This window comes from Neovison vison, chromosome 3, assembly GCF_020171115.1.
Source record: "Neovison vison isolate M4711 chromosome 3, ASM_NN_V1, whole genome shotgun sequence".
Classification (NCBI taxonomy): Eukaryota; Metazoa; Chordata; class Mammalia; order Carnivora; family Mustelidae; genus Neogale; species Neogale vison.
Window position 1 is genome coordinate 115,773,971 of NC_058093.1, and position 144,179 is coordinate 115,918,149.

The following is a 144,179-nucleotide window of genomic DNA, read 5'->3' on the forward strand; positions in this document are numbered from 1 at the left end:
TGTCCATCTGTGGATTGTTACAGGCCTGACAAAATAAAAATAATCAAATAAGCTTCCTGTTCCTGTTTTGGACCTGTCTTCCCGCCACCCCCACACTACTGTCCTTCAAGCCCCTCAGCACAAGAAGATCCCCTCCTCCCTGGACTGGGAGCAGGGAAGGACAGGGACACTTAGGGGGGTTTGGTGGCCATCCAGAGGTGAGCCACTAGCCTTGGGGATTCTTCCTGAAGAGTTATCATGGCTTAGGAGCCAGAGTCTCACCTCATAGAGGAAGGAGCATGCCTTAGATTCCACAAAGAACTAATGTGGATGGGTCATCCTAGAGTGGATGATGTGGCATGAGCTGAAGGGTATTCCAGGCCCACAGGTCACATAGGTTCCCTTGGAAAGGCTCTACTTGAGGTAGACTGTGAAGGACTCTGGCCACCAGGCTAAAGTCTCAAGTCTCAGGTCAGCTGCACTCTAAAGCTCTACTCTCTAACCCTGAGAAGTTAGCTCTCAGTCTATCCCCCTTATACCCACAGCTCTGTCTTTCTGCAGTCTCCCAAAGCCCAGCCTACCACCCCCTGGAGTCTTGACATAGTTTGAGGCATGGCTGACCCTGGACTTGGGCCACCACTGAGCCCAATCCATGACCTGAGCTACTCTCTACAAACATGTCTGGGTCACAGAACCTTAACTAGTTAGCAGAATGCTCAGAGGGGTCTCACAACTGGAGATCACAAACCTGAATACTTGCTGATCATGGGGCAGCCCCCAATTATTGCAGACCCTCTGTATCTAGAGTGCCATCAGGTGTTCTGTGCAAATTCCTTCCACTCTAGTCCCTCAAACAGCCTAGACTCTCTCCAGAAGGTGAGAACAGGTCAAGTAAGTGTTAGGTCCCCCAATAATGGGTCCGTGATTAAAGGAGTGAGACTGATATAAAGCGAAGGTCAAGCAAAGCTTTATATCACACCAAGCATCAAGAATCAAACTGACCGGCCTCTTACAGAGAGGGTAATCTCTCTCTGTTTCACAGACTAGCTTTTAAGGGCAAAGGCCATGCTGTTGGGCCTGGCCATGCACAGGTGGTCAATGAAATTGCAACACACAGAGAAAGCTGCACAGTCATGCTAGGTGACCAATTGAATTACAATTTGCCCTAGTAGATATTTGAATTAGCTATCACCTTGGTTAGAATTGGTGCCCAAAAGATGCCCAGAGGGCGGAGCCCATACTCCTTGGCAACTAGGGAGACAGTATGCATCCCCCACTAATTGGATGTCTCCACCTAGCCTGACCCACCCTTGTATTTGGGCTTTGTTACCTGGGGTAGTTTCCAGGACTTGTTTTTGAGTAATTCCCCTGGGGGAAGAGGGGCAGGGACAGTTTAAGAGTTGGGGTAAATTGGATAGGGAGGTGAACCACGAGAGACTATGGACTCTGAAAAACAATCTGAGGGGTTTGAAGTGGCGGGGGGGTGGGAGGTTGGGGTACCAGGTGGTGGGTATTATAGAGGGCACGGATTGCATGGAGCACTGGGTGTGGTGAAAAAATAATGAATACTGTTTTTCTAAAAATAAATAAATTGGAAAAAAAAAAGAGTTAAACAACAAGGTTATTGTTTAACCTGGATGGGAGTGTTCTGGTTAAAATAGGTCCTTACAGTAACATGCACGTTGTCACCAGAATCTGGCTGGCTTTAAGCCCTCTGCTATTTGTGCAAATGTTTCCTTCCCAGCTCAGCAGTATCTGTTAAGTGAGAAAAAAAATTTCCTCCCTCTTAGTAAACTCAGTTATGGGGCTCCATGACCAGGTTGTTGGGCCCTGAGGTAGGAGTCAGCACTTAGTTCAGGTTTGGAGCACTAGCCATCTGCTGCCCCTGGAACAGCCACTTTCCTCAACTCATGGTAACTGTATTGGTTTTCTCTCAAATAGAGACTTCTGTTTTGTCCATCAATGGCTATGCTTCTGTGTGAAGCATGGAATGGTGTTACTACTTGCTCCTCCACGAAGGGTCTTGGGACCCCTAACTCATAGATGAAAATTCATTTCTAGTCCACTCTGCAGATTTGCTAAATCACAGCTACACCCCAGCCTATTTCCCTGTTGCCCACAGCCAGCTTCAATGCTCAGTATTGATCAGGTTTGATCTCTTTTTACAGATATGGACCTGAGGCCTAGCATGGTCAAATAACTTGCCTGAGGTCATGTAGGTAGTAAATAGTAGAACAGAAATCCAACCCAGATCTCTTTAAGGACCTCAGAGGTCTTCCCTCTAACACAGTCACACCAAGGCCCTGTGAGACTTCCCTTCTCAGGCTACCTGTGAGAAGTACCGTGAGAGGCTTGTCTGTCCCAAACATGGCCCTGGTCAGTGGCAAGGAAAGATCCCAAGTAACAAGAGTGATGTTAAAGTGCAGATCAGGTCTGCAGGGCCTGTGAGTCTGTAGTTGAGGGAAAGGCTGAGTGTGTCACTGCAGTGGGTTTCACCAGAACTGCCATCAGGAGATCCTAAGGGGCTACTGGCTGATATCCCCAAAGAAACTGTGGGTGAGAAGGGGAGGTGAGAGGAAAATCTGGAATCAGTGAGGAAACCTGGAGAAACTAAAGGTGATCCTGAAGTGTCCTGTAGCTGGGGGAAGAGGGTGGGGCAATGTGAGGATGGGCTTGAAGAAAGCTTTTTACCTGTTCTGCTCTTTTCCCATCCCATACCCTATGACAAATGCTGTCTAATATTTCCCAAGTGCCAGTATGTTGCAGGGTGGCCATATCAACTAGTGTGTAGGTCCAGACAGCCACCTTGAGTAAGTGTCTTCTGTGTCCCCACCTCTACCCTTCCTTGCAGGGGAGACTTGGTCCTTCCTCCATAATTTCTTCTAAGGACTTTAAACTTGAATTCTTGGCTGTAAGAGCTGCCTGGCAGGAGGCAGTATGGAAGAGAAGTCAAGAGTGTCTTTGTGGCGCCTGGGTTCCTCTGCTCTGAGGTCACCCTTCCTTTTCTTTGAACTCATCAGGACTGTAAGGACCTATTTTATATTTTTATTTTAACCAGAGGCTTCCATTGAGTTTAAACAATAACTTTGTTGTTTAACCCTTAAACAGTCCCTGCTCCCCTTCCCCCAAACAAGTCCTGGAAACCAGCTCCAGGTAACAAAGCCCAGGTACAAGGGTGGGTCAGGCCAGGTGGAGACATCTGATCAGTGGGGGTACATACTGTCTCCTAGCTACCAAGGTGATGGGCTAGTTTCCCTGGCTACTGTGGGGTGAATTGGAATTCAATTAGCCACCTGTGTGTGGCCAGGCCCGACCACATGGCCTTTGCTTTACAAAGTTAGTCTGGAAATCAGGGAGGGGTCGTCCTCTGTAAGGGGCGTCCCCAACTGGCCTGTTTGATGGTGGGTCTCATTCTTGATGCTTGGAGCGAAATAAAGCTTTGCTTGATCTTCGCTTTGTATTAGTCTCACTCCTTTAATGACAGACCCATTATTGGGATACCCATTTTTGGGGGGACCTAACAAGGACTTCTGTCCTTCTCTGGTGCACAGTACCAAAAGTGACAGAGTAGCTGCTAACCCACTGGGAATGTGAGCACACATGCAAAAATTACTATTATACCTGTGAAATATGAAAACCACCTAAGACATACAACAGAATGAACATTACATATTATTTGAAATAAAAATAGTGGAAGAGACAGACTCCAGAAAAGTAATAAATGCAATAAATCTCTCCTTCTGAATATAGGAAAATATCATTAGCAACAAGACCCAAGAAAAACACAGGAAAGAATCAAGTCAAAATATTGCATATGAAAAACAGAATGGTTGAATTAGAAGGCACAATAGATTAGGTAAATAACAGGATAAATACAGATCAGACAGGTGTGCAATTGCTATTTTCTGTGGACATTACAGAAGTATGGACTTTGGAGTTGCCACACTTATGGTAGGATCATTTGTGGAATTTCTTTATCAAAGAAATAATTATCAGGGTATGATGGGGTATATGGAGAAGAGGAGGCTGGTTTAGTAGCCTGGCATAAGCAGGAGCAACAGAGCTTTTGTCAATACCCATTGCCCTTTTCACCCCCATCCCCACTGTTCCCACCACCACACCACTGCCAGCCCTAAGGGACAGGATAGGGAGAATGATGAGCAGGGATCAGCATCTGAAAGATACAACTAAGTGAAGAAACCTCACAAATAAGGTTCTCATGGAAATAAACACTGTGACCACTCTAATCCCTTCCTCAGTTCTTTAGCTGAGTCTCTCCACTGGCTGAACCTATGTAGCCAGTGAGCACAGGAGCCTGTCAGACCTTTCTTCTTCCCAATTCCATCCCACAGAAGTACTGGGATGGATGGAGAGTTTGCCTGGAGGGGCAAGCAAGAAGTAACTGCTTTAGGGAGGTCTACATTACTAAACCCCACTCTAATTCTTAAAAAAATTAATTGAATATTTTCACCAATTTATTAAAAAAAAATCTTCATGGGGGGAGGAGTAAAAATGGTGGAGAAGTAGCAGGCTGAGACTACTTCAGATAGCAGGAGATCAGCTAGATAGCTTATCTAAAGATTACAAACACCTACAAATCCAACGGCAGATCAAAGAGAAGAAGAACAGCAATTCAAGAAACAGAAAATCAACCACTTTCTGAAAGTTTATCTAATATATAATTTTTTCTTTTTTTATACTTTTTCTTTATTCGTTTTTTTTTGTTAATTGCTTCTTTTCTTTCTTTATTTTTTTTTTCTTTCTGAACCTCTTTTTATCCCCTTTCTCCCCCCTCATGATTTGGGATCTCTTCTGATTTGGTTAAAGCATATTTTCCTGGGGTTGTTGCCACCCTTTTAGTGTTTTACTTACTCCTTCATATACACTATTATCTGGACAAAATGACAAGGCGGAAAAATTCACCACAAAAAAAAAAGAACAAGAGGCAGTACTGAAGGCTAGGGACCTAATCAATACAGACATTGGTAATATGTCAGATCTAGAGTTCAGAATGACAATTCTCAAGGTTCTAGCTGGGCTCGAAAAAGGCAAGGAAGATATTAGAGAAACCCTCTCCCGAGATATAAAAGCCCTTTCTGGAGAAATAAAAGAACTAAAATCTAACCAAGTTGAAATCAAAAAGCTATTAATGAGGTGCAATCAAAAATGGAGGCTGTCACTGCTAGGATAAATGAGGCAGAAGAAAGAATTAGCGATATAGAAGACCAAATGACAGAGAACAAAGAAGCTGAGCAAAAGAGGGACAAACAGCTACTGGACCATGAGGGGAGAATTCGAGAGATAAGTGACACCATAAGACGAAACAACATTAGAATAATTGGGATTCCAGAAGATAAGAAAGAAAGAGGGGAGCAGAAGGTATACTGGAGAGAATTATTGGAGAGAATTTCCCCAATATGGCAAAGGGAACAAGCATCAAAATCCAGGAGGTACAGAGAATGCCCCTCAAAATCAATAAGAATAGGTCCACACCCCATCACTGAATAGTAAAATTTACAAGTCTTAGTGACAAAGAGAAAACCCTGAAAGCAGCCCGGGAAAAGAAGTCTGTAACATACAATGGTGAAAATATTAGATTGGCAGCAGACTTATCCACAGACACCTGGCAGGCATGATATATTCAGAGCACTAAACGAGAAAAACATGCAGCCAAGAATACTATATCCAGCTAGGCTATCATTGAAAATAGAAGGAGAGATTAAAAACTTCCAGGACAAACAAAAACTGAAAGAATTTGCAAACACCAAACCAGCTCTACAGGAAATATTGAAAGGGGTCCTCTAAGCAAAGAGAGAGCCTACAAGAGGTAGATCAGAAGGGAACAGAGACAATATACAGTAACAGTCACCTTACAGGCAATACAATGGCACTAAATTCATATCTTTCAATAGTTACCCTGAATGTTAATGGGCTAAATGCCCCAATCAAAAGATACAGGGTATCAGAATGGGATAAAAAAACAAAACCCATCTATATGTAGCCTCCAAGAAACTCATTTTAAACCTGAAGACACCTCCAGACTTAAAGTGAGGGGGTGGAAAAGAATTTACCATGCTAATGGACATCAGAAGAAAGCAGGAGTGTCAATCCTTATATCAGATCAATTAGATTTTAAGCCAAAGACTATAATAAGACATGAGAAAGGACTACATCATACTCACAGGGTCTGTCCAACAAGAAGATCTAACAATTTTAAATATCTATGCCCCCAACGTGGGAGCAGCCAACTATATAAACCAATTAATAACAAAATCAAAGAAACACATCAACAATAATACAATAATAGTAGAGGACTTTAATACTCCCCTCACTGAAATGGACTGATCATCCAAGCAAAAGATCAACAAGGAAATAAAGGCCTTAAAGACACACTGGACTAGATGGACATCACAGATATATTCAAAACATTTCATCCCAAAGCAACAGAATACACATTCTTCTCTAGTGCACATGGAACATTCTCCAGTATAGATCACATCCTCGGTCCTAAATCAGGTCTCAGCCAGTATCAAAAGACTGGGATCTTCCCTGCATATTTTCAGATCACATGCTCTGAAGCTGGAACTCAATCACAAGAGAAAATTTGGAAAGAACCCAAATACATGGAGACTAAACAGCATCCTTCTAAAGAATGAATGGGTCAACCGGGAAATTAAAGAAGAATTGAAAAAAAATCATTGAAACAAATGATAATGAAAACACAACAGTTCAAAATCTGTGGGACACAACAAAAGCAGTCCTGAGAGGAAAATATATAGTGGTACAAGCCTTTCTTAAGAAACAAGAAACGTCTCAAATACACAGCCTAACCCTACACCTAAAGGAGCTGGAGAAAGAACAAGAAAGAAACCCTAAGCCCAGCAGGAGAAGAGAAATCATAAAGATCAGAGCAGAAATCAATGAAATAGAAACCAAAAAAACAATAGAACAAATCAACAAAACTAGGAGCTGGTTCTTTGAAAGAATTAATAAGATTGATAAACCCCTGACCAGACTCATCAAAAGTAAAGAGAAAGGACCCAAATAAATAAAATCATGAATGAAAGAGGAGAGATCACAACTAACACCAAAGAAATACAAACTATTATAAGAATATACTATGAGCAACTCTACGCCAACAAATTTGACAGTCTGGAAGAAATGGGTGCATTACTAGAGACATATAAAGTACTACAACTTAACCAGAAAGAAATAGAAAGCTGGAATAGACCCATAACCAGTAAAGAGATTGAAACATTCATCAAAAATCTCCAAACAAACAAAAGCCCAGGGACAGATAGCTTCCCAGGGGAATTCTACCAAACATTGAAAGAAGAATTAAATCCTATTCTCCTGAAACTGTTCCAAAAAATAGAAATGGAAGGAAAACTTCCAAACTCATTTTATGAGGCCAGCCATCACCTTGATCCCAAAACCAGACAAGGATCCCATCAAAAAAGAGAACTACAGACCAATATCCTTAATGAACACAGATGCGAACATTCTCACCAAAATACTAGCCAATAGGATTCAACAGTCCACTAAAATGATCATTCACCACTACCAAGTGGGATTTATTCCAGGGCTGCAAGGTTGGCTCAACATCCACAAATCAATAATGTGATACAACACATTAATAAAAGAACAAGAACCATATGATATTCTCAATAGATTCTGAAAAAGTCTTTGACAAAGTACAGCATCCCTTCTTGATCAAAACTCTTCAAAGTGTAGGGATAGAGGGCACATACCTCAATATTATCAAAGCCATCTATGAAAAACCCACTGCAAATATCATTCTCATTGGAAAAAAACTGAAAGCTTTTCGGTTAAGATCAGGAACAGGCAGGGATGTCCATTATCACCACTGCTATTCAACATAGTACTAGAAGTCCTAGCCTCAGCAATCAGACAACAAAAGGAAATTAAAGGCATCCAAATCGGCAAAGAAGAAGTCAAACTATCACTCTTTGCAGATGATATGATACTCTATGTGGAAAACCCAAAAGACTCCACTCCAAAACTGCTAGAACTTGTACAGGAATTCAGTAAAGTGTCAGGATATAAAATCAATGCACAGAAATCAGTTGCATTTCTCTACACCAACAACAAGACAGAAGAAAGAGAAATTAAGGAGTTGATCCCATTTTCAATTGCACCCAAAACCATAAGGCACCTAGGAATAAGCCTAGCCAAAGAGGCAAAGAATCTATCCTCAGAAAATTATAAAGTACTCATGAAAGAAATTGAGGAAGACACAAAGAAATGGAAAAATGTTCCATGCTCCTGGATTGAAAGAAAAAATATTGTGAAAATGTCTATGCTACCTAAAGCAATCTACATATTTAATGCAATTCATAGCAAAGTACCATCCATCTTTTTCAAAGAAATGGAACAAATAATTAAAAAATTTATATGGAACCAGAAAAGACCTCGAATAGCCAAAGGAATATTGAAAAAGAAAGCCAAAGTTGGTGGCATCACAATTCCGGACTTCAAACCCTATTACAAAGCTGACATCATCAAGATAGCATGGTACTGGCACAAAAATAGACACATAGATCAATGGAACAGAACAGAGAGTCCAGAAATAGACTCTCAACTCTATGGTCAACTAATCTTTGAAAAGCAGGAAAGAATGTCCAATGGACAAAAGACAGCCTCTTCAATAAATGGTGTTGGGAAAATTGGACAGCCACATGCAGAAAAATGAAATTGGACAATTTCCTTATACCACACACAAAAATAGACTCAAATGGATGAAGGACCTCAATGTGAGAAAGGAATCCATCAAAATCCTTGAGGAAAACACAGGCAGCAACCTCTTCGACCTCAGCTGCAGCAACATCTTCCTAGGAACATCGCCAAAGGCAAGGGAAGCAAGGGCAAAAATGAACTTTTGGGATTTCATCAAAATCAAAAGCTTTTGCACAGCAAAGGAAACAGTTAACAAAACCAAAAGACAACTGACAGAATGGGAGAAGATATTTGCAAACAACATATCAGATAAAGGGCTAGTGTCCAAAACCTATAAAGAACTTTTCAAACTCAACACCCAAAAAACCAATAATCTAGTTAAGAAATGGGCAGAGGACATGAACAGACACTTCTGCAAAGAAGACATCCAGGTGGCCACGAGACACATGAAAAAGTGTTCCACATCACTCGGTATCAGGGAAATACACATCAAAACCACAATGAGATATCACCTCACACCAGTCAGAATTACTAAAATTAACAAGTCAGGAAATGACAGATGCTGTTGAGGATGTGGAGAAAGGGGAACCCTCCTACACTGTTGGTGGGATTGCAAGCTGGTGCAACCACTCTGGAAAACAGCATGGAGGTTCCTCAAAGAGTTGAAAATAGAACTACCCTATGACCAAGCAATAAGACTACTGGGTATTTACCCTAAAGATACAAACGTGATCCAAAGGGACATGTGCACCCAAATGTTTATAGCAACAATGTCTACAATAGCCAAACTATGGAAAGAACCTAGATGTCCATCAACAGATGAATGGATAAAGAAGAAGTGGTATATATACACAATGGAATACTATGCAGCCATCAAAAGAAATGAAATCTTGCCATTTGTGACAACATGGATAGAACTAGAGAGTATCATGCTTAGCGAAATAAGTCAAGCGGAGAAAGACAACTATCATATGATCTCCCTGATATGAGGAAGTGGAGATGCAACATAGGGGGGTTAAGGGGGTAGGAGAAGAATAAATGAAACAAGATGGGATTGGGAGGGAGACAAACCATAAGTGACTCTTAATCTCACAAAACAAACTGAGGGTTGCTGGGGGGAGGGGGGTTGGAGAAGGGGGGTGGGGTTGTGGACATTGGGGAGGGTGTGTCTATGGTGAGTGCTGTGAAGTGTGTAAACCTGGCGATTCACAGACCTGTACCCCTGGGGATAAAAATATATTATATGTTTATTTTTAAAAATTAAAATTAAAAACAAAATCTTAAAAAAAAATCTTCATGGGACACCCAGATGGCTCAGTAAGTGGAGTATACAACACTTTTGTTTTTTACATATTTACATTTAAATTAATGAACATATAACGTATTATTGGTTTTAGCAGTAGAGAACTGTGATTCACCAGTCTTATATACTACCCAGTGCTCATTACATCACATGTCCTCCTTAATGTCTATCACCAGTTACATCACCCCTTTACACTTCCTAACCTCAAGCAACCCGTAAGTTTGTTTCCCATCATTAGGAGACTATTATGGTTTGTCTGTCTCTCTCTCTCTGGTTTGGTCTTATTTATTTTTTCCTCTCTTCCACTATAATCCTTTGTTTGTTTGTTTGTTTTTCTTAAATTCCTCATATAGATGAGATCATATGATAGTTGTCGTCTGATTTACTTATTTCGTTTAGCATAATATGCTCTAGTTCCATCCACGTCATTATAAATGCCAAGATTTCAAATTTTTGAAGGCTGCATAATATTCCATTTTATATACCACAACATCCTAATCCATTCATCCCTCAACAGACATCTGGGTTCTTTTCATGGTTTGGCTATTGTGGACCTTGCTGTTATAAACAGTGGGGTCCACACACCCCTTTAGATCACCCATTTGTATCTTTCAATAAATACCCAACAATGCAATTGCTGGGTCATAGTGTGGCTCTATTTTCAACTTTTTGAGGAACCGCCACACTGTTTTCCAGAGTGGCTGCACCAGCCTGCATTCCTGCCACCAGTTTAAGGGGGTTCCCTTTTTCTGTATCCTCACCAATATCTACTGTTTCCCAACTTGTTAATTATAGCCATTCTGAGAGGTGTAAGGTGGTATCTCTCATGGGGTTTCAATTTGTATTTCCCTGAGGCTGAGCGATGTGGGGAAATTTTTCATATGTCTATTGGCCATCTGTATGTCTTCTTTGGAGAAATGACTGTTCATGTCTTCTGCCTATTTCTTTAGCAGGTTAATCTTTGGGTGTTGAGTTTGTTAAGTTCTTTATAGATTTTGGATACTAGCCCTTTATCTGATAAGACATTTGTATATATCTTCCCCCATTCTGTTGATTGTCTCTTGGTTTTCCCAACTCAAAACTTTGGTGGGGAAAAGCTTTTTATCTTGATGAAGTCCCAATAGTTCATTTTTGCTATTGTTTCCCTTGTCTCTGGAGATGTGTCTAGCAAGAAGTTGCTAGGGCCAAGATCAAAGAGGTTGCTGCCTATCTTTGCCTCTAGGATTTTGATGGGTTCCTGTCTCACATTTAGGTCTTTCATCCATTTGAGGCTATTTTTATGTAGGGTATGAGGAAATGATCCAGTTTCATTCTTCTACATGTTGACTGTCCAGTTTTCCCAATACCATTTGTTGAAGAGACTGTCTTTTTTCCATTGGACATTCTTTCTTGCTTTTCAAAAATTAGTTGGCCATTGAATTGAGAGTCAATTTCTGAGTTTTCTATTCTGTTCTGTTGGTCTGTTTGTCTGTTTTTTTTTGTCAATACCATACTAGAGCTTGAAGTCTGGAATTGTGATTCCTCCAACTTTGTTTCTCTTTTTCAACATCCCTTTGGCTATTCAGGGTCTTTTCTGGTTCCATACAAATTTTAGAATTATTTGTTCCAGCTCTGTGAAAAAGTTGATGGTGTTTTGAAAGGGCTTGCATTGAATTGTGGATTGCTCTAGGTAGCATAGACATTTTAACAGTATTTGTTCTTGCAATCCATAAGCACAGAATGTTTTTCCATTTCTTTGTGTCTTCCTCAATTTCTTTCAGAAATGTTCTATAGTTTTCTGAGTACAGATCCTTTGTCTCTGGCTAGGCTTATTCCTAGGTATCTAATGATTTTTATGCAATTTTAAGTCAGAATGACACCTTCATTTCTCTTTTTTCTGTCACATTGTTAGTACATAAGAATGCAACTAATTTCTATGCATTGATTTTATATCCTGTCACTTTGCTGAATTCCCGTTGAGTTAGCAATTTGGGGGTGGAGTCTTTTGGGGTTTCCACATAAAGTATCACGTCACCTGCAAACAGTGATTGTTTTACTTCTTCTTTGCTAACTTGGGTGTCTTTTATTTCATTTTGGTGTCTGAATGCTGAGGCTAAGACTTTTAGTACTATGTTGAACAACAGTGGTGGTAATGGACATCCAACCCTGCTGTGTCCCTGACCTTAGTGGAAAAGCTCTCAGTTTTTCCCCTATGAGAATGACATTTGCTGTAGGCTTCATATGTGGCTTTTATGATATTGAGGCATGTTCCTTCAATCCCTGCACTGTGAACAGTTTTAATCAAGAAAGAATGCTGTACTTTATCAAATTTTTTTTCTGCATTTATTGAGAGGATCTTCTGATTCTTGTCCTTTTTAAAAAATTTATGTAATGTAACACATTGATTGATTTATGAATGTTAAACCACCCTTGCAGCCCAGGAATAAATCCCTTTTGGTCATGGTGAATAATCCATTTAAGGTAGTGTTGGATCCTATTGACTAGTATTTTGGTGAGAATTTTTGCATCCATATTCATCAGAGATATTGGTGTGTAATTTTCCTTTTTGGTGGGGTCTTTGTCTGGTTTTGGAATCAAGGTAATGTTGGCTACAAGGGAGCCTGTTGGCTCTGTCAGTTAAGAATCTGTCTTCAGCTCAGGTCATGATCCTGGAGTCCCAGGATCGAGTTGTACATCAGGCTCCCTGCTCAGGAGGGAGCTTCTCCCTCTGACTCTGCTCCCTCTCATGCTCTCTCTCTCTCATTCTCTTTCTCTCAAATAAATAAATAAAATATTTTTTAAAAAGGTAATGCTGGCCATAGGAAGAGGTTGGAAGTTTTCTTCCAATTTCTATTTTTTTGTAACAGCTTCAGAAGAATACATATTATTTCTTATTTAAATGTTTGGGAGAATTCCCGCAGGAAGCGATCCGGCCTTGGGCTCTGGTTTGGAGATTTTTGATTACTGCTTCAATGTCCTTGCTGGTTATAGGTGTATTCAGGTTTTCTATTTCTTCCTGTTTCAGTTTTGGTAGCTCATGCATCTCTGGGACTGCAACCATCATCTTTTCCAGATTGCCTAATTTGTTGGCATATAGTTGCTCATAATTCTTTGTATTTCTTCAATGTTGGTTATGATCTCTACTTTTTCACTCATGATTTTATTTGGGTTCTTTCTCTTTTCTTTTTGATAATTCTGGCCAGGGATTTACAGTCTTATTAATTCTTTCAAAGAACAAATTTCTAGTTTCATTGATCTGTTCTGCTGTTCTTTTTGGTTTATATTTCATCAATTTCTGCTTTAATCTTTATTATTTCTCTACTCCTCTTGGGTGTAGGCTTCATTTGCTATTCTTTCTTCAGCTCCTTTGGATGTAAGGTTAGGTTGCGTATTTGAGACCTTTCTTATTTCTTGAGAAAGGCTTGTATTGCTATATACCTCCCTCTTACTACCTTTGCTGCATCCCAAAGGTTGTGAACAGTTGTTTCATTTTCATTTGTTTCCATGATTTTTAAAAATTCTTTAGTTTCCTGGTTGACCAATTCATTCATTAGTAGGATGCTATTTAGCCTCCACGTATTTGTATTTTTTTCAAATTTTTTCTTGTGATTGAGTTCCAGTTTCAAAGCTCGTGGTCCAAAAATATACAGGAACTGATTCCAGTCTTTTGTTACTGGCTGAGGCCTGATTTGTGACCCACTATTTGATCTCTTTCAGAGAATGTTCCATGTGCACTTGAGAAGAATGTCTATTCTGTTGCTTTAGGATGGAATGTTCTGAATATATCTTTGAAGTCCATCTAGTTCAATGTGCCATTCAAAGCCCTTATTTCCTTGTTGGTCTTCTGCTTAGATGATTTGTCTATTGCAGTGCGGGGTGTGTTAAAGTCCCCTACTGTTATTGTATTATTATTGATGTATTTCTATGATTTTGTTATTAATTGCATTATATATTTAGCTCATACCATGTTAGGGGCATAAATATTTACAATCGTTAGATCTTGTTGGATAGACCCTTTAATTATGATATATTGTCCCTCCTCATCTCTTATTATAGTCTTTGTTTTAAAATCTGATTTATCTGATACAAGGATAGCCATCCCAACTTTCTTCTGATATTCATTAGCATAATAAATGATTTTCCACCCCCTCACTTTAAATCTGGAGGTGTTTTGGGGTCTAAAATGAGTCTCTTGCAGACAGCACATCGATGGGTCTTGTTTTTTGTTTTTTGATTTTTCAATCTGATACCTTGTGTCTTTTGACTGGGACATTTAGTCCATTGATGTTCAGAATAACTACTGAAAGATATGAATTGAGCGTCATTATATTACCTGTAAAGTGGCTTTTACTCTATATTTTCTCTGTTCTTTCTGGTCTATGTTATTTTTGGGCTCTTTTTGCTTAGTGGATTCTTTTTAATATTTCTTGTAGGGTTGTTTCATGATCACAAATTCTTTAAGTTTCTATTTGTCCTGGAAGGTTTTCTTTCTTCTTCTTCATCATCATCTTCTTCTTCTTCTTTAAATCACTCCTTCTATTTTGAATGACATGTTAGCTGGATAAAATATTCTTGGCTTTATATTTTTCTCATTTAGCACCCTGAATATACCATGCCAGTCCATTCTGGCCTGCCAGGTCTCTGTGGATAGGTCTGCTGCCAGTCTAATATTTCTACCCTTGTAGGTTAACTACCTCTTGTTCTGAGCTGCTATCATGATTTTCTTTTTGTCTCTGAGATTTTTAAATTTTACTATTATACGTTAGGAGTGTTGGCTTATTTTTAGTGATATTTAGGGGAGTTTTCTGTGCCTTTTGGATTTTGGTGCTTGTTTCCTACCCCAAATTAGGGAAGTTCTCCACTATAATTTGCTCTAGTGTACCTTCTTCTCCTCTTTCCCTTTCCTCTTCTTCTGGGATCCCAATTACTCTAATATTGCTTTGCTTTATCATATCATTTATCCCTCGAATTCTCTTCCCATGATCCAGTAGTTATTTATCTCTTTTTCTCAGCATCTTTATTCTCCATCATTTGGTCTTCTGCATCACTAATTCTCTCTTCTTCCTCTTTTATCTTGGCAGTTAGGGCCACCACTTTTTTATTGCATCTCATTAATAATCAATAATTTAATTTTGATTTGGTTAGATTTTAGTTCTTTTATTTCTCCAGAAATGGATCCTCTACTGCCTTCTGTGTTTTTTTCAAAGCCAGCAACTAACTTTATAATCATTATTGTGAACTCTGGTTCCAACATTTTAATTATGTCCATACTGATTAGGCCCCTGGCAGTCAGTACTGTCTCTTGTTCTCTTTTTTGAGGTAAGATTTTCCATCTTGTCATTCTGTCCAGAGAATAGAAGAACAGGAGAACAAAACACTAAATGGCAACAATGTCCCCAGAGATTTCAAAATTCACTAAACAAATCAGATGAGACCTAAAACAAAGGAAAAGAAAAAAAAAGAGAGAGAATATAATCAGACAAGTGAACAGAATAGAGAAAGACATTGGAATCTGTGTGTATAAAACTAGAACTCAAAAGTGTAAAAAAAAGAAAACATATATGTATAAAATAAGGTTAAATACAATGAAAGGATATAATATAATTATAAAAATAGAAACTAAAAGACAAGATAAATGAAAGAGAAAAAATCACCCCCACTAACAACAAAAGGGATATAGACAGACAGGTGAACAGGACAGAGGAATACACTATTGCCTGAGTGTATTTTGGTCAGTTCATTAGAAGAAACTACATCTCAAAATTGTAAAGAAAGAAAAACTTGTATATCCAAAATAGGATTAAATAAACTAAATATATTGAAAGGATAAAACATGGATGTACAGATGAACATTTAAAAAGACTTTAACAAGGGGTGCTTGGGTGGCTCAGTGGGTTAAGCCTCTGCCTTTGGCTCAGGTTATGATCTTAGGGTCCTGGTATCAAACCCACATTGGGCTCTCTGCTCATCAGGGAGCTTGCTTCCCCATCTCTCTGTGCCTGCTTCTCTACCTACTTGTGATCTCTCTCTGTCAAATAAATAAATAAAATCTTTTAAAAAAGAGAGACTTTAGCAAAAAATTTTAAAAACCCCATAAAAGCAAACAAACAAAAAAAGGAATAAGGAAAGAAAAACAACAATAAAAATATGATCTGACAGATGAATAGAATACTAGATTTGGGGTGTATTTTGGTCTATTAGAAGCAACTGAATTCCAAAATTGTAAAGAAAAAAGCATATATATTAAAAATATATTAAAAATGAAATACAATGAAGGGACAGAGTATAACTGTAAAAATGAAAATAAAAAAAGATTTTAAGGAGTTAATAAGGGCAACCCTGTTAGGTCCCCTTCAAAGTACTATCACTTTGCTATTGCTCAATAAACTTGCTTTGCTGCCATGGGGGAGGTGGGGGGGAAGTAGTTGATTAAATAAGAATTTGATTGAAAAAGGAAAGCAAAGAAAAAAAATTAAAGTTGAAAGATTTAAGAACCATGGGGGGAAAGCCGTGAATTCTCTGTGCTATATTAACCTAGCCCTGGAGTTTTGCAGTTCTCGGTCATTGGTAAACTTGGTCTTGGCTGTGTGTTCTTGCTGATCTTCTCGGAGAGGGGCCTGTTGCACCGACTCTCAAGTGTCTTTGCTCCAGGGGGAATTGTACCACCCTTGCCAGGGCCCAGGCTAATTAATCTGCTCCAGTTTGTTTTATGTGATTTTTTGATCCCTGAAGGCTTTCTGTGTAGCTTTATAGGATGAGAATGAAAAGGGTGTCCTCCCAATGTCTGACCCCAGAGCCAAAAGTTTGGGGCCATTCCTTAGTGAGACCTCAGAGAAAAACAGTCAGTCACACCTGTCTTCCTAATCTCCAGCCATACTCTATGCTCACTGGGAGCAAGTGTTTCTATCTCAGGCCCATGCCCCCATTCCAAACCCTACAGACTCCTGTAGCCCTCCTGAGACTTTCCTCCTGGGGAAGGACATGGGGGTCTTGCCAGTTATTCAGCTTTTTGGGCATCTACTCAGAAAGAAGTGGCCTGACTGTGCCACAGTAGGCAGTTGAGTTGAGAGCCCGCTCCTAGGCTCATTCTTTGCAGCCAGATTTCCCACTCCAATGCCTGGGATCTTTACCCCACTCAGGCACCCCTATTCTTCCTGTGACCCCAAGCATCCTGAGACCACACTGTCCCAACGAGGGTCCTTCCCCTGCTTAGCAGCCTGAGTGATGTCCTTCACCAGTGAAAACTTTAAATGTTCTAATTTTGTGCTCCACCAGTATATCACTTACTGGTAGCCATCTGACAGAGGATCCCTCCCCCCATAGTCTATCTTCCCATACATTATCTGGGATTCACTTCTCCACAGCTCCTACCTTGCAGAAAGTGATCACTTTTCTATGTCTAGAGTTATAACTATTATTTTCTTAGATCTCAGGTTAAGTTCATAGGTGTACAGAATGTTTAGATAGCTATCTAGTAGAATTCCTGGGACTAGAAGAAACTAAATTCTCTTACTCTTTCTCCATCTTGGACATTCTTTCAGCATACAACACTTGATCTTGGGGTTGTGAAATTGAGCCCCACATTAGGATTACTTAAAAAAATAAAATCTTATATAGAGAGTACTCAATAATAGAGGGCAAACAAAATAGAACAAACCATTATAGATGGTTACCAGAGGAGAGGTGGGTCAGGGGTTAAATGGCTAATAGGGATTAAAGAGGGCACTTGTGAGGAGCACAGGGTGTTATATTGAAGTACTGAATCTCTGTATTGTATACCTAAAACTAATATTGCACTATATGTTAACTAACTAGAATTTCAATAAAAAGGCACAAAAAAGGGGCACCTGGATGGCTCAGTGGGTTCAGCCTCTGCCTTCAGCTCAGGCCATGATCTCAGGGTCCTGGGATAGAGCATCACATCAAGCTTTCTGCTTAGCAGGGAGCCTGCTTCCCCCTCTCTCTCTGCTTGCCTTTCTGCCTACTTGTGATCTCCATCTGTTAAATAAATAAAGAAAATCTTTTTTTAAAAGGCAAAAAAAGAAAAAATAAAATAAAGTCTTAAAACAATCTTCATAAAGGTATTGAAGAGGTAGAAAAATAGCAGGGATCTGATAGGCCAAATTCTGAGAGAAAGCCCGAAACTGAAGTATAATCAGAATATCTGATTCCCAAAGTTCTTTATGCTGCAAGGATATTCTTGGAGTCCAAAACTAGGCTTCAGGAGATATCTGCAGAGGCTGTAGGAAGGAAGCTTATTATCTGGATTCTTCAGAGAACAAATTGGATATCTATACATAAATATATGAGATATGTATCTATGTCAATATCTATCTATACATTGAGTGGGGGGAGGAGGAAATTTATTTTAAGGAATTGGCTCATGGTTATGGAGAGTACAAATGCAAAAACTGTAGGGTGGGCTGGCAGGCTCAGACCCTGGAAGAGCTGATATTGCAATTCAAGACTATATTAATCATATTTTTAATTTTCTGTATTTTATGGTGACCAGACATCTTACTAGAGGTTGGCAAGGAGAGCTGTTCTATTCATGAAGATAATAATCACTGGTAACATACCTTTCATATGCAAACCAACCAATCCCAAGGCCTTACCTTAACACCTTCTTTATCTCACTCTGATCCACTGAAACCAATAGTTCTCTCATTCTAAATTACTGCAAAAGTAGGTGTCAGACAAATAAAAACCACCCTTATATCCTAGAGCCAGTTGACATTTTTCAAACTGGCCAGTCCTAGACTGTTTCCCCTGCTCTGCCTTGTTTTGTCCATAGAAACCACAGTAAAGGCTCTGGGTTATGCTTCACCTCACTCCTACTTCTGTCTCCTGACTTCAAACTGTGTGAAGTGGCATGCCTCCTCTTCTTCCTGGGAAATGCAAGTAACAAAAATTCCTCAATGTCATTTGCATCTTTGTATCATCATACAGTCCCTTCCATAAGTTAAAAATCCCAGAGGTATTTTAACACAAAGTTCAAAGTTTGTTAGGCTGGACACCTATGAAGAGAGAATATTACAGTTCAAGTTTGGAGTGGTCGGCTGGTATAATAACCTTCTTCCTCTGGGACAGTTTGTTTTTGTTGTAGTTAGGCCTTTGACTGATGAGGTGAGGGCCACTTGCATTACAGAAAGACCTAAGCTTTACTCAAAGTCCACTGATTTAAGTATTAATCATATCCAAAATAAACTCTTTCATAGAAATATCTAGAATAACGTTGGACCAAATATCTGGACACTGTGAACCAAATAGGTCAATACATAAAATTAACCATATCAAGAATTTTATAGGAAATGTTCCCCATATTACACTAGGATCCCAAAGAGCATAACAAGATAAGACACACTGGTCTCCTCAAGTCCAGGAGCATGCATGGAAGGAGTGGAAAGGAGAAAGTAAAGGAACGGGTAGATGAGCCCTTGCAGTTTGATGATCTAGGCATCTGTCAACCAACATCAAGGTATGAATGTGGTTTGAGGTGGTCTGTGACTGATAGGGCTCCAGCCTCCGGCTGACACAATGCTGAGTTGCTCTAAAGGAGGGTACATTCATTCCTGGTGTAAGGAAATCACTGTAATTTGTTTTGCCAAGAATAAAAACCAGAATATGGTCAAACAGAACCAACCATGAAAGGAAACAAAGCTCATGAAGTAACCAGAAGATATAAGATAAAGCAGAAATGGACAAAGATTTCAGACTTCATAAATGCCAAACATTTTATATACCTCTAATCATTTCCTTGTGTCTGTTAATTTTTAAATATTCATTGCCATTGTATCTGTTATCACTTGCTGAATAACAGATGACCTCAAAACTACCAGCTAGGACTATCACTTACAGCATGGTTCTCTTGACCAACTCTCCAGTGAAACTAGTGAAGATGATTTTTTTTTTTAAATGAAAGGGTATAGCAATGGTCTTACAGACATACAGCAAATGAAGGAAAATGTATTCAAGAAAACCTACAAAAACTTAGTAAGAACAGTAAAAGTCTGTGACATGTGAACCACAACCTGCTTTTTTTCTTCACCATCCCCAGCTCAGCATGAAACAAATTCCACTCCAGATGGCTGGAGCCAAGGACACAGGGCTCTCTGTCCCCCAGTCTGAGGGTTACAGCATCCTCTTGCAAGAGGAAGGATGCCAGTCTTTCATCCTGGACTCAGCTGATTGTTGTCAAGGGGACATTCCTGGCAAGTGTGGCCAAGATTGGACTCTCTACCATCCAGGCCTTACTCTGGAAGAGGCTCTTCCTGAGTATGGTGCACTGAAAATACTAGAACCCCACCTATCCTTGCCCTGGCCTGTAATGCAAATTGTCTAATGCTCAGTTTGGCAAGATAGGATGTCTGGAGGCCTTCTTTCCCCATCATGGAGCATCTACCTCCTAATGCAGGGTGACAGAGAAGTATGCCTAATACCATAAGCTTCATTGAGCTGGGATCTTTTATCTTTTTTTTTTTTTTCAAAAACCTAGCAGAGGAGATTATATTTGCCATATAAGTTAATCTATTCTACTTTTTAAAATGAAATAAATAAAAATAAATAAAAAAAATAAAAACCAACCTTATATCCTAGAGCCGGTTGACATTTTTCAAACTGGCCAATCCTAGACTGTTTCCCCTGCTCTGCCTTGTTTTGTCCATAGAAACCACAGTAAAGGCTCTGGGTTATGCTTTACCTCACTCCTACTCCTAACATTGACGACTCTAAAATCAAAAGACTCAAAATAAGTTTTTTAAAAAAAAAAAGAAAATCCATGACTAAAATAAATGAAAAACTAAAAATCAATAAGTATAAGAATAAAGTACCTAATAAAAATAAACCTAGAAGAAATTCTAAAATGAAATAATTAAAAAACATGTATATAATTAAAAATCACCTTAAAGTTAAATGAATCTGAAAATAGATAACCACGTAAAGGAGTAGCTATAGATTTGGGGAAGATGAAGGCAGTTGTCCCTTCCAACTTGTACAGGCTACTCACTACATTAAAGAACAAAACCAAAGTAGAGAAGGACAGTTGCAGTAGAAGTAGCAAAAGAGCAGAGCCCTATGAATGAGGGATAGGGGGACACAGCTGGAAAAACTCCAAAAGCAAGCTTCCATGGGTTTGAGCACTTCACAGCAACAGTAGGAGAGAAAGAGCTCTGTGAGGCAAGCAGATCTCTTTAAGTCACACTGCTTTCCACAAATCCAAGAAAACAAGTTTAATGACAGAAAATAGTGCTTTCAAATACCAGGCAGTGGGACTATAAGAGGAAAGGGAAGTAACTTTAGAATAGCGCCACTGCAGAAAACGAAAGCATCGTTTCTTGACAGACTTCATCTATTTTAGTGTACTTTTTTCAAAAATGAAGAGAAAGGCATTAAGGAAATTATACAGGATATTGAATGACACCATAAATTAGTTAGAAAAACCCAGTGATGAAAGAACAGGCCTCAGGGAAGAAGCATCAGCATATTGAAACTTCGCTTCATAAATGAAATGTAAAGTAGTAAGCACAAGGCAGCAGACAATGTTATATGAGAATGGAAAGCAAGAAGAGGAAAATCCTAAAAAAGAAACTAAGCAAGATAGTACAAGATTTGAGAGAAAATGTCAAAATGTGAGGCTAAAGAGAGAAAATGAATAATTGGAGTACCTGTGAGAAAAACAAAGGAAAGACAAAAAGTGTTAAAATAAAAATACAGAAAGTTTCCCGGAAACACAGTAGTGCTTTCAAACTGTATGATCAACAGAGCACCCTGAGTACTGATTCAGAATGACAAATGGCAAGACGTAGTCTCATAAAATCATTGAGAGAAAATCAAATTAAAATTAAATTTAATGTAAAATTTAATTAAAACAAGGAAAAGGGAAATCCTTGGGCATCTAGGAAAAAAGAGCAAATGACATATAAAGGAAGGGAAATGAGAATGTCATTCACATTTCTGAGAGCCATATTTAGTATCACAAGAAAATGGAGTAATGTATTGAAAGACACTGAACAGAAGAAACAGTGAGCCATGGATTTTCTAGCTAGAAAACCTGATTTATACAGAATAAAAGTCTTGACATTCAAGTCATCATGCAAGAACTTAGGCAATATTATTCTCATGATCCCTTGAAGACGGATGACCAAACTTAGGACAAGAAATGCCTTGAAAGAATGTAAGGACAGATGGTTAACAGGAAATCTATGATGACTTTGCATGACTAAAAGTCTATGGGAGAGAGAATGACCTCAGTGACAGTTACTAGGGTAATTGCCTCATAATAATTCAAGAGCTTTCTTGGTTTGGGATGCTTTCTATTTAAGGTTAATATATTTTTAAAATCATTGGAAGGAAATATTGCTTAATATAGATAGTGTATATTAATTAATTGATTTTAAATTAAAAATATAGGACTTCCAACATTAAATATAAAGAAGATTCACCAAAACGCATTCCAAGTCCACACAATTCAGGAAGGAAATAACTGGCACTACATTAGCTGACTTGGGAGAAAGGAGTGTTCATGGAGGAGCTGAGAGGCAGCTCTGTTGTTGCCTCATGGCTGACTAAAGCCCCCTGCAAAAACAAAAACAAAAACAAAAGAAGAACCCACCTACATTGGGCAAGCTCCAGCTCCTCTGAGGCCCAGGTTGGGCACTCAAATGAGCAGTGACAGAATCTGTAGCACAAGCAGGAATCTATAGGGGTCACATAAATAGATGGAAGAGGGGTTCAGTTCCCTCTTAGGCCGTGGGAAAATGACCTTGAGCCCCAGAATGCCCAGGGGTCACAAGGTACTGAGGCCAGTTTGCTACTCTGTGCTGAGGGTGTGATGTGTCAACACACACAGTCATTTCACCTGGGTGATGAGCAGGCAGCTTTCAGGGTCAGGTTGCCTGGACAGGGAAATAATGAAAAGGAAAGGGGAAGATTCTTCATCTCCAGGAATGAACAGTCTGAGTCCCACAGACCTGGGCCAAGGGAGGAGCTCGTTGTCTCAGGTTTCATGGAACAGGAGTAGAAAGATGACCCTTTCTTTCTGCCCAACCCTCCACTCAAGAGAGTCCTGTCATGAAAGCTGCATTTCAACAGCGAGTAGCTTCCTGGAGTGCTTCTCTTTTGCCCTAGGAAGGATTTTTCTTTCTAGTACAACCACCAAACTGTGCCTGTGCCTTTCAATTAAGAAAAAATTCTTATGCAGTGGTAATAAAAACATAGGAAAGCAACAAAGTATATGTGAATTTACTTGCCTTCTCTGCTTCCTCTGTGCACCTGTTCCACATGCCCATTTCCTCTACTTTTTCATGCTCTTTTACTTCTTCAATCCTTTCTCTAGAGTCCATGACAAGAGAATTTCTTGAAGCAGACTCCTGCTGGAAAGAAATTGAGAGCTGAAAGGAAGAGAACAATCATGCATGTCCAGAGCCATCCAATGCAGGAAATTTCCTGTGTAGGGAGTGCTCAGGGAAGAGTCAGCACTCCTGTGACCACTCCAGCATGGTGGGCCCAGCTCTTCTGACTCCCAGCCCTGCTACCTTGGCATTCAGGGTTACTCAACACATTATAATGTAGCTTGGCATTCAGAAACCAGCGCAGTACTAGGAAAGTGTGTGAGAGGGGTTGTAGGGAGATTTTATGAACGCTGAAGATCCAGTGACCTTAGCTGTCTGGATGAGACCAGGTCCTTCAGGGTGAGAGTCATGAAGGAAGGAATGGGGAAGAGTTATAAAAGAAGCTTATGACTAAAAGAGAGAATTAAAAAGAGACCAAAAGTGGTGCCTGGGTGGCTGAGTTGTTGGGCGTCTGCTTTCGGTTCAGGTCATAATCCCGGGGTCCTGGATTCCAGCCCTGCATTGGGCTGCCTGCTCAGTGGGAGGCCTGCTTCTCCTTCTCCCATTCCCTCTCTTGCTGTGTTTCTCTCTGTCAAATAAATAAAGTCTTAAAAAAGAGAGAGAGACCGAAAGAGGAAATAAATCATATGGAGATTGCTACTCTCCCTTTCTGAAAGTTGAGCTGGACTCAAAGCATCTGCCCAGGACACTGTCCAGGAGGGTGGAGGTATTCTCTCTGCACCATCCAACATGGTGGCCACTGGCACCTAGAGTTGACGGACACCTGAAAGAGGGCTCGATGACATAGAAGCGGCTTATCTGGCTGGTGGCTACCATGCTAAATAGCACAGCCCTAGAGTTCCAGAGATGAAAAAGATGCTCTGTTTTTCCTCGCATAATGGTTCACTGGCTTGGGCACATACACTGGTGTCCTGGAAACATTGAAAGAGGAAGGTCAACATTCAGGTCCTAGAAGAGGTCCCAGCAGATAGCCCACTTGAAAACAGAGGTGAAGAGCATGGTTCCTTGGAACCTGGATTAGATACAATCAAAGCAGGAAGACCCTTCACTGTCTTCAGAAGCCTACCCTTGTTGAGAGGCTGGGCAGACACCTGCTTTGTCTGGGGCCCAAGAGGCCTGAGCCAGTTACAAAGGGATCCTTTTCACACCTGAACCAGATTCCAGTTCAGGAGCATATTCACCTGACTTTGCCAGGGCTGAGCATGGGTGATGAGGATAGCGTGGTTGCTGCCCTTGCAAGGCTTGCTCATAGCCAGGATTCCTATTCCTATGAGTGTGAAGACCTGCAGGGGGAGAGTCTGGGGCTGAGAATTCCAAACCCTTTTAGAGAAACTCCAACAGATGTCCTCGAGGCCATAAAGGGAGCAGCAAGGACCACCTGAGCTCTAGGCTCTGCGCCCATCTCTGCTGGCCTTGCCCTGCACTGAAGACTGTGCCCTCCCTACTTCCACTCTACTAGAACATGTTACCAGAGCCGCCCTAGCTCTTGAAGCTGCCCTTCAGTGTGAATGCATTTCTGGGCCAATCTCTGGAGACCTGACTTCACTTCCCTGCCTCTCACCATCTCTTGTTAGTGAAATTGTTAAAGTCATGAAATAAAACACGTACCTGTCCTGTCACACAGGTAGTTGGAGAAGACAAGAGAACAGAAGGAAGCTTTACTGCAGTCTTGTAGGGAGACCCCCATATGGTGCTTATGCCACCAGCAACAACATATTTTGCCTCCTCCTCACTCAGAGGAGCACAAATATCGGTGAAGGGATGATCAGCCAGTCATGGCGGGGCTCAGGTGATGATGCTTTACTGAGTCTTCTAATGGTACTCTACAGAGTCTTCTGATCTTGAAACCTCAGGCCCTTCATCTATCCCCTTGTCTGATGTGCTGAGCGTCTTCTTCTGTCCTCAGAATTTTTTTTTCCTAGGCTCTGAGTGCTGCATTCACCCATGGAGCTTACCAGGTAGCTCTCTTGATCCTTAGAGCCTCCTTGTTGATGATACAGAAATGATAATCTGGAGGTTATGGATTTCTAGGATTTTCTGGAGTGAGTAATTGACATTTATCAATCTAATAGTCTTAGATTTTGTTTTGTGGAAGAAAATATTGACACTGACAGGGCAAACAAAGTCCATTCAAATGCAACATATGTCATAACATACATGACTGAATTGGAAAATTCAAACCATAATTTTTCTCATTTTATATTTGTATTTACTCAAAATGACAACCTAGGTTTGTTTCCTTCCAAAGGTCCACATGAGACAGCAAGAGTCCATTTTAACTGGTCAATTTGACAAGAACCTAAGTGATGCTTTCCTCTCCCATCTTCCTCCACCTTGGCAATATATAGCCTATTCTTTCCTCCTCTTTGGAAGGAAGCCAGGTGCCCACCTTAGTGCTCAGCCCCTGCTTCCCTATCTTTACAGTGTAGGGTCCTTTGGTTATCACACAGAAACCATGCCTGGCACAGGTGAGGAAGACAGATTTTCCAAAATGGAATGCCATTTCCACGTTTGGCAACATCATCTGAGGTGCCAATTGGGGAAATTTGGGATGAATTTTTCCCAAATCTACTTGAAGGCTCCCCCTTTCTCAGAGTCCTACCCAAGTTGGGTGTGGGGTTTGGCTGCCCCAGGGCCTGACCGCCACAGGAAGGAGCCCTGCTCCAGAACTCCAACTTTTGAGACTGTAGGAAAATTAACTCTGAAACTGCCTGTAATCAAAAGATTTTGGGAGTGAGGGAAGGGGAAACAGTGAAGCATCAGTGGAGGAAATACCCATTGGATGCTAAAAGTACTTACGTGCTGAGCAAGGATTGGGCCTGAAGTCTTGGGCCTGGCAAGCACTCCACACAGGAGGCTCTACAACATGGACTAAAGTTATAGTTGATGTCAAACTCATAGTAGAAATTTACAACCCTTTTCAGGCATTAGAGATGTGAGAGAAAGTGCATGGAGTTTGGAATCAAGGCACCAAACTTCAGTGCCCCATTTCTTATATGCTGGCCATGTGCGTACATTGTCCTCAAGCCTCTGTTACCTCACATAGCACACAAAGACCATAATGGCACCTTTTCTTTTCTCATGCTTGATCAAATGCCATGAAGGAAACCTAAAAGCCTGCTCAGAGGTGAGGTTTATTATTAGATGAAGTTATTATTGACTCAGTAACAGAGATTCTGAAGTATGGCTTTTGTTCATTTACAACCCTGTGAACATGTTCTTCAGTGGTGATGACACCCCCCCCACCAGGTTTATTGAGGTACCCTTTGGTGTACAATAAAGTCCAGGGGCCCAAGCAACACCAGGCTTCCCTTGAGAGAATGCACAGGGTCCAAGTGGATGCTCATTACTGACAATCCTTGTCTTGACCTCTGGGAATTACCTGCACAACTGGTAACATGAGTTAAAACATGAGTTAAAAATTTGTCATACCAGCATTTGTAGTAGCTTTCACAGTGATGACCCTGTGCCAGTGCTTAAGTGGTTCTTTAGTCCATTACAATTAGTGTCTTCAAATGTAACCTCCATTATTATTTAGGTATAATGAGGCCATTGCAAAGATATTGTTAGCCTCATGGATCTCAAGAGGACAGGGCACACCATGCTATGTGGGGAAGCCCAGGGTCAGGAGGCAGAGGGGGTCAAGGGAAAAATATACCAGGAAACTGTAGCAGGACAGTCTCTACACCCCAGAGTCTGCTGGAATTCTTCAAACTAGCCAATTCTAAGCCTTCTCACCTTGCCTTGCCCATTCTTTCCTATGGAAACCACATGTAAGGATTTTGCCTATACTTGCTCTTGTTCCTTGTCTCCTGAATGAGCCTGGTCCTTCCCTGTGTGGCTCTGTGTGGTGTTCCATGCTTCCTATTTCTAGGGATCTGCAAGTATTAACTTCTTTCTTCATGACAGTCCTTTCTGTGTCTACATGTCTTACCCTACTTGATGAAAACAAGTCCCAGGTACATTTTAAAACAGTGAAGAAGTCACTCATGTCAATAAGCAATAAAGTTCTCATATACGTAGTACCAATGTTCAAAGAAGTTTCAGGTCATTAACATTGTATGAGCATTAGAAATAGTTTCACAGGGATGCCTGGGTGGCTCAGAGGGTTAAAACCTCTGCCTTCGGCTTGGGTCATGATCCCAGGGTCCTGGGATGGAGTCCTCATCAGGCTCTCTGCTCAGCAGGAAGCCTGCTTTCCCCTCTCTCTCTGCCTGCCTCTCTGCCTACGTGTGTTCTCTGTCTGTCAAATAAATAAAAAAAAGAAAAAATAAAAAAAAGAAATAGATTCACAGTAGATCCCATATCAGATGTAATGAAAAATAAATTCATTGGAGGAAGTGTGAATTAGGATGCAGCACCATTTGTCAAATTATGGTTGGATCACAGCCACAGGTTGCATTCAGATGGAAAATTTGGTAAAGACTCAACAACAGCTTATTGGCTACATGGGATCTACAATAGAATATTTTATGTGTTGTTTTAATTATGATGTAAAAATTCTGAGCTATCTATATATATAACAAACTGTATCTACCTTACTTATAATAAACTGATATACTTCCAATTATATAACATATTTGTGAATATATAAAGTAAGTATTATAAGTAACAACATATTTTTATTGATCAATTTCTTTCTGGAGAGCTGGATATGGGACATTTTACTTGCATGTTGGTGTATAAACACTAATGGAAGTGCTGCAGACATTTACAAGCATGCTTCCACTCAGCTTGCCAGGATTCAGCTGCTGGGGCTTCAGCCATCTCTGTAGCTAAAAACTTTCACAATATCCAGCTGGGATCTAGTTGCTGGTCAAGAGATCAATGGGGGGCCCAGCAGTTCTAACTTGTTTTCCTTTCCAAAAGCAGAGAGACCAAGTTAAATGGTTAAAGCTTGCATATATAAAGCTTTTAGAACTTGATTTTAAAGACTCAAAGATAAATGCAATAAAACAGTCCATCACAGGAACTATTGCCTGTGTGATATAAAGCTACTTGTGCCAGAGTGGCTTTTGCAGACCTCAAACATTGGAAATACACTAAAAGCTCTATTTAATGCTCCCAGACAAGAGATCAATTGCTTCCAGGCTGGGATGGAGGGATTGTGATGTGGCCAAAATGTAGAAGAGGGCTCCTGCCCCAGCAGTCATCCACTTTGACTCTGGAAGTAAACTCTAATGCAGAAGTGGGTTAAAAGCTCTGAAAGGTCAGGAAATTGAAACCCTATGACTGGTATCAATCATATGACTGGGGCTTTCCTTGTTCCTTTTCTCAGTGTCCTCAAGTGGCTCCCTTAGCAAGAGCCCACATGGCCTTGTGGTAACAGATCCTACTTTTCTAGGATATGCCAGGAGAGACTGAGTGAAAAGGAAAGCTGGCAAGGAAATAATAGTTCCTATAAACAATTCACAGTGGAGAGAGCTTGTAATCTGTCTCCATAGAAGGTCCCCTCACCAGCTGTCAGGGTGAGCAAAATCAGGGGTGTGAAAGGGCTAATCCCTGGGATGGGGCACCTCTGACATTCTGGCCAAGGAAGGCTTTCTCTATGTGATTTCCTCAATGGCATGAGGGAGACAAGACATGTGACACATTTATGTCAAGTTTCCAACCAAGAGCCCAGGATCCTCTTTTGTGTCCTTGGAAGTGTCACTTTTTAATGAGCTCTCTGGACACCTGGGGAGCTATTTATATGGAAAACACCTTTTATCCTCACATTCTCCATGCATTGCAGATGAAGCTGTTGACTTACTTTTCTCAATTACTGGATGACAATTTATGTCCTTTTCTGAGTTAGATAGGTAAAGGTTTCTCAGGGAGAGAGAAAGGGTGGTAGGTAGATGATAAATTCATAGATCCATAGATAGAATGATAGATGGATGATAGAGAAATAAAAATGGTTAACTTTTTTTTTTATTTATAGTCAGGAATTATTAGAAGGATCCAGTTTTCTACTTGAGAGTTAAATGAGTATTCGTTTCTTACATATTCATACTAATAATGAAAACATTTTGCTTTTCCTTTTGACCCCAATTGTAACCTCTCAAGTGTGGGACAGTCCTCTCGGTTCAATTTCCTAAGTGCAGCCATTGGAAGTAAGACATGTCCCTTTTTCTCTGCCTATGTTTTTCAGCATACTTTTTATTGGTATAATAAAAAGCATTTTGTAAATATTCTACACATAGTATAAACCTATTTATCAGGTTCTGAGGATAAGTTTTCAAAGTTCATCAGTTGTCTCCAGAATAATTGAGCTGCAATAAAAGATACTGCTCAGAATGCACTGGAAACCATTTAAAGACAACTTTGCTATCAAAAATCATGATTGCCTAGAAATATTTATGTCTCAAAATATTAGTAATTATTTTTTTCCGGAACCATAGTCCAAATCAACCCTTTACTGACCCGACCTGACTTTTTCCCCAAGAGGACATATAAATGATCCACAGATAGTAATTCCACAAGTCATAAAATATCGATATCTTGATCAATTAGATATTAATTCAGACTGTATTATCTATTCCAGAGCCCTTTTCTTGCTCCCATTTTATTTTTATTTGTTCACTGGAATAATTTGTAATATTCTCCTTGTTTTCAGTCCTCTGATTTCTAATTGTGGTAACTGTCAAAACAGGGCTGATGATTATCTAAGAGCTAATGTAGCTGGCAGATCAGAGGAGAAACACCTGACTCACAATCATTGTGCAATGCATCGGAAGATGCGCCCTTCCGTCCCTTTTATTTTTTGCAAATTCAGATTGATTTCAGATTTCAGATTGAGGCTGGATGCTTGCTTCATGGACCTGTCTTGAAAGCATAAGCAGTACTACAGTTGTATTGTGGAGGCTGAGAAAAATTAAGGCCATCCCACGTCAGGTTTAGCCTTAGCATAAGTACAGCCATCTCAGACCCCTGTGCCCAAGGGCTGAACTTTCCCCTACTTTACTTTAGTTTCAGGAAGCCCCACCCTACTTTAGTTCCAGAGACCCCAACCCTATTTTAGTTCCAGGAAGCCCCACCCTACTTTAGTTCTAAGGACCCCCACCCTACTTTAGTAAGCCCCACCCTACTTTAATTCCAGAGACCTCCCCACCCTCCTTTAGTTCCAGGAAGCCCCTTCCTACTTTAGTTCTAAGGACCCCCACCCTGCTTTAATAACAAGAAGCCCCACCCTGCTTTAGTTCCAAAGACCCCCACCCTGCTTTGGTTCAGAGACCGCCACCCTGCTTTAGTAATAGGAACCCATAAATACCCCTGCCTTAACTAAGCTTGGGGTCCAAGTCCCTACTCTGCTGTGTCGGGTATACTTGGGCCCAAGTTTTAAGCTTGTTGAATAAACCCTCGTGTGATTGCATCGGTGTCGGCTCCTTGGTGGTCTCTCTGACATGAAAACTCAGGTACAACAGTATAAGTTATGTTATTAACTTAGCTTCCTGTTTTTTTTTTTTTTCTTAAATATTCCTTACTTATGTCTTATGCCCCATGTATGATTAATCATTACCCCTGGTTTTTCCACTCTCTACTCCTTTTTTGCACATTGAATATAGAAACCTGATGGCAATCAGGTGGTAACATCTGTCTCAAAATTATGTGATTCACCCCATCATACCAGATCCTGGATGGCACCTTGTTTGGAAGAATACACATATTTGGGTGGTTTCAAGATTCCCGCCACCCAAGGCTTCAAAAACTCATTCACCTCCTCTTGTGTATTCACCTCCTTCTCCAGTCACTATGTATGTGTGTGTGTGTGTGTGTGTGTGTGTGTGTGTGTCCAGGTCTGAAAAAAGAAAAAATCCAGAGGGTGTGAGACACATTGTCACAGGCTGGTTTTAAGAAACTGAAATAGAGCTGCACCTGCTCTGATACAGGCCCTACTCTGCCCGAGCCTCCTCACTAGCTGCTGGGGCTCTGCTGAAGGGCTAAAGGATTGCAAAACCAGGCCCCAAGGCAAAAGTGGACCTGGCAGGCCTTCCACCTGGCAGAGGAAGGAAGCCCCGCTGTGGGAGGCCCAGTTTCAGGAAGATGTGCCTTCCTGGAGCTTTCATATTTCTTTTCTTGAAACCAGAAACAGTGGGATTTCTGTGGAAATTAGAGAGCTGAAAGAGAATTTGTGTTTTTAGGGCTTAACAAACAAACCCTTCATCCCTTCTCATTTAGGCTGTGAGCTGACAAAAGGTGATCTTTCAGAGAATTCCACACCAGGTCATTTAGCAATCAGGGGCAAAAAGATCTGATTTGAAAGACAATAAAATAAAACAGCTTGCCGAGCATGTTTGGGGGCACACACGCATGTGTGCACACGTGAAACTCACCCCCTCTATTTACTGAGCTCCCTCTGCTTCAAACACGGAGTTCCCATTATTTTGGAATGCTGACGATCCAAAGGGAGAGCACGTGGAGAACGTTGCACAGTGAGCAGGGCTAGTTTGGAGTGATACGTGGCATTAGGGTGAGAACTCCCTGGCGCCCTCCGTTGGGGGCCCCGAGCTCCCTCCGCACCCAATCCTCTGTGAGCAGCCGTGGCCTCCTCCCTTCAACTCCAGGCACAGTGAGCAGGGCTAGTTTGGAGTGATACGTGGCATTAGGGTGAGAACTCCCTGGCGCCCTCCGTTGGGGGCCCCGAGCTCCCTCCGCACCCAATCCTCTGTGAGCAGCCGTGGCCTCCTCCCTTCAACTCCAGGCAGAGAGAGAGAGAGAGAGAGAGAGAGAGAGAGAGAGAGTGTGTGTGTGTGTGTGTGTGTGTGTGTGTGTACACGTTAGCGCAGGGAGAACATAGATTACTTCTTGTCCCATTTGCCCCATCCGTAGGCGAGCACTTTGTACATTGTTCATTTCTAAGTTTTAGGAAGTTGGCCTCTGTGTATTTTGACCCTTTGCACCCTTTCTTCAGCAATTTGGAAAGGCATCCTCCCAAGCTTGGGGTGCTGGGCCCTGTCGAGGCTCTGTGTAAGAGAACCAACCAACTCACCGTCAGCGATCACAGAGAGCGGTTGCACCTGCTTCCTACACATCTCTGGGACCATTATCTTTTCTCGAATCATCTCAAAAACGGCTTCAACTCTCCATCCTCGTCTCTGTAAGTGACACGATAGTTTATAGACCCAGCAACCCTCTCCTCCATTGAAATTCTAGACGTGTGATGTGCCGCATATCCCCTGAGATGTGGAGGGACAGGCCAGGTGGTGGAGGTTCCAGGAGGACGCGGGTGGCAGATATTTTTGTATGTGAGATACGCAATATGACTCACCAAGAAGTGTGCTGGAATAAATACATTTTACAGCAGAAGCATGCAATACTGTAGCTTTTAAATGTACAGCCCTCCCACTCTAAAATATCTGAACCCATGGTAGGGGAAACACCGGGTAGGAACGCGGCCTGGACAGGGCTTGGCTTGTTGGTGAGATCACTGATGGTGTTAGGGTACAGAATCGACCACCCCCCAATTAGACAGAGAACACTCTCAATAATGCAAGTCACACAGCAAGGTTTATTTCCAGCTAGCTGGGGTCCAAGTATCCGCCGGGCGCAGCGGGTTTCAACAAGGACCCCGAGCACTCAAAGCCAAGGGTTTATATAGCATTTTCAAGGCACTTCTTCATGGCTACATATATGTCTTGCGCCCCACTTTGACAGTTTAACTTTGTTTAAACTTTCGCAACCCCAGCACCATCCTGGCGCCATCCTGGCAGTTACGTGAGATTTAAGTTTAGAAGAAATTTCATTTTATTTACATTTCCTTCTGCCTCAGCCTCCTTCAGTTTTATGGTGGGGAGGGCGACCTTAGGCCTTGAGGAACTGAGCCATTTGTCTCCGGAAATTGGGCCATTGAAAAGATAGCCCTTTTTGTTGTAAATCACCAGGACATTTGCAAACCAAGGGAGACTCCTGTCTTGCAGGATTGTAATCTCTGCATGTTAACCATTTGTGTTCTTTAACATCTGGTCCCGTGGCGCCATCGCCTAACCTCCCTGGTGGTATAAGATTAAGTTGTTTCTTGGGTTTTAGCTACTTTCTCTTATCTCAAGTTACGTGCGCCTGTGGGCTGGTTAGGGATGCTCAGTAAAATGGTTTCCCATCAGGATGGCCATTCTTAAGCTAACCCACTCTTACAGTGCAAGGTGCCCGCTTTTGCTTTGTCAAGATGGCTGTTCTTTGGAAGAGATTATGCTGAATGAAATAAGTCAAGTGGAGAGAGTCAATTATCATATGGTTTCACTTATTTGTGGAGCATAACAAAAAGCATTGAGGACATGGGGAGTTAGAGAGAAGGGGGTAGGGGTAAATTGGAAGGGGAGGTGAATCATGAGAGACTATGGACTCTGAAAAACAATCTGAGGGGTTTGAAGTGGTGGGGGGCGGTTGGAGGTCGGAGTACCAGGTGGTGGGTATTATAGAGGGCACGGCTTGCATGGAGCACTGGGTGTGGTGAAAAAATAATGAATACTGTTTTTCTGAAAATAAATAAATTGGGGAAAAAAAAAAAAAAGATAGAGTCTGAAGTTTTTGTTCTTTAAAAAAAGCCTTCATGGGGCGCCTGGGTGGCTCAGTGGGCTAAAGCCTTTTGCCTTCAGTCCAGGTCATGATCCCAGGGTCCTGGGATCAAGCCCCGCATCGGGTTCTTTGTTCAGTGGGGAGCCTGCTTCCCCCTCTCTCTGCCTGCCTCTCTGCCTACTTGTGATCTCTGTCTGTCAAATAAATAAAATCTTAAAAAAAAGCCTTCATATTTTATTAAAAATTTTAGATGTCCGAATTCAAAAGGTTAACAATATAGTACAATAATAATAATATATCATCTAATAATAATATAATAATAATAATTTCTCCTGCATAGTCACTGCGGCACACTAGTAAAATGAGATGTTTCTTTTCTTTTTTTTCTTTTTTAAAGATTTTATTTATTTTATTTATTTGACAGACAGAGATCACAAGTAGGCAGAGAGGCAGGCAGAGAGAGAAGGAGGGAACTGGGCTCCCCACTGAGCAGAGAGCCCGACGTGGGGCTCAATCCCAAGAGCCTGAGATGACCCAAGCCAAAGGCAGAAGCTTAACCCACTGAGCCACCCAGGCGCCCCGAGATGTTTATTTTCATTTGGGATTATGGAGGGGCAAGGTGTTTTTGGCTCTCCTGCTGAAGTAGGGACTCCTGTCAGTATTGTCTCCACTTTTTTCCCTAATAGTAGCTCTGGAAGATGAAGACGTCCCTCCATCTCCCAGACATGAGGGTTTGACCAGGACATGGGATGGTATAAGCTCATTGACATAGTCTCATGAACTAAGCCCTGGTTTATTGGTCACAGTCGTTCTCCAAGTATTTTCAGGAGTAAACTTCAGGTGTTGCCCTTACTCTAATTTTTCTGAGATTTCTGACTGCAATCGCTACTTCCTGCAGTCACTCGAGGAGAAAGGAGGCCATGTGGCAGCGCAATAGTGTGTTTTTCCTTCAAGATGACAAAATCACTCTTGATTTCTGTACGCATCTCGGATTTTCATATACGAATACAGATTTTGGTGTCTACCCTGAGGTGATGATAGGTACGGTGTGAGGTACACTTGTATTCTCATGACACGTCACCTGGGTTACCCAGAACTTTCTGGGCCTGGCAGAAAGGCAGAAACTTGGGTGAATTCCTCATTGCTCCAGCAGGCTGTCAGCCCTCAAAGGCCTTCTGGATGTGTTTGTGCATCGCGGTGTCTGCTGTGTAAGATACAGAAAGAGCACAGTAGTTCAGGGGGAAAATATTTAGGAACACATTTTCCAGGAGGAACCAGGATTCAGTTTGGGTGATTCTTGACCATTTTTCATCTTCTGACGACTGAAAGTGGTAGTTAGTCTACAGTCATGGTTTTAACATGCGCTTCGAATGTAATGTTAGTTTCCATCAACATAAAACTGTAAGAACTGTCTTCCTAAAGGGCATTCGTGTAAGGCCCGTTATTTTCCAGCTTGATTAATGAAAACAAAATTTTTCTGTAATGCTTTCTTCCTACTCTGTATTAGTTTTCAGGGCTGGATTCAAAGTGATTTATTGTGGATGGGGTTATACCTGCTCGTGGAATTTTTTTCTGTTCCTGGGTTTTTAAAGGTGGCAGAGTCGACTTTCTGATTTTAATTAATCTTCACTAGATGAAGAATTCGCAAATAGGGCTTTTTCTTGAAATAATCATAGCCTGGGGGCGCTTGGGTGGCTCAGTGGGTTAAGCCTCTGCCTTTGGCTCAGGTCATGATCTCAGGGTCCTGGGATCAAGTCCCACATCGGGCTCCCTGCTCAGTGGGGAGCCTGCTTCACTCTTTGCCTCCCCCTCTGCTTATGCTTTCTCTAATAAGTAAATAAATAAATAACCTTAAAAAAAAAAGAAGTTGTATTTGACTGGAGCTTCATGTGGAGTGACAGATCAACAGAAAGACAAAGGGATATGAGACAGTCAGGAAGCAATGAAGGAAAACACAGAGGCACACAGTACAGACAGATGTTCCTCAGCTTATGACGGCCTCGGCTCCTAATAAACCCATTGTTCAGCTGGAAATCTCTTTAGTTGAAAATGCATGGAAAACACCTAAGCGACTGAACATCAGAGCTTAGCCCCACCAAACTTAAATGTGTTGAGAACACTTACAGTATTGCACAGTTGGGCAAAATCCTCTAACACAAAGCCTATTTCACAATAAAGTGTCTGGTATCTCATGTAATTTACCGAACACTGCACTGAAAGCCAGAACAGGACGGTTCAAGTGTGTTGGTTGCTGACCCTCGTGATCACGTGGTTTGCCTGGGGGCTGTGCTCGCTGCCCCTGCCCAGCATTACAAAAGAGGACCCTACTGTAGATCGCCAGTCTGGGAAAAGATCCGAACTAAATGCATATCACTTCTGCACTATTATAAAAAGTCAAAAAACCATAAACTGAACCAATGTGAAGTCAGGGATCTTCTGTACCAGGTGTGTTAGGGAAGGTCAAGCGCTCCTGTCTGGCCAGGAACCGTAGTGGTATGGGGGAAAGTTCCACAGTAGAAAGTTCTACAGAGGAGAACCACTAGGACTCAAGCACCAAGGGTCACAGGTTGCGCCAGAAAGACTGGATGCTCCTCTGTGGGCGATGAGAAGCCACGAGCGACTCAGGAAGGCTGCAGAGCTCTGGGCAGGTGGGACAGCTGAGGGCTGCAATGAAGAGGGACAGGTGGAGCTGGGAGACCAGGTGGGTAGAGCCCGCTACCCTCGAACAAAAGGCGACAAAGGTCTGGACTGGGATGACGGAGATGGTGGAAGGTAATGGGATATTCATGAAACAGAACTGGAAAGCCATGGAAATGAAATAAGAGAGGGAGGGAAAACCGAACATGACTTTAATTGCCATCAGTATAAAACGTGTTGAATTAAACTGAATTGGTATTCCTAGACCGATGATGACATCACAATAGTGGAAGGAAACCAATTTTGATTTTGAACCTGGGTAAGGAGAAAGTATAGACAAGAGAAAAGCAGAGGCTCTGGAGTCACACAAATGTCACCGTTGAGATTCGTCCCCACTCTTCATTCCCTTCCCTGTAAACCCAGGCAAGCGACACCTGCCTCACAGCACTGGTAACAAATAGGGAAGAGCACACATTCCCGGGTCAGACAGGACAGCCAGGGATCAGCGGCACATGAGGAGGTGACAGGTGGTCACTAAACTGAGCTCAGGCGCATACACAGCAGTTTACGTCACCTTGAGATGGCTCCTCCTGTGACCTCTTGAAGAAGGCGGCAGTGGTGAGGAAGGAACTCCAGTAGCTTATTAGCATACATGATCTTCAGGCCGTCCGGATGAGACTCAACGATCTGTTCTACAATCACCTAGCAGAAGGAAGAGCGTTTTATTTTTATTTATTTATTTGTTTGTTTGTTTGTTTGTTTAAAGCACCTAAAAGAGAAGTATGAACTATACACTACAGAGAAAAGAATCGAGTAAACCTTAAAAATGCACTTCGTCCTTCCTCCTCCCCACTCAGTATGCTTTCTAAACAGGAGGTAAGTAACAGCGGCACGAAAATATAGGTCCCGGGATTTGGGAATACTGCTCCAACCCTGGGGGACACAGAGGCTGGGGGACAGAGACTGGCCTGAAGCTAAAACTTCACACACACTCATCTGCTTCCCTTCTAAGCTTAAAAGCGAAATACTGTATCTCCAGACAACAGCTCTGTACCATCTTCACCCTGGCCTTATCCTCTACCGTCTCCAGAACAGGGAAAGGGCTGAGATGGAAAGTGATGGAAGAAAACACATCTTATTTTGCTTTAGTATTTTATTTTTTGTGGTGAGGCTGAGTTGCAGGAGGTGAATGACAAGCATACAAACTTAAAATACAAACGTGGCCACAGTTCATTTAACGACACGGAAATGTAAAGTACTTCCCTAATTTAGCATATTAGATTCAGTTCAATGAAAAGGGCATAAATTAAATAACTAAAATATTTTCATTTAGTGACAAAGAATAATGCGATCTTTTTCACCCCCACAGAGAGAGCTATGAACTATAATAGGATACATACAAAGAAATGATAGGTCATTTACTTTTAGTAGTCCTAATGAAGCTGAGAAGATTACTGAAAATAATCCTTCAATTTCACTTCTATCAATGGGATACTGTCCCGTTTTAAAACTGGAAGCCTTTCATCCTGAAGTCATGGTGGGTAGCTTTATACTTACTGGACAGAAAGAACACTCGCACTGGCAGGTGACTGGAAGAAAGCCCTCAAATGCTGAGACTGGCTTCATGACTTCTGTCAGCCTAAACTAGATGAAACCGACGCTCTCTAAGTGGGAAGCTGCTGATTGCTGGCGGCCTCACACGGTGCAGCCCGTACTCCGGCCGCTCAGAGGCAGGATACACTGACTCCCTGTATTTAACTGTATCCTCATAGGTCAAGAACACTGGGTAACCAAGTTCCGGACTTAAGGTACTACCCCGCTAACTCGCCCATAAAAGCCCTTTATCTTTGAATATTCCCTCCCTCCCACCTTCCTAGCCTGGCAAACTCCCCCATGGTCTTCAAGACTTAGGCCACATCAATTCTGCGAAGACGCCTCCCCTCACGGACTTTCCCTGCGCACAGAGCTGTCTTCCAGCTCCTCCAGTGAGCACGGGCGCCTTGGTGGGGTCACGCTTTTTGGCAACTTCATTAACGTATAACTTACGGAAATGGGAATTGACCTGAAAATGTTCTGATCCGTATCTTCTTCCTAGGCAAGTCCCTCACCCCTACTAAATTAAGATGATCCCTGAGCTATGGCATCACTGGAAGAGACCAGAGTGCATGCCTGATTCCTGCCATGCTGATGGGCACCAAGCGGGACCAACCTTTTCTTACAACCAGAAGAGCAGGAACTAGGAGCATCTTCAAGGAAGAGCCCTGAGCTCTCTCACACCCAGTCAAGAATCGAAGCCAGAGTAGATGCTCTGTGTTTGCGGAATGAGGTGCATGGGGGCACAAACCTCATCCATGTATGGTTTCACCAGTTCCTGACCGACTAACGCCTCTGCATCCTGTGTCTTGTCAGTTGTAGCGTAGGTCTGTAGGCAGTGCCGTATGATGTCCACATTGGAAGTCTGAAGCCCTTCTAGCAGCAGGCCTTCCAGGGACTGCTGCAGCATGGCCGTAATGCCGGCTATACGCTGCAAGAACAGAGAGACCAGGAAAGAAGGTCCAGGCACAACAGTTTCTAAAAACTCAAATATATGTGTATAATTTATATACATATGTGTTATATATATAAAGCGAGCCTCTAATTCTACCAGAATATACGTAAGACTAAAATCCCAATATTTCCTAGAGAATAACAATGTATCTCTTCTCCCCATGATTGCTTGCTTGCTTGCTTTCTCTTTTTTTAAAGGTTTGTATTTATTTATTTGTCAAGAGAGAGCACAAGCACACAAGGAGGCACAGGCAGAAAGAGAAGCAGGCTTCCTGCCAAGCAAGGAGCCCAAGGTGGGACTCGATCCCAGGACCCTGGGATCATGACCTAAGCCAGAGGCAGTGGTTTAACCGACTGAGCCACTGAGGCGTTCCCTCCCTATGATTTCTTTGAAAGTAAGTCGGCTTTATCAAAGTGAAGTTTAGACAATTACTGAACGACAAAAAGTTATTTGCCTCTTAAGCTACAGAGTAAATCTGACAAATGTGCATTTAAACCCAGTCAAGGGCTTTGGATAAATGAACTCTGACTACATCATATGATGTGTCAAGTTACGTGAAATTCAGAATTAATTTTACTTGCATAGTTTGGAGACTACGCTCGTGTCTTTACACAAAATCTATCTAGTGTGACATAATGGAAGCAGGGTCCCAAGCAGGAGACACTGAAAAAAAAAAAAAAAATCAAAGCTAGCTTCAAAATCCTGTAGAGTAGCAATTATCAGGGGGCAATGCTAGGTCAAACCAAAATCATCCAGGAAATTCGCAAACAGCAAATTGAAAATCGAAACCAACACTTACTGGTCTTACTTTGTCCAGAAGAGGCATGCCTTTGCTCTGAACAGCATGAAACTGTAACTGGTTAAATTCTGTGGCAATTCTCTCCAAAATCTGTCTAGTCCAGAGAGGGCTAGTAGAGACAATTAGAGAAGTGTAATTCCCAAAGTTAATTTCTGAGCGACCACATCACCTGGTCAGCAATGCCGAGTTTGGCGCCCCCTGTGCTCTTTCTTCACAGTGTGTTCCCAGCCACAACCCGCCACCCCCACCGCCCCCCATGCCTTACAGTGCTCAGGCACCTGCACGCCATCAATTTTCAGGACAAACTGTCTGTGCAGCAGGCCCCAGGTGTGGGGGGTGAAGAGCGGGGAGGTAGTAGAAGCCACCGACGCAGCCTGGCCCGGGCCACAGGGCCCAGGCAAGGGGATGGAGCTATTTTAGGTCAGTGTGGGTACAACTGTGTGTTTCCACCACATTCCTCGGGCTCTCCCATTCGTGCCCTTCTTCTCCCATTCTCTAACACCCTCCTCTCTCTTGCCCTGTCCTACCGTTCATACCCGAATCCCCCTCTTCTTCTCCGCCTGCCTCATTCTCCCTCCCCAGTACCTCCCCAGTACCAACTACTGCTGTCTCCTCAATAAGCTAAAACTGACCACCTAGCAGCAACCTGGGAAATCCCTCAGAGCAGCGGACTCCAAGTTTACATTTACCCAATGGCAGAAAGAGCAAGCTCGGTGCTCCGGGAGCTGGTGAGAAATCACTCACAGTGCATCTGCCATCAAGTGGGCTGGATACACTTCCCTCTTGCCCCCCACATTAGAAAGCGTCAACCCCATTCAAAAGGAAGCCGAACAGTGAACGAAAAAAAAAAAAACAAAACACACACACACACACACAACAAAGGCCCTGAAGCCCCTGCTGGGCTCTATGAGGCATCCCACATCTGAGGATGGGCAGTCAGGTAATGAGGAAACACACTGTAAGGAAACCCAAAATGTCTGGAGACCTGCCTCAGTGTGCCCTGTCCCAGAGCATCAGAACTGGTGTGGAGGGAAGGCAAGCGCTCCGCACGACCAACGTCGAAGCCTAATCCCAACCTCTACTGACTGATCCCGTGCTCATTTCCTATTTATCCTTATATCGGTGTTTCTGGGCCTGGGAAGCATGATGGATTTACCGTGCACCAACGCTGCTCTGGCTTTCCTGACTCTAGAGCTCAGAGCTGCTCTTCTGGAGAAAAAAAGTCCTCCAAGGTAATTCTGAGCAAGAAAGCGCACAATGTCTGTTTATCAAGGACAGCGTTGCAAAGGGACAGGATTGTAGACACAGAGCTCACTGAGGTGTTTCTATCCGAGGAGCACAGCGGCAACGGCAAAGACGGGAAGAACACTGGAGGGCCAGCTCCCCAGGGGCCGAACGTGGACGTGGCTGGAGGGGCTGCAGGTGCTGCCAAGGGCCGCAGCGAAGCAGGGCCGCTGGAGACACACGGGGTGCAGAAGGGCCGCGCACCGAGTGTCTGCTAAGTGTGGACGAACGGGGGCAGAAGCACCAGTGCAACGGGCTAGAGCCACAAGCACAGTGGGGGCTGACCACTTAGTTAAATGCCTTGATGTGAAAGGGGGCAGAGACCTAGGACCAGAGAATCGCTTCCTTTGGGATGTGTCCGTTCTTAATCTCCATCATGAGACATGTGGAGCATATGGTCTCTCAAGTTCCTTCCACATCTAAAACCTTAATTCCTAAAATTTAGAAACCTAACTCCGCCTGTAGGGGGAGGGACTGTTAGCCTCACACAACAGAGCACGCAGGGCACCAGGCGACCTTGATGCAGGCAGCTCAGCTGGTATGTGCAGGACCAGCCCAGGCTCCTCCCACTGCACCACTGTGCGTCTCATGGTGCTGACAGGACCTAACTACTCATTTTCGGAGTCACTCATCTACCCTGGCTGATTGAAAATTCACACCAGGAAGGGAACAAGACAATCACAGTATAACAAAGAGAGCCATCATCTTTTTTCTATTTCATAAGCTTTTTCTTTCCTGTTTGTAAATTTCAACTGGATGTGTCCTATACTGTTTCATAATAATATAATGCTGGTGCAAAATACATCAATGGTAATACTCTGGGCATGTCTAGGAAAAAAAAGGAGATGGAAAAAACCAAGATGAATGGTAGGTATGCCTTAAAGATCAACAGGACTTTGCTAGTCCTCAGGGAAGGTGATTCCAAATATACTTCTCCACTGCAAGCATAATGATGTGTTGGAACTGTGGCCTATAACCAAAGGGTTTATAGGAAAGTGTTACAGATGTCACCATTTCATGCTTTCCACTCTCCTGGAGATACATTCTAGCCACAAACCTGGATTTTCTTCTTGTTCAGAAATGATCTAACTAAGCTGTCCCCGACTAATTAGACTGGATGTGAAGTATTAATTTATGTGCTACTTAGTTAAAAAAAAATGCTTACCTGCTTGCTTCTAGTGCAGAGGTTTCTTTAGAACTTTGTGAATTTAAGATTTTTTCAATCTTTTCAACTGATCAAATAACTTGTATAAGCCTCAACACACACATCTATAAAAATAAAAATTAAGCAAACAAAAAAAGTCACCATCTTTACTCTTAATCATCTTTATTTCCCATGCTAAATGCAGGAAAATATAAGACCAAAAGTTAACTTCAAATATATAGGGCATGCTATATTTTGAATATTTCTATGAAACACAGAATTCTCAAGAATGCAAATCTTAGTTCTAGAATAAGCATACTTCCATATTCTATTGCAAGTTTATAGAGGAAAAAAAAAAAAAAACCTAGACTTTGCTTTCTCATATTCTATACTCTTATTTCTTCTTTTCCCCATCCTGAATCTTTCTATGGGCATTTCTTTCCTATTTTTTAAAAAAGATTTGTTTATTTGAGAGAGAGAGAGAGAGAGAGACTGCATGTGCGCGTGCAGGGGAAGGGCAGAGGGAGAGAGAGAATCTCAAGCAGACATCCTGCTGAGCACAGAGCTCAATGCGGGGCTCAATCTCATGACCCTGAGATCATGACCTGAGCGAAAATCAAGAGTCAGACGTTTAACCAACTGAGCCACCAGGCGCCCCTCCATTTGTTTTCTTATGGCCCTTTATTCATGTTTTAACTTTGGCTTCTGATCGTACTGACCCTCTCAGTTTACATGTGCATATACCTATATGCCCAAGCACCAAATCATTAAAGACCTTTTACACTACAAATATTATCAAAGAGGTTGAGGGACATTATGAAAACTATCATCCTTAAAGAACAAAAAAATACAAAGTCATCCATTCAATAAATAGTTACTGAACACCCCTGGGAGCTCGACATTCATTCCCATGGGGGGTGGGGGAGGAGGGGGACACGAGAAAATAAAGCAAGAAATACACCCTGCTCTCACAAAGCTTACTGTTTTGTCTGGAAGCGCACGACAAGCATTCTTTGGACAAAAGCTGTGAGGAGATCCAGAGGCCAATTAAACAGAAGGTCCCTCAAACAGGCTTCTCCCCACTGAGATTTTAACAAATATGCTAATAATACACATAGAAAACATTGTACAGAGCAGCAGGAGCCAGAAGCCCAGACTCCCAATGCCCGCTGTGCCCCTACATCGTTATGATCATGAATGAAATCGGGGACACTTGAAACTGGAGATAGCACTATGGGGCACACTCCCAGGGTGAGCCCTCGGATGCACAGAGCCGTTGCCTGTCTCACACACCTGAAACTAAGCCAACACCGCATGCTAACTACAGGGAATCGAAAAAATTAAAGTGAACACCAGAACATAAAGAACACAGAATCAGAAAATAACAACAAACCTTCGGCAGAATCCTGAGTTTGCTTTGGAAAGCTCACTTCTCCCCTAGTCTCTAATATAGGTCTATTTTCTTTACAGGGCCGCTGACAATTTATACAGTCGTTAACTGTCAAGCGCTGCACCAACAACAGTTATCACTGTTCCTTGTTCTGGAAAAAGTGGGTGATCTTGAGATCGTGTGAGTACCTCTAAACTTCTGCTCATTATTTCAGGTAGATAACGTGACATAATGCGTAAAATGCACATGCATGAGAGCTTTGAAAAAAAGCTGAATAGTGCTGACAAGTACGTGGAGACAGGAGGAGAGGGCTTCAACTGGCATGCAGCGTAAGAAATCTACTGGAGGGTACCTTTTTCTTCCTTATGTCCTCTTGTTTACACATTCATTCATCTACTGCCCAAATTCCTTCACTGACAGATGAACTGAGACTCTTTAAAAGAATAATAAAGAAAACGTATTAGAGACATTGTTCTGTCACATTATCAAGTTCCTACATCTCATTCAATTCCACAGAACTTAATACCTGTGCACCAGTACTATGCAGATATTGACAAAAAAAAAAAAAAAAAAAAAAAAACACGATATACCAGACACAATTACTGTTGAGGGGACTCATGATCTGGGGGCAAAATGACACGAAGGCAGGGTCGCATGGCCAGAAGAAGAATGACACATATACAGTGAAAGTTATGGGGATGAGGGGGCTTAGAATGGAGAACAGATAATCTAAAGCAAAGTACAAGAGAGTCTGGAAATGCGACGGGGCTCGAATCGGACTCTGAAAGCCATGTGTACACAGCTGCCGAGGTGGGGAGGGGATGGGGAGCAGATGTAAGTGCAGACGCACTCAGGCGCAGGGTCAGACAGGCACACAGCCGTGTGCACTGCAGGCTTCCTTCTGGAGAGAAGCAGAAATAGGAAGGGAGGGCCAACTTCACTGAGATGAGGTCTTTAGATTCTGCACATTTTGGAGAATGAGAGAATGTCAAAGCACTGATGCATGATGATGAAATGTGGGTATGGAAATACCAGGAATCAAGAATGAAGAACAGAAGACCAGAAAAAGGCAGAACGCAGAGGTGGAGAAACATGTCCAGAAGTTAATGAATAAAGAGATAATTAGGAATTAGGGCCCAAACAGAGGTTAACAGAAACAACTAGAATGAAGTAGGCATATCACAAAAATTCCACAGGAAGGTGAATTAATTCACTCCATCAACATTATGAAACACCTCCTGGACGTCAGTATTGTGGCAGCCCACAGGGATACAATGAAGACAGATATAGTTGTATTCCTCAGTGGTCTGAGAATCTCACAGAACAGCTTCAGAGTTGGGACCAGAAAGGCAGGTCAGTCCTGTGGATGAGCAGGACCAAAGTGGCCATAAAGACAGGCCATGGAAAAGGGAGAAGATACAGTGCTGCCAGGGGGTGAGGCGGGACGGGAGCCTGTGCGAGTACAGCAAATCTGCCTCCAGGGAGGGGGTTCGAGAGAAGAGTGGGAGGCCAAAGGAAGGCTAGGCTCAGGAAACAACACCACTATGAGGCCCCGGGAGGAAGAGGCACACCAAGGAGGCAGTGGGAGAGCCCCACAGCGGCTGGTGTGGAATCAAACAGCGGACCACAAAAATCCCTTCCATTCCAAGGAAAAGTACCTTTAGCAAGAATTTGTAAAATTCAAATGAGACATAAACCATGGAAAGTATTGGCTAGCTCAAGGCACAACTCAAGATTTTTACCTCTTTCACGAACTCTTTCCTGCCTGCCCCTCCCCTAGGCTTCTCAGCACTGATATTTCCGTTACTCTGCATTTTTCTTGGTTCTAACCATGTACTGTGTCTTCCCTTAAATTATGTTCTCCTTATATTCTCTCTAGGATGCAGGCACTGTCTTAGGGGAGGGATGCACGAGGCCACTCAAGCTAGAGGAGACACACAAGGAAGGATGGTGTCGTTTATGACAAGTTTATGACAGGGCGTCAGAATGGATGGAGGCTGGAAGTCAGGGCACCAGACACAGACAGGGAGGGGGGCGGGGGGGGAGACAGGGCAGCACAGTTTTCTGTAAGAAGTGATGCCACAATTCCCCCTCCACTGTTCACCCAGATGGAGTTCCTATTCCCAATGGCTTAGAGATGGGGAGTCCCATTCCCACAATAGAGATTTTTCTGAGAGAACATGCAAATGTAACATTTATTAAGTATTACATTTTATTTATATTATCCTTCAGTTCCGTTAGGGATTACATAGCTTTTGTAGATCAGCCCAGGAACCTAACCACACGTAGATTACATGGTGGGGGGGGGCGATATTTACAAGATTACAAACTGTTAAAATACAAGTCATTCGTAAGTTAGAAACCACTTACATATGACCAAAGTGGCATTAATAAGTTGAATTTGGAAATATGCTTCCTCCCCCCTGACATTTGGCTGTCTACTCTGAGAATATGTCTTCTTCAAATAGAACATGTTTTTTTAGGTTTTTAGCATATGCAAAAACAAAATCATTTACAACTCTTCTGAAGGTGAATATTATAATCATGAACCATTAAAATACAACCACCAGTACCACCAAACTAACAGATGAAAAGAATTCTTAGAGAAAAGCCCACGAGGACAACATGCGTCACAGCAGACTGTTTTCATTAATTGGGGACTTACCAGAACTTCTTCTCGTAACTGTCCCAAAGGCACAGAAAGTTGATTGAGGGCTTTGTCCATGCCAACCTAAAGGCAAAACCAGGTTGGCACAAACACATCACGATAAGGAGTAATAGTGACGTGTATCTATTTAACGATCAAAGCAGTACCAGATTTAAGTTATTTTTTTGGCACAACTGTATTTTGCTACATAACTAGCTAAACAACAGAAGTGTTATTTTGCCATTAATGTTGCTCATAGAATATGAAAAAAAAATCTGTTGAAATACATGAAACTATAAAAATAAGGGAAGTCATGAGAAACGAAAGTTTCCTTAAGAACAATTTGCCTTTAGATGACACTTTAAATGAATGTGAAAAATTTTCACAGAAGGTGAACAGTTCTCTGTCTGTAATTAATGATACTCAGCCAGCTGATGTGAAAGTCTGACGGGCTACGTCTCTCTTAAACATTATTATAACCCTTGAGAAAAATAGAAATTAAACAGAACAGAAGTAAAATTTTATAGGTTTTTAATCCCATTGGGATATTTATCTTAGTGGTATATTTCCCAAAAGCAAATGTGCATCATTAATTTTAATGCTTCTTGAAATTACCATGGAGCTGCAACTTTCTGTGCTTCTCTGGACAAATAGATTTAAAACAAAATGAAGCTTCAACAAGAGACTTTTCTGCCAAGTAACAAAATTCAACATTTCTAAACAGCTTTTACAAACAACTGATAAGCTCACTGCAAATCATTCTTATATTTTTATAAAACCAAACTTTTAAAATATCAATATTGGCCAATGTTCCCTCAACCTAGCTCTGGCTAACAGATATACCTGGGAGTAAATTAAACATTGTAAGAATGGTGGACATTTGCTCCTACAAATTTGTCTAAATCAAGGAAGACTTTAGGGTATCACTTACCAACTAACAAAACAACCCCTCAGGTATTATTATGCTTTACTTTTCACTGTTGACTAATGAATTTGAAACATAATCAAACTAGAGCAGCCTTAAATGAATAAAAACTAAAACAAACAAAAAAATGTATTCCAAAAAGTTTAGTTCTTTTATTAATGAAATTGGTAATTTCTTCAAGTTTCTGGTGGGGTTGGTGGGGTAATCAACTGAAAGGTTTCTAAAAACTCTGCCCTTTTAATAAATATGAAGGAGAGAGAAAGTGTGTGTGTTTGTGTGTGTGTGTGTGTGTGTGTAGAACTTGTGAATTTCAGGTTTACCAAGTTTGTGGAAAGGTTGACAAAATCCGTGTAATCCTTGTTGATGAGCTCGACCATGGCTGTTTTAAGAAGTTTATGGTAGAGTTCCAGATCTCCTCTTAGTTCCTCCAGCTGAACACGCTTCCTACAGTCAGACACAAAATGATCGACGTCGAAATCTTCCTGAAAATCAAACCAGAAAGAAAAAATGATTGCACTGATACCACATTTTACATAGAAAAATAAGATCAGAGAAAGAATAAGAGGCCATATTACTGCAGGGGAACACACACAGGGACATCAGGAGGTCTGCTCACTTCCTAAGATTATGGGAAAGGGGGCCCCTCACCAAGACCATTCTCTCCTGTTGCCTAACTCTACAGGCATTTTATTTCTTTTAATTATACATTTCAAAGAGGCTCTTCTCAAAATAGAAACAGCTTTTTCTTCTTAAAGTAACAAATGTTCACTGTCAAACTTTCAACCAACCAAGAAATACTTATGTAAGAGAGAAAAAAAAAATCACCCACTCTCTAATGCTCTGCAGTTAAGCACTGTTAATGTTTATTTTTCTTCACTATTTAACACAGTGATTCACATCCTTCCAGACTTTGTTTTGGTATTTCTCTTTACTTTTTTTTTTTTTTAAAGATTTTATTTATTTGAGAGAGAGAGACTGAGAGAACGAGTGGGAGGAGGGGCAGAGGGAGAAGCTGGCTCTCTGCTGAGCTGGGATCCTGATGCCAGGGTTCATTCCAAGACCCTGAAATCAAGACCTCAACCGAAGGCAGGCACTTAACTAACTGAGCCACCCAGGTGCCCTAGTCTTTCTCTTTAAAATATAAATTACTTTTGGGGTGCCTGGCTGGTTCAGTGGGTTAAGGCCTCTGTGTTTAGCTCAGGTCATGATCCCAGGGTTCTGGGTTCAAGCCCCGCATTGGGTGTTCTGCTCAGCAGGGAGCCTGCTTCCCTGTCTCTCTCTCTCTGCCTACTTGTGATCTCTGTCTGTCAAATAAATAAATAATTTTTTTAAAAATAAAATATCAATTACTTTTTAAAGAAACTGACATATAATGGACACATGTTAGTTTCAGGCATACAACATAAAAATTCCACATTTTTATCTGTTGTGAAATGATCACCCTAAGACTAGTTAACATCCATCACCAAACATACACATTTTTTCTTGTGCTAAGAACTCTTAAGCTTTAGCAACTTTAAATATATAATAATATACTATGCAGTCATCAAAAGAAATGAAATCTTGCCATGTGCAATGACGTGGATGGAACTAGAGGGTATGCTGAGTGAAATAATCAGAGAAAGACAATTATCATACAATCTCCCTGATATGAGGAATTTGAGAGGCAAAGTGGGGGTGTGGGGGTAGGGAAGGAAAAATAATGAAACAAGATTGGATTGGGAGGAAGACAAACCATAAGAGACTCTTAATCTCACAAAACAAACTGAGGGTTGCTGGGGGGAGGGGTGTAGGGAGAGGGTGGTGGGGTTGTGGACATTGGGGAAGGTATGTACTATGGTGAGTGCTGGGAAGTGTGTAAGCCTGACAATTCACAGACCTGTAACCCTGGGGCTAATAATACATTATATTTCTAATAAAAAATATACAATAATACCACAGTATTATTTACTACAGTCACTATGATGTACATTACATCCCCAGGGCTTATCTTATTAACTGGAAGTTTATACCACTGGGCCCCCTCATCTATTTCCTCCACAACCTCGCCTCCGGAAACCACCAATCTGTTCTCTATGACTTCATTTTGTTTTGTTTTTTAGATTCCACATGTGAGGGAGATCATACAGTATTTCGCTTTCTCTGTCTGACTTATTTCACTCAGCACAATATCCTCAAGGTCCATCCATGTTGTTGCAAATGGCAAGACTTCCTTCTTTGTATGGTTGAGTAATATTCCATCGTATACACACACATTTTCTTTATCCATTCACCCCGTCAGTGGACACTTTAGTTATTTCCAAGTCTTGGTTGTTGTAAATACTGCAATACTCACTACCATGAGTGTGAGTCTTGCTGGCCACTAGAGCCAGGTGATCCAGAGGTATTCCCTGGGTAGCAACTGCAAACCTCGGGGCATCATACGAGCATTCAAGCTCCTTTCCAGGAGATACCAGAAAGCAGAAGCGAGGCAGAGGGACAGCGCAAAGATGGCACCTGTCAGCTCCATCTTTGGAGAATACCTTACTGGGCTACTAGATCCATGTTAAATTAGATGCCTGCCCCTTAGGGCTTTAAGATAAGCAAATGAGCCTCTTTCACAGAAATCTGAACGCATTTCAGTCTGCTGCTTCTGTGCTGAGTTCTAGGGTGGGTCAGTCTACTCGTGTGACTGCTTTAAGAACTGTTTCTCAGTTTGCTATAGCCTTGTGGGTCTCATGGGTGCAAGCTCTGATGGCTTTCAAAGCTGGATGTTTTGGGGTCTTGTCTCTTAGATGTACGTCTTGAAAGTTAGGGTGCCAGAAGTGGGGCTCAAACCCTTTGCTCCTCAGGGAGAAGCCTGTGGTTGTTGAGTACCCTCCCAATCCCAGGTTCCTGTACCAGGCGTGGGGTTTATGGCAAGACTGAGTCTTACTTCAACATAGGTTTTTTTCCTTACTCACTTAATGTGTAGGAGTCACTCAGCTAGTTGTAGGGTTTTTTCCACAGGAAATTTTTCCATATGGAGCTACAGATTCAGTGTGTATTTCATAGAAGAGATGAGTTCAAGATCCTCCTATGCCACCAACTTGAATGGAAACCCAAGACCTTCTCTATGTATGTGTGTTCACACACATATGTGTACACACACACACACACACACACACAAAATATTAATGCTCTTCTAAACTATTTCCCATCTAGGGGCACCTGGGGGGCTCAGTGGGTTAAGCCTCTGCCTTCGGCTCAGGTCATATCTCAGGGTCCTGAGATTAAGCCTCACATCGGGCTCTCTGCTCAGCTGGGAGCCTACTTTCCCCCCTCCCTCTGCCTGTCTCTCTGCCTCCTTGTGATCTCTCTCTCTCTCTCTGTCAAATAAATAAATAAAATCTTAAAAAAAGAATAAAAAAATAAAAAATAAAAATCCATTCTATTAAAAAAAAATTTCCCATCGAAAAATATAACTTGAATGTCTTTACATAAAACACATATATTTCTATTAATATTTTACGTGCATGCTGAGTGTCCCATTGAACAGATGTTCCAAATCTTTCATAACCTATTTCCAGGTATTGGTCTCACAGGATTAGGTATGCTGTGTTTCCCCTTTACAATACTGTGATGCCCCGGTAGGCTTACATGCTTAGAGGCAATAAATTACTATCTACTTCCCCTGTGACTCTGCTACTCCCTGACCTGTTTAGTCAGCAAGAATCAAATGTGATGATTCCCAAACTAGTTAAGGACACCTACACTTACTTCGTAATTATATAGCTTCATTAAACACTATGTAAACCAACAAAATATGACTGCAAAAAAAAATCACTGTTCTTTTGAAAACTAACACAGCTACTTTGGAAAGATTTGATACAAAGAAATCAATAAGAAAATTTTTGCTTGTGGAGCATAACAAATAGCATGGAGGACAAGGGGCGTTAGAGAGGAGTAGGGAATTTGGGTAAATTGGAAGGGGAGGTGAACCATGAGAGACTATGGACTCTGAAAAACAGTCTGAGGGGTTTGAAGTGGCGGGGGGGGGGGTGGGAGGTTGGGGTACCAGGTGGTGGGTATTATAGAGGGCACGGCTTGCATGGAGCACTGGGTGTGGTGAAAAAATAATGAATAATGTTTTTCTGAAAATAAATAAATTGGAAAAAAGAAAAGAAAATTTTTGCTAAGTTAGGTATGGGTGAGATGACCATGTACCAGGTAGGGAAGGGGTGATCACAGGATTCTCACTCAATTCAGTTAAAGAAACTGAAACTGAATGCAAAAAAAGACAACATAGAAAGCTTTTTTTAAAAAGATTCTTTTTATTTATTTGAGACACAGACAGACAGTATGAGCAGGGAAAGGGGCAATGGGAGAAGGAGATTCCCTGCTGAACAGGGAGCCCAATGCGGGACTCCATCCCAGGACCCCGAGGTCATGAACTGAACCGAAGGCAGATGCCTTGATGCCTTGAGCGACACTAGTGCCGTGACAACTCAGAAATCTAATCTGCAGACCAGTTTCCAGAGAAAAGACCTGGCACTGGTTCAGTGGAGAATAAATGTACATATATTTTTTCCAAATAAAATGCTAAAAACTGTATGTACCATTCCCTAAGAGTACTTGTTTAAACTGACTTTCTTAGTTAATCAACCAAAGACTGACCCTGACAGTGTCGGAGAGGAGGACTTCATACCAAACCGTAATTTCGCAGTCATCTACTAAAAGCCACCTGCTTCTTAAACTGGAGCCCAAATTACCCTGGACCTTTCTTTCCTGAGACCATCTCAGACCTTACATCATAGTTACGTAGTACGTCTTGGGAGGGGGTCTCGGTTCATAATCCTGGCCATTCTACTCACCAACTGTATACCTTTAGGTCGATCAGTTTCCCTGCCTCAGTTACACATTGTTGAAGTTCTGAACTTCATGATGGCATTCTAAATTGTATAACTGGGGTGCCTATGTGGCTCAGTTGGTTAAGCATCTGCCTTTGGCTCAGGTCATGATCCCAGTCTCTTGGGTTTGAGTTCCACATCAGGCGCTCTGCTGAGCAAGGAGCCTGCTTCTCTGTCTGTCCCTTCCTCCTGCTCCCGCACTCTCTCACTCTCAAATAAAATCTTAAATAAATAAATAAATAAATCCTATAACTTAGCCTCAGTGAACAAAAGCTATTAGGTAATATTAGTACTCAACTTACCATTTATGCATTTGTTCTCAGATAAACAAAAGTTGCATAACACATGACTAAATAACTTGGAACATCTGTGAATACTGGGTTAGGCAGCTTTTGCTGTGAAAAGCAAACCCAAACTCACAGTGCCATAATAGAGACCCATTTCACTTACCAAGAATGGTTTTACTACTTCAGGAATGGTTTTACTTTATAGTGTAGATTTCCCAAGTATTCAAAAAGAAAGTATTTACAACCATACATTTACGGTCAACTGATTTTTCACAAGGATGCCAAGACCATTTAATGGGGGGAAAAACAGTCTTTTTGAGTGCCTACTACTGGGACAAGTGAATATCTACATGCAAAAGAATGAACCTGGAACAGCAACTTCACACATACACAAAAATATAACTCAAAATGGATCAAAGATTTAAATGTAAGAGTGAAAACTGTAACACTCTCAGAGAAAACAGGTGAAAATCTGTATGACTTTGGATCGGGCAAAGCTTTCTTAGACATGATACACAAAGCAGTAAGAAATATTAGATAAGCTGAACTTGATCAAAATAAAAACTTTCGTGTGTCAAAGGACACCACGGAGAACGTGAAAAGACAACCCACAGAATGGGAGAGAGTATCTGCAAATCATTTGTCTGACAAGGACCTAATAACCAGAATATGCAAATATACTCTTAGAAGTCAACAACAAAAAGACAAATAACCTAATTTAAAAACAAGCCAAAGACTTTTGAATAGACATTTCTCCAAAGACGATACACAGACGGTCAAGAGCACACGTCGGGATGTTTGACATCCTTAGTCATTGGGGAAATGCGAATCAAAAGCACATGCAGATGCCACGTCACACCCACTAGGACAACTATGGTAAAATAAGAAAAAGAAAAAGAAAAAGAAAAGTGCTGGCAAGAAGAAGGAGAAGCTGGAACCCTCCTGTATTGCCGGTGAGAATGTAAAATAGTGTGGCTAAGGCAGCAAACAGCTCAGTAGCTCCTCAAGAAGTTACACACGTACAATTACCCAGCAGTTCTATGTCTAGGGGTATGACACCGACAGAACTGACAACAGATGTTCCTGCCACAACGTGTACATGAATGTGCACGGCAGCGCTGCTCGTAAAGCCAAAAGAGCATATACCCAACGTCCATCAACTGATGGATGGATACATAAAATGTGGAAAAGCCTCTTACACAACCATAAAAAGGAATAAACTGTTACATGCTACAACACGAGTGAAGTCTGAAAACATTCTACTCTCAGGTTAAAGGAAGCCAGACACAAAAGGTCACGTGTTATACAATTTCACTGATATGAGATGTTCCAGAAAAGGCAATTTCATAAAAACAGAAAGCAGATTCATGATTGCCAGGGAATAAGGGGAGGGGAGATTTGGAACTAAGAGGTTTATTTTTCAGGTGATGGAAGCATTCTGGAATTAGACAGAAGTGACGTATGTACCATATACACAGTAAATATAATAAAAACCAGAGAAGAGTACACTTTAAAATGGCAACTATTATGCTTTGTGAATTATATTTTGATGAAAAATGAAACAACTTAAATATCAACAAGTTAAATGCTAGGATACATTAAAAAAAATCCAGTAACACTAATCACAGGAACAGTGTAGTAGCTACATGAATTTCAGACAAAGCAGATTTCAGAGCAAGGAAAATTATCAGGCATAAAGAGCAGCATTACATAATGATAAAGAAATCGACTGACCAAGAAGACACAATTATCCTTAACGTATGTGTGCCTGGTCAACACAGGTGAGACACAACCTAACAGAACTGCAGGGAGAAATAAACAATTCCATTATCACAGCTGGTGACTTCAACACTTCTCCATCAGTAATGGGCCGATCCAGCAGCAGGGCAACAAGGATCTGACAGATGCGGACATTCAGTCCAGACATGGCACACTCAACACCACCATCAATTACCGTACAACAGACGTACACAGACAATTTCGCCCAGTAATCGTGCAACACACACTCTTCTTAAGCTCATATGGAACACTCATCAAGACAGAATAATCCTGGGCCACAAAACACAACAAATTTTTAAAAATAAAAATTATACCAAGTATGTTCTCAGACCACAGTGGAATTAAAAATCAGTAACAGAAGACAGCTGAAGAAGTCCAAAATACATGGAGATTAAATGACACACCTCTAAATGGCAGGAGACCAGTCTCAATAAAATACAATGTAGCAAAATGTGTGGGATGCTGCTTAAAGGGAAAATACAGTACTGAATGCAAATATTAGGAAAAAAAGATTAAAGTCAATAATCTAAGCTTCCATTTTAGGCAACAACAACAAAATCAAATCTAAAGTAAGGAGGGGCTCCTGGGTGGTTCAGTTGGTTAAGCATCTGCCTTTGGCTCAGGACATGGTCCCAGAGTCCTGGGACAGAGCCCTGCATCCGAGCTTCCTGCTCAGGGAGGTCCTCCTGCCTGTATTCCCTCTCTCACTGACTCTCTCTCTGTCAAATAAAATCGTAAAAAACAAACAAACAAACAAACAAAAAACCCTAAAGGAAGTAGAAAAAAATAAAAATTAGAGCAGAAATCAATGTAATTAAAACCAGGAATTTTTTTTTTTAAATCAATGAACCCCAAGTCTGTTTCTTTGAAAACATCAATAAAACAGATACACCCTTCGACAGGCAAACAAAGAAAAGAAGATAGAAGACATAAATTACTAATATCAGATAAAAGAAGGGAGGGCTACTGCTAACAACCCCAATCACTGTAAATTCAACGAAACATTTATGGAATACTACACAATTCTCTAAAATCTCTTCCAGAAAGTAAAACTAGAAGGAATACTTCCTAAATCATTCTAGGAGATCATTATTACCCTGACACCAAAACCAATACTACAAGAAAAGAAACTACAAACTAGTATCTCTCATGAACACAGACATAAAAATCTTCAACAAAAATTAGCAAATAAAAGCAAACAGTGTATTAAAAAATTACACACCAGGATCATGTATACACCAGGATTTATTCCAGGTATGCAAGTCTGGTTCAACATTAGAAAATCAATGTGATCCATCATATCAACAGAAAAAAAATCACATGATCATATCAATGAAGGGAGGAAAAAAAAACATTTAACAAAACCCACACCTCTTCATTATTAACCCTCAGGAAACTAGGAATAGGAGGACTTCCTCAACTTGATAAAGAATGTCTCCAAAAATCCACAGCTAACATGATATTAATACTGAGAAAATAGAAGACAGGGAATCAAGGTAAGGATGTCCCTCCTACTACTACTATTCAATACTATACTGGAAGGCCAAACTAATGAAATAAGGTAAGAAAAGGAAACAAAAGGTATACAACCTGGGAAAGAATAAAACTTTGTTCACAGATGACATGACTGTCTACAGAAAATACAAAGACTTCACACCCCACACCCACACCCTCCTGAAACTAGTCAAGTGATTATAGCAAGACTGCACGATACACAGTTAAAATACAGAAGTCAATTGCTTTCCAATGATGTATCAGACAAAGGGCCAGTATTCAAAATTTATAAAGAATTTATCAAACTCAACATCCAAAAAACAAAAAAATCCAGTCAAGAAATGGACAGAAGACATGAACAGACCAAAGAAGACATCCAAATGGCCAACAGACACATGAAAAAGGGCTCCACATCACTCAGCATCAGGGAAATACAAATCAAAACCACAATGAGATACCACCTTTCATCAGTCAGAATGGCCAAAATTAACAAGTCAGGAAACAACAGATGTTGGCGAGGATGTAGAGAAAGGGGAATCCTCCTACACTTTTGGTGGGAATGCAACTCTGGAAAACAGTATGGAGGCTCCTCAAAAAGTTAAAAATGTAACAACCCAACGACTTAGCAATTGCCCTATTAGATGTTTATCCAAAGTACACAAAGTGATTTGAAGGGGCAAAAGCACCCCAATGTTTATAGTCAAACTACTGAAAGAGCCCAGATGTCCATCAACAGATGAATGGATAAAGAAGATGTGGTGTACACACACACACACACACACACACACACATTACTCAGCCATCAAAAAGAACAAAATCTTGCCATTTGCAAGGACATGGATGGAACTAGAGGAAGACAAATACCATATAGTTTCAGTCACATGTGGAACTTAAGAAACAACAGATGAATATAGGAGAAGGGAAGGAAAAATAGAAACATACAGGGAGGCAAATCACAAGAGACTCTTAACTACAGGAAACAAACCGAGGGTTACTGGAGAGGGGAAAGTTGGGGTAACTGGGTGAGGGGTATTAAGGAGGGCACTTGTTGGGATGAACTCTGGGTATTGTATGCAACCAATGAATCACGAAATTCTAACCATGAAACTAAAAGTACACTATATGTTAACGAGATTGAATTTAAATTAAAAAATTTAAAAAGTCAATTGCTTTCGTATATACCAGCAATGTACAAGTGGAATTTGAAGTTAAAAACACAAGACCTTTTACATTAGCAGACAAAAAAAAAAAAATTAATACTTAGGTGCAAATCTGACGAAATATGCACAAGATCTATGTGAGAAAAAGTATAAAATTCTGATGAAAGATAACAAGCAAGGTAAGATGTGAAGTGGAAAGAAAGTCCATAATCTTGGGTAAGAACACTCAATACTGTTAAGAGGTCAGTTCTTCCCAAACTGATCGACAGACTCAATGCAATCCCAATCAAAATGCCAGGAAGTTATTCTGTGGATACCAACATGTTGACTCTAAAATTTGGATGGAAAACTGGAAAACCAAGAGTCCCAGAGTAGTCAACAGAATATTAGAGTGGGAAAAAAGGAAATTGAGGATTGCCACAACCCAATCTCAAGACTTACTATTAAAGCTATAGTGATTAAGACAGAAGGTGCCTGGCAAAAGAGACAGGTGCTTGGAACAGAGTGGAGAGCCCAGAAAAACATCCACACACACAGGCAAAGGCAACTCAATGGCAAGGACAGTCTTCAACAAATGGAACCGAACAATGGGACATTGATAAGAAAAAACAAACAAATGAGAAGAATAAAAACAAACTTATCACACCTCTCACAAAACCTAAATGTAAAATGCAAAACTTCTTAAAGATGACATAAGAAAAAATGGAGGGATCCTTGGATTTGGCAATGACTTTTCAGATATAAAACCAAAAGCATGATCTACGAAAGAAAAAACTGATGAGGGGGACTTTGTTAAAATTAAACTTCTCTGTAAAAGACACTGTTAAGAGAATGAAAAGACCAGTCACAGAGTAGAGAAAATATCTGCAAAACACATCCATAGTAAAGGATTTAAAATAAGAAATATAATATAAAGATGCCTTAGTAGCAATAAGAAATCAAACCTAATTTAAAAATGTGAAAAGAGCGGTGGCTGGGAAACCCAGTCAGTTAAGCATCTGCCTTTAGCTCAGGTCCTGAGACTGAACCCCACACTGGGCCCCTGGCTCAGTGAGGAGCCTGCTTTTCCCTCTCCCGCTGCCTGCTGCTACCTCTCCGTGTGCTTGCGCTGTTAATAAATAAATAGAATCTTTAAAAAAGAAAAAAAAAAAGGATCTGAAAAGATGCTCAACTTTGTATGTCATTAGGAAATTGCAAATTTAAACAAGGTACTATTACATATCACGTAGAATATAAAAAATCCAAAGCGCTAGTAATACCAAATGCTAGCAAGGATATGGGACAACCGAACTCTCATTCACTGTTTGGTCAGAATGCAAAATGGGAGACACTGTGTGAGACAGCTTGGCAGTTTCTCACAGAACTAAACACACTCTCACTATAAGATCAGTAATTGTGCTCCTTCGTATTTACCCAAAAGAGCTTAAAACTAGTGTCCACACAAATGTTTACAGGATGTTTACAGCAGCTTTATTCTCTGAAGTGCCAAAACTTGGAAGCAATCCAAATCTCCTTCAGTAGGTGAACAGGTACACTGTGCCACACCCACACAATGGATTATTCGGCAATTAAAAGGTGAATTATTAAGCCACAAGACTTCGAAGAACCTTAAATGCGTATTGCTAAGTGAAAGACCAGTCTCAAAGGCTAAATACTATATGATTCCAACTCTATGGCATTCTGGAAAAGGTAAAAATTAACCAACATTTTTATTTTTATTTATTTTTTAGGTCATCTCTATACCCAATGCGGTGGCTAGAACTCACAACCCCGAGATCAAGAGTCAGATGCCCTAGCAACTAAGCCAGCCAAGTGCCTCTGAAAAGGTAAAACTCTAGACAGTAAAAAGATCCCGGGCTGAGGGCTGAGGGAGGAGGGTGCAGACAGAGGAGAAGAAACAAATAGATGAGGTACAGGGGTTTTCAAGGCAATGAAACTAGGCTGTAAGATACCAACAGTAGGTAAATAACATTATACATTTGTCAAAACCCACAGAACTATAGAAAGAGGAGTGAACCCTAATGTAAACCATGGACTTTAATTAATACTGTATCAATGCTGGTTCATCAGTTGTAACACATGTACCACAACAATGTAATACATTAATAATAGGAGATAGTGAAGTTAGAAGAAAAATAGCTTCTTTTTGTACCCAGGGGTATTTCCTATCTGAACCCAGTTAAAGTACAAATCCCCCAAAAGGCCAGAAGTTGGGAGATCACAAGAGGTGCTGGAACACAGGAAAATAAATGAGCAAATCAGACAGGTTGCAGGTAATTAAGAACCATTAACCATGAGAGAAGCAGTGACATCACTCAAAATTAAAACCAAATAGAGTTTAAAAGTTTAGCTAATTTACTAACTAGCTGCAATCAGGGATGGCAAACAAAGACTAATTCAAAGTAACCTGGGAATTAATCATTTAAAACTTACCAATAATCCAAAATTAGTAGCTTTAATGCTATAAAAATTACATGGAATTTGGAAAGATTGAAGTTCTCTAAGCTGCCAAGAAGTAAAACACTCCTTCCCAGATACATGGACTTATAAAATAACTATATACTATCTCCACGAGAAGCAGAATCCCCCAGAACCATCACTCTGTAATGATGAGAAGTACTAAGAGGGCATATGAAATTTATGAGCTCTGCCCTGAAACATGTCCCATTTCATCGAGACAAAACCCAAAATAGTTAAGCACTAATCTGCACACTACATAGGGGTTGAAAGACATAGAAAGTTTTGTGAGCTCATGTATGTGTGTGTTTCCAACCATTCTTGAAAACAATGGACAACAGAGATGAATCAATGTCCCTGTATATCCCATAAATATTCCTCAAATATTTATCATGCAACTCCAGCTCTGCTCTAAGACCTGGGGACACAGTCATGAAAAGAAAAGACAAGGTCTCTGCTTTTAAGGAGCAGATATTCTAATGCAGAAATGAGAAAATAAATATGTAAACAAAAAACATTATATTAATGAACAGTGATCAAATAGTGATTAATGAATAGTGATCACAGCTAAAAAGAAAACAGGACACCGTAAAGGTCTGAGTGACAAATGGGATGTATTTTAACTTGGATGAACCAGGAAATATAGAACAATGAGTTGAGATCCAAATGACACAAAGGAGCTAGGCACAGGAAGTGTGGGAAGAGTGTTCCCGCCCAAGGTATCAGCATGTGTACAAAAATGTCCTTGGAGCTCTTCCTTCCAGCCCCTGCTCTCAAATCTCTGACCCAGCTAGGTGGGGACATAATCTAGGACTTGTGTCTCCCAAAACTCATTCTAAATCTTTGTTCAGTGACTAAGTTATTCAAGCTTGAAAAATTAAAAACATATGCTAACAAGATCTTCCCACCATCTACAGAGAGATCATCTTAAAAGCATCATGAAACAGTAACACCGAAATTCTAAGGAACTTCTGTTCTAACATTTTCATCAATTTTATATCAAACTCCTTTGTTGAATTTATATACTCATTTGACGTATTTATGAAGAGACAAAAAAAAAAAGCCCTACATTCCGTAAATGTATTTATCCATCTAACAAATATTTGAGTACCTAATTACACTCTGTTCCAGCTGATTTCTTCTTTTTATCTCTTTTTTCCCCTCAATTTAACACCAATCATAATCTATGTAGGCTTTTAGTTCGCTTTTCGAACTTAATTTCTTGAGCTATTTAAAGGACTTATCCAGTGCTAGAGTTCTCAACACTGGTCACACATTAGAATCACTTAAGGAACTTTTTTTTTTAAATTTTATTTATTTATTTGACACAGAGAGAGAGATCACAAGTAGGCAGAAAGGGAGGGAATCATGCTCCATGCTGAGCAGAGTGTCCCATGCAGGGCTCGATCCCAGGACCCTGAGACCATAACCTGAGCTGAAGGCAGAAGCTTAACCCTCTGAGCCACTAAGGCACCCCCTCACCTGAGGAACTTAAAAACAAAAAGCCCAAAGGGCACCTGGCTGGTTCAGTCACTGGAGCGCGCAGGTCTTGATCTCAGGGTTGTGAGTTCAAGTCCCATGTTGGGTATAGAGATTACTTAAGAAAAAAAAAAAAAGAAAAAGAAAAAGCCCAAGCCTCAGTTTGTGATTAAGTTGTTTAAATGTTTAAAGAAATTTGGTGCTAAATGTTGTAAGACTAGTTAAATAACAAAAAGATATATTTACATAATAATTCGTGCTCTCAAATTTTGAACAAAGAACTTACTAATAATCAATAACTTAGTAGGCCAACATTTTATTTAAATAAGTTTTATGGTACTACAAAGAGTGAATTAGAAAATCAAAAGCAAGGAGAAATGGGCATGGTGTGAACATGGGGAAGCAAGAGAAAGCAAGAAAGTATGTGACCGGGAAGCAAATGCTTAGCTCCGAGATCCTTCTCTGAGAGAAGGACAGATTAAAACCTAAAAAGAAAGAAAAGAAGGATCCCGTGCACTCAAGGAAAGAGAAGTCCCCCAACATCCCTCCTGCTTTTTCCAATATAAACACACAGCTGGGCCGCCTTACCATCCTGGTTGGTACCAACTTTATCAACTCTTCTATTTAGGCCAAACTTGACCGGGTACAGTCAATGATGGGCGGGCTGTGTGCCAAGTGTATCAGTTGTACAACTGACTGTGTACTGGCTGAAACTGAGAAACCGGGGTGAAAGTATCAAGAGGCTCTAAGGATTGCGAAAGAGCCAAGATTCAAACGATTACCACGTACACACAAGACAAACTACGCAGATGACTGCTCAGTACGGAAGTAATTCAGAGTGTTACACTGTGGCATCAGCTGACCCAGACCCAGAAGATTGCTGGAGTTCCCATTATGCACATCTCTAACCATAGAGACGACACTGAGCGAATGCCAGATGATGACGGAGCCCCTCACTCCTATTTCTTAACAGAGTTCCTCAGCCCTCCTTTACCAACTTTTCCTGTTGCCAGTTCATACAAGCAATTCTCCTTACCCAGTTCCTCTGTTCTGAGCTATGGCTAAAGACACTTTTTTATGTTTTGAAACTGATTATCTTGTACCATTTTACTTTTTGTTGCATCTTTTTATAAATCAGATGACTGCTCACAAAAGACAAAAAAAAAAAAAAAAAAGAATGGAAAGGAAAGATCAAAAGGGAGGACAACAACAACAACAAAAAACCACTTCTTTTTTGCTGGGAACCCTTCTTACCAAGTGCCAATCAGATAAACTTTATCTGATGTTACATCGTCACATCTCCTCTATCATTAGGGAAAGTAGTTCACTTAAGAAAATTTCTCTACAAAATGAGTTCCAGGCTTACATTCCATATTTGGCTAATTAGAATTTTATTATGAGGTCTGTCTCAAACTGATGCAGAAGAGAATGGAATCTTGTCATCAAGACGTGACATCGATCTAAGAACCCACAGAGTAAGCACTCAGCTCCTGTGACACGAAGACGGCTCCTGGGGATGGGAGACCCTGGGCAACAGTGGCTGACCTGCGGGCCTGCGGCTATCTGCCATCTGTCACTCTTCCCTCTTCCTCCTCTGTCAGCTGCTATCTCCTGCCGCCGTCAACAAAGTCCACCTCAAACAGCCATCACTGCCCTCTGGTCCCATTTACCGTAGCTAAGCTCCAGGCCAGGCATCCAGATCACCAGCCCTGTGGGAACTTCTTCTAAGGTAAGAGGTGGCCCTACTGGTGAAATGCAGGCGCCAAGGCGTGCGGACATTGTGCCATCTTCTGCGCTATTCTTAATGTTCTGATTGTCCCACTTCCCTCAGTTCCCACCTGTGGCCTCTGGAAAGGAACATATTACAGTAGGATTTCCAAGGACTGATGCGTGGGGGTCAGGAGATCTGGCCTGTGATTGGCCCCAACTAGCTGTGTGGCTTTCAAGGAAGTCATCACACCTCAGGCCTCAGTTTCCTTATCTGCAAGCCAGGATGGATTAGAGTTTTTTTTTTTTTTTTTTTTAAGATTTTATGTATTTATTTGACAGAGAGAAATCACAAGTAGGCAGAGAGGCAGGCAGAGAGAGAGAGGGAAGCAGGTTCCCTGCTGAGCAGAGAGCCCGATGCGGGACTCGATCCCAGGACCCTGAGATCATGACCTGAGCCCAAGGCAGCGGCTTAACCCACTGAGCCACCCAGGCGCCCCTGGACTAGAGTTTTTTCAGAGGAGCCCGCAAAGATCACATAGATAAGCACCACCTCATTATACTAACAAGCAAACAGAAGGCCGGAGGCGAGTGATTTGCCCCAAGTCAGACATAAGCAGGCAGAGAGCAGAGCCGAGGATGGGACCCACATCTGCAGGTCACAGCTAATCAGCCAGCACATACAAACAGATCTGAGCAGCTGCTCGTCCTTCCCCTTTTCCGTTTTGTCCATCAGAATGCATGCTCCCTGTGAACAAGGACACACAGGACCTGCTTCCTGTCTCAAAATTCCCAGTTCACCCAATTAGAACAGGGAGGAGCTTCAAGGACTTCCCCCCCCCAACACACATACACGGTTCTTTTACCTATGGAACATGAGGGTACATACATTCACCGTCCAGAGGGCTCCTGCCTTCACTTCTCAAGGAAAAGGTCATCATGTGCCTACCCGGGGTGCCAACGAAGACACAGGTTCCAGAGAGGAACTGACGCAGAGAAGTTCGAAGGAGGCAGACTGGCTCAGCACAGAAACAAACTGTCTACCAAGGAAAACTACCCCATGGGGGACTGATTCTCTTTGAAATACGTTCGAGTGTGTTGGAAAATGGTATTTCAAGAGCTGGTGGACTGACCAGTCACCTGGTACATACAAGATCACATCCGCACTCTGATAAGAGTGGCTTGCCTGCAGTGTAGACCAGGGGCCAGAAAGACCAGGAAGGCGCAAGGAGACTGGGTGAGAAGCTTCTACGGTGTGATGGCGAGGGCACACTGCAAAGGTACGAGAAGAGATGGAGAGAAGTATATGGACTCAAGAGGTTTAGGAAGCGAAATCCACAGGACTTGGTGTTGACAGACTAGATTTTGGAAAGGTGACAGAGTAGGAGTTGACTTCTGGTTTCCCGACTCCCAGCTCAACCAATGAAGTGTTTACTGAGAGAGGCAACAGAATAAGAAAGGTGGTTTTCAGTGGAGGAGGTGCTTGAGAATTCCGTCTTGAACCTGATGAGTCTGAGGGGCCACAGACACATCCGAAAAGGTCAGCAAGTCCGATACACAGAACTGGTGCTCAGGAGGCATGTGGGCCAGAGACAGGAATCTGCCTTACCTGCCGATAAGTGGTCATGAAGCTGCACGACAGGTCATCTAGGGAACGAAAGGAACACGGGGCTGAGCCCATAATCAGCATTCAGTGGCTACCAGGAGCATGACTTTGCACAGGAGACACATCACAGAGGTAGAAGAAAGACAGGAAGCAATGCAGAGCATTTGGTCTACTGCGATGTCGAGTAAGGAGACAGAGAAAGGTCAGGTACGCTGACTTACAAACAGTTTTGGTAAGAACTCTTTAGTGGAACGACAGGGCCTGAAGGGTGGAAGGTGAGAAAGTCAAGTCAACCCCTGAGCACTGGCTGCGATGCGCGACAGTGACAGGGCAATACCTAGAGGTGGGGCAGTCAAGTGGGAGAGGATCAAACAGGAGTGCGTGATGGGAAGGAGTGCAGGGGAGAGGATCCTCGCAGGCTCCTGGAAGGGCGGGAGGGCATGGACTCCGAGCCAGCGTGAATACTGAACCCGAGGAGGAAGGAGAGCCCCTCCCCGTACCAGGCGAGGAGGAGAAGGGGACAAATACAAGAATGGGATCGTGATTAGCAGGATGGAGCAGGTCCCGTGGGATGGCTGCTAATTTTTCTGTACGACTGGAGATGAAGTCGTATGTTGAGATGGAAGAGGAAGGCTACGTGTGATGTCAATAGCACACCCATGTAAATGGTCCAATTTATCTGTTATGCCACTTTCTCCCCCTACTACCAATACCTTATGTCCTGCTCATCTATTAGTTGGCTGTCAACCCAAAGGATTTTCATATTTCTAAGCCAACAAAGTATGATGTTGCCAGTGCCTCTGCCCCAGGTGACCCTTCCCCATCTGCCAATCCTGCACTTTGATCACCTACCTCTTTTGCATACCTTTCCCCTTCTATTTCTCATTAGATCTCATAAACATGACTTTTTAAGTAGTCTCCTGCCACCAGTCAGCTCCAACTCAACAGATATGACCATGCAACTTCTTGCTGTAAACCTGACTGCAGCTCTACCGTGAAGACTGCATCAACATGGACCCCTCAATGTATGCAGTGTCCAACGTGCAACCCGCAGCCCCACCCCATCTCCCTTTCTACCATCCCAGTCTCATTCCAAAATGTGCCAAACAAGACACCTATGTAGAAATACAACCCCGACAGCAAGCTCTCCACTCATTTCTGCCTCGGAACTGTAACTTACAAAGCATCTCTCTGACGGAAACACAAATTGCAAATAACCTTTATCTCCAGCTCCCACCTAGAAGTCCAATACCACTTTACATAGAACAGCTACTCCATGTATTTTCCTTCTATGTATGAAGGGGTCACGTTCATTAACACTACAAATTGTACATTATATTCAGAAGTTTCAGAGCCTTGAAAGAATATGGAATTGCTGGCATTCTAGCCACTTTCCCAGTTTGCTCTCTCCCTACCTCTAAGTCCTACTTTAGAACTGCTATTTTGAGATTTCTATTTTCCGAAGCTGCTTTGACCAAAGGCATTCTGTCAGCTCAGAGTGAGAAAGATGGTGGGGCTAGGAAGTGTGAGAAAATGCTAGTGTTAGGCCCAAAGGAAGCCTGACGAAGTCCAAAGACAGACAAGCTAAAGAGACCTCCGTGCTTTGAGATTCTTTAAGTCTGTGTGTGTGCCTTTTCTTCTTCCAATGACCTCTCTCCTCATCATGTGTCCTTCGTTAACAAAAGGTTTCTGGATCACAGAATTCACTCTGTGCTCTCCTTCAGACACTCCATTCAATTTACACCTTTTATTACAGTGGCTTAACATCACCGTACAAGAACAAGAGTACAATACACCTTCGTCTAGACATCCCTACATATTAAAAATGATATGGCCACACCGCAGAGGATCCAGACATAAGCACTTTTAAAGCCAGAGTTTGGGAGATGTGATCTGAATGCAAGTATCAAAAAGGAACTAGCTGGTTAACCCAAAAAAAGAAAAAAAAAAAAAAAACATAATATGACTTGAAGCCATAAAAAAGTAAGAAACTCAAACTCTTTTCAGAATTTTAGGTACCTAGAGAGCCAAAACTTTTTAACACTGAAACCAGCTACTAAATCCCAATCCTTAGAAATTAAACATATACGTTTTGATAGTTTAAGTACAGACCCAGGGGCGCCTGGGTGGCTCAGTGGGTTAAGCCGCTGCCTTCGGCTCAGGTCATGATCTCAGGGTCCTGGGATCGAGTCCCACATCGGGCTCTCTGCTCAGCAGGGAGCCTGCTTCCTCCTCTCTCTCTCTGCCTGCCTCTCTGCCTACTTGTGATCTCTGTCAAATAAATAAATAAAATCTTAAAAAAAAAAATAAGTACAGACCCAGAGGGATACAGAAAACAGATAAAGCTCCTCCTGGCTCTGATTCAAACCTGGGACATTTTCAAGGCTATGTCTGATGAACCTTTCCTGTCAGTAAAGTCTTTTCAGTTTAAATTTCTATTATGTAAGTTTATGTCCTACAGTTATCTGCTGCCAGCTTCAGGCTGACCTCACCAAGAGAAGTAGGGCAACTTTAGAAAAGGAGCTTGGTATGCTTTGTAATGCTGGACCAGAATCAGTAAGGACAGTTCAGTCTTTCAGATTTCTCATTCCGGGAGCTTTAGACGAAAGTCAGGCATAAACGTTAGGTTAAGTGCCTTTTTGACCCGATTCCTGGTAAGTACGTGCGTTCAGAGATGTGTTCAACGCACAGTCGCTGAGCTTCTAGGCACAAGGCACTGGGAGGCTTCTGTCAGGCCGGGGGAGCGGCGGTCTGACTGTGCCGCACGGTACCAGAGGCGGGTCCTACGGGTCCGGGGCTTTTACGTTTAGCTCAAAACCACTTGCCCTGAACTTTCTGGCCTTTTCATTCAATGTGCACGATTTCACAGGACTGCTTTCTCCAGGCTGCACCTAGCCAACCCGAGGCCAAGAGACTCACTGCGAAGTGCAGCGAGGTCCCCGCCGAGGACCCGTTCGGGGCGGGCACGGCCCAGGAAGCCCGCAGGAGAAGCCCGAGGAGAGGCCCCAGAGGGCCAAGGAGGGCAGGCCACCCACGGCCCGGCTTCGGGGGAGCAGAGCCCCGGCGCGCACCTTCATGAACTCATCCTTGTCGAAGCAGAGCGTGTCCGGCCCCTTGCGCAGGTTCATCCTCCTTCTCTCCAACCCGCCGGCCGCCGCCTCTCAGCACCGACACTCCAGCTAGGAGGAAAGGTAGGAGGCTGCGCTCCCGGACGCTGCGGGCGCAGCCACGGCGTTTCCACCGCACAGAAGGCACCGCTTCCGCCAACATGGCAGCGCCCGCGCCGGCCAATGAAAGAGGACGCCGCGGGCCCGCCTCCGCCTACCTCCGCCAAGAGAGGCGCCCGGACCGCCGCCGCCGAGCCAGCAGGTGATGCTGCCCCCGTGCGGCGGAGGACGACACTACAACCTCGCGTACGTTTCTGCGGGGCAGCCCCGCCGCTGGTGATGCCGGGTGAGCGGGAGAGGGGAGTGGGGGGAGGGTCAGGGGCGCTCCCTCCCCACCTCGCCGTTTCCCTCGGAAAATCGGCCTGCGAGCCTCTTCCAGGACCTTCTCCCGAGATTGTCCCGTGGGAAGCATAGCCGTAGCGGGATGCTGGCCCTTTACTTCTGCGGCCGGTTGTCCAGAGTGGGGGGCGCGTCCCCGTGTCAGGCCTCCGGTCCCCGTGCGCCGCCGCTGCAGCCGCCTGGGCGCGGAGGCCTCTGTGGGAGCCCGGCTTCCGCCCTTAGCCCCCCCGCCCACCGGCGAGCGTGGCTTCTCCCCCGCCGAGCTTGGCTCCAGCGATCTGTAGGGAGGAAGGTGGTCAGCTGGCAGCCTCCGGTCGTCTGGGCAGCTCCCGGCTCCACTTCGGCTCAGCTGCGGGGCGACCACAAGTTTGGGTCCTCAGAGCTCTTAAAGAATCACCTCGCTACCAGCCCACAAAACACAACCGACAAGTAGATGTGCGAGCATGTTTATGTCCAGTCCGCTCTAGAATGGGCGGAACCGTGTGTTTGTGGCTAGCGTTGGTTCGATCGCCACACCTGCCCCCAATTTCCGAGACCCCCTCCTCCTCCTGCCATCCACCCCACATTTATTTTGAGATTTTTCTTTCCTCTTCCCTTGCTCTTTCTCCCACTGTCCTCCCCTTTAATGGGAATGCCATGGTCAAATGATGATTCATTTCTTTTTTTCTCCGTGAGACTCTGACAGCTCAAACCACAGATCTCACGCGCGCCCTTCACGCTGCAGCTTTGCTGTAATAGCCCAAGCCTGGGCTGCCCCTCCCAAAGCTGTGATCTCCCAGAGATAGCACGAGCAGTCCTTTTTTTTTTTTTTTTTTTTAAATTTTATTTTTTTTCCAATTTATTTATTTTCAGAAAAACATTATTCATTATTTTTTCACCACACCCAGTGCTCCATGCAAGCCGTGCCCTCTATAATACCCACCACCTGGTACCTCAACCTCCCACCCCCCGCCACTTCAAACCCCTCAGACTGTTCTTAGAAAGGGATGGGACACAGCAAGACAACGGCTTACAGTGAGTCTTGCATTCGAGTCACTCCAAACGGGAAACTGGTCACTTTCTTTTAAAACGTGAGTACAGAATCTGAAACAATACATTCCCTAGCAGTGGGCCTGGCAAGGCCTTGTTGAGGAAAACGTTCACAGTCAATACCCAGAGACTATGAGAGGTAGGATGAGAGCTGGAATCTTATCTGGAGAATCAGAATAAATTGCCAGGGGAGCAACTATGAAAGTGCATTCTATGCCCTGTTGTGGTCATTTGGATATAGGGAATGAAAGCCTCGTTATTTGGTCTTTGTTTGTTTACTCTTATTATGAAAATTCTCAAACATACACCAAAGTGTGTAGAGCAGAAGGATCCCGGCCCTTCTGAGTACTTATCACTCTGCTTCCCCAACTGTTTCATAGGCCCTCCTCTTCCTACTGCCCCCGAAGTGCCTGTATTTTCGTTTTCTTGGGAGGGGGGAGGTCTGGAATATATTTTAAAGTAAATCCCAGACATCACATCATTCCCTGCTCCCCAAATACCTTGGTTTACACATCAAAGAAGGAGGAGGAAGAAGAGGAGGAGGAGGAGAAGACAGAAGGAGGAGGGATGAAGAAGAGAGATTCCGCACAGGCCCACAGTGCCAGAATCAATAGGTCAAATAAGCTATTCCGACTGGCTCTGAGAGGCATGACTTTTAGCCCAGGGCCACAGTGCTAGTAAGCGACAAGGGCAAATTCAGGCAGCGCAAACAGCAAGGCCCACACTCATCACCAAGGCACCGAGAGGGGGGCAAGGGTGCCAGACCGATGGAACAAAGTTGTCTGGGAACCCCACCTGCCCTAGAAGTCCAGATGAACAAGTAGTTGAACTGTTTTTTTATCTTCATTGTCATTCCTTTCTGAAATGATTGCCAGCCTTTGGTAAAGACATGAACCTGAGCTTGTGCAGCCTGGGGTACTGATCTTGGGGATGCTGAAGAGAGTAGGTGCCAACAAAGAATGAAAATCCCTGCTGCCTGTTCTCCTTCCGAGAGTCAGGAGGGAACAGTCAAGACCCCATACAGTGTGCTGCCACTTGGAGCCCTGGCTGTGGCAGTGGCGTGGCCCACCAAAGCCAGGAGCAACAGGCAAGACCCCAGACCCCAGATGCTAATGGAACACCCTGGGGAGGACGAAGGAAAGGCAGAGAGTCAGCGGAAACCTTCCCAAAGGACATTGCCCTCAGTTTCATCTGGGAGCTGACATTCAGCTGATACACACCCCTTCAGCCACACAAAGTTTGGTGACTAGCCTCTGGCCAGAACCTGCTGTGTGTCTCCCTACCCTGAACCCTTCCCAAGATCCCTACCATGGTCTCGGGATCCAGGCACTGGGAGTGTAACACTTGACTCTGCAGGGGTCCTCGGGCCATCTTTTGGTTAGTTAGTTGTCCGCGCTGTTGAAGATTTGCCTACTGTTACATGTTTGACTCTCGTCTTTGGTGATGGTACCTATTTCATAGGAAAAAGAAGCTGGAATCCAGGAAACAGGCTGGAAGATGAAATTAAAAAGTGGATACAAAGCTTCTAATCAGAGCCAGACACAATCAGTGACCAACTATATCCCAGTCTCTCCCCTCTTCTCTGATCTGTACTTTCCTTAATGAGGAATGAGACTTTAAGTTGACATTTTTTTATCTTCAAGTCTCTCTCTCTCTCTATTCCCTAACTTGCCTCTCTTGCCTTCATTTCATCCTAGAGCTTGTGCCCACGACTTCTTTTCTAAGTAAATATTAACCCCCTTTGACTCTGAATCTCTGGAAAATTCTCAGTTCCCTATTTTCACTGGCACTGTGACAGGTCCTCATTTCTCCTTCCCACTCTTCTCTATTTATAGTTTTCACATTTTTTGGCAGGTTGGCTACAGAACACTCAAAAATTGCAAAGAGAAATATTGTGTTCTGGAAATTCGTCCGAGCATTTTTTTCCAATATCGTCCTTATGCTCTTCTGATCCTCTCTTGAACTGCTGGACTAAAGCAGCTGACGCTTCCACCAGCAACCAGAGTCATCCTGTCCACTACTATGGGAACAGAGGGTTTCCATTTGGAACTGAAGACTGAGCCTAAAGTCTGGTGGCCCTTTGGTGCCAGGATAGCAGGTATGGGGCGGGTGGGACATGGAGGACAAGCATCATGGTAGAGGTCTTCATTCGACCAGGAAAGCTCACAGTGAGCCAACAGGTCCATTTCAACATCTTCTGTATTTTCCTTATACTTTGTTTCATTCCAGAGTGGATTTGAGATCATTTAGTTTGATTCTTAAATATTTCCCATTCCAACCGGAAACAGACTCATCCTAGGGGCTCCCAAATTCTGCCTCATCTTCCTAATCAGTTAGTACCCCAAATTGGGTATGATAGTGCCAGAACATTCTTCCATGTGTATTTTATAACAGACTAGTATTTTATTAGTTTTTTTTCAAACTAATAAGAATGATAATGGTAACTTTTTTTTTTCTTAAAGCATAGGCAAAATCACGAAAGACATTGACATGAACCTAAAAGATTATAGTATCTTCCAAGGGAAAACAGGTGTTGTCTCATGTACCCTTCTGGGCTGACCAATTCTATGGGATATTCTGTGCCTTTCTTGTCTTTGAGCTATTTTGCAACTCTATAGATTGTACATAATTGATGTGGATGCAGATGATCTTGTCTAGCGATATGTAAATGAATTTTGTCCACTGGAAGTACAGTTGACCCCCTTTCCTTTGGTAGAAGGCAGTTTTGCATCCATTTGCATTCTATTTGCATATCTATTTGCATCTATCAAAGCAAATTCGTTTAAGTATTACTGATTGTATGTGGGTCTGCCTTGAGATTCTTGCTTGAAGTGGTGGTAACATCTTAGTGGTTCCCAAGCTAATGAATGAATTAAACAAAATCCCTTCAGGCGTTCATCTCATATTTGTAAAATGGTCCTTATTTAATCTTTTTGAGAAAATGATACACTAGCAAACCATGACAAGATTCTGGTGAATGGAAAGTGCAATGAAATCAAATCGGAACGAATTTTAGAATTACCTTCAGTGTGGCCCACGCCATGCCAGAGGCAGGGAATGAATGAAGCTCGAAGACATGGCTTCTGGCCCCCAGGAGTTACAATAATCTGTGTCAACATTGGCATGCCTGAGAAATGCATGTTTCCCTGGGGGTTCCCTGGGGGTTCAGTTAACCTTTCTCTTCCAAGCTACCCTCTCTTGTAGTGATATCAGCTGTGCCCTTGGTTTCAGCTCCCATTCCCTAGCCAACATATCTCCCACTGATACACGACCATCTGTTTCTTTCCTACCCACCAGGCCCGTGTAACTGACTAACTACTCGTGCTATTTCACTGTGATGTCCCACCTGTGACTCAAAACCCAGCATGTTCAAAACTTGATTCATCATCATTTCTGAAAGAACGGCTTATCCTCCTTCGTTTTGTTTCTTTAGAAATGATTCCACCAATGCCAGCGGCATGCACCAGAAACCAGGAAGCAATCATACAGCTGAGCCAAACTGCTGTTCTTTAAAACACTTGACCACAATTCTCCAGTGGATACTCAACCCTGTCTTCAAACTCCCTTGTCACTCCGGTGAATTTGGCTTTCCCTCTAATGGATGACCGTTTCACACCTTCAAGACTTGCCTGAACAATCCCTACCCCCACCTCTTCTGAACTATGTCACCTCACTCTCAGCTCCTGTCCTAGGGATGAGGGAGCAGAAGGCAAGCTGAGGACAAAGCAGAAGCAGGTGCCCTACACCCTCTCCCCATGCCATATGTGTAACATTCCTCATGCACTCCCGGCTGCCCTAAAGGAAAAACGATGCATAACTGATAGAGATCCCAGTCCTGCAGGACAGGAGTCTCCCTACATCTACAAATGTCCTAGCGACTTACAAGGAAGGAAGAAGCTTTCTCATCAATAACCTGACTTCCAGAGACCCATACCTCAGTTTCCGGAAGCCCTAACATCACCCTCCCCTCCATAAAATTGAGGGAGGCTAAGGGGGAGGGAAGTGTAATAAAACTGAATTTCTTCTAAGCCTGAAGCCCACTGACAAGGATGTGTGATAGGAGGAATGTAACATATCTCCAGGAAACTCCCAACTGTCTTCATGCTTTCCCTCATTAGAGGCAAAAACAGCCTTGACTTGACAATAACCAGGTCTCCCTTATCCTGAAATTCTTCTTTAGCATATGACAGTCCTTCTGGACACCCCCTTTGTCCTCACTTTCCTCAGCTCCCAGTCAACCACGCCTCTGTCTGAGCAGCTCTTTCTGCCCCTGGGTCCTGTCCCTGTGTTTTAATAAAACCACCATTTGCACCTAAGACGTCTCAAGAATCCTTTCTTGGTCATCGGCTCTGGACCTCACCCCACCGAACCTCACCTTCCAAAACTTCATCACTAGTGTCACACTTCAAGAAAATAAAAGCCCCTTGTGCAGGAATTCCCTTATCTTAGCACCACCCAATCAAATCTATACCTACATGTGCATCCATTTTTAATTTGTTTTTAGAAATTTACTCAACAAATATTTAGTCAGTACCTACTGTGTGCTACACACTGCCCTGAGTGTTTGTAAATCTGTGGCGAATGACACAGAAAAGTCCCTGGCATCATGGAATTTACATGGTAATTGGAGAAATGTACAAGAAACACAGAAAGAGTTGAAGACAGAGCAGGTTTATTGAGAAGAGCAGACATCCCCAGCTGGAGTTTGTTCTTCCTTGTGCCTGGGATGTTTTCCCTCCAGCCCTCTCCAGGACTATACTCCCAGGGTCAATATCAAGTTCTCGTTCCAATGGATCCTTCCAGTCAGAAGACAAATGACCTTTTTCTTAAAAACAAAAGGAAAAAACCCAAAACAAAGACTTCCTTTTACCTTCTATCTTCCTATAACAACCTCCATATTTCTCTCCCCACCTCATTCCCAGCATAGCTTGTAAAATATTTGTCTACACCTGTGGGTGTAGGGTACCATGTCCCCAAGGGTAGTTGAAAAATCTCTATAAAGAATCCTTATGTGCAGATCATTTTAAGGGAGTCCATTTCCAGATCCAAACTCCATGTGTGCTCTGTAGGATAGGTGATATGCCCATTCTTGGGTCTGATATCAGGATATTCCTCTCCTTCCTGGAAGATCAAGACACTCCTCTCAGATCTTATTAGAGTGTAGGACTTGGGCTGACACCAAAGTTGAAATACCAGTTTTCTTTCAAATAATGCCCTTCTGTGGGCAGTCCTGGGGCTCTGCCTTTAGGGCTTCCTTTCCTTATTAAGGGTGAAGGTTAACATCGGAAAGGGGATTTGGGCAGATGTTGGAAGTGCTCTGAAATCAGAAAAACAATCAGTTTTGGTTAGTGACACTCATTCCTTCATATTTAAATTAAACTACATATTTTTAGGGACATTATAGGAAAAAGCACAAGTAAGGATTTTAATGGTTTCATTCCATTCCAGTGTGGTTTGGGAAATAAAATAACAGAAAATGAGACTGTTCTGCTTTTAAAAAAATCAACTTGTAGCAGGCAAATGTTATTCCAATGAAGTCGATCCTTTCCTATCTCATTTTCTTTTTAAAGATTTATTTATTTATTTGGTAGAGCGAGTCACACACACACACACACACACACACAGAACACAAGTAGGGGGAGCAGGGGAGGGAGAAGCAGGCTTCCTGCCGAGCAGGAATGTGGGCCTTCATCCCAGGCCCTTGTGATCATGACCTGAGCCAAAGGCAGCTGCTTAGTGACTGAACCACCCAGGTGCCCTCTATCTCATTTTTAAAATATTTAATATTTTCAACACCTAGTTAATAAAATATACATATATTGTGATGAAAAATTTATGATTAAAAAGTTTCAGATGTCCACTTAAAAATGTGCAAGGTGTGTGAATTCTCATAGGCGGTCCATGCACCATACACGCCTATCACTAGCAAACGTGGATGTATTCAGTGTCTCTAGGTTCCCGCTTCCCTAGTGCCCTCTTAATCACATGGTTTCTCTTCCTACCATCCTGGACCTGTATTCTCAATCCGCTTCTCTATTTCATCTCTGCCCCTTTGAAGAGCTTGATTCTGGGTGTTCTGTAGCTATGCGTTCGCGTGCTCTCTCTCTCTCTCTCTCCCTCGATCAGGGTTTCGCAACCTAGCACGATTGATCCCTGGTGTGTGATTATCTGCTGTGGGGCTGTCCTGTGCCCTGCAGGACAGTTAGCAGCATCTCTGGTCTCTAGCCACTAGATGCCAGTAGCACCCCCCCACCCAGTGGTGACCACCAAATATGTCTCCGGATATTGTTCAGTCGGCCCTGGGAGCAATACTCCTTGCCTCCCAGTCCCAGTTTAAAAACCACTGCTTTAGCCGATTCCACTCAGCATCATTGATTTAAGTTCTTTGTAGAAGCTGAAGGCTCTGAAGTTAATGTCTTTAATCCTAACCCGCCCTTGGAGCTGAGAATCACGTGGCCAGCTGCCTGCAGCATTTCTCCATGAATATGTAACAGGAGTCTTATTTTCACCATGATTTCTAACCTGCTCCCTTCTCAACCTGCACCTGTCCCAGTCTCCCCATCGTAGTAAGCAGCATCCCCACCTCCTACTGGCTAAAGCCTCAGCCCCTGGGATAAATTCCCCCTTTCCCTTTTCTCGTATCTAATCCATCAGCAAAACCAACTGATTTGACCTCCAAAACAGAAGTCAGACTTGCTCACTGCTCTTTATATCCACTGCTCCCATTTGAATCCAAACCCTGAAATTTCTTTTTTGCACTTCAGACACTGTTAACAGTCATTGGTCCCACGACTACACCTACACAGATTTTTTTTCTTTTTTTTTTCTTTTCTTTTTTTTTTTTTTTTGCTCTCACCCTGCCTCGCTGCCATGGTGTGTGTTTCCTATCACTGACTTTTTTTTTTTCCAATGTATTTATTTTCAGAAAAACAGTATTCATTATTTTTTCACCACACCCAGTGCTCCATGCAATCCGTGCCCTCTATAATACCCACCACCTGGTACCCCAACCTCCCACCCCCCCGCCACTTCAAACCCCTATTTTACAAGATTTCTAATCACCGCCACGTTGCCAAATTCAATGATTAACCCTCAGATCCAAATGACTCAACCTGTAGTCCTATAGACAAAGAAGTACCTCCACTTCTCTGAAAATATTCTATCTCTTTCATCGTGATGATGGCTCTCCCTTCCTCTTCCACACTGGTCAGTGATGATGGCTCCTTTCCTGGCTGGGTTTTCTTGAGCTTCCTGACCTTTAGGCATCAGTCCTGTGCTCTGGGACTCGGACCTTCTGCCTGAGTTCTCTGTTGTGTTAAAAAACAAAAATTCAGCTGAGTACACTTTAAAGAGCCTATTGGCTTTATTCAATGATTCACGAAATGGGCAGCAACCTGCTTGCAGACTGAAAGGAGCTCGGAGGAGCTGTACAAAATGAAAGACTTTTATAGGCAGAAGGGAGGAGGAGCAAGGAAGTCACGTCAGGCAAACAAGGCAGGTTGGTTATGGCCAGGTGACTTGGCTGTCAGGGATGGCAGGGGTCCGAGGGAGTGGGGATCAGGTGATGTCTGCTTGCCTGGGCTCAGATTCCATTTCTGGGACAGCTGAAATCATAATTAAGTCTGGTTTGGGTGATGTGGGGCTTAGCATAAGCAACTCCATTTGGGGCCTCTCGTTTTGTTTTTAATAGTTACTTCGTAACAAATAATAACAAGTTTAGTCACTTTAAACAGCTCAGTTTACCATCCTTCCATCTCTAGCTGTCAGGAGGCCAGACACAGCTTAACCAGGGTCCTCGGCTCTGGGTCTCACTCAAAGGAGGAGAGAAGGTGCCCACCAAGCTGTGTTCTCACCTGCAGGTTCCACTACAGAAGGCTCTGCTTCCAAACTCACTCGGGTTGTTGGCAGAACTCATTTCCTTGTAGTTGTGTGATTTGGGCGTCAGCCCATGCTGGGGCGGGCCAGGGAGATTCTCCAGGCTGTTAACTGGAGACCATCCTCAGCCCCCAGAGGCTGCTTGCGGTTTCCTGCCATATAACTCTCTCCACGGGTGATTCCGAACTTGGCTCTTTGCTTCTTCAAGTCCAGGACAGCCTCTCACTCCAATCAGTAAAACAGTCTGATTTAATATAATGAGATCATAATAGTGACATCTTCTTACCTTGCCAAATTCTACTGGTTAAAAGCAAGTCCTAAGTCCCATACACACTCCCGTCCATGCTCACAGGACAAACACCAGGGGACAGATATCATGAAGCTGCCTTATCGTGTTGTCAAACACGATACTCACTGTGTAGGTAAGCCCACTTCTTCTCAGAGCTTGAACCCTATGTCCTAACGGTGCTCATATTTGTGCCTCCAGCCTGGACCTCACCCCTGAATTCCAGACTCGTGTGTTCAGCTGCTGGTTGGGCATCCCCGTGTGGATTCAGCTGCCATCTCCAGAACCAAACACCTGTTTCCCATCAAACTTGCTTCTCCCGTCGTCTTTCCCATCTTAGCCAGTGGCAACTTCACTGTTCCAGGGCCTCGGGCCCCCAAAATTGTAAAATCATCCCAACTCTTGTCTTTTCCGCACACTCCACACTTAATATATTTAAAAATCCTGCGTGTTTTGCCTTCAATATACACCCAGAATCTCCCCCCTTCTCCCCACCCCTACATCTACCGCTCTGGTCTGGGCCAATATCCCCTCTCACCCAGATCAGTGGTCCTCAACCAGGAGAGTTTTGTGCACCTGCCCCCCCAGGGGACTTTGACAGGGTCTGGACACACTTTTCGTTGTCACAACTTGGGAGTGGGAAAGGGCCCTCCTGCGATCTAGTGGTCAGTGCACAGGACAGCTCCCCATAGCAAAAACTAAGATGGCCACAAATGCCAGCAGTATAGAAATCTCAGTCTACATTAATGCAAGTAGCATCCCCACCCCACAACCCCGCAAGTCCGTTCTGCACACAGCAGCCTGAGTGATTCTTTTCTTTTCTCTTTAAGATTTTATTTATTTATTTGACAGAGCGAGAGAGAGATCTCATGTAGGCAGAGAGGCAGGCAGTGGGAAAGGGGGGATCAGGCTCCCTGATGAGCAGAGAGCCCAATGCGGGGCTTAATGTCAGAACCCCGAGACCGTGACCTGAGCTGAAGGCAGAGGCTTAACCCACTGAGCCACCCAGGTGCCCCGATCCTTTTCTAATCTAAATCAAGTCAAGCCTCTTCAAAACCATCCAAGCTCTTCTCATCTGGCACAAAGTTAAAGGCAAATCTTTACAATGGCCTTCAAGACTTTATGTGATCTGACCCCACTACCTTCCTTACCTACCTCCTACCACTTGCCGTCTTGCTCATTTTTTGCCCAGCATTATTGGTCGCCATGTCATTCTTTTAACACACCAGATGTGCTCCCACCTTGGGCTTACTGTTTGCTTTGTGTGGGATGCTCTTCTCCAAACAGCACAACTGCTCGTTCCTTAATTTCCTCCAGGTCTTTCCTCAAATGAGGGAGACTTCCCTGACACAGCCCCATAGAAAATACCAACCTGCTCCCCTAAACCCTCACCCCATGTCCTCTCACTCAGCTTAGTTTCCTTCCTACCCCACATCAACCCCTGATATGTATGTATATTTATTTGCTTCATTTCTCACTCAACAACTAAAATGAAAACTCCAAGAGGACATCAAACTTATTTTGTCTCTTGTTAACTATTTTGTCTTTAGGGTTTAGAACAGTACCTGACACATAGTAGATGTTCCATAAATATTGGAGAATGATTTGTTTCTATTTTTGCCTTTTCTCTATCCATTCTTTACATGGCAGCCAAAAATGACATTTTAAAAATGCAAAAGGAATCCCATGACCACCCTCCACCTACCAGTGTAAAACCCTTCAACGGATTTTCGTTGTGCTCAAGCTGCAGCTGACATTCTACAGCCCAGGCCACATTAAGATTTCAGAGTTCTTAACCACTGGAAAGACGATGGTGTCATCACCACCAGAGATATTTAAATATTTTTGAAGATTAGATCCCAAAGTAAGTGTGCTAAAAGCCTAGCAATATACGATTTCACAGACTCAGATTTCATAAAGTCTCATTAGTCTTCTCACCTTGTGTAAGTTTAATCTTTCCTCGGCCCCTTTTTCTCTTCTGTTTCAGGCACTCACCATACTTTGCCAGAATGACCATAACGGCCTTCCAACCTGTCATCTCATCTTCAGGAATATGCCCCTTTCCCTCCCCTCCTCACACCAATTCATCCTCTAAACTTATTCTAAGATGATCACTCTAAAATGTGCATCTCATTATGTCCTTCCCCTACAGGAACTTACTCAGTAGCTCCTAAGGACGTGTGAATTTCCTTGGTGTGGTATTTTTACAAGACCCTTTGCTTGCAAGTGGCAGCAATCCAAAGAAAACTGGAGGAACCAAAAGGGAAAAGCAAGCAAACAAACAAAAAACAAAGGAATGTCCAGGTTCCTGTAGGGGTGGATACCACAGAAGTTCATAAAAATCCAAAAGAAGATGGGGTGCCTGGGTGGCTCAGTGGGTTAGGCCTCTGCCTTCGGCTCAGGTCATGATCCCAGGGTCCTGGGATCTATCCCCGCATCAGGCTCTCTGCTCTGCAAGGAGCCTGCTTCCTCCTCTCTCTCTGCCTGCCTCTCTGCCTACTTGTGATCTCTGTCAGAGAAATAAAGAAAAAATCTTTTAAAAAAATCGAAAGAAGAGCTGCAGAACTAAAATTTCAGAATCAAGAACTAGGGACTGGAAACTGGCAAAACACTTTTCTCTTTGTCCATGTCTCATGTTTACTCATCTCCATATGGCTGCTTTCTTCTCTGGTCAGAGACTCTTCAAGTGTCTGGGAAGATGGCCATTGCCAGCTCCTGAATCCCATCCAGCAAGGCCAGTCACTCTCCTAAAGAGAGAACCTCGCCTACCTGTCATTTACATATCAATCCCAGGGAGACTCTGATTGGTCCTATTGGTGTCAGGTGGACCAATCACTATATGGGTTTATATGTGTGCCCATCCTCCCCCAGAATGCATAAAGCACAGGCGAATTTTTTTTTAAATTAACAAATAATGTATTATTTGCCCCAAGGGTGCAGGTCTGTGATTCATTTGTGTTACACATTTCACAGAATTCACCATATCACATGCCCTCCCCAATGTTCATAACGCAGCCACCATCTCCATACCCCCTCCATCCCCGCAATCCTCAGTTTGTTTTGTGAGATTAAGTCTGTTATGGTTTGTCTCTCTCCCCATCCCATCTTGTTTCATTTTTTCCCTCCCTACCTCCCATGACCGCCTACCCTGTCTTTCAAATTCCTCATATCAGAGAGATCATATGATAATTGCCTTTCTCTGATTGACTTACTTCACTTAGCATAATACCCTCTAGTTCCATCCAAGTCATTGCAAATGTCAAGATTTCATTTTTGATGGCTGCATAGTATTCCATTGTGTGTGTGTGTGTGTGTGTGTGTGTGTGTGTGTGTGTGTGTTTATCACATCTTCTTTATCCATTCCTCTGTTGATGGACATCTAGGTTCTTTCCATAGTTTGGCTATTGTGGACATTGCTGCTGTAAACATTCAGGTTCACATGCCCCTTTGGATCACTACATTTGTATCTTTAGGTAAATACCCAGTAGTGGGATTTCTGGGTCCTAGGGTAACTCTATTTTCCTCTTTGAGGAACCTCCATACCGTGAAGCACAGGGGAAATTACCCAGAGTGAACGGCGTTGTGTACCCAGAAAGAGGAAGATGAGAAAGTACAGCGGTCAGGCACAACACATAGCCCAGAGTATCCACCATTTACATGATCTCTTCGATTCCACTTTTCCCTGCTCCTTCTGCAGGTTCTGTGCTTGAACCACAGTGAGCCCCTGTGAATTCATGGATGGCTTTGGCTTTCTCTTACCTGCATCTGGCCACACCTGCTGCTCTCTGTGCCTAAAACCCTATTTTCTGGCTTGTTATACAAAGATAATACTTCCAGACCTTCTTCACACATCATACACCTCATACATCACCTCCTCCAGGAAGTTTTTGTTTGGACTTAGGGGTTTTATTGTCATTTAGGGATAGTAAGGCCAACAGACCAGGAGATCACTGCCATTGAAAAGACAATTGGTTACCCACAGATCCCAGAAGGAGGGGGCTGGTGCAGCCACCAGGGAGGGGTGGGGGAGGACAAAGGGGAGCACTGGAATCTGTCAGGATGGGACTGAGGATAAGATCTTTTATTGTGGTTTCTGTAGGAAGGAATGGGGGAAGTAGGGATGGTAGGTTGGGACTGGCTGATTTGGACAATTTCAGCAGGAGCTGAGGTATAACGGCTGTCCCTGGTTGTCTGCTACTTGGCCCTGGGGTGATTTGGACCCTGAGTAACAGTTCCACAGAGAAGGTGGTCAGGAATTCAGACTCTAGATTCATTGCTTTGCATTTAAAAACCTCACTCTCAGCTGAGGGGTAACTCTCTCTAGGAGCTGACCAACCCTGGAGGGGCAGTCCTTCCAGCATCAGCAAACACTCATGATGGTCAAAGTATCAAAAATATGGAAAATAAAGGATGGTTACTCGTCTTCCCTGATTTTTTTTCTTTTTAAACTTCTTTTATTTAAATTCAATTAGTTAACATAAAGTGTATCAATAGTTTCTAATGCAGAGTTCAATTATTCTTCCCTGATATTTTTTTCACCCTCTTCCCCTAAATCAGGTTTCTGTGACTCTTCCTTCTGATCCCATAATAACCAGTGCATATTTCTGTCCTTGCAAGGTGACAGTGCCAACAATGGCATCCCAAGTGACAGCATAGCAATGTTCGACCTTCAGATTCCTTTGAGGGAAGAGGGTGAGAACTTGAAGCCATTTTAATTTTGATGTAATGGATGTGTGACCTCATTTGATGTGGGTAGCCTGTAAGACTGCACTTCTAGTCTTTACTCACGTGTCTTAAAAATATTTTTATTCATATTTTTTATTAAAATGATGACAACAAAACTCGAGGTGTGCTATATATCCTGAATTTCCACCATCACATTCACTTATAGAGCCATAGTTCATTCATCCTCATACTGATTATTGAATACGTTTTTTTCTCTGCATTATTGTGCCTATCTTCGACCTTCCAAATACACAATTAACCAGGAAAATTTAAACTCTGACTGCTCTTTTAAGAAATTCAGGCTTGTGAATATCTGTGCATAGAAAATCAAAACAATATGCCTGATTACACAAGGACCCCTCCCACTGCTGAATGTATATGGTGCCTTATTATCTTTGTATGGTGCCTGGATGTGGATTAGGAAAAGAAGAACCTTCCTTTGCATGTTTGCAGCTGTGTGCTGTGGAGACTGCTTGGGGAGCAAAGCACAGGTTGGCTTTTAGCCCGAAGTGTCTCCTTCTGGTAACCCTTAAAACGTCAGGCGAAGATGCTGAATGTGCACTATTTTGCCCCAATGGGTGTAGCTCGATTCATGTTCCTCCCTGGGATTTCCTCCGGGACCTGATAGTGTTATACAATAGCAAGTGAGGGACTAACCCATCACTGTGTAAATTTCTGCTGCCATAATAAAATGTGCATGTTTCTGTTTAGGAATCTGAACACGTATTTGACCTTCTTAGTGATTCAACTTTGAAGCAAAGACTTTTTTCATCTTTTCTTCAAGACTTTGGGTTGAATTAAGATGTGCTCTGAGATTTTAAGGCAAATTGTCACGAGTCAGCCTTTATCTACAGTTACTTATCTCTGTAATCAGATTTTTCTCAAGACACAAAATACATGTACACACAAAATAAAACACAGATACAGTTTAGATGCTGACTCAAATTGTCAGCCAGGGCTGTTGAGTCCACATTTTTTATCATCCCAGGTGATTGATTATATTAAGTGAATATTAGCAGTTACAAAATAATCTACAGTAATACAATGTACTTTTATCATTTTTTTACATTAATGGTTTTTGGTTAATTTTTCCTGTTTCTTAAAAAAGAATTTAAAAAATATAGCTCTTCTATAGTCTGAATGTTTGTGTCTCCTCTCAAAAGTCATATGTTGGAGGGGCGCCTGGGTGGCTCAGTGGGCTAAGCCTCTGCCTTTGGCTCAGCTCATGATCCCAGGGTCCTAGGATCAAACCCTGCATTGGGCTTTTTTCTCAGCAGGGAGCCTGCTTCCCTCCCTCTCTTTGCCTGCCTCTCTGCCTACTTTTGATCTCTGTCTGTCAAATAAATAAATAAAATCTTTAAAAAAAAAGTCATATGTTGGAACCCTAATCCCAGTGTAATGACATTTACAGATAAGGCCTTTAGGAGATTATTAGGTCATGGTGGTGGGCCCTAACAATGGGATTAGTGCCCTTATGGGAAGAGATGGGAGTGAGCCAATGATATGATATACTACATATAATGTATGAGATATTATCATAATGTTATATTATTATATCAATAAATGAAATGCAGTAAATAAATAAATTTCCAGGTACTGTGCAAGGCACAAGAGATAAGCAGTAACAAAGAGGAAGTTCTCCCTGCCCTTCTGACATTATATATTTTTTCCTATGATATTAAAGAAGGTTATTTTGTGAATTGTTGGGTTAAAATAACTGACTTACATGTAAGTCCCTTCTAAAAAATTCCTAGTCTGTCATTTACTTTAAACACTGTACATTTGACTCAAAATAATTTAAAAAAGATTAATTCTAGTATAGACACAAAATAAAATTAAATGGAATGACAGGTATTTACAGAAATTTGTTGGGTGATAGGGTACTTGAGAGGAAACAGATACAAAGGGAAGACATTGAGGATATTTGTGGGTGTTTGGAAGGAATTTCTGCATCCATTCAAGGACTCTGGTTCTGCATATTACTGTACCTCCCAGACTTTCCAAAAGCTGAGACTGGCAATGAACTGGGTCAGATACAGGGATGCGTGAGAGGGTGTCAGACTTCATCAGCGATTCAGGATGCCGGCTCAGAGGGCAGACGTTGTCAGTGTGGCAGAGCTGGGGAAAGAGGAAGTTGGTGTTACATAACTGGGATGAACCATTTGGAAGATATGGGCAAGTTTGGGTTCCTGGAGATGGAAACATCAATTAACATTTTAATCCCTTGAAAAGAAACCCAAAAGTTAATCAAGTATTCAGCCATCTTTTGACAGTGAGATTATAACCAGAGTTTTCATCTAAGTAGAGTGCCCGCCCCCCAACCTTCTTTGGCAAAGGCACCCACGTCCACCTTTCCCTGTAATCATGGAGGTTAGCTGGGATTGTGTGGGGAAGTTGGCAAAAGCAGAACAGGCTCTCCAAAAGGGAAGGGAACAACAACTCTGCTTGTTCTAAGATTGAAATCAAGTAATAGAGATTATCTTTTTCAAAGATGAAGCCAATATAATCTCAGCAGGGCCCCAAATTACATTCCCATATGGACTTCTGTTTCCAGGGCAGAGCCAGAAGTCTCAGGAAGGACCACAGGTACCATGGAAATCAAAGAGGCCATTCATCAACCAAGCCTCAAAGTTGAGTTTTTATTTTTATTTTTATTTTTTTATCCCCAGCTAGAAAAAGCTTCTTTCTTTCAAACTTCTAGGAGCCAGGTCCGGGGGACTCTATGGTAATGCTTCTTTCCTAGTGTGTCGAGAACACTCTTCCCATCATTAAAATTGAGTCAAGAAGCTTAGCGTTTGGGTGGAGGAAGATATGGGGATGTGGAGCTGGCTGGACAGAAGAGGCTGAGGCGAGTTCCTGGCTCCACAAAGTCTGTGTGGCATGGAGAAGACCTAGAGCCCCCCTCACCTCCCCAGATCCTGCTGGGGAGCAGAGAGAAGACCAAGAGGGATGGGGCTGGGATGAGTGAGCCATGGTATACAGGGACTCGATAGGAGCCAGCCTCCATCAGTGGGAGCCCACGAGACCTCACCAGGACCACCCACAAACCAGCATTCTGCAGCAAAGACTACCAGTGCCACAGGTCACAGCACGAATCCAAGGGCTTTGTGTCCCACAGCCTTCAGTCCCATCCCACCCTACATCCAGATCCATGGTAGAGAGAAGGGTGAATGGAGAGAGAGCACCTATACCTGAAAAAGACTGCATGGTACAATGGAGTGTCTGACCCCGCCTGGTGAGGGAGATGGATTTTGAATGCGCTCTACTTTATCACAAAGATGCTGAGATACTGTAACTCCCCTGCTCATTCTCCATACAAAGCAGAGCCCCATGAGCAAGAATGGATAAGACAATAAAGAAGCCATATTTTCTTTTCCCCATTGATGGTAGTGAGCACTCTGTCTCTCCACCAAGCAGGGGCAAATACAAAAATGTGCCAGAGTAACTGACCATCAAGCCCCTGAACCAAAGTAGGACCTTTGATGAGGGCCTCATAACCTCATTGCCCATGAGTGAAAAATCACTGTGGGAACAAGGAAGCAGATTCAGTTGTGGGTCATGTGGCAGCCGATGCAGGAGAGCTCTGTCTGCCATCCCAGTGGGCTGTGTCCCAGGGAAGGGCTCTGCGAAATGATGGGAAAGGTTCATGTCAGAAAGAGCAGCCTAAGTGTCCATCACCACATGAACAGACCCACAAAATGTGGTAAATCCACACAATGGAAGATTATCCAGCTTAACAAAGGAAGGAGTGTGGGTGATGTCCCTGGTGGGCCATGCTGGCTCTTGGCTGGGACCCAAGCCAGGCCCGGACTGAAAACCTGCATCGTCCCACCAACTTGGGGTTTCCTGCTATCTGCCCCCCAAAGGACAAGTGTCCAGTGTCAGAGCATGGGGACAGAAATAGCGTCAGTTAGTTCCTACACTAAGAGTGGCTTTGGAAACTTCAGAAAACCCAACTCGTCATCCATCTGGCTATGAAGGGACGTCTACAACATTAATCCCATGACCCATGTTTTACTTTGTAGAATTCCAAACATTCAGCAAGCTTGTGAGTGGTCTATTTATTTGCAAGCTTAGGTTGCAGCTTCTTGCCTTTAAAAGCCAACCACTGTAGTACCATAGATTGGTACAGTCTTTTACAGTTTTCAAAGCACTTATGAGTTCTTCCCCTATTCTTTACTTCTGAAAAGCAAAATGTTTATCAGTCAATGATGTAATTAGTTTGAACAGAAAAGAACTTTATTGAACATTATCAAGGGCTTTGAAGAATGCGTGGAGGGCCAATGTCAGGTTCTGGGGCTGTACCACCACAGGACTGCCCAGGGGAGATAGTGCAGTGATACCCCAACAGTTGACCCTGGATGGAACCATGGGCATGGCTGCTCAGAGAACTCCAGTCCTTTGCATCCATCCTTAGAAAAAGATCCTACCTACTTGGTGCTTGCTTCTTCTTCTCCCATCAGAGCCTCATGTGGGTGCATCTGATGGGCAGACCTTGTATCATTTGCAAAGTAGAATGAGAAAGTAATTTCTGGCTTCTCTTTTGGGGTAGAAAGTCAACATGGGAAAATTCCTCAAAGGTAGGAAGAGTGTCCAAAGGATGCTGGCTGTTGCAAATTACAACAAACATGTCAAACAATACCACTGACCATTAGAAGTGGGGTTTTAATGTCTTGAAACAGTTATTATTGGGTTTTAATGTTACTGGGAATCATTTACTGTAGGTTCACAAGATATCTGATAAGAGAGCACCTTTTAGATTTCCCTAACCAATAATGTCTGCATTCTGATCCTGCAGAAAAAAGTTCTCTGAAAGTGCTGACCAGCTTTGACTGCAATATGATTTCTCAGCTCATTCTTTTCATATCCTATTTGAAGCAGAGCTCAAAGCTCTGTACTCAGTGGGTGGTTGTATAATTGTTTTAATTCATTTGTTAAACATAATTATCTTTCCTCACTTCTGTCCTATTCCTTTGATATATTCTCAGCAACTAGGTCCCTAATGGATGTGATTAGAGCTTCCCACGGTGTGCAGCATGTGAGGGAAGGGGTGTTACATCGTTAAGCTGGGGACACATCTTTATTTCATATTTCAGGGACTTAAGCTGTTTCTTTTGACACCTGGGGGCTAAGTTAATGAGAGAGTTCTTTGATAGCTTTATATGAGCTAATTCTGCTTGTCACATGCTATAGGGGACCTGGAGAAGAGGGAGGAAGTCAGAGGGCAGAGGATAGGTGGGGTGCCTTTGTTCAGTGACCATCCCCTCATGCCAACCACCAACCCAATCATTAACCTGTGTGTTTAAACACAGACATCCTCAGACAGATCAAAGACAGGTTCTTGGCAACAGGTCAGGACATATTCTTGGGAAAAAGAGTTACGCTAGTGGTCCCTTGTGAATCTGAGGTGTCTTCCTCCTAGAGACCTGGGTGTTTCATAGACAACCACTCATCCACCTTTTTGCAATGTCCCCCAAGGCACTTCTTCCCAAGTCTGGGAAAAGTGAAGAATATTAGACTCTGTGCTCTTAGAGATGAGGGAAGGTGTCAATGAATCATCCTTCTGGGTTCTAACCTAGACTGACAACAGATAAGAACCGAGTTCAAACAAATGTGATAGGTATTGAGGGCTAGATGAGTCAACATGGCTTAGATTCAAGACCAAAATAGTCTTGAATCTTCCTGTGCCCTGAATTGAAAAATGGTGCCCAGGGAATAGTGTACCTGGCCCGATCCAGGCATGCTTGCCCCAAGAATATGAAGATTTCCCCCTGCATTTTCTTTTGAAAGTTTTATGGTTTTACCCTTTACATTTAAGTCTACGATCTATTTACAGTTAATTTTTGGATATAGTGTGAGGCAAGAGTGGTGATTTTTTTTCCCATACACACATGCAATGATAGAAATGCTTTCCAGCCTGTCCCCAAGAAGAACGAGCCTGGGTCTTTCCCACTGTTTCCTGGCAATGGTCCAGCACAGCTTTCCTTCGGAGCAGGCAAATAACCGAAAGAAAATCCTCAAATTTAACAATCTTGTCTACTGGGTTTCAATGGAAGTTCATGCATTTTATCCAATCCCCCTTTTCAACCTACTTTCTATAGAGAACATCAATTCACCTGTTGGAATTAAACCTGAAAAAAAGGGCAACAAATTAAGCCACTTACAAGAGTGTCATGAAGTACCAACCTTTTATTCTTAACACAGTGACTGGACAGAACCCTTATTTTTGCGAGTAAAAAAGAGCAGGCATCCCTTCCCCCATCCTATGTGATGGTGCACTTCAAAGCCTTGTCTAAGCAAATCTTAGAATGTAGAAGTTGTAGGGAACAGAAAGTTCATCAGTTTGATGAACCTTGGAAACAGTGATCTTTGCAGCTTCAGTTTATAACGGTGAGCTTGTGCATTCTTGGATAGCTGTCCATTTCCGATGTGTGCCGGATTAGTTTTACAGTTTCATCTGAGGAGCAGAAGTCTGTTGTAGTTGTTTTATGAAGAGTCCAGAAATTCTGCTTTTAAAAAACAGGCTAAATGCATACAGCAACATTTATTACACAGAAAGCGCAGCAAGTCTACAAGGTCAGAAGCATAAGTACTGATGAATGGACAACAGCAGTAGCTAGGACTATAGACAATCCTATAGCAAGAGAAGACTGTGATGCTTCCGGCTGGTCCAGGAAATCTTCTGGAGGCTTCAGTACCTGATGTGATCATTTAGCCGTGAAGAGGGCACATTGGAAGGGGTGGTGTGGTGAGCAAGGGCACAGGACAGGAGCTGAGCACATCTGGCAGGTGGCAAGTGGACTGTCAAGGTGGGGCGTGAGAGACAGGGGTCAAGGCAAGCTGCCAGGAGCCAGGAAGCCTCCTGAAAGCCCGAATATCCCAGGATAGCATATCTTCAAATCATGGTAATAAGGCTTACAATGATTTAAATGCTGTTAAATGGGAATTTTGCCTTTCATACCATGCTATACCTTTGATGTTAGATTGTGTGGGGGGAAAAGCATAAGTCAGTGTGCTAGCCAGCGTCAGGGAGGACCACAAAGATTTCCACATCCCGGTATCTGCACGTGTGTTGTACCCTCCCACATCTGGTGTGACTAACAGGATATAGCAGAATTGGGGGTAAATCAATTACAGAATTAGGTTATGAAAGAAACTGAGGCTTCTGTTTTGTTCTCTCTCTCTTCCTCTCTTTCTCTTCTCTCTTCCTCTATTCTCCCTCTCCTTCCCTCTCACTCCCTCCCTTTCTCTCTCTTTCACATTCATCATTAGCTCTTGTGGACACGCAGGTCTCCCTGTAGATACCCGGGTGTCAAGGAACTGATGCCCTCCACACCTGCCACCTGCACAGAATTGAGATCTGTCCATCATCACACGTCCTTCAAACAGCTGCAGCCGGCTGTGTAATGGCAATCTCATGAGATACCTCAAGGCAGAAACACCCAGCTCGACTGCTTCCAGGTGCCTGTGTGAGATCATAAGTACTTAAATATATTGTTTGGGCTGCAAAGTTTGGGGGTAATTCATTGCACAACCATAGAGGAACGATTCTATACTCAGACTCGAAAAATGCCTTATTCAGTGTGTACTCAGCGTCAGTCTGACGTTCAGAAAGAGATATGCCTGCTTGAGTCAGCTTAGACCATGCAGTGCCTCAGAACAGGGGGAGACATTAAAAAGAGGTAACCATGTGGGATCAGGTGGTGAGTCATATGGTCACAAACGAGGAGGGTTTGCAGAAGCAAGACACGAGGTACCGAGCCAAATCTAAGTGCTTTCAAAGCTGAGACCGCTGTCTGCCTCTGTCCTGGAACATTTTATCTTCTTCCTACCCAAGTAAAAGTCAACACCAGAACAAAGTCCCACCAGATTTCACAGAAAGAATTAAGGGGAATATTTCTACAAAGTAAGAAGTTCAAGGGTGGGTGCAGATCCAGGCATTCCTGGGATGCTAGAATTTTAGAACATCAGAATGTTATACGCCAGTGATAGATCCTAGAAGACCCTGACAGCCAGGCTAAGGTATTTGGACATTATTGTGCAAGCCAAAGGCAGCTGCAATGATTTGGGGCATAAGAGCTGGGTGATAATAACAGTCTTTAGGAAGATTAAACCAATCACGGCAGGCAATGTGAACTTGAGTCAGAGAAGCTATAAAAGTGTGGCCTATTTCCAGCATGAGGATGTCAGTTTCAACTTAACAGAATCCTTGTTTTCTCATCCCTCATGCCCCCTCCCGGCTCAGCATTGAAGTGAGCCTCACTTCTCCATTCCCAGTGCCTTGCTGTCACCTTACACGGATTAGAAACTTCTCTTCCCGGGGCCACTCACTCCCTCATAAAAGTCCTTCCATAAGACCATTCTAGAAGCTGAAGTCCATCTGAGGCTAGCATGCTGAGTCCAGGGCCAAAGCAGGACCGGGTTCTGGGGGAGGTTAGGGTGGGTGCGAAGTCCTTGAAGACGGACAGGGCAGCCTCCTCTGGGATATGGAAAGACCTTCAGGAGAAAGAGCCAGAGAGCTGACTCTAGGTGAGAGTGTGGGAGAACAGAGTCTTCCCACAAATTGTTTTTATGTGCTGGAGGGATCTTAGGCATATTCCTATTCAGCCCACAGTTTTGTTAATCAGGCACCGAGCTGAGTCCTATACACACAATCCATGGAAAGGATTGGTCCGCAGTCCCCCAGGCCAGTCTAGTATCACCTACAGACCCCATCTACCCCACAAAAGGAAGAAAAGTCAGTGTCTACCAGCATGCAAGCGGAGCCTCCATGGCGGGGATGATGGCACAGTGTTCCTTAGAAAGCAGACTGCCCCTGGGGTGTTTTTGCTTATTTTTTGATGAGTTAAAATTGAGTAACTTGGGACTGGTGTCTCCCACTTCCACCTAGAAAAAAATGATTTTTACACGTGGGTGAAGGAGAGACGAATTCCCATCTGGTTTACTTTCTGTGACTCTATTGAGGGGGAAGTTAAGCAGGTAAACTCAACATATTTTTATAAGTCTGTTTTAAGAAAGTCGAAAGATTAATGTGATTTATTCAAGAGTATTTGTTTCTCCTCCTATAATTAGTCTGCGCTGGCATAGATTTATTTTCCTTCACATGGGAAAGGCACAATCCTAAACAAGGGGAAGAAATCCTCCCACTCAATTTTGTCATCCGCTTCCTTTCTCACACGTCTTTTCTCTCTTCCTGAGAAAGTCACCTGGCTGACTTGTAGCACTTCGTACCTCCCGGCACAGAAGCAAAAGTCACAATGTGTATCAATCACACAATATGACTGAAACACCTGTTTACAAAATTAAAGCAGTTTTATTTGCTAACCTGTGCATTTTATTAGGCGTCATTTTCTTCTCTTTATGTTTCACACACACAAGCCCTTCAGGGTTCTCTTTCTGGCAATATGGCAACCTAATTACCCAAATCATCCCTTCTTGCTGAAAATAACTAAAAAGGTTGAAAATCAAAGGCTTCTTCAAAGCACTGATGCGCTGGCAAGAAATCAAGGCATACACAGGGCAGAATCCAAGGGAACATGGAAACAGAGGGAAGTTACAGAGTCTGCTCTCCGCCTGGGGCATTTGCCAACTTTGGTGACACTGAGCTCTGGTGCTCATGGCTTCGTGGAGCCTAGGAGATGGAGACGCAGCACAGGCAGCCAAAGTGGCACATCCCAGAAGACCCTCGTCCCCCAAAGCTGGGACACCCGAAAATCACACCTTCGGTGTCAGTTTGATCTGAAAATAGACCCAAGTTTCCCCTTATCACCGCACAGCACTAGGAGGAAAATCACCCAGCTGCTTGGGGTCCAGCAGAAGGGAAACCCCGCCCATGAGAAGTCGCGGCCACAGGCTAGACCTTATACACATTTGCAGCACAGACTCACACTTCCTGGGTAAAACAACAACAGTCAGGGCACCTGGGTGGCTCAGTGGGTTGGGCCTCTGCCTTCAGCTTGGGTCATGATCTCGGGGTCTTGGGATTGAGCCCCGCATCGGGCTTTCTGCTCAGCACAGATCCTGCTCCCCCCCCCCCGCCTGCCTTTCTGCCTACTTGTGATCTCTGTCAAATAAATGAATAAAATCTTAAAACAACAACAACAACACTCAAGAGGAAATGTAGCTCGAAGGGACAATGCACTAATGGTCTCCCAGGGCATCTGGCAAAATAACCTTGACTTTTCTACAGAGAGTTCTGCTTTAATTCCAGGAGAATCAGGAATTCTTTCTCTCACTTTTTTTTTTAAATTTAAATTTTAGGTAGTTAACATACAGTGCAATACTGGTTTCTGGAGCAAAATTCAGTGATTCATCATTTATATACAACACCCAGGGCTCATCCGAGTGAGTGTCTTCCTTGGGGCGCCTGGGTGGCTCAGTCGGTTAAGGGACTGCCTTCAGCTCAGGTCATGATCCCAGGATACTTTGATCGAGCCCTGCACTGGGCTCCCTGCTCAGTGGGGGGGCTTGCTTCTCCTCTCCCTCTGCTGCTCCCACTGCTAGTGCTCTCCTGCTTCTGTCAAATCAATAAATACAATCTTTTTAAAAAAATGAGTGGCCTCTTTAATGCGCATCACCCACTTAGCCCATTCCCCCACCCACCTCCTTCCAACAACCCTCGGTTTTCTTATCATTAAGAGTCTCATAGCTTGTGTACCTATCCCCTTTTTCTTTTTCCCCTTCCCATAGGTACATCTGTTTTCTTTCCTAAAATCCACATACAAGTGAATCATATGGTATTTGTCTTTCTCTGACTTATTTCACTCAGCATAATACTCTCTTGGTCTTGTTGTTGCAAGTGTCAAGATTTCATTCTTTTTGATGGCTAAGTAATAGTCCCTGGTAGGTAAATACCACAGCTTCTTTATCCATTCATCATTCAGTGGACTTTTGGGCTCTCTCCATAGTTTAGCTCTTGTTGATAATACAGCTATAAACATTGGGGGGGTGTCCCTTCAAATCTGTATTTTTCTATCCTTTGGGTAAATATGTAGTAGTGCGATGGCTGAGTTGTAGGGTAATTCTACCGTTAACAGGTTGAGGAACCTCCATATTGTTTTCCAGAGTTTCTGCACCAGTTTGCATTCCCACCAACAGTGCAAGAGGCTTCCCCTTTCACCACAACCTCGCCAACACCTGCTGTTTCTTGTGTTGTTGATTTCAGCCACCCTGACAGGCTTCAGATAGTATCTCATTGTGGTCTTGATTCACATTTCCCTGAGGATGACTGATGTTGAGCTTCTTTTCATGTGTCTGTGAGCCATCTCGATGTCTCTTTTGGAAGAGTGTCTATTCATGTCTTTTGCCCATTTCTTAATTAGGTTATTTGGTTTTGGGGTGTTGAGTTTGATAAGTTCTTTGTTGATTTGGGGTACTAACCCTTTATCAGCAAATCTGTTGTTTGCAAATATCTTCTCCAATTCTATAGGCTGCTTTTAGTGCTGTTGATTGTTTTCTTTGCTATTCAGGAGATTTTTATCTTGGTGAAATCTCAGTGATTCATTGTTGCTTTTGTTTCCCTTGTCTGTGGTGACCTATCCAGTAAGAAGTTGCTATGTCTGAGGTCAAAGAGGGTTCTGCCTGTGTTTTCCCCTAGTATTTTGATGATTTCCTGTCTCACATTAAGGTTTTTAATCCATTTTGAATTTATTTTTGTGTGAGGTATAAGAAAGTGGTTCAATTTCATTCTTCTGCATGTAGCTGTCCATTTTTCCCAGTGGTGTTGGGACTTTCTTTCTTCCATTGGATATTCTTTCCTGCTTTGTTGAAGATCAGTTAACTGTATAGCTGTGGGTCCATTTTCTGGATCCTCTATTCTGTTCCATTGATCTATGTGTCTGTTTTTGTGCCAGTACCATAGTCTTTTTTTTCCTTTAAGATTTATTTCTTTATTGAGTGGGAGGGGCAGAGGGAGTGAGAGAGTCCAAGCAAACATCTCATTGAGTGGGTAGCCTGTTGTGGGGCTCCAACCCAAGACCCTGAGATCGTGAACTGAGCCAAAATCAAGATTCAGATGCTAAATCGACTGAGCCACCCAGGCACCCCAGTACCATACTGCCGTGATGATTACAGCCTTGTAATATAGTTTGAAATCCAAAATTGTGATGCCTCCAATTAATTTTGTTTTTCTTTTTCAGAATTGCTTTGGCTATTCAGGGTCTTTTGTGGTTCCATACAAATTTTAGCATTATTTATTCTAACTCTTGGAAAAAATGCTGGTGGTATTAAAATGCATTAATAAATGTGTAGATTGCTTTGGGTAGTATAAACACTTTAACAATGTTTGTTCTTCTAATCTGTAAGCATAGAATGCTTGCCATTTCTTTGTGTCCTCTTCAATTTCTTTCATAAGTGTTTTATAGTTTTCAGAGTAAAGTATAATCTTTATTTAGATTTATTATTAAGTATCCTGTTGTTTTTGGTGTAATTGTAAATGGGATTCGTTCCTTGATTTCTTTTTCTGCCACTTTGTTATTGGTATATAGAAATGCAACAGACTTCTGCACATTGATTTTATACCCTGCAAATTGGCTGAATTCATGTATGAGTCCTAGTAACTTTTTGGTGGAGTCTTTCAGATTTCCTACATAGAGTACCATGTCATTTGCAAATAGTGTAACTTTGACTCTTCTTTGCCAACTTAGATGTCTTTTATTTCTTTTTGTTTATTTCTTTTTATGGTTGAGGGCAAGACTTCCAGTAATATATTAAATAGGAATGGTGCAAGTGGACATCTTTATCTTGTTCTTGATTGTAGAGGAAAGGCTCTCAGTTTTACCCTGTTGAAAAATGATATTAGCTGTGGGTGTTGCATATATGGCCCTCATTATATTGAGTTATGTTCCATCTATTCTTATTCTGGTGAACATTTTTGTCAGGAAAAGATGCTGTATTTTATCAGATTTTTTTCTGCATCTAATTACAGGATCATATGGTTCTTATCCTTTCTTTTATTAATATGATGTACCACTTTGATTGATTTGTAAATAGTGAACCACCCCTGCAACCCAGGAATAAATCCCTCTTGATCATGGTGAATAGTTCTTTTAACGTACTGTTGAATTTTATTTACTACTGTATTGTTGAGAATTTTCTTTAACATCCATGTTCATCAGGGATACTATCCTGTAATTCTCCTTTTCAGTGGGGTCTTCATCTGGTTTGGGAATCAAGGTAATGCTGGTTTCATAGAATAAATTTGGGAGATTTCCTTCCATTTCTTTTTTGGAACAGTGTGAGAAGAATATAGATTAACTCTTCTTTAAGTGTCTGATAGAATTTCCCTGGGAAGCCATCTGGCCCAAGATTTTTTGTTTGTTGGGAGATTTTTTTCCCAATTTATTTATTTTCAGAAAAACAGTATTCATTATTTTTTCACCACACCCAGTGCTCCATGCAAGCCGTGCCCTCTATAATACCCACCACCTGGTACCCCAACCTCCCACCCCCCCGCCACTTCAACCCCTCAGACTGTTTTTCATTTTTGATTTCTGATTCAATTTCATTGCTGCTTATGCGTGTGTTCAAATTTTCTATTTTTTCCTGTTTCAGTTTTGATAGTTTATAAATTTCTAGGAATTTGTCCATTTTTTTCCAGGTTGCCCAGTTTGTTGGCATGTAATTTTTCATAGTATTCTCTGAAAATTGTTTGTATTTCTGTGGTATTGGTTGTGATCTCTCCTCTATCATTCGTGATTCTATATATCTGGGTCCTTTCTCTTTTCTTTTTCATTAATGTGACTAGAGATTTATCAATTTTATTAATCCTTTTAAAGAACCAGCTCTTAATTTCATTAACACATTCTACTAGTTTTCATTTTGTTTGTTTCTACATAATTTTTTTCTGCTATAACTTTTATTATTTCCCTTCTTCTGTTGGCTTTAGGCTCTATTGTGGTTCCTCTTCTAGCTCTTTCAGGTGTAAGGTCAGGTTGTGTATTTGAGACTTTTCTTCTTGAGGCAGGCCTATACTGCAATGTACTTCCCTCTTAGGACTGCCTTTGCTGCATCCCAAAGGTTTTGGGCTGTGGTGATTTTTAAGTTTCTTCCATGTATTTTTAAAATTCTTCTTTAATTTCCTGGTTAACCCATTCATTCTTTAATAGGATGTTCTTTAACCTCTATGTATTTGACAAACTATAAGAGACTCTTGATCTCAGGAAAAAAAACTGAGGGTTGCTGGAGGAGCGGGGAGGGATAAGGTGGCTGGTTGATGGACATTGGGGAAGGTAATGCTCTGGTCAGTTTTGTGAATTATGTAAGACTGATGATTCACAGACCTGCACCCCTGAAACAAATAATACATTATATGTTAATTTAAAAATAACTATGTATTTGAGGTTTTTCCAAATTTCTTCTTGCGGTTGACTTCATCTTAATGTACTTGTTGAGGGCTGATTTGTGATCTATTCTGGAGAATGTCCCATGTGCACTCAAGAAGAATGTGTATTCTACTGCTTTAGAATGAATTGTTCTGAATATATATGTTAAGTTCATCTGGTCCGGTGTCATTCAAAGCCATTGTTTCTTTGTTGATTTTCTGCTCAGTTGACCTGTCCATTGCTGTAAGTGAGATGTTAAAGTCCCCTACTATTATTGTATTATTATCAATCAGTTTCTTTATATTTGTTATTAACTGATTTATATTTCTGGGTGCTCCCAAGTTGGGGGCATAAGTATTTACAATTGTTAGATCTTCTTTTTTTTTTCTTTTATTTTTTTAAATAGTTGATTTATTTACTTGAGAGAGAGAGAGCAAGCATGAGCAAGGTAAGGGTGTAGGGAGGGGCAGAGGGAGGAACAGAGGGAGAGGAATAAGCTGCACTGAATGGGGAGCCCAATGTAGGGCTCAGTTCCAGGGTGCTGGGATCATGACCCAAGCCAAAGGCAGGCACTTAACTGCCTGAGCTACCCAGTCACCCCCAATTGTGAACTCTTCTTGATGGATAGACACTTAATTATGATGCAGTGCCCTTCCTCATCTCTTGTTACAGCCTTTGGTTTAAAATATAATTTGCTGATATAAGTATGGCCACTCTAGCTTTCTTTTGATATGCATTAACACAATAGATGGTTCTGCATCCCCTCACTTTCAATCTGTAGGTGTCTTTAGGTATAAAAGGAGTCTGTTGTAGGCAGCATATGGATGGCTCTTATTTTTTTTTAAATCCATTCTGATACCCTATGTCTTTTGATCAGAGCATTTAGTCCATTTACATTCAAATTGATTATTGAAAGATATGAATTTAATACTGTTGTATTAAACAACTGCAGAGGTGGTGTTTCTGGTGATGTTCTCTGTTCCTGTTCCTTTCCAGTCTTTGTTGGCTTCTGGTCCCCTTTTTTTCACTCAAAGAGTTCCCCTTCATATTTCTTACAGGGTTGATTTGGTGGTCATGAACTCCTTTTGTTTGTCTTTGTCTGGGAAACTCTTTCTGAATGACAACCTTGCTGGATTAAACTATTATGGGCAGCAGATTTTTCCTATTCAACACATTGAATATTTCCTGCCATTCCTTTCTGGCTTGCCAGGTCTCTGTGGACAGGATCTGTTGTGAACCTGATCTGTTTCCCTTGTAGGTTAAGTACTTTTTTCCCTTGCTGCTTTCAGGTTTCTTTTCTTGTCCGTGTATTTTGTGAATTTGACTCTGATATGTCTTGGCAATGGCCAGCTTTTTTGTTGAATTTAGTGAGAGGATTTTGATGTCTGTATACTTCCCCAGATTAGGGAAGTTTTCAGCTATGATGTGTTCAAATAAATCTCCTGCCCTTTTATTTCTCTCTTCATCTGCTAGAACTCATATGATACAAATGTTATTATGTTTTACCAAGTTGCTGAGTTCTCGAAATCTACCTTTGGGATCCATTATCTTTCTTTCCCTCTCCTTTTCAGTTTCATTATTTCATAATGAAATATTGCTCCTCTGCTTCATCCATTCTCATTGTTACAGCATCCATTTGAGTTTGCACTTAGGTATAGCATTCTTAACTTGACCTGACTAGATTTTATTTCATTTATCTCTGTAGTAGATAGTCTATGTCGTCTATGTTTTTTCTAAGGCCAACTGGTATCCTCATAACCATTTTAAATTCTAGTTCAGACATTTTACTTATGCATGTATTGATTAAATCCCTGGTTGTGATTCTATTTCATGTTCTTTCTTTTGGAGTGAATCCTCTGCCTCATCGTTTTGTCCAGAAAAGAAGAGAGAGAGAGAAAAAAGAACAACAAAAACAAACAAACAAAGAAAGAGAAAAAAAATAAGAAAAGTGAAAACACAAATAAAAAACCCCTCACCAATCCAGTCGAGGCTGCCTGAGTAGCTCACTGGTTAAGCATCTGTCTTTGGCTCAGGTCACTATCCTGGGGTCCTGAATCAAGCCCAGAGTAGCTTCCTGCTCATCAGGGAGTCTGCTTGTCTCTCTCCCTCAGTCCCCTCCTTCCCACTCTTACTCTCTCTGTCTCAAATAAATAATAAATTCTTTTATAAATGCCAACTAGATCCAGGAGTGTTTTGGTCTGCTTGTTAAAAAAAACCTAGGTCCCAAAATAAAGTAAAATTAGAAAAAAATAATATATATATATGTGAAGACTATATATATAATTTTTTTTTAAATTGCAAAGGAAATGGAAGATATAAGAAAATAAATGAAAAAAATAATAAAAGAAATAAAGAATAAAAGTGAAAAGGAAGCGCCATCTTATTCCCCCTAGATCTGAAGCTCTGCAGCCCTCTATGATCAGTAAAGGGTGTGAGTGAGTCCTTTGCGCTGGTCTTCTAGGGGAGGGGACTGCCCTGCTGACTCTCAGGCCACAGTGTTTTAGTGGAAACGGGAGGCCAGTGCGCAGAGGGCTGGGCTAGGTGTATGTGCATCCACTAGGTGGCGCTGTTTTGCGCCCTGAAGGCCGTTCCCGCTGATGCATGGGACAAATATGGCTGCGCCCTGCTCTACCCCTGAGCTGAAAGTTTGCACCCCTTACTCTTCAGTGAGCCCTTCTGGAAAAGCAATCACCCTATTTGTTTCCCTGGTTTCCGTCTGAACCTGCATTCATCCTGCCCATGTCTGAGCCTTCTTATCTAAAGGTGCAGAGCCGAGTTTCAAAACTCCAAATTTCAGGAACACCCACAGTGCTGTTCCTGCAGGGGAGGGGCACACCACGCTTTGGGACCCGTCCCAGAAAAGCACTGCCACGTCCAAATGGCAGTTCACAGTTGATAGCTGAAAGCCGGCACCAAGACCCGCTGCTCTCTGCTGGCTTCCCAGCTCCTAGGCCTGGGAATAGCATAGCACTGGGAACCACCCATCATTCTTCTGTGACCCAGGGGTGTTGGACCATCCTCTCACTCCTGGGATTCCAGCTCCTCTTCCTCACTGGAGCGCCTTTAATCCAGCCACAACCCCCACAATAGCAAACTTAAAAGTTCAGATTGCGTGCTCTGCCTCTAACACTTTGTGGTTTCCCTACAAGCCGGTTCTCTCCCCACGGCTGCATCCACAGCTGTGTCTTCCACGGGTGGACTTCCGCACCTCTTACCTTCCAAAAGGTGGCTGCGTTTCCACTTGTGGACTTGCAGCTTCTGTTCTCTGGGACCTCCAGCTGACTTCTTGGGGGTTCCAAACAATTTGATAACCATCTAGTTGTGTTCTGGGGACAAAACAAGTTCAGGTCCTCCTACTGCTCGGCCATTGTAACTCCTCTCTCCAGAATTAGGAATCCTTAGTCCTTCAAGAACTTTCTCAAATACATGTCCATGGAAAACAAGCAGCTCACAGAAAAATATCATAAATATTTAAGGAAACAAGGCAGCCTGAGTGAGGGCCACTGTGAACAACAATCGAGATAGACTTGCACAGAGCTCAGATACTGGAATTATCAGACACAGAATTTTTAAAAACCGTGTTTTCTGTTAAAAAAGAAACAGACTTCCATGGCTGAAGAGATTAAAAAAAGAATGAGGTAGAATGTCTAGAAAGAAATGTAGCAAGTGAAATAAATACCTGAATGGATGAGTTTAACACATTCAACATGACTGAAGAGAGAACTGGATCCTAAGGACAAAATACAGATCTTAAGAACTTACTAAATGTCCCATAGAAAGAGGAAAAGATGGGGCATTTGAAAATGAGAACTATAAAGTGAGAAAGTCTAACATGAGTATAACAAGATGTTCAGAAGGAAAGAAAAAAGACAGACGAGATGAGGCAGAGATAATATTTAATGATGTAATGGCTACAATTTTTCAAAAACTTTCAAAAGACACAAATCCACATACAAAGGTCCAACAAATAGCTCACATAACGGAACTGCAGAAAAACTGACAGGAGGAGATCTTAAAAGGAATCAGAGAGAAGAGAGAGAGGCTACCTTCAAAGGAGCAACTGTTAGCTCAATAAATCTCGACAGCAACTGTAGAAGTCAGACAAAAACAGAATATTTTCAGTGTGCTGGGAGAAGAGAACTGTGCACACACACCGACACACATCTCTAGCCAAAGCATATTTCAAAGGGTTAGGGTTAGGGTTGTATAAAGCCATTTTTAGGCTAATAAAAGCTCAGCTTGCCACCAGCAGACATCAAGGGGCTTCTTTCTTTCTTTTTTTAAAGATTTATTTATTTATTTGAGAGAGAGAAAGAGAGCTTGTGAGTTGGGGTGGGTAGAGGGAGAGAGAGAGAGAATATTGAGCAGAATCTTGAGCTCCATACTGAGCATGGAGTCTGACATGGAACTTGATCCCATCACCCTGATGTCATGACTTGAAACCAAATCGAGAGTCAGACACTTAACCAACTGAGCCACCAGGCGCCCCAGACATTGGAGAGATTAGGGAAATTTTCAAGGATATTCCTTAAGTAGAAGGAAGCTGAGGGGCGCCTGGGTGGCTCAGTGGGTTGGGCCGCTGCCTTCGGCTCAGGTCATGATCTCAGGGTCCTGGGATCAAGTCCCGCATTGGGCTCTCTGCTCAGTGGGGGGCCTGCTTCCCTCTCTCTCTCTCTCTCTCTCTCTGACTGCCTCTCTCTCCATCTACTTGTGGTCTCTCTCTGTCAAATAAATAAATAAAATCTTTAAAAAAAAAGAAAAAGAAGGAAGCTGATACTAGATGCAAGGAATAAAAAGCAAAGAAAGTGATAATCATATGGGAAAATGTATTTTTAAATGGCTGTATGAAACATTAACAGTAATGTTTTATAGGTCTAAATATGACATAGAATTAAAATACATAAAAACATCATAAAATTCAGTTAGTGACAAGTGGAGTTTAATTATTCTTAAATCCTTGAAATGACTGGAAGGATATAAAAATATTTATGAACTCTAGGCTTTGATAAATTAAGTAAGCATTAAAACAACAGAAAATAAAAAGAATGTGTTACTTCTATAGTCAAAGGAAAACTTAGAGGAAAAAATTATTTAAAAACCAAGTTAGGGGCATCTGGCTGGCTCAGTCAGGGCCATGTGACTCTTGATCTTGGGGTTGTGAGTTTGAGCCCCATGTTGGATGTAGAGATTGCTTAAAAACAAAATATTTAAAAAGTTAGTCCAAAAGAAAGAAAGGGGGACAGAAAAGAGTGAAACTAGGTGGGGGAAAGTATGGAATAATACCATGGCTGTAAATACCATGACAGAAGTCCAAATATATAAGTAATTACAATAAATTAAAAGGCAAAGATCAAGTGCCTAAGTGGCTCAGTTGGTTAAGCATCTGACTTGATTTTGCTCAGGTCATGATTTCAGGGTCCTGGAATCCAGCCCCATGTTGGCCTCCATGCTCTGAGGGGAGTCTGCTTCAGATTCTCTCCCCCTCTCCCACTACCCCTACCCCTGTTCACACGAGCTCGCACTGTCTCTTTCTCTCAATTAAGTAAACAAATTTTTTTTAAAAAAAGGACAAAGATCATCAGATGGAAGTTAAAAATAATTTAATTACATGGTTGTTAGGGTGGAGATTCTTGATGTTTTGAGTCTAAGATATAAATAGAATCACAAAGAGCCAGGGCACTGATGTGGCTTATGTGGCTGACTCTTGATTTCGGCTCAGGTCATAATCTCAGGGTCGTGCGATTGAGCCCTGTGTGCGACTCTGCACCCCACTTACGGCTCCACACCTCACATGGACTCCATGCTCAGCAGAGTCCGCTTGGGATTCTCTCTCACCCTCTCCCACTTCCCTCTCCCCCACCAACGCTCAGACATGGGCTCAAAATAAATAAATAAACAAACAAACAAATAAACAAATAAATTACTTTAAAAAAAAAAGAAGTATAAAGAGTTGGTAACAGCCAAGACGCTCTTTGAAAGGGGGAAGGAGCTTATGATAAGGCTCTCATACTTAGGACAGCATGGCACTGGTTCAGGCATAGAGATGTAGATAAGCCATTGGAATGTGACAGAAACCCACATGTAGATGTACTTCATAGGCGGTGCTACTGACATGTTAGGTCACTGGGGACAGAATTGGCATTTCAAAGCAGAGCATGAGAAAAAATGGTTATCTGTAGGAAAAAAAGACCAAACTCACACCAAAAACCACCCTGTAATGCCAAGATGATTCAAGTACTAACTGTGAAAGGCAAAATCTAGAAAATGTTTCAAAAACAATATAGAAAAATATCCTTACGACTTGAGGAAAGACAAGAGTTTATTAAAGGGAAAGCAGAAAACACAACTTAAAATTAACAAATTCAACAACAATTTTAAAATTAAAACTTTTCAAATCAAAGACTCAGAATAAAATGACAGACAACCTTGAAGAACATATCTGCTACACATGTAGTCAATATGGTTAGTATATGGAAAAGATATGCATATATATTATTGACAATTTTTTAAAAGATTTTATTAATTTATTTGACAGCCAGAGATCACAGTAGGCAGACAGGCAGAGAGAGAGGGGGAAGCAGACTCCCTGCTGAGAAGAGAGCCCGATGCGGGGCTCAATCCCAGGACCCTGGGATCATGACCTGAGCCATAGTTAGAGGCTTTAACCCACTGAGCCACCAGGTGCCCCACAAACATTTTTATATCTTTGAGAAAATGTCTATTCAAGGCCTTTGTCCATTTTGCAATTGGGTTGTTTGTATTACTGTTCTTACTGAGCTGAATGTGTACCTTATATATGCTGAATTTTAATCCCTTATCAGACACAAGACTTGCAAATATTTGACAGATTTCTTTTTTACAAGAAACAAACTCCAAAATGCTTTGAAATGTAATCCTATTCAACTAAATTCATTCACTCACACTGTTTCCATTGAAAGCCTAATGTATTTGAGAAAGAGAGAGAGAAAGAAAAGGAAGACAGATCAGATGCCAGAAAACTGGATTTTCCTGGTTTCCATTTACCTCTTTCCCTAGTGCATCTTTTCTAGATTTTTCTCCCTCTTTTTATCAGAAATGATTCACACCTGACAGAAGTCTCTGTTCCATAATCCTAATTTATCTTCCTGACCTACTATACTTGAACTAGAGAGAATGATAAGAAAAATAATATGACAATAGGAATAGCTAAATTTAGGGAACACCTACAATTTACCCATACACCAGCTTAGGCCCAAACCTATGAGGCACAGGTATTGTTATCCTTATTTCACAAGAAAGAAAAATAAGTGTCCAAAATGATAAGTCTTTTGCCCAAGGTCAAGAGGCTATAGGCAGAGAAGTCAGAATTCCATCTTGATTCCAATGCCTGTGTCCTCACGTACTGAGGAGAACTATCATCCCAGTGCCCAGAGAGAGGAAAATCCTACTGAACATTGGCTGTGCACCTGCTAAAGAGGTCTCTCTGTTGGTCTGTCTACTGAGGAAGGCACATATCCTGACTTTGTCCTATGGTCCCACAGCCAATAATAATGTCCAACACTAGTGAAATAAAGTACTCTACCTTTTACATCTATCATCTCATTCAATCTTCTCAATCCTTATGAGATAGTTTCTATTACCACTTCCTCTCACTGATGAGGAAACTAAGGTTTTGTTGAGTGAGGTCATTAGCTGACAAGTGCAAGGAAGATTGTGTGCCCAAGCTGCCTGATGTCCAAGTCCATCTTGAGAGGCAGGGGACTGAGCATTTTGAGTCCGGAGGCCTGGCTCTTTCCAGTGATCTCCTTCAGAGAAGCAAGGGGTAATAAACCTTTCTTCCTGGGCCACTGCAGCTTTGTCTTCAGGCTTAAAGCAGGAAGGAGGGCACATGCCCTGCCATTAGTATCTAACATTGATGTTGCAAGGGCCCAGTGTTGCATCAGCATCATTCCCTCCGGGCTCTGGGTTCTCTGCCAATCCTGGGACAGTCCTCTCCAGGAACAGATGGTGGGATTCTTAGATGCTTCCACTTGAGCAGAACTGTGATAGGCCCATCAACATGGAGGCCAGACGCAGACCCTGAGTTGGGCTAATTTCTTGCCAAGACACCAAGCTAATTGGTACCAGATGGTCAGCTGTTGTTCCAAGAGGGGAAGGGCATCCCTTCTCAGAATGCCTGGCTTTAGCATAAGGTTAGTGTCAGCCTGGGGAAGCTGGGAGAGACAACATAGCTGGTTTCCGTCCCCTTTCGATTATGACTTCCTACAAATCCCTGGAATGAGTGTTGGAAAGCACTAGAGAACTGAGCCCACCCAGAGAATTGGAGGATGAAAAGTGGGTTCTTGATGACTAGTGGAGAATTTTTGGTCATTTTCTTGAATTCTTAACTGAATGTTATCCTTAAAACTCTTCATTTCAATACCTTTAATATTGACTTTCAGTTGTTATGCTGTTTATTTGTACATTTACTTCCCATTCTCTGCCCCCCTGCATTTTAAAGTAGGCCATTCCACATGGGCATGTAATGTTTAAGGCTGTAGGAGCCACGGACCAGCTGGGCAAGTCAGTTCTGCTCTGTGCACTCCTGTCTGTCACCCACACTCATCTACTTCCTCCAAACCATAACATGCAGTAACTAATATTTTCAAAACACAGGTCTTTTGAAGATCATGAGCCTGCATTTGAGGAAATACGAAGCCAGTAAGGGCTACCAAACATGCCTAAAAGTTGCCCATTTCTTAGAGAGGTTTAGGAATTATAACTAAATATTAGGAATGCACCCAAACCTCCCTTAGCTTTCTGTCTTAACTCACACATCTTTGGTTCACAGAAAAGACCTCACACAAAATAACTGGAAATGCCATTCCAGCTTCGCTTCCAAAGCTTCCAGCATCCAACCCAGATCAGAAGTCAGTTCAGCCGTATTTAACGAATCGGATGTGTGATCTCAGGAAAGAGTTTGTGATGGTTCATATTAAGATATGAAGTACTCTCATGTGTTTTCATTTTCAGGTTTCATGATCTCAGGGTCAGGTCTGAAGCATCTGTAATTCTGTCTAAGCGCAGCTTTAAAGCTCTTGCATATTCATCAGTGAAAAGCATGCCACAAATAACACGATCACATAGGCTAATGGTATAATTTGCACAAGGTTTAAAATACAGGTGGGTGGCTTTTTAACATAAAGTACCATGATGCAGAACTATGCCCTCAGAAGGTTCTAATGCAGCGGCACTGCTGGGTTCTGAGGATAGTGAGCTCGTCTGCTAGCCTCCTTCTCGATCCTGGGACCCTACCTGCCATGCCTCGATGTGGACACCGAGACTGTCCCCTTTTTATCTCTGCACCACTGTTAACATTAGGGAACAATGACAACATTCTCCCTCTATTTAAACAGGTTTTTTTAAACCAAGTGATCCTAGTTTCTGATTTTATTATTAATTAAATCCTTGAGAGTAATTAAGGAGTTCATATATTAAAAAACATGATGGGGCTGCCTGGGTGGCTCAGTGGGTTAAGCCTCTGCCTTCAGCTCAGGTCATGATCTCAGGGTCCTGGGATCAAGTTCCGCATGGGGCTTTCTGCTAGGCAGGGAGCCTGCTCCTTCCTCTCTCTCTACTTGTGATCTCTCTCTGTCAAATAAATAAAATCTTTAAAAAAAAAATGATGGGGGGTGCCCGACTGGATCAGTCAGAAAAGCCTATGACTCTTGATCCCTGGGCCATGAGTTTGAGTCCCACGTTGGGTGTAGAGATGACATAAATAAATAAATAAACTTTAAAGAATTGTTAGGTTTTTAAAAATAAATTTAAAAATAAAAATAAAAACACGTGTGATATAAACATATGAAACATATCTATTTTAATAGCTCTTGTATCATTATCTGCCTAAAGGCTAGTTAATCAGATCAAGAGTGATTTAAACTGAAGGCGTAAGAGGGGAGAAACACTGATGTGGATAGAATTATTATGGAAAACAGCAGTTATGGCAAGGAAATGAGTATCTGGTTATTCCCATGAGAAAACAGTAAGGGAAGGAGCTAGAGATAAGACTTATGACCTCAGATACTTATTACACAGGAAATGCAGAGTAAATAAAGTAGATTGAGTTATAACACCGAGTGGTAAATCAGACTATCACAGAGATTTGGAAGATACAAAATGGAACCCAGGAATGTAGGAGCTTGTTCTGGGCAGAAGCAGTTGAACAGCAACGTGGATTTCTGTGTCTAGAAATCCAGACCCATAAGTAGGATCTTGGTGGAGTACAGGGGTAAAGATTGGAGAAAAGAAATCACAAAAAAAGAAAAAGGTGGTGTGTTCAGGGAAAGGAAACAGGTAATAAAGTTCTAAAGCAAATACGTTACAGTCAAGGATCCCTTGGCAGAAACTTCAAGATCCACAAACCTCTGAAAAGCTCATCTGGTAGCAAAACCTGATCTGAAATGAAGCATTTATACTCTTTTGTGGGTGGCAATGCTCGTGTTAGTCACTTCGAGTTAAACAAAATACACACACATCAGAGAAGAAATTAGGAAATGGAAATAAGAGAAGAAAATGAAAATAATCCAGTTATAAAAACTACCAGTGTTTTGGTGTGTCTCCTGGCACACTTTTGGTTTTCTGCCTACCTACTTATCTCCATATCTACCTACTTACTTGCTTACCGTTGGTGATCTTTAACATCTAACATGTAAATCTAGCTATAGAAATATAGCTCTTTTAACAAAGGCTAGGTTAGACTATACATATTATTCTATAAAATTCTTTCTTTCCATTAAGTAGCAGATCACAAACAACATTCTGTATACTATATGCTTTCCATCGTCTCAAAGCAGCTACACTGGCAGGAATGTATCTTCTTTATTAATTAATCATAACTTAATGACATTTAATTTGTTCAGACTTTTCTTTTTTAAAAGATGTTATTTATTTATTTGACACAGAGAGAGAGATCACAAGTAGGCAGAGAGACAGGCCAAGGAGGTGGGAGAAGCAGGCTCCCCGCTGAGCAGGGAGCCGGATGTGGGGCTCGATCCCAGGATCCTGAGCTCATGACCTGAGCCAAAGGCAGAGGCTTTAACCCACTGAGCCACCCAAGTGCCCCTGTTCAGACATTTCTCTATCAAAAGCAACCCTGTGATCGACACGCTAATAACTAAATCTTTGCAAATGATTGAAATGATTTCCTTACTGTAAACTTCCAAATGTGAGATGATGAGTCAAGAGGTATTTTGATAAGTATTTGATAAGTTTGGCAAATAACTCTTTAAAAAATTTATATCAGCATATAATCATCCCACTGAGATGTTGGTATACTAAGCATTTTAATATGTTGGTGACAGACCAACATATTAAAAATGCTCATTTTCCAACAACCTCTCAACACTGAGTAACAGAGTTGAATATCTTGGCCAATTTTTAGGTGGAAATGGTGTTTATTTACTTTTTAAAATTGTAATATCTTTGATTACTGGTTGTGATGACTAATTTTATGTGTCAACTTGATCTACCAGAGACTGCAGAGATTAAACAGTATTCCTGGGTGTGTCCTTGGGGGGTATTTCTGGATATTTCTGGTAACACTGGAACAGGTGGATTCCATAAAACAGTTTGCCCTCCCCGATGTGCGTGGGCATCATTCAGTCCATTGAAAGCCTGAACAGAACAAAAAGTGGAAGAGGAAAGAATTCACCCCTTTTTTCCCTGCCTCATTGCTTGAGCTGGGACATCTCAAGCTCTTTCTCCAGCTCCTGGCTTGGGACCTACACCAATGGGTCTGCTGGTACTCAGGCCTGTGGACTCAGACTAAATTATGCCACCAGCTTTCTGGGGTCTCCAGCTTGCTGATGGCAGATGGTGGGATTATTTAACCTCTCATGCACACACACACACACACACACACACATCACACACTTTCATATACATAAATATTGATTCTGTTACTCTGGAGAGCCTTAAGAGCATTTTTCCATGAACTCAACAGCCAGCTGTATTTTTTTAATTAAAACTTTTGTTATTGTGGCAAAAAACACGTAAAGAAATGTGTGCAAACCTGAAGTACAGGTCGGCGAATTATCACAAAGCCAACACATGCTATAGCCAGAAACAGAGGTCAAGAAATAGAATCCTCAGCACCCCAAACATTGCCTTTCTGGGCATTGCCCTTTACCCTTCTCCCCAGAGGAGAGGGTGCAATTTCTGAATTATTTAGCTATTGCCCATAACAAACCATCCCAGAATTCAATGGCTCTTTAAGACAGAAATTGCTATTGCCACAGATGTGTGACTTCGCTAATTTCATCTGGATTTATTTACATGTCTGTGGATCAGCTGATCAAGATTAGGCTTATAAATTGAAAAAAAAAAAAGATTGGCTTAGCTGGGCCATTGTCCTGACATCTAACGTAACAGTCAAGTTTTACTTTTTTTAGTACTTTACGTAGATAGACTCTTACAATAGGTATTCCTTTATGTCTAGCAGATTTCATTCAATATTATTTTTTGAAGTTTGTCTAGCAGCATGTCTTTTAACAGCTTACAACAGCTGATGGTTAAATTTTTAGGAATTTTGGAAACCAGGTGTCAAACATAACATAAAAGGTACATGATAAAAACTCATAATTAAACTAATTACATTAAAAACAAAGGTAATAAATACTCAAAGCTCATTGCTTCCTAATTATTCAACTACCTTTTTCTTTTATCTATGCTCATGAGGTTATGTAAATTAATTATAACTGCACGGAATAAACATTATTGAAAGGAGCGGTGTTGTGTATTTCTTTCAAAATCTTGTGTTCAATACTGTCACATTGGTAGCTTAAAATTGGCCACAGTGGGAGTATTTACCTCATGGAAATTAGCAAATACTTTAAATTAGGGCTTTACTTTATTGTTCTGTTGATTGTCTAGACTCAAGAAAGTGAGTAGAGAAAATGTTAATTAAGAGGGCCAATTAACCTTAAAATATGTTGTGTCTGCAGCCTAAATTACATCGTGAGAAACACACAAAAAACGAGGAACTATTCTTTCAGTATTCAAAACTATTATCTAATTCAGTATAGAGGTTCCTCCATCACTGGCAAGTACGGAAAGGCTCGACATAGATCTTTAGTTTCTTTAATTTAATTTTAATTTTAGTTTCTTTAATTTAATTTTAGTTTCATAAATCTAATATTTATGTTTATATCAGCATATAATCATCCCACTATATCATCCCATATAATATTAAATATTATATATTAAAAATAAATAATATTTATGTTGTAGGCAACAGACTGCCTACAGATACAGGAGTTCAGCAAAAATCAACAAAATTGACGGAGAATCAATTGGCAATATGGAATTTCCACTAAGGAGTATTGCAGATTTTATTACTTGTAGATTGTGTCTTATCCAACCTTTATAATACTGAAATTTATAATAAGTATATGTATGGATATAGAGAGAGATTTTACACATTTGCCAGCATCCTCCTGGTCACTTACGTCACGTATTGTTGTGTATAGTAGTAGCTCATTTATTATGGTATTCTGCTGAATGATTATACCACCGTGTATTTATCCTCTCTACTGTTCACTGATGTTTGGATGATTTCCAGTTTCAGCTATTTATTTTTCTTTCTTCTTTCTTTAAATTTAAATATGAATGAGCAATATAGAGTACATCATCAGTTTCAGATGTAGGGTTCAATAATTTATCAGTTGCGTTTAACACCCAGGGCTCATCACATCACATGCCCTCCTTAATGCCCATCACCCATTTACCCCCATCCCTCCACCTCCCTCCCCTTCAGCAACCCTCAGTTTGTTTCCTATAGCTAAGAGGCCCTCATGGATTTTCTCCTGCTCTGATGACCTCCCACTCAGTTTTCCCTCCCTTCCCCTGTGACCCTCTGTGCTGTTTCTTACAATCCACATATGAGTGAAACCATATCATTATTTTTCTCTGCCTTATTTCACTCAGCATAATGCTCTCCAGTTCTATCCTTGTCAGTGTAAATGGTAATTATTCATCCTTTCTGATGGCTGAGTAATATTTTGTGTATATATGTATACATACGTACACACACATATATATGTATATATGTAATATTGATGTAATATGTAATATTCCCATATATCTATCTATCTATCTATCTATCTATCTATACATATCACATTTTTCTTATCCATTCACCTGCAGCAATGCCCGCAATAGCCAAAGTATGGAAAGAGCTGAGATTTCTGGCTTTAGATTGAACAAGTAATGCTCTTGAAACATTCTTGTTAATGTATTTTGGCACACATATGTACTCATTTCTTTTGCTGTTGTATTAGTTGCGAATGGCTTGTATAAGAAATTACCTCAAATTTAGTGCCTTAAAACAGCATTAAGTTTATAATGTTACAGTTCTGGGGATCAGAAGCCTCAAATGGGTCTCCTTGGGTTAAAATCAAGGTTTTGGCTGGAACGCATTGCTTCTTGAGAGCCCAGGGAAAGGTCTGTCAGCCTTTTGTTGCTTCTAGAGACCACCCACAGTCCTTGACCTGCCGTCCTTTCCAGCCCTCACTTGTCACTCAGATGCCAGCTTCCATTGTCACACCTCTTCTCCGGAATCTGACCCCATGCTTCCCCCCACATGAGGACACATGTGTTAGATTGAACCCACCTCAGTAATGCAGGATGAGTCCCAACCCCCATCTCACGATCTTCAATTTAAATATACTTGCAAGGTCCTTCTTGCCAAGTAAGGTAACCTAAACCCAGGTACTAATGATTGGGATGCACACATCTTTTGGAGTGCTATTATTTTTATTTAAGATTTAATTTATTTATTTGTTTGAGACAGAGAATGAGAAAGAGAGCATGAGAGGGGAAAGGTCAGAGGAAGAAGCAGACTCTCACTGAGCAGGGAGCCCAATGCCGGACTCGATTCTTGGACTCCAGGATCATGACCTGAGCTGAAGCCAGTCACTTAACCAACTGAGTCACCCAGATGCCCCTGGGGTGCCATTATTGTGCTTGACACAGGCACCCTCTAAAATGGAATCGCTACACCATAACCATGCATATATAGTCAGCTTTAGAAAATATTACCACATAGTTTCCCCGAGTTGTCCCAATTTCCCCTCCGGAACACTATCTGAATATTTCAGTTACTCCCCATTTTTGCTTAATAGAGTCAGTCCTCTTTCTTTGGATCATTTCAGCAGATTAGTATTAGAATCTCACTTTAATTTTAACTCACATTTTCCCGATGACTAAAGCAGATTTTCATAGGCTTATCCTATGAAATACCTTCTTCCATAAAATGCTTGGTTGAATCTGCCCTCTGCTCATTTTTATATTGGGTTGTTTGGTCTTTTTTTTTTCTTTTTTGTCGTCATCTCAAATACTTTTTATATAAAAATATAACTACTTTAATCCTCTTTTTTCCTTATGAATTTTTTTAATTCATGTATAATCAACATATGGTGTTATATTAGGTTTATGTGTACAATGCAGTGGTTCAACACTTGGACATGTCACCCAGGGCTCATCACAGTATGTGTGCTCTTACTCCCTTCCCCTATTTGACTCCCCACCCACCTTTTCTTTTAGATGTATCACAATTTTTAAAAATTATGTATTCTGGAATCAAGACTTTCATCATTATGATTATTACAAATATTTTCTCCCACTCCATGTCTTTCATTTTCAGTTCCTTTTATCATGTTATTTGAGGAACAGAAGTTCCTATTTTAATGTGGTATACTTTATCAGTCTTTTGCACCATGAATAATGTTTTCTGGGTTCTGTTTAAGAAATTGTGTTGCCTATTTTGCCTACTCAGTGTCTTGAAGTTGTTCTCCTACATTATCTTCTAGAAGCCTTATTGTTTTACTTGTCACATTTATCGTTTTAAAGATATTTATTTATTTGTTTATTTATTTATTTAAGAGAGAAAGCACCAGTAGGGGGAAGGTCAGAGGGAAAGGGAGAAGCAGACTCCCCACTCAGCAGGGAGCCCAACATGGGGCTTGATCCCAGGGCCCCGAGATCATGGCCTGACCCGGAGGCAGACGGTTCACTGACTGAGCCACTCAGGTGCCTCTAGTTGTCACATTTACATTTACAATCTGTATAGAATTGATTTTTTTGTGTAGTGCGGGTTTTCCCCTCATGTGGATACACAATTGACTTAGCATCATCTATTGAAAAAAATTATTTCCCTTGATTCTTGCATTATTGTTGATGTATTTGCTTTTACTTCAGTGCTGGACATTGAGCATAAACATTCTGAGGGATAATTTGAGGCTTTGGGTAATTTTATCTTTCTTCAGAGAGGATTAGTTTTCATTCCGCAGAAAGACTGGGGCAAATGATCCTGATCCGATCGAGGGTGGAGCTCGCTGGAAGCTAAAACTTCCAACTTGGGGAAGCACGTTTATTTCAAGGTCTCCCGCTCCTTTCATGGAATGACCCCTGGGGTCCTGATTGCAAGATCAGGGGTTGATCTGGGCCTCTCCTCTTTGGTGGGTCATAATATTTGTGTGTCCTGCCCCGCGGGAGTGCTGAAGGCTCTCCTCAGCTTCTCAGCCTTTTAGCTGGTTGTTTCCTTTTTTCTTTTTGTGTTTTTTGGTGTGGTTTTTTTTTGTTGTTGTTCATTTGTTTTTTTAGCTTCCCAGAGTCTTGAGTGCAACTTTCAAATCCCTGAAATGACTCCAGGAGAAAAGTATGGCCCTATATCGGCTCACTCAAAAGGAGACTATAGCCCTCCAGTCAAAGTAGAGCTTGTGGTGATGACCGGAGTCTAATTCAAAGTGAGCCCCCTTTGTGGCTGTTGGTCCAGCTGCAGTGTACTTGGCAACCAGGGATATTACGGCGGGAAATGCTCAGTAGAAATGCCTGGAAATTTTCCCTCCTTACCATGATAGCAATCCAGAAGCAATACTGCACTCCTGGTGGAATCACAGAGATTAATACCACCCTCAAAGACTTGAAAGGGGAGTGACAACTATCACACACCCCCGTTAGCTCACCTAGTTGGCCTGTGTAGAGGCCACATGGATGCTGGTGAGTGACTGGGGGTCATCCTAAACTAAACCAAGTGTTAGACTTCAGGTGCAGGGGCATATGAACATAGATCCTGGCTCTTGGTCTGCCACTATTGGGCCAATGGTGTAACTTCACGGTGCTGTCTCAGGGCAAGTCGGTACCCTGCTCTCTGCCAGAATAGTCTGCAGGGATCCAGATCACCCTGGTCAGCATCCCACTGATACACCACACGGATGACAGTATGCTGATTGGCTGAAGTGCTCCACCCTGGTGAGCAGATGCATCGAGCTGTAGCTCCACAGAGGCACACAGGACCCTGTCTGAGGGTCACCTTTTAGTCACCTTTTAGTACTGCATAGCCAATAGTAAACTGAATGGAAGACAATGTAGCAAGAACAAAGGCAGGACAGTTGGAGACTCGGGAATGAAGAATTGGGTCCCAACACCAAGTAAAGAACCCTGTGCAGTTGAGGCTGTAGCTGGGAAGGCAAGAGAGAATTGACTGGGCAGTGGAAGGAGATAGCCAGAGATATCACAACCCTGTGGCCACTTACAGAAATGAGTTCCATAGGAGCTTTGACTATTTTCCCTGTGCTTGTTATATGCCTGTGGTTTCTGGCATATACCAGCCCTTTTCTTTTCTTACCTCCTTCCGAATTTAATTTTTTTTAAGATTCATTTATGTATTTATTTTAGACAAACAGAGAGAACACTCACAAAAGATGGGGGAGCGGCAGAGGTAGAGACCCTTGAAGCAGGCTCCCTACTGAGTGTGGAGCAGGACAGGAGGCTCGATCCTAACCCTGAGATCCCGACCCTCGCCGGAATGAAGAGGCAGATGCTTAACCAACGGAGACACCCTATGACGTTGTTGGAAGTTAAACTTACTGTCTAGTCTACAGGTGACAGAATGTTCCATGGGGTGATGACTAAGTCCAAAGATTAATTAATATAGCCAGTGACAGATACAAGAACTCTTGGGAGTCTGTGTCTTCTCACTTGGGGGAAAGGTGAGAACATCTTCTCTTGCAAGGAGGAATATCCTATCTCCCTATGTGGAGATATCAAGTGGTTTTGGTTTTGTATGAGAGTCACATGTGTGCACAAGGGTGTGTGAAGAAGCCGAGTCGCCCAAGGGTTAGACCGCCAGGCATCCACTCCCGGCCTCTCGGCTACACATTTCAGCCTACAGTGCCTGCCCTTCAGCGATGGACACAGTTCTCAAAGCTTTCCTCTTTCCACCGTGGGCATGAAGATAGGCCCTGTCAGTAGAGGGCACTGAAGGAAAGCTTTTTTTCCTGGTTTCAGTCCCATTTTGCTCTCTAGCTGCACTGCCCATCAGGGGGTTTGGGTAGAAACATCAGTGGTGCTCTGCCCCAGCCACACACCCAGAGCATTAACCCCCGGGAGATTTTGCTTCTGGCTGGGGCCCAGAGACCACTTCTGTGGCCCTCCTGACACACACACTGTCCTTCAGACCTACGGACTAGAGTGGGCCCCAAGTTTCTCCATGTGCTCATCTCCAGCCTTGGCTCACTTGCACCCAGAGGTCTGTTTCCTGTTTCCTGACTGGAGGCTAGCTCTGGCTCTGCAGCCCAGCGTACTTCTCTGCTGTCCAGGGAGGGCAGACGCTGTTACCCTGCCTTCTCCAAAGAGGAGGTCCCCTTGCAAGTTTGTCCCCCATTTCTTCCATTTTCTTTATGGAAAATAAAGAAAAATTTCTTTATATCATTGGAATTGTTTAATAATACTTTATATTAAGTCCCTTGGTTTAAATTAGTAGGCAGTGTTTGTTTTCTGACTGGCCCCAGACTGATATGCTGGGTGATAATGAAGGGAACCCCCGAAAGGTGAGCAGGAAGCTGGCCTGGCCGTCAGGCAGTTCAAACTGGAATCGGAAGCCAGAGGGCTCTGGAAGGGATGTGGTTGGAAATGAGAGATTTCCTTACCACCCAGAAAATCGAATTGAAAGGCTGTGGAGGACTTGGGAAAAAATTATCTACACACATAGACTCATAAGAATATTATAATTGATTCGCTTGTCTGGAAAATTTTGTGTGGCTGTGGGCAAAGTGAGAACTGGCTATAGGTACATCAAAGCCTAAGAGAAAATGAAAATCATGCCATTGTTAAATCCAGAACTAACAATTAATTCTATTTTTAAAAAGATTTTATTTATTTATTTGACAGGCAGAGATCACAAATAGGCAGAGAGGCAGGCAGAGAGAGTGGGGGAAGCTGGCTCCCTGCAGAGTGGAAAACCCAATGTGGGGCTTGATCCCAGGACCCTGGGATCATGACCCAAGCTGAAGGCAGAGGCTTCTCGACCCACTGAGCCACCTAGTCGCCCCAGAACTAACAACTAATTCTAAAGGGGAGAAAATAACAATCACAATACACTACTTGGATATTTACAAAGCAATAATTCTAATGATTCAGTTAAAATTGTGATAAACCCGTGGTTAAAAGGGAGGGGACAGGAAGCAAGGGTAGTGATGAAACAATGTAAGAAGCTCAATCTTTGATCTAATATAAAAAACAAATCACTTCTCCAATGAAGACATACAAATGGCTATCAGACACATGAAAAAATGTTCATCATCACTAGCCACCAGGGAGATTCAAATTAAAACCACATTGAGATACCAGCTTACACCAGTTAGAATGGTCAAAATTAGCAAGACAGGAAACAACATGTGTTGGAGAGGATGTGGAGAAAAGGGAACCCTCTTACACTGTTGGTGGGAATGAAAGTTGGTGCAGCCTCTTTGGAGAACAGTGTGGAGATTCCTCAAGAAATTAAAAATAAAGCTTCCCTATGACCCTGCAATTGCACTCCTGGGTATTTACCCCAAAGATACAGATGTAGTGAAAAGAAGGGCCATCTCTACCCCAATGTTTATAACAGCAATGGCCACAGTCTCCAACCTGTGGAAAGAACCAAGATGCCCTTCAACGGATGATTGGATAAGGAAGATGTGGTCCATATACACTATGGAGTATTATGCCTCCATCAGAAAGGACGAATACCCAACTTTTGTAGCAACATGGACGGGACTGGAAGAGATTATGCCGAGTGAAATAAGTCAAGCAGAGAGAGTCAATTATCATAGGGTTTCACTTATTTGTGGAGCATAACAAATATCATGGAAGACATGGGGAGTTAGAGAGGAGAAGGGAATTGGGGGAAATTGGAAGGGGAAGTGAACCATGAGAGACTGTGGACTCTGAAAAACAATCTGATGGGTTTGAAGCAACGGGGGGTGGGAGGTTGGGGGAACCAAGTGGTGGGTATTAGAGAGGGCACAGATTGTATGGAGCACTGGGTGTGGTGCAAAAACAAGGAATACTGTTATGCTGAAAATTAAAAAAAATAATTAAAAAAACAAATCATATCTATGATTGATAAAAGAAATTTCAGTTTAAGCATAAAAAATAGAAACATAAAGCTAAGTGGTAGAAGACACTAGTGAGAGGGCATACTTACAGCCCATATAATACCGTTTGTTACAAGCAATTCAGCATTACTCGACATTTTAACTATGTGCATGTATTACACGAAATTATTTCAGAGGAAATCCTGATTTCAGAGGAAAGGTAAGCCAGTTCATGGATCAGAAGACATTGAAGAGGAGGCAATCTTATGGCTTTGAAAGGTCCCCAAATAGATTTTCTGACAATACATTTGCAACTGATCTTGGAAGAAAAGGGGATGATACCAAGAGAACAGGCAAACATGCCCAGAAAGCATACCACAGAGCCAACAGCTCTAACGATGGCATGAAGACAATGGAAACAGGGCTGGTGCCATGCACCAAGGGAAGAGAATGGTCCAGGCACATGAGAAAAAGAGCAGGACACAGAAGGTCACAGCGAGTAAGGGCTGGGTGAGAAAGAAACAAAACAAAACAGAGGCAAACTCAAGGGACTTCTAAAGTTTGTTTTGTTTAACAACCCAGGCGTTGTAAGAGCAATTTTTCAACTGGGAGCTGCCACTCAGGAGGACATGGGCAGAGAGATCAGAAAAAACATGAAATGAAGACCATACAGAACACTCCTCTCCCCAGTGTTGGAGAGTACCAGGCAATAGGGCCTGTCACTGTGGAAAGGTCAAGTCTGTGTGCCTGAAACTTTGACCTGCAGATCACCTGAGATCTTGTTAAAATGCAGATTTGTATTCAGAGAGTCTGGGATAGAGCTTGAGATTCTTAATTAATTTCTTTCTTTCTTTCTTCTTTCTTTCTTTTAAAAGATTTTATTTATTTATTTGACAGAGATCACAAGTAGACAGAGAGTCAGGCAGAGAGAGAGAGGCGGGAACAGGCTCCCCACTGAGGAGAGAGCCCAATGTGGGGCTAGATCCCAGGACCCTGGGATCATGACCTGAGCCGAAGGCAGAGGCTTTAACCCACTGAGCCACATAGACACCCCGAGATTCTGAATTTCTAACAAGTTCCCAATGGTGCTACTCTTTGAATATCAAGTCTAAGTCACTCCAAGGGGGCCTTGCAACCAATCAATCATTTAGAAAAACCAAGCATGACACCTTGAGTGTGAAGGTCGAATCTGGGAAACACTCGTGTACACATCACACAGGCTAGTTCCACCCATGTGCTGGGAGGAAGATCTGCCTGTGTGCACCCCAGCTCTCAAGAACCCAGTCTTGTCAGAGGTGAAGGCACTTGAGAGAGCTGAGACACTCCATCAGGAGACTTTAGGAACTCTTTCACTCAAGGGAGGAGAGGCGTGGGGAGAACGCACAGCTGAGAAGACGACGGGTGCAGGCAGTGTTGTCAATGGCAAGAACCGGTTACTTGGAAGGTTCTCTCCTGGTCAATGGCATAGCTAGATAGGTAGGTCTGGAAAGTGTACCAGGAAATGGACAGTTTTTTTTATGACATGCTTATGGACCATGTAAAGAAGTATAGATTATGTGCTATTTATTATTAAGCAGGGGAGTCCCTGGTCTAATATTCATACCCAAGTGTATTCATTAATTGGCTGATGTCAACCAAAAGGGAGGTTTTAAAGGAGATGTAGGCAGCTCTTCCTGTTCAACAGCATTGGTCGCGATCGGTGTGAAAGGGGATGTTAGAGGTGTGAGGCAGGACTCTTCTGCAAGTGACAGAAAGACCAGGTCATGTAGGCTTAAGCAAAAGAGGGACTGTATTTTATATATTGGCTCATTATAGTATGTGTTGGCTCTTTAGTATTTTTAATGGTGAAATGCACATAATGTAAAATTTGCTAGCTTAACCATTTTTTTAAAAACGTGATTTATTTTGGAGGGAGAGAGGGAGAAGGGGGGCAGAGGCAGAGGGAGAGAGAGAGAAAATCTCAAGCAGACTCCGTCTGAGTGTGGAGCCCCACGTGGGACTCGATCTCATGATCCTGAGATCATGACCTGAGCTGAAACCAAGAACTAGATGCTCAACTGACTGAGCCACCCAGGCACCCTTTAATCATTTCTAAGTGTATACATCAATGGTATTTAATCCGTTCCTAATGTTGTTCAACCATCACCAACCATCCATCTCCAGAACTCCTTTCATCTTGTAAAACCGAAACTTCATACTTATTAAACAACAACTCCCCATTCCTTCCTCCCTCCCAACACCCTGGAAACCACCATTTTACTTTCTGTCTGTAGGATTTTGACTACTCTAAGCATCCCACATCCGTGAAGTGTTACGGTATCTGTTCTTCCGTGGCTGGCTTGTCTCGCTTAGCATCAAGTCCTCAAGTCTTATCCATGCAGTAGCGTGAGTTAGGATTTCCTCCCTTCTCAAGGCTGGACAAGATCCCACTGCATACGGTCCACATTGGGCTTACCCATTCGTCCATCAGTGAACACTCGGGTTGCGTCTGATAAAGTAGATGGTCAGTTAGACATGAACTGGAGGGAAAGGCCATGATAAATTGGTGACACCTTCGAAGTCCAAGGGCACAGCTCCCTGACTTTGTGGCTTTTAACATCCTAGCCTTATGGGTTCCAACACCCCACACTCACAGACCAAGAGGAACAGGTGCAAAACATGCTCACTTCTCATCCCCTGGTGAAGGTTCCTGGGGTTACCTCTGCCCCAGGGTGACCTAGAGCTTCTTTGTAATATATTAACATTGTGGTTTTCACCACCCACCCCTCCCCGCTCCCACCCTGCATGGGGGAAGATGGCCATGTCAGTTCCAGCAAGAACCTTCTAGGGCCAAAAACTCCCCCTCCCAACCAGTAGGAGTATCTTAGAGGACTGGAAACAGCTTCAGGCAGAGACCACCCTAGCTGTGACCCACAACCTACACAAACGTAAAAAGAAAAGACTCCCCTAACCCTCCCCCTCCCCCATCCCACCAGTGCTGTTTCCACTTCTGGGCCTGCTGCTCTCCCTCCTTGAGAGCACACTGTCCTTAGTAAACTGCTCTGTGCTCACTACCTTCCCTCTGGCCATCTCTACTGCAGCACAGATCCTCACATAGATCTTTTTTTAAATTTATTTATTTTCAGAAAAACATGATTCATTATTTTTTCACCACAACCAGTGCTCCATGCAAGCCATGCCCTCTATAATACCCACCACCTGGTACCCCAACCTCCCACCCCCCCGCCACTTCAAACCCCTCAGATTGTTTTTCAGACTCACATAGATCTTTTGAGAGGAATCCAAGGAGACCTCCGTTCGCACAACAGGACTCTCCTACCAGCAATACTTCTACATTGGGCCATTGTGAATGATGCTGCTGTGAACAGGGATGTACAAATATCTCTTGGAGACCCTGCTTTCAGTTCTTGTCTCCCAGAAGTGGAATTGGTGGATCGTATGATAGTTCTAATTTCTTGAGCAGGGTCACTGGGTAGCCAGTGGCTCTGCCCAGCAGAATCTAATACTGTGGTAACTCTGGAAATCAGCTTCTCTCTCTTCTCCAGGGTTTTCTGGCCTCTCTTAATGTTTTTACTTATTGGTTTTGATGTTTCTTTTATTGTTGTGGGTTTTCTCTGCGCTGAGGATCAAACTGAAGTGTAAACTTGGGGTCTTCCGAAATCTTCTTTAAGCCTTTCCCTGAGCTTGCAGCAGTCACTACCTAATTTTCCCCATCTATGTAGTCATTTCTCAATGTTCTAGTCTTTAATGTCTGGCTCCCAAAAGGGGAAATAGAGAAAAGTGAAGACACCCGCATTCTAAATCTCTAGAAGACACTTCAGCTGGATTTGGGGGTGGGGGGTAGGGAGGTTGCTTGCAGCACAGATCCCTGGTATTTGGAGTCTGGGGTCCCTTCAGCCCCCCGGCTCCTGTGGCTCTCAGCAGGTTGCTCCAGGAACACAGACACCACTGCCTTTTGCAGGATGGAGGCGAGTGATGGGCAAGGCTACTGGGCTAAGAACTGCAAGTGACCAAAATTAACTGCAATTTACCATTCCGGTCTTCCCCTGCAAGTTGCAAGCTTTCAGTAGACTGCAGACTTCCAAAGCAGTTGTATCTGGCAGATTCTGCTAGTGCAGTTGTCTTGATGGGGAGACAGATGTCTGGTGCTTTTTACTCCAACATCTTCCCAGACTCCTTCCTGCTTGGATTATGATTAGGATTATTATTTCATCATAATAAGTGCACTCATTAATTCCCATTGCCTTATTTCCCCCATCCCTCACCTCTCCCCCAAAACCATCATTTTGTTCTCTATAGTTAAGAGTCTGTTTCTTGGTTTGTCTCTCTCTTTATTTTTTCTTTGCTTGTTTGTTTTGTTTTTTAAATTCCACATATGAGTGAAATCATATATTTGTCTTCCTCTGACTTATTTCACTTAGCATTATACTCTTTAGCTCTATCCATGTTTTGTACACGGTAAGATTTTATTCTTATGACTGAATAATATTCCTGTGTGTGTGTGTGTGTGTGTGTGTGTACACACCATGTCTTCTGTATTCATTCATCAGTCAATGGACCCTTGGGCTGCTTCCAGTTTGGCTATCATAAATAATGTTGCAGTAAACAAAGGGGTACATGTATCCCTTTGAATTAGTGTTTCTGTATTTGGGAGGTAAATACCGAACAGTGTGATTACTGGGCGGTAGGATATGTATTGTTAACTTTTTGAGGAACCTCCATGCTGTTTTGCACTGTGGCTGCACCAGGTTGCATTCCCACCAACAGTGCAAGGGAGTTCCTTTCTCTCTATATCCTCGCCCACACTTGTTGATTCTTGTGGTTTTTATTTTAGCCGTTCTGACACGTGCGAGGTGACATTTGGCTTATTAATTTTAAAGTCCGGAGCTGAGGTAGGTTCTAGGCAGCTGGGGAACTCCGACTGGTCCTAGAAATGCCCCCAGCTCTCTACAGATAAACAGAGAGCACAGGGCGAATGATCTAGGTGTTGTTAAAGAAGAATGTATAGGTACCGTCAAAGTATAAAAGAAGGAGAAATCAAAACCACTGGGCAAAGTCAGGAAAAACTGTTCTCTATGAAAAAGTCATGAGAGAGTCTTATGGAGACTTGAAACCCTGGCACGCCGTCTTCAAGACGTCAGAGGGTCCCAGTGTATGAAGAACTCCAGCATGGTGAATTCAGAATGCCTGGGTTCAAATCCTGGTTCCAGCTTGTATCCTGCAATCTTAGGCTAATCACACTTCACTGTTCTTAATCTCTGTAGTCTCATCCATAAAATGGGTGTAACAGTCGGATTGTTAGTAATCGCTAAAATTTACTGAGGACATATAATACACCACACAATGTGTAGAACACTTCTAACACACATTTTGTTTACCTACTACCACTATTTTCAGATTAAGACACAGAGATTCCAGAAGGAATTTTCTCCACCAGAGAGAGGGTAGACCAAGGCTTAAAACTCAAAGGGAGGCCGGCCTCATGCCTTTAACCTTCTAGTCCTACAGTGTTCTAGGAAATATTTGTAAAACATTTGCCAGGATGTCTGACACGTAGTAAACAGTTAATGTTAGTTGTTGCTACTGTTCCTTCTGTGGTTGCTATTATTATGCTTGTTTCTGATCTCCTTGTAACATACCCTCTGCTCCAGCCAGATCCTTATCTATCACACAAGATTTTTTTTAAAGATCTTATTTACTTATTTGACAGACAAAGATCACAAGTAGGCAGAGAGGCAGGCAGAGAGGGGGGAAGAAGGCTCCCTGCCTAGCAGAGAGCAGGACGCAGGGCTCGAGCCCAGGACCCTGAGATCACGACCTGAGCCGAAGGCAGAGGCTTAACCCACTGAGCCACCCAGGCGCCCCTATCACACAAGATTTTGAGACTGGATTTTCCTCAATGCTTGCCTCATAAAATTCAACTCCACTTCTTTTTTAAATAGTTCTTAAACTCTCCTGACAAGGTCAGATGAAACCAAGGGGAAAAGCTGCAAATCAGCGGAAAACCTTTCCCTGAAGGATCTGTTTGCTTTAAAAATGATATAAGATTGGGCTGCCTGGATCACTCAGTCGTTAAGTGGTTGCCTTTGGCTCAGGTCATGATCCCGGGGTCCTGGGATGGAGCCCCGAATCGGGCTCCCTGATCAGCAGGGAGCCTGCTTCACCCTCTCCCTTTGCTTGCTGCTCCGCCTGCTTGTGCTTTCTTTCCATCACTCTAGTAAATAAATAAAATATTTTTAAAAAAAATCACATAGGATCACTTTTCAGTGATCAGATTTCCCATAAATACTGTGGTTTGGGGTACTTGCATTTGGGCAAGGAGTTGATGCTCACAACATGGCACTTGTTCTACCTTAGAGTGTTGCTTGTGTTACCCTGAGAGCGCTCTTCCGGCTCAGCACCTGATGCCACCTGGCTCCCTTTTATGCCCCTCACGTTTCTTCCCACTTCCTTGAGAATATCTGTGCCTTCGCCACTCTGGGAACGGTTATTCATAGCTCTAACACGGCTGATTGTTTCTCTGTCCAGAGACTTGAAATATACAAAACATCCCTACCTTAAATGTTTATCCTCTGGGAAGCAACAGCCTGGTGATCCCAAACCCCTAAAAGGGAGGGAAATCTTTATGTATGTCTGGTGATCCCAAACCCCTAAAAGGGAGGGAAAACTCAGGCTCAAAGTTGACTTGCTTTCTGCTCTGGGGAAGTAGAGGTTGGGTTGCTTTCATAGGATTTGGACTCCTACCTTAAGGTGGGTCATGAATTCCCTAGTTGAACCCCAAAGCCTCCTCGGGAAGTGGCTCTAAACTTTATGTGCCCATTTGAATTTTGGGCATTCGCTCTGTCACATCAGGGAAGAAGAGCTGCGAGAGAGCTGGTGCCTCTTGGGCCTTGCTTTCCCGGGCCCCATGGTCGCCCCCTGGGTTCACCCTGCCAGGCCAAACTAAGCAGACACAGCCACAACCCTACAGCAGCGTGCGTGGACTAGGATGGCACTCTATACACTCTACCATCTCCTGGTGTAGGCAACGCTTGGCCTTTTACTCTGGCGCTCAGGCGGACTTGCGGACTAGGCCAGTGCCTTCCCCACAGGAGAGGAGAGGCGACAGGATCCCTGCACACCGCCCAAGCACTAGGATGGGGAACTGTGTGGGACTATCCCCACTCCTTCCCTGGACACCCCGTGCCTCCCTGAATGCTTCCAAATCCTGGAGGAAGACGGCATCTGACTGCCTGTTCCTCCAGGGAGCTGTTTCTGAGAGTTCCGGGTATGGTGCCTGGTGGCAAGTTCAAGTCTGCCAAGGGACAGGTGGCCAAGGAGCTGCTGTCCCCTTGGGCCCAGGGGCTCAGGACAGGCATGCCTTCTGCCCAGACTCCTTCCTCAGAGTGAAGCACGCGCCCCTGCCCTAGTCTCACCCTCGTGTCTCCTTAGCAGCCAGGCTTCGTATCTCTGCACAGGGAGAAAGTGACACGTGTCTTGCCACTGGCCCGCAGTTCCTGCCAGGGCAGGCTCTCCTGCTTCTCGACTGTTTCCCGACAACAAGGCCAATGGCTCCTTGTCTTTCTCCCGGTGCAGTGTGCTGCGCCTTCCCCAGACTTGCTCCGGGGGAGTGCGGTGACAGACGTGTCTCTTTCCTAAAGGCCCTTTCAAGATGTTCAACCACGCTTCTCTCACAGGCGGAGGGGTTGCTAGGGCAAAGAGAATTTTGCTCCATGCGGGTTTCTTCCACCGTTCTGCGGAGACTAGCTCAGGCAAGCAGCAGCAGCATCCCACAGACCCGACTCTGATTACCCAAACAATGCTGTGCTTTCCAAGAAGGTATGCTCGGGCAAAGATGCTTTCACTCTATGCAGGTTTGTCCCACATTGCTGTGAATAGTAGGCTAAGGCAAGCAGCAAAAAGAGCCCACAGAACCGACTCTGATTTCCCAGCGACGGCTGTGTTTCGCAGAGGTTTTCAGCTTGGCGTGAACCTCACTTCACTGCTGCTTCCTCAGCAAGACTTTGGGCGTTCGCTCTGTCGCATCAGGGAAGAAGAGTGGCGGGAGAGCTGGTGCCTCTTGGGCCTTGCTTTCCCGGGCTCCATGTTCGTGCCCTGGGTTCACCCTGCCAAGCCGAAACAAGCAGACACAGCCTCGACCCTGCTGCTGCGGGGTGGCCTAGGATGGCACTCTGCTCCAATGCCATCTCCCGGTGTAGGCAAGGCCTGGCCTTTTGCTACGGCGTTCAGGTGGACAGGGGACTAGGCCAGTGCCTTCCCCAGCCAAGAGGAGATGCGACAGGATCACAGCACACCGCCCGGGCCCTGCGATGGGGAGTAATGGGTAACTGTCTCTCCTTCCCCGGGACACCCCCTGCCTCTGCCAACGCCGCCACATCCTGGAGGAAGACGGATCTGACTGCCCGTTCCTCCAGGAGCTGTTTCTGCGAGTTCAGGGCCAGGCGCCTGTTGGTATGTCCATGTCTGCCCTATGCATCCCAGAAACCTGACTCTGATTTCCCAACGAATGCTGTCCTTTCCCACAGGGGATGCCCGGGCAAAGAGGATTTCGCTCCATGCAGGTATTATACAACGTGCTGACTCTGATTTCTCAGCAAATGCTGTGCTTTCGCAGAAGATTTTGGCTTGGAGCGAACCGCTTCGACGCTGCTTCCTCAGCAAGGCTTTGGGCATTTGCTCTCTCGCGTTAGGGAAGAAGAGATGTGGGAGAGCTGGTGCCTCTTGGGCCTTGCTTTCCCAGGCTCCATGGTCGCGCCCTGGGTTCACCCTGCCAAGCCGAACTAAGCAGACACAACCACAACCCTGCAGCAGCGTGCGTGGCCTAGGATGGCACTCTATGCACACTACCATCTCCTGGCATAGGCAAGGCTTGGCCTTATGCTCTGGCTCTCAGGCGGACTTGGGGACTAGGCCAGTGCCTTCCCCACAGGAGAGGAGAGGCGACAGGATCCCTGCACACCGCCCATGCACTGGGATGGGGAGCTGTGGGTGATTGTCCCCACTCCTTCCCCAGAAACCCTGTGCCTATGTGAATGCTTCCACATTCTGGAGGAAGACGGCATCTCCCCGTTCTTTCAGGGAGCTCTTTCTGGAAGTTCAGGGTTGGCACCTGGTGTCAAGCCCATGTCTGCACCAGGTACAGGTGGCCAAGGAGCTGCTGTCCCCTTGGGCCCAGGAGCCCAGATCAGGCATGCTGTCTGCCCAGACTCCTTCCTCAGAGTGGAGCACGCGCCCCTGCCCTAGTCATCCCCTCGAGTCTCCTTAGCAGCCAGGCATCCGTCTCTCCACACAGGGTGCTGGTGACACTTGTCTTGCCACCGGCCTGCAGTTCCTGCCAGGGCAGGCTCTCCTGCTTCGCGACCGTTTCCTGACAACAAGGCCAACGGATCCTTCTCTTCTCCCGGGGCAGTGTGCTTCGCCTTCCCCAGACTTGCTCCTGGGGAGTGCCATGACAGACGTGTCCCTTTCCTTAAGGCCCTTTCCAGATGTGCAACCACATCTCAGGCAGAGGGGTTGCTAGGCCAAAGAGAATTTCGCTCCATGCGGGTTTCTTCCACCGTGCTGCGGAAACTAGCTCAGGCAAGCAACAGCAGCATCCCAGCAACCCGACTCTGATTTCCCAACGAATGCTGTGCTTTCCCAGAGGAGATGCATGGGCAAAGAGGCTTTCGCTGTATGCGTGTTTCTAGAACCATGAGACTGGGCTCAGGCATGCAACAGCAGCAGCCCGCAGAACCAACTCTGATTTCTCAGCGAATGCTGTGCTTTCGCAGAGGATTTGGGCTTGGAGCGAACTGCACTTCGCCTCTGCTTCCTCAGCAAGGCTTTGGGCGTTCGCTCTGTCGCATCAGGGAAGAAGAGCTGCTGGAGAGCTGGTGCCACTTGGGCCTTCTTTCCTGGGCGTCATGTTCGCGCCCTGGGTTCACCGTGCCAAGCCGAAATAAGCAGACACAGCCTCGACCCTGCACCAGCGTGCGTGGCCTAGGATGGCTCTCTTCTCACAATGCCATCTCCCGGCCTAGGCAACACCTGCCCTTTTGTTCTTGCATTCCGGTGGACAGGGACTAGGCCAGTGCCTTCCCCAGCCAGGAGGAGACGAGACAGGATCACCGCCTGCACCCTGGGATGGGGAGTAATGGGTAACTGTTCCTCCTTCCCCGGGACATCCCCTGCCTCCGCCAACACTGCCACATCCTGGAGGAAGAAGGCATCTGACTGCTCATTCCTCCAAGAGCTGTTTCTGCGAGTTCAGGGCCGGGTGCCTTGTGGCAAGCCCCCATCTGCCCTATGGACAGGTGGCCAAGGAGCTGCTGTCCACTTGGGCCCAGAGGCACAGGACAGGCCTGCCTTCTGCCCAGACACCTTTCTCAGAGTGGAGCACACACGCCTGACCTAGTTGTCCACTCGTGTCTCCTTAGAAACCAGGCTTCATTCTCTCCGCACAGGGAGAGGGTGACACTTTCTTGCCACTTTCTTGCCCGCTGTTCCTGCCATGGCAGGCTCTCCTGCTTCACGACCTTTTCCCGACAGAAAGGCCAATGGCTCCTTTTCTCCCGGGGCAGCGTGCTGTGCCTTCTCCAGACTTGCTCCTGGGGAGCCCAGTGACAGACGTGTCCCTTTCCTTAAGGCTCTTTCCATAGGCGCAACCATGCTTCTCTCTCAGGCAGAGGGGATTCCCTGGCAAAGAGGATTACAACGTGCTGTGGAGACTAGCTCAGGCAAGCAGCAGCAGCATCCCATAGAACTGACTCTGATTTCCCAAAGAATGCTGTGCTTTCCCAGAAAGGATGCCCGGGCAAAGAGGCTTTCGCTCTATGCGTGTTCTCCCACCGTGAGACTGGGCTCAGGCAAGCAGCAGCAACAGCCCGCAGAACGGACTCTGATTTCTCAGCAAATGCTGTGCTTTCGCAGAGGATTTTGGCTTGGAGCAAACCGCACTTTGCCACTGCTTCCTCAGCAAGGCTTAGGGCGTTCGCTCTCTCACGTCAGGGAAGAAGAGTTGCGGGAGAGCTGGTGCCTCTTGGGCCTTGCTTTCCCGGGCTCCATGGTCGCGCCCTGGGTTCAAGCTGCCAAGCCGAACTAAGTAGACACAGCCTCCACCCTGCAGCATCGTGCGTGTCCTAGGATGGCACTCTGCTCACAATGCCATCTCCCGGAGTAGGTAAGGCCTGCCCTTTTGCTCTGGCATTCCGGTGAACAGGGGACTAGGCCAGTGCCTTCCCCAGATGAGAGGAGACGCGACAGGATTACTGCACACCGCCCGCACCCTGGGATGGGGAGTAATGAGTAACTGTTCCTCCTTCCCCGGGACACCCCCTGCCTCCGCCAACGCGGCCATATCCTAGAGGAAGATGGCATCTGACTGCCCGTTCCTACAGGAGCTGTTTCTGCGAGTTCAGGGCAGCGCGCCTGTTGGCATGCCCACGTCTTTCCTATGGACAGGTGGCCAAGGAGCTGCTGTCCTCTTGGGCCCAGAGGCACAGGACAGGCCTGCCTTCTGCCCAGACTCTTTCCTCAGAGTGGAGCATGCATGCCTGCCCTAGTCGTCCGCTCTTGTCTCCTTTGCACCCAGGCTTCATTTTCTCCGCACAGGGCCAGGGTAACACTTGTCTTGCCACCCACCCGCTGTTCTTGCCATGGCAGGATCTCTTGCTTCACGACCATTTCCTGACAGCAAGGTCAACGGCTCCTCTTCTCTTGGGGCGGCATGCTGTGCCTTCTCCAGACTTGCTCCTAGGGAGCACAGTGACAGACGTGTCCCTTTCCTTAAGGCTCTTTCCACAGGCACAACCACGCTTCTCTCTCATGCAGAGGGGATGCCCGGGCAAAGAGGATTTCGCTCCATGCGGGTTTATCACAACGTGATGTGGAGACTAGCTCAGGCATGCTGAAGCAGGATCCCACAGACCTGACTCTGATTTCCCAAAGTATGCTGTGCTTTCCCAGAGGGGATGCCTGGGCAAAGAGGCTTTCCCTCTATGTAGGTTTCTCCCACTGTGCTGCGAATACTAGGCTAAGGGGCAGCAACAGCGGCCCACAGAACCGACTCTGATTTCCCAGCGATGGCTATGCTTTCACAGAGGTTTTCAGCTTGGCGCGAACCGCACTTCGCTGCTGCTTCCTCAGCAAGACTTTGGGCATTCGCTCTGTCGCGTCAGGGAAGAAGAGTTGCGGGAGTGTTTGTGCCTCTTGGGCATTGCTTTCCTGGACTCCATGTTCGCATCCTGGGTTCACACTGCCAAGCCGAACTAAGCAGACACAGCCTCGACCCTGCAGCAGCGTGTGTGGCCTAGGATGGCACTCTGCTCCAATGGCATCTCCCAGCGTAGTCAAAGCCTGCCCTTTGCTCTGGCGTTCAGGTGGACAGGGGACTAGTCCAGAGCCTTCCCCAGCTGAGAGGAGACGCGACAGGATCACAGCACACGGCCCGCGCCCTGGGATGGGGAGTAATGCGTAACTGTCCCATCTACCCCGGGACACCCCCTAACTCCGCCAATGCTGCCACATCCTGGAGGAAGATGGCATCTGACTGCCCGTTCCTCCAGGAGCTGTTTCTGTGAGTTCAGGGTTGGGCGCCTGTTGGTATGCCCACGTCTGCCCTATGGTCATGTGGCCAAGGAGCTGCTGTCCTCTTGGGCCCAGAGGCACAGGACAGGCGTGCCTTCTGCCCAGACTCCTTTCTCAGAGTGGAGCAAGCGCGCCTGCCCTAGTTGTCCACTCGTGTCTTCTTAACAGCCAGGCTTCATTCTCTCCGCACAGGGAGAGGTTGACACTTGTCTTGCCACCCGCCTGCTGTTCCTGCCATGACAGGCTCTCCTGCTTCATGACAGTTTTCCGACAGCAAGGCCAACGGCTTCTTCTCTTCTCCTGGGTGGGCGTGCTGTGCCTTCCCCAGACATGCTCCTGGGCGCTCCATCCCTGGGCGTGGGCAGTGTGCTGTGATCCTGTGGCATCTCCTCTCGCCTTGGAAAGGCACTGGCCTAGTCCCCTGTCCACCTGAACGCCAGAGCAAAAGGGCAGGCCTTGCCTACACCAGGAGATGGCATTGTGAGCAGAGTGCCATCCTTGGCCAGGCACGCTGCTGTAGGGTCGAAGCTGTGTCTGCTTGAGCTAGTCTCTGCAGCATGATGGAAGAAACCTGCATGGCGTGAAATTCGATTTGCCCTAGCATCCCCTCTGCCTGAGAGAGAAGCGTGGTTGCACCTCTGGAAAGGGCCTTAAGGAAAGGGACATGTCTGTCACCGCACTCCCCAGGTGCAAATCTGGGAAAGGCGCAGCACGCTGCCCCTGTTGAAGAGAAGGAGCCGTTGGCCTTGTCTTCCTCCAAGATGTGGCAGCGTTGGCGGTGGCAGGGGGTATGTCAGAGAAGGAGTGGGGACAGTCCACCACAGCTCCCCATCCCAGTGCACAGGCGTTGTGCAGGGATCCTGTCGCCTCTCCTCTCCTATGGGGAAGGCACTGGCCTGGTCCACGAGTCCGAATGAGCGCCAGAGCAAAATGCCAAGCGTTGGTTACACGGGGAAATGGTAGTGTGCATAGATTGCCATCCTAGTCCTCGCACGCTGCTACAGTTGTGACTGTGTCTGCTTATTTCGACCTGGCAGGGTGAACCCAGGGCGAAACCTGGGCCCGGAAAAGTAAGGCCCAAGAGGCACCAGCTCTTCCGTAGCTCTTCTTCCCTGACACGACAGAGTGAATGCCCAAAGCCTTGCTGAGGAAGCAGCAGCGAAGTTCGGTTCGCGCCAAGCTGAAAACCTCTGCGAAAGCATAGCAGTCGCTGGGAAATCAGAGTCGGTTCTGTGGGCTGCTGTTGTTGCTTGCCTTAGTCTAGTATTCGCAGCACGGTGGGAGAAACCCGCATAGAGCGAAAGCCTCTTTGCCCGGGCATCCCCTCTGGGAAAGCACAGCATTCTTTGGGAAATCAGAGTCGAGTCTGTGGGATGCTGATTCCACTTGCCTGAACATTGTCTCCGAAGCACGGTGGGAGAAACCCGTATGGAGCGAAATCCTCTTAGCCCGGGCATCCCCTCTGCCTGAGAGAGAAGCGTGGTTGCGCCTGTGGAAACAGCCTTAAGGAAAGGGACACGTCTGTCACTGCACTCCCCAGGAGCATGTCTGGGGAAAGCGCAGTACGCCGCCCCAAAAGAAGAGAAGGGGCCCTTGGCCTTGCTGTCGGGAAACGGTCGTGAAGCAGGAGAGCCTGCCATGGCAGGAACTGCGGGCGGGTGGCAAGACAAGTGTCACCCTCTCCATTTGCTGAGAAATCAGAGTCGGTTCTGTGGGCTGCTGCTGCTTGCCTGAGCCGAGTCTCACGGTAGGAGAAACCCACATACAGCGAAAGCCTCTTTGCCCAGGCATCTCCTCTGGGAAAGCACAGCGTTCGTTGGGAAATCAGAGTTGGGTTTCTGGGATGCTGCAGCTGCTTGCCTGAGCTAGTCTCCGCAGCACGGTGGAAGAAACCCGCATGGAGTGAAATTCTCTTTGCCCTAGCATCCCCTCTGCCTGAGAGAGAAGCGTGGTTGCACATCTGGAAAGGGCCTTAAGGAAAGGGACACGGCTGTCACCAGGCTCCCCAGAAGCAAGTCTGGGGAAGGTGCAGCACCCCGCCCTGGGAGAAGAGAAGGAGCCGTTGGCCTTGCTGTCGGGAAACAGTCACAAAGCAGGAGAGCCTCCTCTGGCAGGTACAGCGGGCTGGTGGCAAGACGAGGGTCAGCCGCTCCCTGGGCGGAGAGACGGAAGCCTGGCTGCTAAGAAGACACGAGGGAATGGCTAGGGAAGGTGCGAATACTCCACTCTGAGGAAGGAGTCTGGACAGAAGGCAGGCCTGTTCTGTGCCTCTGGTCCCTAGGGGACAGCATCTCCTTGGCCACCTGTCCCTAGGGCAGATTTGGGCTTGCCACCAGGCGCCATACCCGGAACTCGCAGAAACAGCTCCCTGGAGGAACGGGCAGTCAGATGCCGTCTTCCTCCAAGATGTGGCAGTGTTGGCGGTGGCAGGGGGTGTGTCGGGGAAGAAGTGGGGACAGTCCCCCACAGCTCCCCATCCAGTGCACAGGCGGTGTGCAGGGATCCTGTCGCCTCTCCTCTCCTGTGGAGAAGGCACTGGCCTAGTCTCCGAGTCTGCCTGAACGCCAGAGCAAAAGGCCAAGCCTTGCCTATGCCAGGAGATGGTAGTGGGCATAGAGTGCCATCCTAGGCCATGCACACTGCTGCAGGGTTGTGGCTGTGTCTGCTTAGTTCAGCCTGGCAGGGTGAACCCAGGGCAATACCTGGAGTCTGGGAAATCAAGGCCCAAGAGGCACCAGCTCTGCCACAGCTCTTCTTCCCTGACGCGACAGAGGGAACACCCAAAGCCTTGCTGAGGAAGCAGCTGTGAAGTGCGGTTCGGGCCAAGCTGAAAACCTCTGCGAAAGCATAGCAGTCGCTGGGAAATCAGTCAGTTCTGTGGGCTGCTGTTGCTGCTTGCCTTAGTCTAGTATTCGCAGCACGGTGGGAGAAACCCACATAGAGGGAAAGCCTCTGTGCCCGGGCATCCCCTCTGGGAAAGCACAGCATACTTTGGGAAATCAGAGTCGGTTCTGTGGGATGCTGTTGCTGCTTGCCTGAGCTAGTCTCCACAGCACGTTTTAATAAACCCGCATGGAGCGAAATCCTTATGCCCAGGCATCCCTTCTGCCTGAGAGAGAAGCGTGGTTGCGCCTATGGAAACAGCCTTAAGGAAAGGGACAAGTCTCACTGCGCTCCCCAGGAGCATGTCTGGGGAAGGTGCAGCGCTCTGCCACGGGAGAAGAGAAGGAGCCGTTGGCCTTGTCATGAAACGGTCGGGAAGCAGGAGAGCCGGCTCTGGTAGGAACAGCGGGCCGGCGGCAAGATGAGTGTCACACGCTCTCTGTGCGGAGAGATGGATGCCTGGCTGCTAAGGAGACATGAGGGTGAGACTAGGGCAGGGGCGCGTGCTCCACGCTGAGGAAGGAGTCTGGGCAGAAGGCATGCCTCTCCTGAGCCCCTGGGCCCAAGGGGACAGCAGGACCTTGGCTACCTGTCCCTGGTGCAGACATGGGCTTGCCACCAGGCACCTACCCAGACCTCGCAGAAACAGCTCCCTTAAAGAATGGGCAGTCAGATGCCGTCTTCCTCCAGGATGTGGAAGCGTTCGCGAAATCAAGGGGATTCCAGCGAAGGAGTGGGGACAGTCCCTCACAGCTCCCCATCCCAGGGCACGAGCGGTGTGAAGGGATCCTGTTGCCTCTCCTCTCCTGTGGGGAAGGCACTGGCCTAGTCCACAAGTCCGCCTGAGTGCCAGAGCAAAAGGCCAAGCGTTGCCTACACCGGGAGATGGTAGAGTGTATAGAGTGCCATCCTAGGCCACGCAAGCTGCTGCAGGGTTGTGGTTGGGTCTGCTTAGTTCGGCCTGGCAGGGTGAACCCAGGGCGTGACCATGGGGCCCGGGAAAGCAAGGCCCAAGAGGCACCAGCTCTCCCACAGTTCTTCTTCCCTGATGCGACAGAACGAACGCCCAAAATTCATTTGAGCACATAAAGTTTAGAGTCACTACCCCAGGAGGCTTTGGGGTTCAACTAGGGAATTCGCTAAGTGACACAAAGAAGTCAGAAAAATACAAATATGTGATTTGACTTATATGTGGAATTTAAGAAACAAAACAAATGAGCAGAGGGGAGAAAAAGAGAAGGGAGGCAAACCAAAAAATATGCTCTTAGCTGTAGAGAACAAAATGATACTCACCAGAGGGGAGGTGGGTGAGCGGAATGGGTTAAATAGGTGATGGGGATTAAGGAATGCACTTGTCTGTCATCTGTTATTAATATGAGTGATTCTGACCAGTGTGAGGTAGTATTCCATTGTGGTTTTGATTTTTATTTCCTTGATTCCATGTGATTTTCAGCATTTTTTATGTGTTTATTAGCCATCTGTGTATCTTCTTTGAAGAAATGTCTGTGCCTATCTTGAGCCCATTTTTTAAAAGATTTTATTTATATATTTCACAGAGAGAGATCACACGTAGGCAGAGAGGCAGGCAGAGAGAGAGGAGGAAGCAGGCTCCCCGCTGAACAGAGAGCCCGATTCGGGACTCTATCCCAAAACCCTGAGATCATGACCCGAGCCAAAGGCAGTGGCTTAACACACTGAGCCACCCAGGTGCCCCATTGAGCCCATTTTTTGACTTAATTTATTTTCTTTTGTTTTGGAGTGAGTTTGATAAGCTATATATAAATTTTGGATATTAGTCCTTTATCTTATATATAATTTGCAAATATATTCTCCCACTCTGTAGATTGATTTTTAGTTTTGTTCACTCTTTCTTTTGCTGTGCAGAAGGTTTTCACCTTGATGAAGTCCCAATAGTTCATTTTTGCTTCTGTTTCCCTTGCCTCTGGAGACATATCTAGCAAAACGTTGCTGCAGCCAAGGTCAAAGAGGTTGCTGCCTATGTTCTCCTCTGGAATTTTGATGGATTACTGTCCCACATTTAGGTCTTTCATCCACTGTAAATTTATTTTTGTGTATGGTATAACGAAGTGGTCTAGTTTCACTCTTCTGCATATTGCTGCCCATTTTCCCGAACATCATTTATTAAAGAGACTCTTTTTTCCAATGAACAATCTTTACTGGTTGTGTGTATACACACACACACACACACACACATACACACATGTATATGTCAGGTGTGTGTGTGTGTATTGACATGCCCCAATAATGGGTCCGTGATTAAAGGAGTGAGACTGATACAAAGTGAAGGTCAAGCAAAGCTTTATTTCATGCCAAGCATCAAGAATCAAACTGACTGGCCAGGTCCATGCCTCTTACAGAGAGGGCGACCCTTCTCTCTTTTACAGACTAGCCTTTTAAGGGCAAAGGCCATGCCACACACAGGTGGCCAATGAAACTGTAACACACAGAGAAAGCTGCACAGTCATGCTAGGTGACCAAGTGAATTACAATTTACCCTAGTAGACATTTGAACCAGCCTATCACCTTGGTTAGGATTGGCACCTAAAAGTCTCCCAAAAGGCGGGGCCCATACTCCTTGGTAACTAGGGAGACAGTATGCATCCCCGCACTGATCGGATGTCTCCACCTGGCCTGACTAACCCCTGTATTTGAGCTTGTTCCCTTTTAAACAGAGAGAAAACCAGCTTTTCTATACCAGTGTCTTTCCCTTTTTTTTTTCTTAAGGATGCAGTCTTGAGAGTTTTCTGGGTTTCTCTCCCATCGTGAATGACATCACAAACAAGGGAAGGGGGACCTTTCAGATGCTGTCCTGCTCACGTCCCTCGCGGGAACTTAGGAGTGTCTTAGCTAAGGTCTGTCCGTATAAGTCCTGGACCAGGCTACTCCGTGGAGTAGATGACCGTTATGCCATATGATGCCCCTCGAGACTCAGGGTGCAGCTCACTCAGACTCCGTAGCTGAAGCAGTGGAGCCATACAGACAGATTCACACAGTCATTCTTCATTAGAACAGGTTGGACACCCCCCTCTGGGTATCCCTGGCTAATGGGAGGCGATCAGGCTCCCCTTCCATTTTTTATGAATGGATGTAGCTACGACAGTGGCCTCAGAGCTGTTTTTCTCTCTTTATTTTTCTAACAGGTTCATGCATCAGGTCTTTTCCTCTCCTTTTACATATCTCCTACTTTTTTTACAAACAGAGTTGCTTCCCTCATTTCTATCAGTCTTAGTTACATTTAGCAGAATTTTGTACCCTTAGAAATACCTTAACTTCTACTGAAGACTAAATATAAACCAATCGTGGACTGTTACAGTAGAATTTTTTAGATGGCAAATTTAACAATTAGTTAAGCACAAAACATGTTTACCAACAGATTTCAAAAGCACAAACCTAGTTCCAGCAACCAGCGTCTAGCATTTTATCCCATTTGGTTAAAGTTTCAGGTTACCAAAGACTTTGAAAGCTACTTTAACAATTACCCATTAAAACTTTGAGACAGACAGTTAACCATCAGTTTAGTCATCTCTTTGTTAATAGATTTAACACAGGTTTTAACAAATAACACGAGCTTATTTGACCTGAAGTAAAAATTCTGAAGTTTCACATTTACTACTGTTAACTCAAAAGACATATTTATCCTAATTAACCCAACAAATTTAACTTAGTTCAAATACTGATATATGTTCCACCTGGGCCCACTCCGTTTCGAATGTTTATCTGAGACTTGGGTTGGAAGATCCGGAGTGGGGGTGTTTTCCAACAGTGAAGAACAGAACAAAGTGCCACCAGAACGCAGAGAAAGTGTTCCCAGTTCTAAGGCTCATCAGCTCCAAGAGAGGAGCATACATTACATCATGGTTTCCCCACCATGATGTTTCCCCCCTCCCAGCAAGGGGGAGGGGCTAGGCAGTCCACGTCCAGCCAGTGAAGGCAAGGAATGAAACAAAGTTTGTTTTGGCAGCTGCTTGGGAATATTCCTTAAAGTCTCTGTCTCGAGTTAGACTAACCCCAGCTGGCTCCAGTTATAGCCCTTAACACATGAAATGAGTGAGGGAAAAGCCCCACATCTATTAGGAGGAATGAAGAGAAGAAAGTCTGAGTCCCCTAACTCTCTGCTTGCCCCATTCCTTCACACACAACAAACAGCACAGCAGACAACAAAAAGACAAGACAAAGACAACCACAGGCCCAGCAGTTCTTACTCAGAACCTGCTGTTGGTGGGAATTTTCTCCATCCCCTACAAACAGAATGAACAACAGAACAGACAACAAAAAGACAAAACAAAGACAACCTCAGGCCCAATGGTTCAGAACCAGAAGTGACCAGCTAGGGGCACTCGAGTCCCCTGACCGTGACCACCTAGGGTGACTTGAACCCCCCAACTGTCTAGGGGGACTCAACCCCCGTGGCCATGACCGCCTAGGGGGATTCAAACCCCCCGACTGTCAAGGGGGACTCAAAACCCCTGGCAATCTACCAGTGGAGGGAAGGGGCATCCCCACATCCTCTCCAGCCCTGGGGAGCATGGCTGCATCCAGATTCTCCTTGGTGGGCTATACCCGGAGCTCTGCAACCAGACAGACAGAGCCAGACCCAGCGGCCCTCACTCAGAGCCTGCCGCTGGCAGGGGTTTCCCGGCCTCCTACAGACGCTCACTGGGACGAGCTACAGATGCTGGCCAGGAAGAGCCACAGAACAGAACCAGACCCAGCAGCCCTCACCAAGAGCCTGCTGCTGGCGGGGGTTTCCTGGCCCCCTACAGATGGGATCCCCAGATCTTACCTCTTACCTCTAGAGGCTTTTCCCGGAAATTCTGATGCTGTCCCAGTTCTCGTCATTTAATCCTGGACAAGCCCCCCTAGGATATGCCCCAATAATGGATCCGTGATGAAAGGAGTGAGACTGATACAAAGTGAAGGTCAAGCAAAGCTTTATTTCATGCCAAGCATCAAGAATCAAAGTGACCAGCCAGGGCCGTACCTCTTACAGAGAGGGCGACCCTTCTGCGTTTTACAGACAAGCTTTTAAGGGCAAAGGCCATGCCACGCACAGGTGGCCAATGAAACTGTAACACACAGAGAAAGCTGCACAGTCATGCAATTACAATTTACCCTAGTAGACATTTGAACCAACCTATTACCTTGATTAGGATTGGCGCCTAAAAGGCTGCCAAAGGGCGGGGCCCATACTCCTTGGTAACTGGGGAGACAGTGTGCATCCCTCCACTGATTGGATGTCTCCACCTGGCCTGACTAACCCTTGTATTTGAGCTTTGTTACCTGAGGCTGGTTTCTGGGACTTGTTTTTAAGTAAGTACCCTGGGGGAAGGGGAGCGGGGACAGATGAAGGGTTAAACAACAAAGTTATTGTTTAACCTCAATGGAAGCCTGTGGCTAAAATATAAAAAAATAAAATAAGTCCTTACATACATATGTCAGTATCACACTGTCTTAATGATTATAGCTTTGTAATACAGCTTGAAGTCGAGAATTGTGACACCTTCTGCTTTGGTTTTCTTTTCAACATTATTTTGACTCTCTGGGGTTTTTATGGTTCCTACAAATTTTAAGATTGCTTGTTCCAGCTCTGTGCAAAATGCTGGCAGTGTTTTGATAAGCATTGCTTTGAATGTATAAAATACAATAAACCATTTTTTAATCCAAAATTGTCTGCTCTTGTAGGTATGTTACTTTATCACATAGAAATCCAAGTTAAAAGAAGATGTTGGGGTTCCTGGATTGCTCAGTCATTTAAGCATCTACCTTTGGCTCAGGTCATGATTTCAGGGTCCTGGGGATTGAGGCTTGCATCAGGCTCCCTGCTCAGTAGAGAGAACATGTTTCTCCCTCTCTCTCTCTGCTTGCCACTCTGCCTACTTGTGCTCTCTCTTCCAAATAAATAAATAATTAATTTAAAAAGTTTATTTTATAAGTAAGAAATTGATTGGTTTTTCAAGTATTTACTGACTTCAACTTGAGGCAGTCTGGAGCTTTTTGCTAATTTTAATTCATTTATGAAGATTTCAGGTGTTTTTACTTTTGAAACCTGATGTCCATTTTTAGAAGTCCTAAAAATATCTAATTATAAAAGAAGAGAAGTATGCCCAGTATTTACCTTTATAGGTTGAGTGATCTAAGTTAAAAATAACTGATCACATAATTCTTTTAAGTGAGCTATGAAAAAAGAATTTGTTTACTAATGGTGAATGACTATTTATTTATTTATTTATTTTATTTTTTTTCCAATTTATTTATTTTCAGAAAAACAGTATTCATTATTTTTTCACCACACCCAGTACTCCATGCAAGCTGTGCCCTCTATAATACCCACCACCTGGTACCACAACCTCCCACCCACCACTTCAAATGCCTCAGATTGTTTTTCAGAGTCCATAGTCTCTCATGGTTCACCTCCCCTTCCAAATTACCCAAAAGCACATACCCTCCCCAATGTCCATAACCCTACCCCCCTTCTCCCAACCCCCCTCCCCCCAGCAACCCACAGTTTGTTTTGTGAGATTAAGAGTCACTTATGGTTTGTCTCCCTCCCTATCCCATCTTGTTTCATGGATTCTTCTCCTACCCACTTAAGCCCCCATGTTGCATCACCACTTACTCATATCAGGGAGATCATATGATAGTTGTCTTTCTCCGCTTGACTTATTTCGCTTAGCATAATACGCTTTAGTTCCATCCATATTGTCGCAAATGGCAAGATGTCATTTCTTTTGATGGCTGCATAGTATTCCATTGTGTATATATACCACATCTTCTTGATCCATTCATCTGTTGATGGACATCTAGGTTCTTTCCATAGTTTGGCTATTGTGGACATTGCTGCTATAAACATTCGGGTGCACGTGCCCCTTTGGATCACTACGTTTATATCTTTAGGGTAAATACCCAGTGGTGCAATTGCTGGGTCATAGGGCAGTTCTATTTTCAACATTTTGAGGAACCTCCATGCTGTTTTCCAGAGTGGTTGCACAAGCTTGCATTCCCACCAACAGTGTAGGAGGGTCCCCCTTTTCCGCATCCTCGCCAGCATCTGGTCAAGTCAGCATCCTGACTTGTTGATTTTAGCCATTCTGACTGGTGTGAGGTGATATCTCATTGTGGTTTTGATTTGTATTTCCCTGATGCCGAGTGATATGGAGCACTTTTTCATGTGTCTGTTGGCCATCTGGATGTCTTCTTTGCAGAAATGTCTGTTCATGTCCTCCGCCCATTTCTTGATTGGATTATTTGTTCTTTGGGTGTTGAGTTTGTTAAGTTCTTTATAGATTTTGGACACTAGTCCTTTATCTGATATGTCGTTTGCAAATATCTTCTCCCATTCTGTCAGTTGTCTTTTGATTTTGTTAACTGTTTCCTTTGCTGTGCAAAAGCTTTTGATCTTGATGAAATCCCAACAGTTCATTTTTGCCTTTGCTTCCCTTGCTTTTGGCGATGTTCCTAGGAAGATGTTGCTGCAGCTGAGGTCGAAGAGGTTGCTGCCTGTGTTCTCCTCAAGGATTTTGATGGATTCCTTTCTCACATTGAGGTCCTTCATCCATTTTGAGTTTATTTTTGTATGTGGTGTAAGGAAATGGTCCAATGTCATTTTTCTGCACGTGGCTGTCCAATTTTCCCAACACCATTTATTGAAGAGGATGTCTTTTTTCCATTGGACATTCTTTCCTGCTTTGTCAAAGATTAATTGACCATAGAGTTGAGGGTCTATTTCTGGGCTCTCTATTCTGTTCCATTGGTCTATGTGTCTGTTTTTGTGCCAGTACCATGCTGTCTTGATGATGACAGCTTTGTAATAAAGCTTGAAGTCCGGAATTGTGATGCCACCAACTTTGGCTTTGTTTTTCAATATCCCTTTGGCTATTCGAGGTCTTTTCTGGTTCCATTTAAATTTTAAAATTATTTGTTCCGTTTCTTTGAAAAAGATGGATGGTACTTTGATAGGAATTGCATTAAATGTGTAGATTGCTTTAGGTAGCATAGACATTTTCACAATATTTATTCTTCCGATCCAGGAGCATGGAACATTTTTCCATTTCTATGTGTCTTCCTCAATTTCTTTCATGAGTACTTTATAGTTTTCTGAGTATAGATTCTGTGCCTCTTTGGTTAGGTTTATTCCTAGGTATCTTATGGTTTGGGGTGCAATTGTAAATGGGATTGACTCCTTAATTTCTCTTTCTTCTGTCTTGTTGTTTGTGTAGAGAAATGCAACTGATTTCTGTGCATTGATCTTATATCCTGACACTTTACTGAATTCCTGTATAAGTTCTAGCAGTTTTGGAGTGGAGTCTTTTGGGTTTTCCACATAAAGTATCATATCATCTGCGAAGAGTGATAATTTGACTTCTTCTTTGCCAATTTGGATGCCTTTAATTTCCGTTTGTTGTCTGATTGCTGAGGCTAGGACTTCTAGTACTATGTTGAATAGCAGTGGTGATAATGGACATCCCTGCCGTGTTCCTGACCTTAGCAGAAAAGCTTTCAGTTTTTCTCCATTGAGAATGATATTTGCGGTGGGTTTTTCATAGATGGCTTTGATGATATTGAGGTATGTGCCCTCTATCCCTACACTTTGAAGAGTTTTGATCAAGAAGGGATGCTGTACTTTGTCAAATGCTTTTTCAGCATCTATTGAGAGTATCACATGGTTCTTGTTCTTTCTTTTATTGATGTGTTGTATCACATTGACTGATTTGTGGATGTCGAACCTACCTTGCAGCCCTGGAATAAATCTCACTTGGTCGTAGTGAATAATCCTTTTAATGTACTGTTGAATCCTATTGGCTAGTATTTTGGTGAGAATTTTTGCATCTGTGTTCATCAAGGATATTGGTCTATAGCTCTCTTTTTTGATGGGATCCTTGTCTGGTTTGGGGATCAAAGTGATGCTGGCCTCGTAAAATGAGTTTGGAAGTTTTCCTTCCATTTCTATTTTCTGGAACAGTTTCAGGAGAATAGGAATTAGTTCTTCTTTAAATTTTTGGTAGAATTCACCTGGGAAGCCATCTGGCCCTGGGCTTTTGTTTGTTTGGAGATTTTAAATGACTGTTTCAATCTCCTTACTGGTTATGCTCTGTTCAGGCTTTCTATTTCTTCCTGGTTCAGTTGTGGTAGTTTATATGTTTCTAGGAATGCATCCATTTCTTCCAGATTGTCAAATTTGTTGGTGTAGAGTTGCTCATAGTATGTTCTTATAATAGTTTGTATTTCTTTGGTGTTAGTTGTGATCTCTCCTCTTTCATTTATGATTTTATTTATTTGGGTCCTTTCTCTTTTCTTTTTGATAAGTCTGGCCAGGGGTTTATCAATTTTATGATTTTCTTTCAAAGAACCAGCTCCTAGTTTCCTTGATTTGTTCTATTTTTTTTTTGGTTTCTATTTCATTGATATCTGCTCTGATCTTTATGATTTCTCTTCTCCTGCTGGGCTTAGGGTTTCTTTCTTGATCTTTCTCCAGCTCCTTTAGGTGTAGGGTTAGGTTGTGTACCTGAGACCTTTCTTGTTTCTTGAGAAAGTCTTGTACCACTATATATTTTCCTCTCCGGGCTGCCTTTGTTGTGTCCCACAGATTTTGAACTGTTATATTTTCATTATCATTTGTTTCCATGATTTTTTTCAATTCTTCTTTAATTTCCCGGTTGACCCATTCATTCTTTAGAAGGATGCTGTTTAGTCTCCATGTATTTGTGTTCTTTCCAAACTTCCTCTTGTGGTTGAGTTCTAGCTTCTGAGCATTGTGGTCTGAAAATATGCAGGGAATGATCCCAATCTTTTGATACCGGTTGAGTCCTGATTTAGGACTGAGGATGTGATCTATTCTGGAGAATGTTCCATGTGCACTAGAGAAGAATGTGTATTCTGTTGCTTTGGGGTGAATGGTTCTGAATATATATGTGATGTCCATCTGGTCCACTGTGTCATTTAAGGCCTTTATTTTCTTGTTGATCTTTTGCTTGGATGATCTGTCCATTTCAGTGAGGGGAGTGTTAAAGTCCCCTACTATTATTGTATTATTGTTGATGTGTTTCTTTGATTTTGTTATTAATTGGTTTATATAGTTTGCTGCGCCCACGTTGGGGGCATAGATATTTAAAATTGTTAGATCTTCTTGTTGGACAGACCCTGTGAGTATGATATAGTGTCCTTCCTCATCTCTTATTATAGTCTTTGGCTTAAAATCTAATTGATCTGATATAAGGATTGCCGCTCCTGCTTTCTTCTGATTTCCATTAGCATGGTAAATTCTTATCCACCCCCTCACTTTAAATCTGGAGGTGTCTTCGGGTTTAAAATGAGTTTCCTGGAGGCAACATATAGATGGGTTTTGTTTTTTTATCCATTCTGTTACCCTGTGTCTTTTGATTGGGGCATTAAGCCCATTAATATTCAGGGTAACTATTGAGAGATATGAATTTAGTGCCATTGTATTGCCTGTAAGGTGACTGTTACTGTATATTGTCTCTGTTCCTTTCTGATCTACCACTTGTAGGCTCTCTCTTTGCTTAGAGGACCCCATTTAATATTTCCTGTAGTGCTGGTTTGGTGTTTGCAAATTCTTCCAGTTTTTGTTTGTCCTGGAAGCTTTTAATCTCTCCTTCTATTTTCAAGGATAGCCTAGCTGGATATAGTATTCTTGGCTGCATGTTTTTCTCATTTAGTGCTCTGAAAATGTCATGCCAGCTCTTTCTGGCCTGCCAGGTCTCTGTGGATAAGTCAGCTGCCAATCTAATACTTTTACCATTGTATGTTACAGACTTCTTTTCCCGGGCTGCTTTCAGGATTTTCTCTTTGTCACTAAGGCTTGTAAATTTTACTATTAGGTGACGGGGTGTGGGCCTATTCTTATTGATTTTGAGGGCCATTCTCTGAACCTCCTGAATTTTGATGCTCGTTTCCTTTGCCATATTGGGGAAATTCTCCCCAATAATTCACTCCAGTATACCTTCTGCTCCCCTCTCTCTTTCTTCTTCTTCTGGAATCCCAATTATACAAATGCCGTTTCGTCTTATGGTGTCACTTATCTCTCGAATTCTCCCGTTGTGGTCCAGTAGCTATTTGTCCCTCTTTTGCTCAGCTTCTTTATTCTCTGTCATTTGGTCTTCTATATTGCTAATTCTTTCTTCTGCCTCATTTATCCTAGCAGTGAGAGCCTCCATTTTTGATTGCACCTCATTAATAGCTTTTTTGATTTCAACTTGGTTAGATTTTAGTTCTTTTATTTCTCCAGAAAGGGTTTTTATATCCCCCGAGAGTTTTTCTCTAATATCTTCCATGCCTTTTTTGAGCCCAGCTAGAACCTTGAGAATTGTCATTCTGAACTCTAGGTCTGACATATTACCAATGTCTGTATTGATTAGGTCCCTAGCCTTCGGTACCGCCTCTTGTTCTTTTTTTTGTGGTGAATTTTTCCACCTTGTCATTTTGTCCAGATAAGAGTATATGAAGGATTGTTTTCCAGAATCCATAGTCTCTCATAGTTCACCTCCCCTTCCAATTTACCCAAATTCTCTACTCCTCTCTAATGCCTCTTGTCCTCCATGCTATTTGTTATGCTCCACAAATAAGTGAAACCATATGATAATTGACTTTCTCTGCTTGACTTATTACAATCTGAGGGGTTTGAAGTGGCGGGGGGGTGGGAGGGTGGGGGTACCAGGTGATGGGTATTATAGAGGGCACGGCTTGCATGGAGCACTGGGTGTGGTGAAAAAAGAATGAATAATGTTTTTCTGAAAATAAATAAATTGAAAAAAAAGAAGAAAATATACCAAAATCATGAATAAATAAGAAAATATCCAAAAAAAAAAAAGTATATGATGGAGCAAGTAAAATACTAAAAGGGTTGCAACAACCCCAGGAAAATATGCTTTAACCAAATCAGAAGAGGTCCCAAATCGTGAGGGAGAAAAAAGGGGATAAAAAGAGGTTCAAAAACAAAGAAAGGGAAAAAAAAGAATTAAAAAAAGAAAACGAATAAAGAAAAGTATAAAAAGAAAAAATATATTAGATAAAATAGTTAAAAAACGTTAAAAAGGAAAAGGTTAAAAGTTAAAAAAGAATTTTAGCAAAAGAATAAAAAGAAATGAAAAAAAAATTACTTTAACTGAAAGACTAAAAATTCACAGGGAGAAAGCCATGAGTTCCGTGCTTTGCTTTCTCCTCCTCTGGAATTCTGCTGCTCTCCTTGGTATTGAAACTGTACTCCTTGGTAGGTGAACTTGGTCTTGGCTGGATTTCTTGTTGATCTTCTGGGGGAGGGGCCTGGTGTAGTGATTCTCAATGTCTTTGCCCCAGGCGGAATTGCACGGCCCTTACCAGGGGCCGGGCTGAGTAATCCGCTGGAGTTTGCTTTTGGGAGCTTTTGTTCCCTGAGCGCTATCTGTAGAGTTCCGGAGGACGGGAATACAAATGGCAGCCTCCTGGCCTCCGGCACGGAGGAGCCAAGAACCTGGGGCCCCACTCCTCAGTGCACCCTCAGAGAACAGCGCCCAGTAACTCCCGTCTGCCTGACCTCCGGCCACACTCCGAGCTCACTGAGCCTGTGGCCGGTTCCAGGTAACACGG

The 144,179-nt window shown here is 43.3% G+C and overlaps 1 protein-coding gene, 1 long non-coding RNA gene and 2 pseudogenes across 7 annotated transcripts; 2 read left to right on the forward strand and 2 right to left on the reverse strand.

The window, feature by feature from the left end:
* Window positions 1-23,206: 23,206 nt before the first annotated feature.
* LOC122902781 (conserved oligomeric Golgi complex subunit 2-like) lies at window positions 23,207-67,268 on the reverse strand. Of its 6 annotated transcripts, none has more exons than XM_044242751.1 (9): window positions 67,084-67,268; window positions 47,496-47,657; window positions 46,269-46,334; window positions 43,956-44,036; window positions 42,235-42,338; window positions 39,786-39,894; window positions 38,783-38,962; window positions 37,013-37,140; window positions 23,207-23,325 (listed from the first exon to the last, which is right to left on the reverse strand). In XM_044242751.1, the coding sequence occupies exons 6-9, from the start codon at window positions 39,810-39,812 to the stop codon at window positions 23,268-23,270; spliced, it is 393 nt and encodes a 130-aa protein (XP_044098686.1). In that variant the 5' UTR covers window positions 39,813-39,894; window positions 42,235-42,338; window positions 43,956-44,036; window positions 46,269-46,334; window positions 47,496-47,657; window positions 67,084-67,268; the 3' UTR covers window positions 23,207-23,267. The 6 variants fall into 6 exon arrangements, 2 of the variants coding, with proteins under 2 accessions (XP_044098686.1, XP_044098687.1); XM_044242752.1 differs by lacking the exon at window positions 23,207-23,325 and adding an exon at window positions 32,065-32,384; XR_006383866.1 differs by lacking the exon at window positions 23,207-23,325 and adding an exon at window positions 34,328-35,002.
* LOC122902780 lies at window positions 60,840-61,821 on the forward strand (annotated as a pseudogene).
* Window positions 67,269-67,387: 119 nt separating the features above from the next.
* On the forward strand, window positions 67,388-72,850 carry LOC122902782. The gene is made up of 3 exons (XR_006383868.1): window positions 67,388-67,465; window positions 70,402-70,645; window positions 71,981-72,850. It is a non-coding gene; the product is annotated as an uncharacterized LOC122902782 (long non-coding RNA).
* Window positions 72,851-136,759: 63,909 nt separating this feature from the next.
* Window positions 136,760-144,179, reverse strand: part of LOC122903550 — a 24,071-nt pseudogene continuing 16,651 nt past the window's right edge.

Excerpts from the sequence above, each read along its gene's own strand:
- LOC122902781 (XM_044242751.1), bottom strand. The coding sequence starts at position 39,812 with ATGCCTCTTCTGGACAAAGTAAGACCA. Across the intron at positions 37,141-38,782 it reads TGAAACCATACATGGATGAG|GTGATTGTAGAACAGATCGT; the intron begins GTTTGTGCCCCC and ends TCCTTCTGCTAG. Across the intron at positions 23,326-37,012 it reads ACAGGAGGAGCCATCTCAAG|GAGTCTGCTTCAAGAAATTC; the intron begins GTGACGTAAACT and ends TCTTTCCAGCAG.